Below are 139,222 nucleotides of genomic sequence, written 5' to 3'. Positions count from 1 at the left end.
GGTCGGGTAGGGTTCAATAGGATTCTAACCCGAGTTACGAGATTTGGGTTGCAGGTTGGGCGCGAGTCGCGGGTCACAGGTTGAGCCAAAATATCAATATAAAAAAAAAAATCTATTATCACACTTACTATTTTTATATTATTTATACAGTTTCTCGTGTCTCATGTATATATATATAATTTCAAACAAATACACCAATAATTTCTCCACAAGTATGATATTTATGAGATACTCAGTATAAAACTAAATTAAATCTTTTAACAAAATTAATTTATGATAATTATAGTTCATCCGTTCCAATACAATAATTTTGTTTATCATTTTTGTTCATCCCAAACAATAAACTTATTTTCATAAATAATTATATTAATGTAAAACTATCCTTACTATTTTATTATTATTACATAATTGCCACTACTTTTTACACTAATACACTCACAAAGACAAAAAAGTCTTTTACCCGTACTTTTTACCCACTATCAATATAATATTAATATTCTTTAAATCTCGTGTCAAATACAACACAGATTATAATTTTGGGACAAAGGGAGTATAATTTATTATCAAAAACATATTACTTGTTAAATATAATGAGTGTTGTTGGGACTCCATTTGCGAATATATAATTAATGACTATATTTTTGTAACGGAACAATTTTTTCTTCTAGGTGAAATGATGTTGATGGATATTTTAAATCAAAGATAAAAATATTTATTTTTTATTATTTATATTATAGTAAAAAATTATTTTTTATTCAAAATAAATCAAAGAAACATCTCAAAACATACGTTTCAAATAAATAAATAGGCGACTTTGACTAAACAAGATAGTTGATCATAATATTCTTAAGGGTGTGTTTGTCTGGGCATTGGATTTACACTATTTATCCAATTCTCCCCTCCCAAAAAAAATCAAACATCTATTTTGTATTTTTTATATTATACTAAAAATCAATTTTACATTCAAAATATCACATCAATACATATTTAACACATATTTATATAACATCGTACAACTATTTATATAACATCACATCAACACCTATTTATATAACATCAATACTCTTTTTTTTTTCTTTTTCTTTTTTTATTATTTATAGATGAAATAATGATTGAATCTAAGTCTTTATATAAAATTTAATATATACATATATATATTTTATTAGAAACGATAAAACTGTATTACGAAAAATAAAGGCATAAAATAAAATAAACATATAGTAGATCCAACTCATAGTTGGTGCTTTAAATAATAAATATTTAATATAATTTATTTAATTTCGTGGAAAAATATTTCAACATTATTAAACAATTACAAAATATAAATTGAATAAATAATGTAAGAGTAATTATATGGACCACATGGTCCACATCACACAGTCAAGTTAAGGTGAGGCAGTTATGATGTGTTTCTTTTTTTTTTTTTTTTTTTGAAAAAAATTGTTTTGAATTTGATATTGAAATAGTATTTAATTAAAATTTTTATAATATATATATATATATATTTTCCGAAAAACCAGAATCAAAATATTAAAAAAAAAAATTGACAAAAAAAAAACCTTCAATGTGGGTTTGTTTAGATGAGTTTTGAAATTTGGCTCCAGTTTAGATATACATTTTTTAAATTTAAAAAAAAAAAAAAAAAAAAAAAAAAAAAAAAAAAACTATTGTAAGCAAATATTTTGTTAGTAGTTGAGTTTTTGAATTAAAAGTTTGGTTAGAAGTGATTTATTTAATTAATATATATGATTAAAAATAAAATAAAATGTGTATTTAATTATCTTAATGACTGTATTTTAATAATATAAATACAATATCGATATCATTTTATAGATAATTAAATTTTATATAATACAAATAAATAAAAATATATATATTTATCATTATCATAAATTAATTTTATATTAACATAAGAAATTTTAAAGATAAAAAAATATATATATTTGTTAATTGATGTGAGATATAAATAAAGACGTTTTGAATGAGTTCTACTTATACAATGTTATATATTTAATTAAATTGATTTATATTTGTTAAGTGTGGTTAACATTGATAAATTTATCATAAATATAAATAAATCATTTTTTGTGAGACGCACATAAAAAAAAATAAAAAAAAAAAAAAAATTATCTATAGCGGACAGAGGAAGTACTATCTTTCGTCTACGAGGATAGTTATTGTGCTCGTTTGATGTGACATGCCCGGCTCGCAGCCCGCAAGCCATGTCGGCCGGGCGTGGTGGGAACACAAGTTATTTCAGTAGGATTTTTGAAAAGAACGTGCACTTTTCAGGGATTATCTATTTTCAAATTACTATATGACAAACACGTTCTTTCAGTATAGTTCTGAAAAAAATTGCATATTATTAACATTAGTAGTTCATCAATCAATTTAATTTCTATTCATTCTTTGATGTCTAGCACCGACTCATCCATATACGAGAATTGACTTAGCATCAATCTAACTCAGGTATTACATTTGAACAAATCAAAATTGTAGACCTCAGTTCAATATGTGGGTATGTTGAATATATGTATATATTATTATTAAAGTCAAGTATAGCATGTAGCGCAGGAACTATACAATATATTTTTTTCTTATTTCCAGTAAACATAATAACATATTAATATTAAAATACTTTTAATTTTTTAATAAATGATAAATATACCGTTAAAAATACAATTAATTTATTAATAAAGTTAAAGGAAAAAATTGTCAAATTTGTTACACATTCTTACTAACCATTAAAATACTAAAATTCTAAAAACTAAAATTATAAAAATTTAATAGTATCAAAATCTTCGGTTTCATATGCTTATATGAAAAAAGCATATTTGAACAATTAAGCTAAAAATAATACTCCTTCTTGTTCAAAACTATAGTCTGGTTGGTTGTGTTTGACACGAAATTTAAGAAATATTGATATTATATTGCTAATGGGTAAAAAGTACATGTAAAAAATTTTTTTGCCCTTATAAATGTAAAAAATAGTGGCAATTGTGTAATAATAATGAAAGAATAAAGGTAGTTTTATAATAATATGATTATTTATGGAAATGAAATTATTGTTTTGTAACGAACAAAAATAGTAAACAATACTATTATTGTATTGGAGTACCATTTTTTTTTCTTCAATTAATAGTGGTGTTTAATTATTCAAAATTTTAATTTTTTGCATCAAACTTTTAAATTTTACAATTTGAACTTTATATTTTTCGAAATATATATATATATTTTCTCTCACAAACATTTTATCAAATCTTATTTTAGGGGGTGTATTCAATATAGATTTTGTAGGATTTTGTTGGACTTTCAAAATTTGGGTGTATTCAATCCAAACTTATAAAAGTCTTTTAAAATCTTGATGTATTCAATGTGGACTTTTAAAAGTCTTTTAAAATCTTGAGATATTCAACTTTGAAAGTCTATGGATTTTAATGAATTCTAATGGATTTTTGTGAAAATTTTGTATAGAAAAGAATCTCTCCTTACCATCACAGATTTCGATGGATTCTTAAAATTATTATTATTATTATTATTATTATTATTATTATTGTTCTTGTTGTTGTTGTTGTATGTGATCAATAATATGATAATATTTATTACTATTATTAAATTAATAAAAATAATAATTTAAAACTAAAATATATTAGCAAATTATTATGATTTCTTTAATATATATTTTTATATTATAAATATAATTTTAAAAAAAATATTATTATAATATTGTCGTCTTTTCTTTTCAATTATCGAATACACTATATTATCATTACGATAATAGTGAAATAGATATTTAAATATATATTTTTTGTTGAACCATTAATTTTTATTTATTTATTTATTTATTTTAATATTTTTTTCAAAAATCGTATATTATTTATTTATTTATTTTAATATAACATTTTTACATAAAAAGTAAATAGATATATATTATTTATTTATACTTATATATTATTTATTAATATTAAATATTATCTTATTAATAATTATTTATTATATTTATAAGATTTGTTGTTTGATATAAATTTATATAATTAATATATATTAAAAAAATTATTTTACAATCCTACAAAATTCATATAAATTCATAAATAATTCAATCAAATCCGTCAGAAATCCATCTAAATCAATTACTAAAATCTATCAAACTCGACGTAGACTCTGTGGATTTTCTAAATCCACATAAATTCATAGACTTTTTAAAATCCAAAAAAAATTCATTAAAATCTCAATTGAATACACCCCATGAGTATAAAATTCAAATCAAGTTTTTTCAAATAAAATCAAAAGAAACACACTCTAAATCTAAATCAATCACTAAAATTTTAAAAATTATTCTCTCCGTCTCATATCTATATATTCAGTTGTCTTTTCACGGAGTTTTAGAAATATTAGTATTATATTGAAATAAAGTAGAAATAAAGGTAAAAGACTAAATTACCCCTATTAGTATTGTATGATATAAATGTAATGACATTTGTGCAATATATTGTAAATTGGAAAGGTATTTATAATGTTAAGTAGATAGTACAATTACTAAAAAAAAAAAAAAAGATTGTTAAGGATCAAAATGAGTATATCACTATTTTTTTATTTTTATAATTCATTTATAATAAACAATTTTGTAATTTATAATTTTATAATTTATAATTATATTAAAAAATAATAATATTTTATCACTATTTTATTTATTTAATTTTATCGGACCTCCGGAACATAGTAAAAAAATTTAAAAATAGATATCTCCGTCTCCGTCCTGCCTGCATTATGGATCAAGAGCATTAAAACTAAAGTTGTTGACAAACCGATTCGAATAGAATTTTAAGTGTATGTACTCGTTCATTAAGCATTCGAGCTTCTTCGTATTGTTCGAGGTTGGTTTCTTAAGAACTTTTGTTATTCTGAGTTCTTATTCAATTGAATAAGTTCGTTTGAACTTGTTTGAACTTGTGTAGCATGATATTTTTTATTTTTAAATTCATATATTTAATATTTTATTTATATACTTTCTCCGTCACAATACAATAGTCTTTGTTTATTATTTTTATCCATCCTAAAACAATAGTCTCATTTTCATAAATGCTCATCTCACTATCAAATTATCCCTACATTTTTATTATTATTACACAAATGCCACTACTTTTTACATTAATACACTCACAAGGGCAAAAAAGTCTTTTACTCATACTTTTTACCAACTATCAATATAATATCAATATTCCTTAAATATCGTATTCAACCCAAATAAGACCATAGTTTTGGGACGGAAGAGTATTTCTTTTTTCATTCATATATATATATATATATAATTTATTTATGTATTTATTTTTTAACAAACATTTGCGAACAAGGCTCAGACTCGTTCACTAACGCAACGAGCCTACATATGTTGTTTGCCTTGACTTGTTTACGTTCGTAAATAAACTTAAATTGAGCTGAATCGAATCAAATTTACAAACTTGACAATAGAAACACATCAATATATAATCCAAACAAACATGCCGTTGTAGTCTTTAGACAAAAGCACACATGTATTTTCACAAAGTTGCATGAAATATCTCGTAATTCCAAAATTATGTAAAGATTTTTTCATGATTTCATAAATTCAAACTTTGCGTCTAATTCCTCGGTCATCATTTTTCAACGGTGTTTGAATTGTATAAGCCCAAACTGTAAATGAATTTAAGAATTTTATTTCTAAAATTTTAAATTACAAATACAATCATTATTTTTAAATTTATCTTGAAAAATAGTAAATATATTCAAAAATAATTGTCTTAACAGATTTTATTTTTTTACTATTATTTGAAATTAAAGATAATAAATATATTTGTAATATTAAAGATTTTAAAATATAAATTCTAAAATTGATCATTCCCACGGTGTGTTGCTCAAACACCCTCAAATAATGGAAGTTACGTATAGAATTTATAAAATCACCAAAGAATTTGATGCAATTTTAAAAATAATGAGAATTCCAACAAAATTTATAGATAAGTTTTGTATAGTTTATTATGGCAACTCCAACCCACTGCATTTATTCCGTGGGTTGTGCGAAAATTGGGGGAAGGGGCTCCAACCCACCCCCAAATTCCCTCCATTTTTGCATTTTTGCAGCTCGCTACAGTGTTACTCTATATTTGGAGTAATATTGTATACTCCACTCCATTGTGTTTGTGTATTTTTGTTATTTTTTTGGATATATTGTGTAATTTTATTTTTTAGAAAATGATATTCCCTCCGTCCCATAACAAAAGTATTTATTTTTTCATTTTAGTCTGTCCCATAACAAAGTATCCATTTTTTTATTTTAGTACGTCCCGTAACAAAGTATCCATTCTCTTTTTTAGTAACTGTACTATCTACCTAACATTACAAATACTCTTACAACTTACAATATATTACACAAATGCTATTACCTTTATATCACACATACTAATAAGGTTATTTTAGTCATTTATACTTTATTCCTACTGTATTCCAATATAATACTAATATTTTTAAAACTACGTGCAAAAAATAAATGAATATTTAGTTCCGGGACGGAGGGAGTATGTAATTTTATTTTTTTGAAAAATTATGTATAATTTTATTTTTTGGAAAGTGACATAATTTTATTTTTTAAAAATACTGTATAATTTTATTTTTTTAAAGTGATATATAATTTTATCTTTCGAAAAGTGATATATAATTATATAATTTTTTAAAAATAATGTGTAATTATATATATTTAGGTTATATTGTAAAAATAAATTAAAGTTGAAGTGTAATTTATAAATATAAAAAATTATATAAAATAATATAAAAAAATAATATATAGAAAATATATTTATGAAAATTTAAAGTTTATGATTAAAATAAAATTATAACTTATGCAAAAATAAAAAATCAAGTAATGAGGTGGATATGATCTTAGACTCTGTTTATCAACGAGGTCAAGGTTGCAGGTTGCAGGTTGCATCAGCAACTATTGCCATTCAATAAATGTAATCGATTCTCACGTACATACTGCCCAATAAATAAATTAATTAATTAATTAATCAATCTCCTATTGAATTGAATATTGAATGATGATTGAAGTTGTAATGTCTCTGCTCGTTCACGCTGCGGAAATGGCGCCGCCGCTCATTCATTTTTTTTATTATATATAATAATCAATAAATCCCCACTTTTTCTGAGTGTTTTCAGATTTCACGACGACGACCATGGCGAACCAGAACAAGCTGCTGCTGCTGCTGCTCGTCGCCTTTGCTGCTGCTGCTGCTTTCGTGATTTCAGGTATTACTCTTTTCGATTTCAGTTAGATTTCTGCTGATTTATTTAACTTCGCTCACATTTGGGGATTTTTAATTTGAGGATGTTGCGCGCATCGATCGATTGCCAGAATTTACATTCGCGCTTTTACTGTTCACTGTAATTTGGGGGTTTTTAATTTAGGTTTGAGCTTCGGGTTTGAAGTCGATTCATTTATTAGGTTTTGGAGCAATTTTGTCTGTGATTCTTTTCCCCATTTTGAATATTTCCGATTATGGTAGTAAAATTTTATTTAAATTATTATTTGATATGATAATTTTAAATAAAAATAATTTTCAATTTAATAAAAAATTAAAAATTTATTTGATATCTTCGAATAAGGGTCAGTGATTAGTAAAGGTTAGTTTGGTGCCCATAAATAGATAGAGCCAAAGAGTTTGAAGTTTTTTTTTTTTTTGTTTTTTTTTTATTATTATTGAAAAAACTTAGAAATGATAAAATTTGATTATTAATTTAATACTCCATGGTTTAAAACTATGCAAAATTTAAGAAATAATATAAAGAGAATTTATAAAAAAAAAAAAAAAAAAAGTGTGAATTCATAATTGCTAAAAGAAAATGAAATAATTACTATTATTTAATCTAATATTTTGTAAATATTGAATATAGTGTTAAAAGTTTCACAATTATCCCAGTAAACAGGTTCTTACGAAAAAAAAAAAAAAACCTTTGAGATTCCGATAGATTCACTACTTCAATCTCTTTGAAGGGAAAATTACTAAGTTCTTGAAGTTTTAGAACTAGTATGATTGAGTATTTAATGTAATATTTGTAAAAAAATAAAAATATTACTATTCATTAATAATAATATCAAAAGTTTTGAAAGTTTCTTGTATATGATAAATTTTAGAATGTGAAAATTTATGAAAAATCGACCGTGCAATTTTGGTGAGGAATATGATCTAAAGCTCTCCATATAATTATTCGCGCATGTTGTACTTAGCTCTCGAGTATTCCGGTGTTAAATTTTTATTTATGGTATAAAGAAGGAAACTGATCTACAAAATGTAACTGAGTATACGATTTTCGAAAGCCTCTTTTAGGAGTTAGAAGCATTCGACATTACTGAATTGAACTGTATCTAAAAGCTTTTTTGGAATAATTGTTCTGTACAGCCGTGTCGATTCATGATGAGCTCATTGAGAATTCTTTGAATAAAGATGCAAACAGCATAGTCGGGAGAGTGAGAAAACTTGGAGGAGTTAAGTCCTACGTTGTCAGTGGCTCGAGTCATTGTGATGCTTCTATCATACTGATATCAGATGTTTACGGTATGGTTTCTTTGCCTTCGCAGTTGTATGTGTGAATCTAGTGCAAGTAATATGCTTGATGAACTCATTTCTTTTATAATCTATTTTTAAAGAAAAATCGGGAAAAGTTAGAAGGGAAATTGTAACTTTATTAGGCCTTTTTCTTGCTTTATATTCTTCGATATTTTTTATTTGGTGAGAAGAAATTATAGCTCTGGAAGTTTTGAATGTAATGAAATTCTGTAAAATTTTAAAATAAAAAGTTATGTATTTAGTATGATGTTATGAGAATAGGGTTAAAAGTTCTAAAAGTTTCTAATAATAAGAGCAATATATAAGTTTCAAATATTCATGAATTGCGGACAAAACTTTTAGTTTGTCCGGAAATTCTTCTTAACGAAATTTTGAAGATGTGTTGTTAAGAAAATTTAATAAAATGTTTCCCGACACATCGAGAAATGACTTCCAAAGTTTATTTTTGGCTTAAAGGGACCTTTTTTCTTTCTTTTTTTTTGGCAAAATTATTAATGAAACCAAACTAAAAAAGCTAAAATGTTTAAATTCGGAACTCGCCCTTAAAATGTATCTAATTATGCCTATTTTCGATGTCGCGCAGGTTTTGGAACTCCTCACTTGAGGTAGCTTATCTCTCTCTCTCTCCTAAATCTGCACATTACATAGCTTTGTTATTTGCTCGAGAGTTGAGTAATATTATACCAGTATTGTCGTTGAATTTTGCCTAATTATACCATACATGTTTAAAGAATGATCGCCGATAAGGTTGCTGGTGCTGGATTTTACGCGGTTGTTCCAGATTTCATGAATGGCGATCCTTTCGTAGTTGGGAATAATCAGACAGAGTGGCTAATTAGGCATCGACCTGTGAGTTTTTCGATTTTCCTAGTTTGGAGTTAATCAACTGTTACATTAATCATTCCCGGTTATGTGTTCGTTCCGTAGGAAGAAGTTCATAAACATGTCGGACCTTTTTTTGATGCAATAAAAAGGAAAGGCGTAAAAAGGTTCGGAGCTGCCGGCTTTTGTTGGGGAGGTTAGTTCTTTATTCGACGACTGTCTTATGAGTATATATATATATATATATATATATATAGATAGAGAGACAGAAGTTATGGTACATTCAGCATTTTATTGACAACACATCAAATATACATAGATAATACATATATAATAAATAGGCAAATAATACATAATTAATGATAATATCATACAAATACAATATATGAATTGATGGTACATGACAATAGTACATACAATGCATGCTACTACTAATATCACTATATATCACATGTTAGTACAACACACATATTATATTAATTTAATACTTCCTGAATCTCACTCTAAAGTATTTTTTTGGAGTTTGTAGTAAATTAAGAAACAATAGTATTTTATTGGTTAGTGAAAATGTGTAAGAGGTTTTGAATGTATAAAATAATTGTATGTATAATAGTATATTTATAATTGAGGTAAAAATGAAGGATATTTTGGTATTAATGTATGTTTACTTTTACTAAAATAAAAAAAAATGAAATTTTTTAGTGCAACAGACAAAAATGATAAAAAAAATGTACTTTAAGTTGGGACAGAAAGAGTACAATGCAATGTATGAACTATCAACTCATGACAATAGTCTACATAACATATTTTATCATTGATCTCAAGTTTCTCAGCACATATCATATGTTAACATGTGACGACATATATTGTTTCAACAAAAATCATGTGTTGTGTATATCATTACAATGTGTTGGTTGTGGTGTGATTAGTCGTAGTCAACACCATAATTAGCTCGATATATATATATATTGTAAGATTTCGTTTGTTTGACATATGAATCGGTTTTTTATTATAGGCAAGGTTGCTGTGGACCTACTAAATAACTTAGAGTTTGTTAAAGTCGGGGTGTTGCTGCATCCGACGTATACAAGTCCTGAAGATATTCAGAGTACGATTTTTGTTGTGTTTTTTTGCTCTTCTTTTCCAGAGTTAATAGAATCTTGGTCGTTGATCAATGATGGTTGAATTTCACTCGGATATATATATATATATATGGCAGAAATTCGAGTTCCACTTGCTATTCTTGGAGGTGAGTTGGACAAAACAGCGTCGCCAGCGCTCTTAAAACAATACGAAGATATATTGAAGGCGAATGGGGTAAGAAACCTAAGTCTTACTCATGTATTATAATTACTTTTAGTTAGAAAGTTACGTGCTTCTAATAAATTTGAGCTACTTAGAAGTTCGATGAGGTCAAAATAAAACTTTATATGTATATATATATGTTATGATTAATAGTCGAATTGAGTAGTCTCCATTTAATTGAATAAACAGTTTTCTTGAAATGGCTCAATGAGATTATTTTTCTTGAACAAAGTCGAGGCAAAAATCTATTTATTAAGAGAAAAGATTGATCGAATTTTAGAATTTAGTTGTAAAAAAACTCGACCTTTGGTTAACTAATAGCTTTAGGTGATTTGGAAAAACATAAAGCTCGACTCAATTCAACTTGATTGGCACCTTTTATTTTTTTGATTGGAAACTCGTAAAAATAATTTTGGGTTTCATAGAGTGGTTTTACTATACATTTAGAGTTCTATTTGATTTTTTTTTATATAATTTCTTTATTTGTATTTTTTAAATTTTTATTAAATAGTACATTATTTTTTCTCACAAATTATTTATTTGGTGATATGTTTAAAATTAAAACTAATAGAAACAACATATTTCTTTAAAAATAAAATAAAATTGTGCGGATATTTCAGACTATGTACAAATAAAAAAGATTCAAAGACTGCGCTAACTTACCGACCATTTTTTGTTTTGTAGGTGGAGAACTTTGTGAAGGTGTATCCGAATGTTAAGCACGGATGGACATTGAAATACAACGATACGGACGAACCAGCTGTGAAGAGCGCGGCCGAGGCGCACACGGATATGTTGAATTGGTTCATTAAATACTTGAAATAACATCGTATCGGGAAAAAGGGAAAAATGTGTTTTATAAGTTGTAAGGAAAAAACATGTAAAAAAAAATTACGATGTTGAAATAAAGGGGAGATTGGATGGGAAGATGAAATAACACGCGAATTTTATTAACAATTGTTGTATGGGTCGACTATTGCATTTGTTGCTTGAAAAGACAAAAATATTCTTAGCTTTTTTATTTTTATATTTTAAAAAAATCAATATGAAATATTATTGATGTAAAGAAATTATATGAGATGAAATATTAAACAAAAATAAAAATATAAGACTTGCTGTGATACGTCACTCATACTCAATGCCTACGAGTAGGATACATGGATGCTTGTTGCAATCGACTATGTAGTTGCTACGTAGCTAATATATATTAGTGTTGATAGGGTCGGGCACAGTTCGGATATTTATAAATATACAGGTATTTGATATTCGAATTGAATCGAACAAATACCTGAAATCGTGGACTGTATTCAAATCGAAAATTTCGGTTAACCGAAAATATTTGCAAACAATTTGAACCGAACCGAAATTTAAAAATAGTATCTTAAAATTCTAATTAAATCAAAATATTTGCGAATATTTCAAAAGTTCGAACCGAAATTGAACCGAATATAATTATTAATATAAATTTTAAAATATAATAACATAAATATATAAATATATTAACCGAACCGAAAAATATAAAAAACCGAAGCCGAACCGAACCGAACAAATATCAAATTTGCAGTATTTGTATTCGAACTGAATTTGCTCAGTTAATCAAAAATTTGATTCGGTTCAGTTCGGTTCAGCGGTTCGGTTTGATTTCTTTGCTCACTCCTAAGTGTTGTGGTACAATATTGACCAGACCTTCAGTACTATTCCTCCTATAAATAGCTATGGAAACACGTATAGAAATCAAATTATAATGAAATAAATTTAACATATGAAAAAAAAAAAAAAATTAAGTAAATTTGGCAACAATTGAGTACTTTTTGGATGACAGTTAGGGTGCTGATTTAATAAAGTCAACGTACTAACCTCAAACAATCAACATCCAACCACAACTTAGACATCACAATAGTGTTATATAGAAGCTTGTGTTGTTTTATTTATTGTGTTGTTTTGTATACATATGTTCATTATGTTAAAAATCAGTAGTATATTGTATTATATTTTGCTTATCATGTATTGTCATGGAGAGTGTTACGGTGCTGATTTTTTTAAATCTAAAATATAGAAACAACATATGTCTTTATTCAATGTATGTGTTGTTTTTTTTACAATTACAATGTATGTTGGAATAAGAGTACGTCGTTTGTTAAAATCAATTATTGCATGTGTTGATAGTTCATTTGATATATTTATATTATATATAAATTATTTGTTATCATAATAGTATTGTGTGTTGTTTATTCGCACCTTACGTGTTGTTCAACCTGAATTTTAAATTCAATGTTATAGTCGCTATTATCAGGATTTGTGTTGTGTATTATATATCATGTACTCCCTCCGTTCCACTTAATTTGTCCACTATTTTTATTTTATGTCTGTCTCATTTAATTTGTTCTTCCTTTTCTGAAAATATAATTATACACTTTAATCATATTTTAAAATTCATAATTTATAATTTTTTTATTTTAAGTTAAATATTTAATCATTTTAATCTTAATCTATAATTATTTTTATTTTAAGTAAACTATTTAATCATCTTCATATTAATCTATAATTATTTTTATTAAATTATAATTATTTTTATTAATACACATTTTAATTACTTACTAATTACTCAATACCGAAAACTTTGTGTCTAAGTTAAAATGGACAATTTAAGTGGGACGAAAAAAATATTATTTACTTTAAATATTTGTACTAGCGAATCAAATTAGCACTATATTAATCTAACTCAATCAATATCAAAATTGAAATTGTATTTTTTATGTCATGTTGTTGGTATTTTTTATGTCATGTTGTTTAAAATGCCTTATGGTCTTGCCAAGTAAACTAATGTACGTATGTTATATTTTTTTGAACAATATCTATGGAAGTCATTTTTAAAAATAATACTAATAATAATGAAGTAAAATGAACAAACCAAAAGTGTGTTCTTTTTTAAAAAAGAAATAATTTATATCTTTTTTAAAAAATATATATATTATTTGTTATAGTACTATTATTTATATAAATTTTTATATTTCATGTTTAAAAAAGAATTCCTTCAACAATTTCACAAAGACATAACACTCATTTGTGTTTTTAGTAAAAATACATAAAATATTTTATCTTTTATTTATTGCGTGAAATTCTTGTGTTAATATAAAGTTTGCATGAAATATTCTCTTTAATATTTGGTTCTAAATAAATACTTAAATTATGCAAGTTTTATACAAATAAAAAATATAAAATATTTTAAATATTTTTTTGAAAAAAATAGATAAATAAATAATTATTTAGTCTTTCATTTTATAGTTTTTATAAAAATCACGTAATGATCGATAAAAGCTTAATTTAAGTATTTATTTAAAACTAAATATCAATATTGGACAAATATATATATATATATTTTATGCCAACTTTAAGTTAACACAAAGTGTTTTGGTCAATAAATAAAACATAAATGCATTTTGATGGCTGTTGTTATATAATTTACCGAATTTTCAAATACAAAAGAGAGAAAGAACGCCGCCGTCTCTCGCCCCAACTCCGCCGTCCAATCCAAAACCACCGATCGATCTCCGGTCATCCGATGCTAATCCGAAGGATTTGCTCCGCCGTAACGAAACCCTGCGCGAATCCTCTTTCCCCTCTCTCAATTCCCCGAAACCCTCTCCCAATTCCACATTCTCGACATTTCAATTCCAAAACACTGAAATTAGGGTTTCGAAAATCCCCATCCGCTAATCCACGCACCGTCGCTTCGCAATTCTCCACGAAATCGGCAATGAACGGCTCTCAGCGCCCACCAATTCCCCATCCCGATTACGTGGGCCGGGCCGAGGTGTTTCGGGCCCTGGAGGCCGCTCTCGGCTCCACTTTCAGCTCGCAACCCATAGCCCCAAACCCCAACCCTCTGATAATCGTCATCAGCGGTCCGAGCGGCGTTGGAAAAGACGCAGTGATCAAAAGATTGAGGGAGGTTAGGGACGATCTGCATTTCGTGGTAACCGCGACGAGCCGCGAAAAGAGGTCCGGCGAGATCGACGGCGAGGATTACTTCTTCGTGAGCAAAGATGAGTTCGTAGCAATGGTGGAGAAAGACGAGCTGTTGGAGTACGCAATGGTGTACGGAGATTACAAGGGAATTCCTAAACAGCAGATTCGTGATTATATGTCGAAAGGCTTCGATATCGTGCTTAGAGTCGATATTCAGGGGGCGGCGACGCTGCGGCGGATACTGAAGAACAATGCAGTGTTTGTGTTTCTGGTGGCGGAGAGTGAGGAGGCTTTGGTTCGGAGATTGATCGATCGGAGGACGGAGTCGGGCGAGGCTTTGATGATGAGAGTGGCATCGGCGAGGGAGGAATTGAAGCATTTGAGGAAGTTTGATTACGTCGTGGTTAATCGGGATGGCGAGCTGGAGGGTGCCGTGAGTGTTTTAGAGTCGATTATTGATGCGGAGAAGGCGAAGGTGGAGCAAAGGAATGCAGTCGTGTAGGCGGCATTTTGGATGGAAAGTTCGAGTTATTGTTGTATAGTTGATGAAGGTGATTGAGTTTGGAGGTTATATTTGAGACGGATGGTGTTGGTTTGTGGTAGTTTATTGGTGTTTTTGTCGAGAGAATTGATAGAATTCTTGTTGAGCGTGTTTTTGGTGAAATGGAATTTTGGGTTCCACTCGATGAGTTTTTTCGATTTTAATCTTGTTTGTTGGTTAAAGTTCAATTTTTGCTTCGTATGGTATTGGTTTGTGATATTTTCTCGATATTTTTTTCGAGAGAATTGATAGAATTCTTGTTGAGCATGTTGTTGGTGAAATGGAATTTTTGGTTCCACTCCATGTGTTTTTTCAATTTTAATCCTGTTTGTTGGTTAAAGTTCAGTTTTTGTTTCATATGGTATTGGTTCGTGATACTTTCTTGATGTTTTTGTCGAGAGAATCGATAGAATTCTCCGTGAGCGTGTTTTTGGTGAAAATGGATTTTTCGTTCCATTCGATGTGTTTTTTCGATTTTAATCTTGTTTGTTGGTTAAAGTTCAATTTATGGCGTATGGTATTTTTGTGGAGAGAATTGATAGAAGTCTTGTTGAGCATGGAATTTTGGGTTCCACTCGATGTGTTTCTTGCGATTTTAATCCTGTTTGTTGGTTAAAGTTCAATTTTTGCTGCGTATGGTATTTGGTTGACGGTAGTTTCTTGCTATTTTTGTGGAGAGAATTGGTTGAATTCTTGTTGATCATGTTTTTGGTGAAATGGAATTTTTGGTTCCTCTCGATGCGATGTTTTGATTTCTAGTTCTATTTGTCGGTTGAAATTCAATTTTTTGTTGCATATGGTATTGCTTCTTGGTAGTTTCTTGATATTTTGTCGAGGTAATTGATAGAATTCTTGTTGAGCATGTTGCTAAACTCAAATTTTCAGTTCCAAGCAATGCCTCATTTCGATAGTAATCCTATTTGTTGGTTGAAATTCGACGTACATCCAATTACATCAATTCATGTGCATGACTTTTGTTTAAAACTAACGATAATAATTGCGTGTATGTTTGCACGAGACATGGCCCGACTGGAGCAGAGTAATGTGATCAGTTGGACAATCTTTACGGCGATTTAGGTAAGTATTTTTAACCATTGAAGTTACGCCGTATATGTCGATTGAGTTTTGGCATTGGCGAATGAATCGATAATATGATAGTTTGTGCTAGTTTTGGCTGGCTGCGAATGATATTGTTGATTGTTGTGTTGAGAAGATGTTATTCGATGAAATTCTTGTCGAGCATGTACTTCTCAAAATTACTTTGTTTTGTTCCACTAGAGTGCCTTTTTTCAAATTTAATTCGTTAGTTACCAAGGTGTGTTTTGGATTTGAATTCTTTTTAATGTAAAATAATCTTATATTTCAACCAAAATAGAAATTTGATAAGACGATTTTTAAGAGGGATAAATACATTATTAAGGTGGCGATTACTTTGCTAAATTTGAAAATATTATTATTGACAGCACATTATATTAAGCTAAATTTGTATTAGTTTGATTTGTCTTTTTCCAAGTAAAATAATTATATTTCAGAAGAAAATAATAATAATAATAATAATTTATTTTTTTATTTTTTTTAATTTGTGAAAACTTATAAACCAAACAACAAATCCTACCACACATTATTTAGCAAAAGATTAACCATAGCGTAAACTTGCTCCTATGGTAATAATACAACAAATATTTGTGGAAACTATTTTCAATCCAAAATTTTACTATTTAAATTATACATTTTTCTCAAAAAATAAAATTATAAAAATACACTTTTATTTTCTTTCGTAAAATATAGCGCCTAGATTACATTTTCTTCTGAGTTATTTTTTTCAAAAAAATATTAACTATCCCAGCGTATCTATATCTGGCTAAAATTAGTGTTTCCACGTTAGAGTACCTATAGAGGAGGAGCCCTCACTAATACTTCGCTCCAGTTTTGAGAATCAATAAAACATTCTATTTGCCGGAGGCATCTTATAGTGTTCTTACTTTTAGCGTGTGTTGGAGTCGAGTGCAAGGCTGCACTAGCGAGTTCTCAAGGGAGTAGAAGAATCGCTAGGCCGACGGGAAAGTGTTCGAGGAGAAACCATCCGATCCATTACAAAGTATTGTTAATTATTATTGTTTGTCCCAAAACAATAGTCTTATTTCCATAAATAACCATATCACCATATAACTGCTCTTACTCTTTCATTATTATTACACAATTGTCACTGCCTTTTACACTAATACACTCGTAAAGGCAAAAATGTCTTTTACCTATACTTTTTATCCACTATCAATATAATATCAATATTCCTTAAATCTCGTGTCCAACACAACTAAGACTATAATTCCGGAATGTAGGGAGTATTGCAAAACAAAAATACCAAATCAAACCAAACACACAAAGAACAAACTTCTTTTCTTTGCTTAGTTACACATTTTCAGAAATTTTAACACTATACATCAATAATAATCTTTTTTTAAAAAAAAAAAAAAACTAAAACATCATCAAAATACATATTTCATCTCACAACATTACATCAAATATCCAAACTCTTCTTATTTCCAAAATCTTCTAAAAACTTTAAAAACGAAGCCTAGTTTCTTTAAATTTGATTTCAATAATCTCTATTTTAGACTTTTGAATGAATGTTTTTGATATATTTTATTTCTTACACACATTTGTAAGTTAAATAAAAACTAAAACGACAAAATATAGTCGAAGCATTAAAACTAAGTGACATTTTTCAATTTTGTAGAGGCTACAAAATTGAGTGTGGTAATTAAAGGACAAGTTTTCTAGACAATCCAGAGGATTACCAAAATATATTACCCAAAATGTACTACTACATATACACATAACAAAAATAAATAAATAATACTAATTATTTATATAAAAATATAGTACAACTTAAGAGAAAATGACGAAAATGCTTCTATTAGTGTCTTATGATACTATTACAATGACATTTGTGAAAAAAAAAAGATACAAATATAAGGATATTTTTAATGTTAAATACAATGACGCAAAAGGTAAATGAGATCCTTAGAGTAGGACGAAGTAATAATAATAATAATAATTTCCAATAATACTTTAACGATCATCTAACAAAAATACCTAAAACTATAAAAACTAAACAAACACACTTTGTTCAACCCGATGTCCGAAGCAAAAGATCGAACACGATTCAAAACAAACTACACTACATCAATAAGATCCATAAAACTTCCAGCACATAGAATTCAACAATATTCAAGCTAGAAAGTAGCGTCAAGGAACGATAAGATAACAAGATGATAAAACCAAATTCCAATCCCATAATCTAAAAAAACCAGAAACTTGAACCAACAAAATCGAGCAAAAATTGTTCACAAGTGCAGTGTACCAAGTGTTAGTGTTCATAGGAATAATTAAACGGCATTTTCTTCGCATGTATGAGCACAATAGAACACAGAAGCTTAGCAAACTAACAAATTTTCAGAGGCGGGGCAGCTTGATTGACATATTAAACAGACAGTCGAATGAAAAAGTTACCACATCAACTACAATTCAGGGGCAAGACTCAGGCAACGGTTAACGTACACTATTTAATTACACGGCCAAAACCAGCAAAATAAAGTCAATGCAAAGATATTTAAAATCAGGATAACAATTCGAAAGGAAAATTTACCTCCTGGTGAGTTTTCGAGGTCGCTTTCTAGTTTTGCCAGCAGAGATTCCTCATGCAACGGTTACGTACACTATTAATTACACGGCCAAAACCAGAAAAATATAGTCAATGCAAGGATATCTAAAATCGGGATAACGATTCGAAAGGAAAATTTACCTCTTCGTGCAATTTTTTAGGTCGGGTACTAGTTTTGCCAGCAGAGATTCCTTCTGCCCTCCTGCATAATCTCAAAGGCGAGCTTGTACCTTTCGAAAGATGCTGCGCCAGCTTCGATGTAATTCCGCGCTTCTTCTCTCAAACTCCACATCATTAAGGCCTTAAAGTCTTGGCCGGCGCCGCCTGCGGAATCCGTGTCTCTGAGTATGCCGTATTTGGCGTTTCTGGTCCAGCGATGCAAGATGTAGCGAGACGGGAGCTCCTGTATGTTCATTATTTGGAACACTTTCAAGGCATGCCTGCAGAGAACGCCTTCGAACTCGAACATTTTGCAGCTACAGCTGATGTTCAGATTCGAGGCGTTAAAGGCTATGGTGTTCCTCTCGTCGCCGTTTCCGCATTTCTGCACCAGGTACCTACTAATGGCTCCTTCTCCGTTCAACTTTATCCCGACATAACTGTAGCATTCCAACAGCTCCTTCTGAAAAACTTTGAACATTGTTATTGTGTAAAGCCTTCTGCACTGTTCTTCGATCGGATCCTTCGTGTGCAGAGCTGCCTGCATGTTGTACGTGTTGAAGTCTTCCTTCCTCTCCTCTTCGCGGCGCTGTTCCAGAGCTTTCTCGTATCGCACGATAAATTCATTGAGAGGCGTTTGGGGAGTTAAAATCGGATTGAAATACGACTTCAAGCTTCCATCGACAGGAATGCCGGCAAAGAAGGTTCCTTTAATGTGCAAAGGAACCCAACTTTTGCGCATTCTGTGCATCTCCTTAAACCACGCATTCTCTCTCAGGTTGTATTTGTTCATAATCATATTCCACGCTGAATCGAATTCGCTGGCCGTCTGACACTGGAAAATGCAAGTCTCGTACTCATATTTGAATTCCGCATCCATGGAGAATAACGCCCCCAAGTTCTCCTGTTCTTTTGCAAGAATTTGCCAAGGGGAGAAGCGATGGTGCGACCCCGGAAAAACATGAGCAATCGACTGCTGAATGGCCTGGTCTTGATCAGCTATTATGGACACAGGGTGGTGCCCGGACATTGCCCGCAGCCAAGTTTGAAATATCCAAGTGAACGACTCTTCAGATTCGTCAGCCACCAAAGCGCAACCAAGAAGTACGGGTTGTCGGTGATGGTTAACCCCAACAAACGAAGCGAACGGAACGGTATAACTGCCTCTCCTGTAGGCTGTATCAAATACAACGGTATCTCCAAACTGAGTGCATGAAAACCGCGACCGTGCGTCGGCCCAAAACATGTTCATTCCTTTTCCATCGCGCATTTCCACTCCATAAAAGAATCCTGTATCTTCAGCTTGCCTAGATTGGAAGTACTCGAGCAGCAGGTTGTACCAATCACCGCCAATATTACTTTCACGGACTCGCTTGACCAGGCTGAGGCCGCCATTGGTTTCGACCAAATCCAGATTTTCCAGCACACTGCTCCCTTCCTCTCTATAAACTTTTGACAAATCAGGAACAGTTCTGCAAGGATCGATTGATGCTTCAAACTCATGATTATGCTCCTTTTGAAGACGATCAATCACCCATCTCCCTGATTCTTGTCTTTGTATTCTCATATATGCTCCACAGCCGACCCTTGAAGGGTGCTGATGACCTTCCTTGGAGCACACAAATCTTCGAGATGTAATTGATCCATCGTGTTTAGAACGAAACAACTGCCCTATCCTGATTCTGAACCCTGTACTGGCTGCGTACGTGTAGTAAAACTTGTATGCGTCATTGGCAGAACTAAACTCAAGTCCTTTATAAGGTTCGCCTACGGGTCCAACTACTCCATCCATTTCTTCCTTTTTGAGGCGTTTCATATCAACAACACCAGCCAAGCTATCATCTTCGTGTGATCTGATTCCTGTCCGACTAGCCCCACCCGATGATGGTTTCGGTGTTGGAAAACTTTTCCTCTGTACCCTAGGTGGGCAAATCTCTCCAGAGGATTCAAACTCGTGATTGTGTTCCTTTTTAATATTGGCTAAAACCCATTTCCCAGACTCGGATTTCTGTACTCTTATGAAAGCTGGACAGCCAGTTCTTGAATTCGTCTGAAACCCTTCTTTTGAACAGACAAATCGCCGGGAAATTACAGAACCGTCAACTCTGGATCTATACAGCTGCCCAATTCGAATTTTGAACCCCACTTGCGTTGCATAAGTGCTGTAAAACTCCTGCGCTTCTTCAGCAGAGTCGAACTCTAAACCAACGTGCGGCTCCATTTTAGATTGCCCATCATCCCAATGACCATTGCTTCTCGTAACAACTAGACCTGCAGGTTTTGCCCTGACAGTCATGAGATGCCCCAACTCTTCCCTATTCATTTTTGTATCTGCAATCATAAGCATTTAAAAATAAAAGAGCACAAAGTACCTTAATTGTAAAGAATTAATTTGGATTGCATTTTCAGGACTTCACGCAAATCTTTCAAAGTACAAACAATGCAAGGATGAAGGCGAACACACAGGCAATCCATCAAAAAGTTCAAAAAGGCTACTAGAAGGTCACGGGAAAAAGAAAAATAAAGAAGATACAAAAACCACACTAAACGAACGCCATAGAACATCTTGGTGGACAAACTTAGATCTAACCATACCACATCAACAAACTCTTTAGAATAGAATGAAAACATTAACTATGTATGAAGGTATTTTCTTTGGAAGTTTAGGGACAGAAAAATGACGTCCAACAAATATCAGATACTAACTCGGAACTGTGTGAAGAAAGAATAAAGGCCATAAGGTTGTATTTAACAGGCATTAATGATCTCAAAAAATGTTTCTTGCCTGATAGCTGCAAATATAACGTCAGAAATCAGAGACTGTCTAAAGTTGAAATGCTTCGCATCCTTCATGTACTTAGCCCCACTTCTTGAAACTGGTTGTGTTCAATCACCAACACAGAACTAAGTATACTTTTGAAACACATTCACAAGCATTCCGTTTTAACGCTAGTTCAACCTCAACATTATCAGCCGAAAACACATTTACACATTCTCATCACATATTCAAGCACACAATAATCAACTCAAAGTAATGAAAAATCTCTCCGACATCTGCTGAAAGAATTAAAACTGAAAAACATGAGATCCCAATTTTCCCAACATAAAAATAATGAAAGTGTAATGTATATCCCTCTTGAAATGAACACTTGGATCCAGTCATTTCATCATAACTAACTAATACAGAAACAATTAATCCGGCGTGAATAAATATCAATGGTACAGTAAACAAGATTCTAGAAACCCAAAGCATATTTACAAAGAACTCACCATGACTTCCCATTACCCGAAGGATTTTCAACAAGATATGAACTACATTTTTTCTCCTCATAATCATACCATCAAGAGTCAAACTAACCTCTAAACAACACAATTAACTTCATCCCGTTCAACTATTAGCAAGAATCTTGACAATAAAAAAGGCCTAAAAATATAAACATGTAGGGCAAGAAAAACCGGACGGGTTCCAAATCAATACCAAACATTACAGGAATAGTCCAGCTTCACCAGAAACTCTAATTCTCACCCAATCAACCAAAATCAAGTCCAAATCACTTTATAAAAACAAATGACAGAGTAGACAACAAATCCACAGCATTCAAACTATCTTCAATAATAATATAGAGAAAAGAACCGTACATAATCGCATAAACATAAAAAAAATAAAAAAAATAAAAAAATAAAAAATAAAAATAAAAATAATAATAATAAGTACCCAAAAAAAAATAATAAATAAAAAGGAATTAGGGTTTTACCCTTCGCATATCCGTTGAACTGAGCGAAAATCTCCAAAATCAGGCGTTCCAACACTCCAACTCCCTCTGCAATTTGAGAAATTCAACCAGAACCAACTCGCATTGGATAGCCAAGCCGATTGATTCCCGAACAACAAAACCACAAAAATCAGCCCCCCAATCGCAACCAAAAAACTCCCAAAATACACCGTCGGAAAACGAATCGATCCGACCACAAAATCCCGCCCGCAATTCAAAAATACCCCGGCGAGAAATTCACGTAATGAATCAGTTGTTTACAGTGGCGTAAACTGAGGGAGGAGGGGTTGGAAGCTGAGGTGAAATTCCCACTGCAATAATGAAGCCGTGGCGACGCTCGTTGGAACATAGCCTCCAGGGCTATTATACGGTGCTACGGAGGTGTAGGGTAGATTCGGTGTACCCTCAAATTATTGGAAGATTCTTCCGACTTGGGGCCCACTTGCTACTTTTACATTTTACACCCTTCTTTTTCGTTTTATTGTTTTTCAGATTAATAATGTAGTAGAATATTTAAATAATTACAGATATGCCTTCAATTAGATAGAGTATAAGTTTTTAACTGTAAAAAAATTTAGGGTTTGTTTGTTTATGATTTCGAACATAAATTTAGTTTTTAATAAAAATATATTATTTTTTAAATAAAAAATTAAAAATAATAAATATTTGAATATTTTATTTTTAAAAAAAAAGGTATTTAGAATGTATTTATTACAAAGTAAAGAATAAAATTACAAACAAAAATAGTAGAAAATAAGAATTATTTTTTTGTTTGATGAAACAGATAATTAAATTAAGAAAATCAAATTTACAATTATTTGAATGAATAGAGTAGGATGAAATGGATAAGAGGGAATTTAGTTAATGAAAATCATGAAATTATTTTTGATAATTATTGTATTTTGTAAAATTAGATTAATCATGTGAATTAAAAAATGGCAGAAAAATTAAATATTTAAATAATATATTAAATTTCATATTTTATAAATTTGGAATATTGTAATTATATATATATATATATATAAAAAGTAGTAAATAGTATTAAAAAGAATTAACAAACAAACAAACACTGCAATCATTTCTCTTCATTTTGCTTACATATAAAAAAATAAAAATAAAAATAGTAAGTTTATTTTTTTATCATTTTAAACTAAAATATTTGACGCAATTTTTAAAAAAAATATATTATTTTTTCTCACAAAACATCACATCAAAATAGTATTTAAACAAAACTTAAATCAACATTTCATTTCAAATCAATTTTAAACCACAATCAAACAAACTAAATATATTTTTCAAATTTGATTTTTGTGAGACAAATAAATAAGAAAATAAATATATTTTTATTTTTCTACTCTTATTTTCCTATACCAAATATACCACTAATATGATTTCTTTTAATGAATTTACCAACTATCCAATTATCTACTCACTAAATAATTGGGACAATGTAAAAAAAAAAAAAAAACAATTGATTTGGATTATTTGGATTATTATTATTATTATTATTTTATTAAATCACACCGGTATTCAGTGTCAAATAACCTATCTTATATGAAATTTTTATTTGATAATCTAAGTGTTTATGTGTATTTTAATTCACGTAATTATTCTTTAGTTCAAAGGCAGTTGAAAATTGACGGAATGAAATAACATCTGAGATAATATATATGAAATGATTATATGATTTTAACGCATAAAAACAAATCCAAATAGAAAATAATATGCAATTATCAAACCAAACAATCAAACTCTCATAAACATCAACCTAGTATGGTTAGGTTATTTGTAAATATTTAGGTATTTGGTATTCAAATTGAATCAAAGAAATACCTGAAACCGTGAAACATATTCGAATCGAAAATATTTACAGCAATTACAAATAATTTAAACATAATCAAATTTAAAAATAAATACATTAAAATAACAAAAATTCCACATAACTAAAAATATTTACAAATATTTCAAGCAGGAAGATAATATAATTATTAATACATATTTTAAAAAATACTTAATAATAATATAAATATATTCGATACAATTAACCGAAAAATATTAAAATTCAAATTTGAATCGAACCGAACAAATATTAAATTTATAATATTTGTATTTGAACTCAAATTGCTCGATTAAACAATAATTCGGATTTTCTGCCTACCTCTAATTATGGCTAGTCGCAACCGTTTATCTCTATCATGTCATTTTGTTTTCCTTTATTCTATTTATTGAGTGTAAGTATGTTTAAAATTATTTTATGACATGAGAATTTACGATCATTATTCTTCAAGTGTATTCTAGGGTGTGTTTGTTTGGGGGTTTGGATTTTGAATTGGGATTTGAATAGTAAAAATTTTAAATTTGAATAGTTGTATGATGTGATATAAATAGGTATTGATGTGATATTTTGAATGTAAAATTGATTTTTAGTATAATATAAAAAATAAAAAATAGGTGTTTGATTTGATGTTTTTGGGGAAAAAATTTGGATGAATAGTAAAAATTAAATCCAATCCCCCAAACAAACACACCCTAAATAAATTTCGACTGAAATAGCTTTCAAATACGCAATAAAGTAAATCATACTAAACGATCCATGCGTTTAAGTTCAATCTTTAGTTAAATATTAAAAATAAATTAACAGTTTAACATTAATATTACTTGCTCTGTCTCCTTTGCAATGTATATATTTTGTCATTTTTTTGTATTTTCTTAAAAGTACTCTATTTGTTTTATATCTATATATTTATTTGCTTTTTATACGGAGTTTTAGAAATATTAGTATTATATTGGGATAAAGTAGAAATAAATGTAAAAAGACTAAATTACTCCTATTAGTATTGTATGATATAAAGATAATGACATTTGTGTAATATATTGTAAATTGAAAGAGTATTTGTAATGTTAGGTAGATGGTACAATTATTAAAAAAAAAAAAAAGAAATGAATACTTTGTTATGGGACGTAAGAAGTATATATTTTTCTTTTTAATTAATTTAATTACACTATATATTTTCAAATTTACATTTGTTTACGTCAATGATCAAATTTGATGATAGGCTTTGGCGAACTTGCCTATTATAATATTTACATAAAAATGCAAGAAACTACCACTTAAATATTATTATTTTATAATATCTACATAAAAGTCAAATGTATATATTGTTGGAGGACGAAATTAACATTTGTTATATTATCGATACACTTTCATATATATAATATTAATACTCCCTCCGCTATAGTTCTTTTGTCTTCGTTGCTGTAAATATAAAAATTTTAGATAAAATATAATTAGTAAATAGTTAAAAATATATTAATAGAAAAATTATTATATAATAAAAATAATTATATATTAATATTAAAATAATTAGTTTAATTAAGATTAAAAAATATAAATTATAAATTTTAAAATATATAATCATATTTAAAAATAAAAAATAAATTATATGAAATGAACAGATGAAAAAAAAAATATATATTTTATATGAGATAAAAAAAATATGTAAAATAAAATATCAAACTAAAATATTAAACAAACACACTCTGAATCTATATAAAAATTATGGGTATTGAATGTATAGTTTGCTCTAAAATATAATTAAAACAATACAAAGTTTCAAAAAATAATGTAAAGATCATTTTATTTTTTGATTAAAATCATTAATTAAAGGGTAACGGGTGTTTGTTCGGGGGATTGGATTTTAAATCTACTATTTATCCCATTTTTTGCCCTAAAAAATATCAAATCAAACACCTATTTTTTATTTTTTATATTATACTAAAAATCAATTTTACATTCAAAATATCACATCAATACCTATTTATATCACATCATATAACTTTTCAAATTCAAAATTTTTACTATTCAAATCTCAGCACAAAATTCAAACCCCCCGACAAACACACGGTGATCTTTTAATGTTTAGGATATGTTTTCTCCTTGTAAAAATATATATATAATTTTTTCTAATATTTAGTAAATAAAATAATACTCCCTCCGTCTACTTAAAAGGTTGACATTTACTTTTGACACAGTATTTAAGAAATAATAGTATTTTAATTATAGTGAGTAGTTAAAAGTAGTGTAATAATATTTTTGCCTTTAATTTTTTTTTGTAAAAATAACGATGTGATGTAAAGTAAGGATATTTGTGGAAAAAAGTAGGGTATTTAATGAAATGTTAACTTTGTAATTGCACGTCCCAAAATAGAAATATTTAAACACTGTAAGTGAACGGAGGGAGTAATATATATTTTATCGAAATGAAGCCTATTAAAAATGATAAAATTTATGGATGGATTATGGTGCTGAATGAAAATTTCTGTATTGGATAGTGTGTTTGTTTGGGGGTTTGGGTGGGTTTGTTTGGGGGTTTGGATTTTGAGTTGGGATTTGAATAGTAAAAATTTTGAATTTGAATAGTTGTATGATGTGATGTTTTGAATGTAAAATTTATTTTTAGTATAATATAAAAAATGAAAAATAGGTGTTTGATTTGATATTTTTTGGGAAAAATTTTTGGATGAATAGTAGGATTTTGGTAAAATTCTTCAAACAAACAAACCCTAAGGTAAAATCAAATTCAGATTGTACAATATATTTTTTTTAGATTGTACAATATTTGACTATATTATGTGTTGTTTATTTATGTTTTGTATTTGATCTATTAAATATAGAACAAACAATATATATATATATACAGTGAAACCTAATATTCTCTCCGTTCCATTTTTTATGTCCACTATTTATAGTTTCGTGAATCCCACATTATTTGTCATTTTTATTTTAGAAAATATAATTATATACTTTAATCACATTATAAATTTCATTGTTTATTATTTTTTATCTTAATTATATTATTTAGTTATCTTAATTATACTGGTTTGATGCTATATATTATTTTTAATAATCTTCAATTTTTTTTAAAAAAAAAATAATTAATGTTTAATATTCAACCACAGCTTTGTTATTTCACTTATTTTTTTTCACACGTTTTTCTTAAAAAAAATAAACTAAAATATGCATTCATTGTTTTTATATTTTCTATACAATTTTATAAAGCACAAATATCATATTTTCTTTATTATTTTCATTAAAAAAAATCTTTAATTTATTGCTTGAAAATGAATTTAATTTTACCTAACAATGCTACTGCATTTAATATGCATTCCTCAGGTGATGAAATGTTCCAATCACTTTCATTCTTATTCTTATTATTATTATTATAATTAATGCACTACAAAATAGATTTATGATTGTTGCCCAAAAATATTGATTATGATATTCTTCAAAAATAATAATAATAAATACAAAATATTTTATACAAAAAATAAAATAAAATTCAGAATACTTATTATAAAAAGTCAAAAAGTTATTACAATAAATCAAAAGTCAAATATTCAATTTAAAATTAATATAATTTATATTTTTGACACAATTTATTATACCGCACACTAAAAATCATTTCATTCAAAACTGCTGCAGAGTCAAGTATTATTTTTGGCAAGACCGCATCAAATTCGACCAACAATATTACTCATATAAAAAATAATAAAATAATATTATTTTCGTCTCATAAGAAGAGTTTAATGAGTTTTTTTATGTTAATCTTTGAATACTATCAATTATTATATCAATATGTAGTACAGATGAACGTAAAAGTGATAAAAATATTTTTATTAATTTTTTAAATATAAATAAATATAAGAATATTTTTAATGTTAAATAAATTGAGCTGATTTCATAGGATGAAAGATAGTATTATAATTTATTATTAATAATTTATTAATTTACATTATTAAAATATCGTATTATAATTTATTATTAATAATTTATTAATTTAAAATACTGTATTACTAACCAAATTGATTATCTGAATCGAGACAGAGGGACTAAAATAATAGAATTTTGGGTACACTTAGGAGGCGACATATTAGACGATTTCGTTTGGATGTTTGGATTTTGAGTTATAATTTAAATATTAAAGCTTTTGAATTGAAATAGTAGTATGACAGTGATATAAATAGACGCGGGATGTGATATTTTGAATGTAAAATTAATTTTTAATATAATGTAAAAAATAAAAAAATAGATATTTGATTTGATATTTTTTTAAAAAAAATTGATGAATAGTAATTTATCCAATTTAATAAAAAAAATTCAATTCCACCTTTTATGCAATTTTCTCTTTTTCTTTACACGGTTTTGCCGAGTCAAATGTATTTATTTCTTTTTTATGCGGATATAAGTATTTAATAAATATATAATAAAATAAAGTAGTGTAAAATTTATGTTATATGAAAAATGTATAGATAATGTAGAAATAAAGAGTGTGGGTAATATATTAATTTTGGAGGGAGGGGGGGAGGTGGGGGATTTTTGTTAAAATAGCCATAATATTAATTAGAAGGTATTTTTATTTTAAAAAAAAAACACGAAGTAAATAAAAAAACAAAATAAATATTTTTTATTTGAACGGACGAAAATAAAAAAATAAATATTTTTTATTCAGAAATAAAGTATTTACATATACACTTACTAAAATTTTAGATATTATTTATGTAATATTATTATTTCTTAAAAAATAACATTAAATATTTTTGTACTAGCATTAAAAAAAATTACTAAACATCCAATTTTTCATTATTGTCAATATTTTTAAAAACTCATCACTTGAAATAAAAATAATATCTAAAATAAAGTCTAAAGTTTGTTTGTTTTGTATTTTATAGATAGATCTTTTTTTCTATATTAGTATATAGAATTATTTCCGAAATATAATTTATAATATTTTATATTAAATTATTGGCTTTTTGTAAGTGGATATAATATATTCTCACGGTACCAATTCAATATATTATTTACTATTTTTTTTAATCTTATTCAAAAGTAATTTTTAACAAAAATATTAAAAATTATTTTATATATTTTCTAAATTTACTAAAAAAAAATTGAAAGAATACATTCTGTCGGACAGACAGAGGAGCATATTATATGACGACTGTTAAGTGCTAAATAAAGAGAAAAATAATATACGATATAAATATAAATAATACATGAAGTGTTAAATAAAAATATATAGATGGTGTAATATGTCGAATTCAAATTAAAATAATGTTAAATTTAACTATGATATTAGTAGTTTATTCTATGTTAATGTAATACTCTCTCCGTGACATATATTATGTCCACGTTGCCGTTTCTGTCCGTCCCACGTACCATGTCACTTTTCTTTTTTGGAAAATGATTACACATTTTAATCTCATTTTAAATTTTTAAATTTTATTTTTTTAATTTTAATTAAACTAATTAGTTATATTATAGGATAATTATTTTAACTAATACATTTTTAATTATCTACTAATTACACCCCTCCTAAAATACCGTGTCTACAGTGTAACAGACACGGTATTTGGGAGGGAGTATAAAAGACATATGAACTAACCGAACAATGCATAGGCAAAAAAACGGAATTGAACTGAACCAAATTTTCAATTAATCGAACAAAGTCGATTGGGATACAAATATTGAATATTTGATATTTATTTGATTCAATTCGGTTTCGATTTTTTATACTCCATTTTTCCAGTTAACGGAATCGAATCGAATATATTTTTATTATTAATTTTAAAATTTATAAAAATAATTATATTATATTCAGTTAGGTTCGGTTTGCAATAGTTGCAAATAGTTTTATATAATTGAGTTTAATCATTTTTAATATATTTTTTTAAAATTTGGTTTGATTTGAATTATTTACAAAATATTAAAAATATTTTTAATTGATCGAAATTTTCGATTTGACTACAGTTCATAATTTCGAATATTTGTACTATTTAAATACAATTACTTACATATTTACAAATAATCTAACCATATATATCCTTTTAAATCATGATTAGTAAATGCAAAAATGAGCATACTGTTAATTTTTGCATTTAGTATCATAACATCTCCAATATTATATATATTTTATGTTTTTAATATATTGGATGAAGAAAAGCTAAAAAAAAATAATAATAAATAAATAAAAATCTATAAATTGGGTAACCAAATTGAGTCGAAGAAGCAACTCCTTATCCAAACATTGGCCACAAATTAGTGGCTACAGTGGACTCACCCGCACCCTATAAAAACCCAATTTTATTATATAATTATAATAATTATTATCTTACAATTAATGTAACAGAGGAAGGCGAAAGATGCAGTCCAAGGACTCCGCCGGCGCCGGCGGCCGGAAGTTCGATCTTCCGGAGGAGTTGCTGGAGGTACTCCCTTCCGATCCATTCGAGCAGCTCGATGTGGCGCGTAAGATAACCTCCATCGCTCTCTCCACACGAGTCAGCGCACTCGAGTCGGAGGCGGCCGCTCTCCAGCAGCATCTCGATGAACGAGACGCCATAATTTCCGACCTCGAGTCGCAGCTCGAGTCGCTCGACGCCTCTCTCGCCGATACGGCTGATAGACTCGCCGCCGTTCAGGAAGAGAAGGTTCGTTCCTGAACTTCGAATTCACATTCGGTTTCCATTATAGATACAACACACACACTGACACGCGTGTATATATATGTATGTATGTATGTGTAGGAAAGCTTGTTGAAGGAAAATGCAGAGCTGAGCAATACGGTGAAGAAGCTCAATAGAGATGTTGTGAAGGTACTCATTGGTTCACTGATTTTTTATGCTTTTTGGAAGCTATTGAATCATCTTTGTGTTTTTTTGTCTTCTTCTCAAATGGCAATGTCTATGTTACATTCGATCGATTTTTGGTTCATTGTTCTTGTGATATGTAGTTTTGGCTGTTTCTCTGGTTATGGTTTTTGGTTATTGAAGTTAAAAGACCTGTAGAATATGTTGACAACTATAGCTGGATCTGAGATATTTCCATTGGAACTAAGGAAATTGGTTCGTTGAAAGTCCTGCAACATGGACTATGATAGGGATTCTCAATGTCTTCAGAATTAGTAATTGGAATTCAGATGATCCTGTCTTTTTTTTTTTTAGTTTGGATTGAGAAGATTTAGTAATATTGATATGATATTTTGTTAGAGAAAATTTACTTCTTTTTTCGGAACGCATAGTCGAAATAGTAAAAATTGAGAAACTTTTGTTAGAAAAACACATCTATTTGGTTTAATGTTTAAATTAGTTTACTATTATTTCAGGTTAAATTGTTATTATTTGTGTTTATGTAGGCTTCTGATTTTATTATTAATACTACCCAACTTTGAAATTTTATAAAATGTAACATGACATCCATGTTTCTCCGGTTACATACAACTTGGAGCCTCATGAATTTGATGTACCAGACTTGTATGTCAAATTTGTGTCCAATTTCAATAAAGTTTATGTTCAGCCTTTGATTGTATGTTTTTGTTCAAAGTCTTGCTTCCGATTTTGACTCTCATTCAAAGCCCAGCCCTGCCCTGCCCTGCCCCGATTCTGATAGGGCCCTCCCCTGACTCTGTATTGTATAAATTATGTTACTATTTTATTATATTATGTTGGATTTATTTGTGTCTGTCCGGTCTGTGCCACATTTCTAAATGTCTCCTAATTTCATTATTAATAATATACAACTTTGAAATTCTACGAAAATGTACCAATCCCATTATGTTGAAAAGTTAATCTTAGCCATTTCAAAGTGTTTAGTTCCAACCCGGGAAGTGTAGCTTGCTAGTTTAGTCCCAATGTTAATTTCTGATGTGTGTGTGCGCGCGTGTTAATAATAAGTAGAAGGGGACCTGAATGGTCTTTGCAGCTCGGGTTACGTGATGTATATTGAATATTAGGTCCACAACATACGGGCGTATCGCTTCCAATTTCTGTCATCTGAAAGATTTGATTTTTTACTTGCAAACAGTAGCACAGCCTGGCAAATGTACTCTTGATGTTAGTTAGTGATTTACTAACACATTATGCCAACTCATAGTTGCAGTGTGCATCATGTGTGTGAGATAATAAGTAAAAAGGGGGCCAAATTGTCTGTTCAGCTCCATAATATTGTTGTTGAACGATGTAAATTGACTTTTTTAGTTTATGACAAGTGTTGAAAAAAATGTCGAGCTGTGGCCATTTGAAAGTGCTGATTTTATTTTCAAATGGTGGCGTACCTTTTCGATTTTAGTCCCAACTTTAGTTCTATTATGAAGACTTGTGGCAGGACCATATAGTTTGAACAGCAGTGTGTGCTAACTCATCCCTGCAGAATCTATGGCGCTGAGGATCATAAAAATCTAATTCAAAGTTCTTGTTGTCTTTCTTGTTACTCTCCTGCAAACTAAAGTTGTCAATTGCATGCTAATAGTGGTGTAGCAAAATGGAGTGCCTTTTAAATTGAATAATATATTATATTCCATTGATTTGGCATAATTATGCTATTTTGCTTGGACATGAAGATTAAATATATATATTAATATAAAAGTAGAGTAGGTAAAAAGTAAAATGAAGTATTATGAAAAATTTATCAAAAAATAAATAAAATTATAATGAGATAAATAGAGAAAATTGTGACAAATTAATTGTTATTTATTAAAGTAAGGATATAAATTTTTGGGTGGATAAAATTGTTTAGAGTAAATGGACTATGCTTAAGTAGGTTTAGATATTTTATAATATAATATTATATTTGTTTTTGATAAATGTTAGATTTCATACTATTTTATTATAATATATTTAGATACTTCTAACCCTAAAAAAAGAATATTGTGCAATGGGACAACATACAATTGAAAGAAATACTGAAAATAAAGAAGAAAAGATGAATATCCACACAAAAGTAACAGTGAGGATGGTGGAAACGACCAAGAAAGTTATTTATCAGATTTTGAATATTAAAGTAGTTGTGATCTCATTGTTTTCGCTTATATAACTATCTATTATTACATATATTTTACAAATTTTTTGGTTTGAATGATAATTATGAGATCATGAGATTAACTTATGGAATTTTCTTATATATTTTTATTGTAATTTTGTATATATAATAATATATATTATAAAATTTTTAAATAGCAGTCAACAATTCCACTATAGCATTTTAGAGGTCAGTTCACTATGTAACCTATCCGAAATTGACAACTATGTTGCAAACATGATTTTTATTGCATTATAGTAAATGACATAAACTAGTATTTAATGCTCATCTCCGGGCCCGATTATGATTTAAGATCTTGAATTGTGCTCTGTTATCCATCAGTGGAATGGTCATTTGACTTATGTTTGTATCTGGAAACAGATTCTTATGGTTTTCATTGTTGCAGTTGGAGGCGTTCAGGAAAAAACTTATGCAATCACTACAAGATGATGAAGACAATCCTGTAAGTTTAACCGCGGCTGCAGACTCGAGCGAGCAGAGGATGTCAACTCATTGAATCATGCATTGCTTTTGAAGATATATATATTCTTTCACATGTAGAAATGGCCATATTTTTAATTTCTAATTACTTTCTTTTGTTCTTTATGTAGGCAAGTGCATCGATTACATCAAGAAAAGCAAGCATTGCAGGTTTTCTAATTTTAATTATCTTAGGCCTTGTGTGGCTATGCATGTTGTTAGTTGATTTCCGTTTGTAGATAAATTAAATAAATGATGCATATCTTAATAGTTTGAACTTTTAGATGAGTCGGTCATGGTATCAGAGCCTTAAATTAACCTTTTAGGTGAGTCGATCATTTACATAATCTAACACATACAATGTCTTCTATCTCTTTAAATTAGGTAAAATTGCATTTTTTATCTCGTACAAAGTTCTCTTTCCTTGTTGTAGTCTTGTCATATAACAAAGTGCATTATTTATTCTACAATTAAAAGTCAGTTATAATAATAAAGTTTACTATTATTTGACTAATTATATACATATACATATGATAGTTCCATAATATTTAGATTCATTAAGGTTAACTGAAAAATTCATATTGGAACTTGTATATTTTTCTATAAATACAGTAACTTTTCTTTTCTTTAAAATTAGGCAGTTGTTACCATACTAAATTTTATAATTCAGGACACAATATCTCGGTAGAATACAAGCAATGCAACACATAGACCGACAACTCATAATATAGTTCCACGTAATATTTGCTATAATTGATTTCAGTATAAAAACAAATTTTCACACAATATTTTATATGTTGTCAGTATGTTTTATATGTGCTAAAATTATGTTTACCATAGATTATTATTACACCTAATCTCATTTGTGACTAAACTAAAGATAAATATTTCTTGTAGAACTAAAATGCAATGGTGTGCCTTCACCGGAAATTTACGATAATAAGTATTATGATACTCTCATAGGAATTTTCAATTACATGATTAGCTGAATTGTCAGTTTTTTGAGTTCTCTCAGATGATGATACCGGAAATTCCAACCCTGAAGATGTCGAAACAGATGGTATGCTCATTCTCTTCTTTAATTGTTCTCTTCCTATTTTCTTCTTATTCAAGCTTTTCTAGCCATGACTTTCCATCTATCTATCTCCTTATTATTATTTTTGTTATTGTATAGTAGTTAGGCCACGGATATCACAATCCTTATTGATCGGATCCCAAACAAGCACACCTCGCCTTACACCTCCCGGTTCCCCACCACATCTATCTGCATCTGGTTCTCCATCAAGAACACCAAAACTGGGATCTCCGAGGCGCCAATCACTTTCATTTTCGACAGCAAGAAGTGTTTTCGATGAAAAGTCTAATATATATTCTTCTGTGCCATCAACTGCTGGTTCGGCATCAAGTTTGGATTCTGGATCCCAACCGGGTTAGTTATCATGGCTTTCTCCGTTTATAAATAGCAGCACAACAAGTACACGTTGAAAAAATGAGTAAATTGCATAATAACCACCCGAGTTCTATTACAAATGCATAAAATAATCGGTGTTTTATTTATTGTATGATATTTTTTTTTGTTATATTAAAGTAGAAACAAAACACTATTTTCATGCATTGCTAACCTTAAATGTAAGTACACACTTGTAAGTAAAAGGGGCAAAATGTCTTAAATATTCTTTTATTTGTAACTGTGTATTTACAATTAGAATTGTTAAACGAATCGAGTAGCTCGCGAGCCAAGCTCGATTCGGCTCGTTTACAGAGATAAACAAGTAGAGCTTGAGCTTAAAAATTATTTTTTACAAACAAGCTCGAGCTCGAGTCGCGAGTAGCTCAATTGAACTCGTTGGTGATAATATATTTATATATTTCATATAATATATAATTTTTTATATCAAAATTTACATTTATTATTAAAATTTAACTATTTTATTATAAAAAATTATGAATAAAATTAAATATATTTAATTTTTATATTAAAAAATATATAAAATATGTATAAAATTCAAGTCAAACTCGAACTTGAGCTCGAGTACGAGCCGAGCTCGAGCCACTATTTTTGTTCGAATTCTTAACGAGCCGAGCTGAATCTGTACCGTTACCAAGTTCGAATCGAGCTCGAACAACCAATACTCGAGCTCGCTCGGCTTGTTTAACAGCTCTATTTACAATAACGTTAACGTTGGATGAAAAAAGTGCTTCGTACATACTTTAATATACACAGGGGATTTCACATAATAAATAAAACATAAATGAATATTATACAATTTACCTTTGAAAAACGAGGGTTCAGCCCTAATCTTCTATGAAATGATGGAATGTGTATATATATATCATCAGGCTATAGTAGGTGAGTGCACCCTCCTTGTAGAAGAACTTTACGAGTAAATTTCTAAAAGGGAATCTTGTATCACAATAAAATAAGAAAGTGATGTGGATTATCCAAGAATTGGTGTTGATGATCAACCTATGATGAACTTTCAATAACTATATGAGTTTAGAACTTGCCCCTCAGTTGGTTAAGCTTGTTGAATTTCGAATTTGAGCTTTTATAAATCGAGTCGTTTGATTTCAAGGCGAGGGCATTATTTAACACTATGATGTCTTGTTTGGACACTACAGGAAAGACTCGTGTGGATGGAAAAGAATTCTTCCGACAAGTCAGGTACTTCATATATACATGTATTATATTTTTCTGGTATCGAATCATCCTTGGTAAATATTACATGAATATATATATTTTATATATTGTAAACCTCTCGAAAAACACCAATAAGTGCTTCATGCTAATTGCAATTTATCTTATATTTTTACATCTATTAGTATCAAAGATGAAGTTCTTCGAGCTCAAATTATCACTTTCGTTTCTTTTTTTTTTTCCTTGCTCGAAATGGACAATTACAAACTATGATATTGGTGTTTTATTGAAAGCTAATGAATTATCATTTTGACAATACTTTATTTGGTTTGACTAGGAACCGGCTATCCCTCGAGCAATTTGGAGCATTTCTAGCGAATGTGAAGGAACTAAATGCTAATAAACAAACAAAAGAGGTATATTAATACAAATGCAATATCTACTATTTCTCGAAACTTCTTCTTCTTCTTTTTCTTCTTTTTTTTAAAACTCATTTCATCGTAAAAGTGTGATTTAATTATCCTCTATTTGCACTAGGAAACCCTCCAAAAAGCCGATGAAATATTTGGCGTGGAAAACAAGGATCTTTATTCGATCTTTGAGGGGTTGATTGCTCGTAATATCCATTGAGCAAGAGACGTAGATGCTCGTGTGTGTGCATATATATATGTGTATATGTATGTATATGTTTGCATTGCATTTGTAGATGTGTGTTGGATAAGTGTGTTTGGATGATGGGGTTTCGATGTCTCCTAAAGTATGTACGTCTCAATAATTTGGTGTCCGATATTTTATATTCGTTCATATTTGGTTTGGAAGGCGAGAGTGATCCCGAACATGGTGGAATTTTAAAGCTTAAAAGAAAATATAGTTAGCATATATGTTAGAAGGCTATTCAAACATTTATTTGTGATTGTCAATCAATTTGTAACATGTTATGACATTTTATTGTTGCCAGTATTAATAAATGTATTCATATTTGAATCTAACTCTAGTTTACTTTAGTTTAATGTAATTTATTACTCTCTCTGTTCATATCTATATATCCATTTATTTTTTTCACCGGAGTTTTAGAAATATTAGTATTATATTGGGATAAAGTAGAAATAAATGTAAAAAGACTAAATTAACCTATTAGTATTGTATGATATAAAGTTAATGACATTTGTGTAATATATTGTAAATTTAAAGGGTGTTTGCAATGTAAGGTAGATGGTACAATTATTAAAAAATGAAATGGATATTTTGTAATAGGGCAGGAAAAAATGGATAGATTGTCGAGAACAAGTGTACGGGAAGGTGGTTTGTATAATGTATTTTAGTGTGGTTTTGATTTTAATTTGAAATTATCAATATTTGTATACATGTTTTTTTTTATAAAAATATACCCTTTTTTTCATAAAATATCAAATATTAATAAAATAAATTTTTAATATTTCAAACCACAACCATGAAATTTATTTCATTTGAATTTTTTTTCTATTTTTATTTATATACATTTACGCGTTATTTATTATGTTTTTTTCTATGCAAACATTATTATTTTTTTAATAAAATATTATATTTAATCTATTTTTAAATTAAAATATAAAACTAAAATTTAAAAAATTACAAAGTAAATAAATATGAGTGCATTTTTATTTTAATGTTTGATAAATAAATAAATAAACGGTACACTAAACTCAGAAAAACAAAAAAATACTGGTAAAAAAATTTATTACATTGAACCTTCATTTTCTACTGGACTCCACTTAATGTCTACTGTACACTTATTATACAAATTTAAAAATTAAAATCCAAATTCTACTAACCTATAGGGTAGGCTAAAGATAGCCTGTTGAGATTCTCTGCAATCTTCACGTGATTGAAGATACATGCTATAGGTGGTACGTCATGCAATATATACACAATTTTAATAATATAAAATATTTATATTTTTTTAAACATCACATCAAACTTTCATTTCAACTATTTCAAAATTATTTTTCAATTATATCTAAATATTATTTAATTCAAACTATCACATCAATCGTATCATCTCTCTCAATAAAATAATAATTTCTTCCAACATAATTATTACTCCATCCGTCCCACATTCCATGTCCACGTTGCCGTTTATGTCTGTCTCACATAACATGTTACTTTCCTTTGTCCGTTTCACATAACATGTCACTTTCCTTTTTTGAAAAATAATTACACCGAATATTATCTACTAATTACATCCATCCTAAAATACCGTGTTTACAGTGCAGCAGACATGGTACGTGTGGGACGGAGGGAGTACAAAATTCAATCCCCCAAACAAACACAACTTACAAATCCATACTTTAAAATCCTAAAAATCCAATCCCCCGAACAAACACACCCTTAAAACATTAAAATGAACATCACTTACTAATTACTATTCAATTTTTCAACTTGTAAAACAATACACATCCATTACTTCAACGTCACATCCAAAATAAGAAAATAATGCACAAGCAAGCAACAAACTGTTTTTTTTTTTTTTTTTTTTCAATTTAAATAAATTTTTAATATGATAATTTTATAAATATATATATATATATAAATATTGAAATAATGAGAATTAAATAGTAAATAAAAGTATTAAAAGAGAACAATGCTATAAAAAAACAACTCATTCCATGCCCAAATCAAAAACCAAACGGACAAACAAAATGCACACAAAATGTGCCCAAAAAGAAGCATATAAATTTGCACTGATTCTTTGTTGAAATACCAGATTAGTTTCACATAAGCAACAAATCAAAAGCCTACAAAAGGTACACATCCAAGAAAAGGGAACAAAAAAGCTCGACCCTGTCGATCACCCGCCCGTTCCACGGACACTCAAAACTAATTACTCGAGCATAGAATTTTCTACAAGCCTTTTTCCGAAGAAAAGATTTGTATGTACACATGAAAGACACTCACCGATTGGGAAATGGCTAAGCTTTGTAGAACAAGCACCTATGTATACTTGTGGCGATCTGACCTACCCGTTGGGGGTGGATGACGATCGCACATATTCCAAAACAAACACCAATGGCGGCAATTCCCATGATGATGATGGACCGTGAGGTGAGAATCGATCTAGTTAACAATGGCCCGCAAATCTTTCCCGGCTTGTTGTGAAGTTCTACGTTCATGATCACATCTCCTTTTAAAAGAGGAGTTCTTATGCTTTCGTCCAGAGGTGGCAAAGGTGAGCTCGGCTTTGGTGTCATTTTCTGCGCATGGTTGAAAAGTGAAATTGTTACGATACATTCTTGACAACAAATGAGAACAAGTTGTGAATTTTTAACTTAATCACTATATGACACGAAAGAAAAGAAGAAAGAAGAAATAGTATTCTGATGTAATATATTTTTATTGATTCCTTGTAAAAATATATTATTTTTTTTCACAAAATATTACTAAAAATCAAAAACCAAAATCAAAACCAAAAAATAAAATCAAACTTCAGAATTACACACTTAAAAAAAAAAAAAAAAAAGAGACTTAATTTTTCATTTAATATATTATATTGAAAATTCATTTTCCTCTTCAACTTCGCATCAAATTTCTATTTATATGGACATATGATCCATTCAGTTTTCTACTATTTTCAAACAAACCCAAAACTCCAAAATACGTCCAAACATATCTTAACACATCTTAAGGCTCGGTTTACATTGACTTTTGAAAGTTTTAGCAAAAATACTTATTTCATCTCACAAAACATAACATTAAATATCTCCTATTACTAAAATTCTTCAAAACTTGTTTGGTCGTTTTTCACTATTCAGTCCGTAGAGTTCTCAATAAAAATATCTTACTTACTTTCATAAAATATCACACCAAAATACTATTTAAACCAAAATTCAAATCCAAATACACTTAGTCAAATACAAACCAAAACTCTTATCTAAACAAAGCCAAATCTCTTAAATAAATACTTAAAAAAAAAAAAAAAAAGAAAGAAAGAAAAGAAAACTCTTAACATAACTACTTTATCCTCCAAACATCAACCGGACAAAATAAAGAGATTTTTCACTTGAACACCAACAAGCAACCCCACACCCCCCCCCCCCCCCCCCCCTTAAAGATTATCTCCGCAAACATTCACCACAACAACATACATATGACATACCAGATTTTCTACTCAGGTTGATTCTATCTTGAATTTGTAATAAAGTTTGGCAGTGAAAACAATATGATTAGTAATCCTTCTAACACTATTGGGGCACGTTTACTTTGCAGGATAATATAACAATAGTGTTACAAACACTCGGTTTAATGCCTACGTACATCAGGAGACAACATGTTGAACCAAACATGACCGCCCAATCCTAAACCTATTAATATGTCTTACTTTCGTCTATATTTAGGTTGTGTCTGAAATTACCACTCCTATCTTCAATAAGGTATGCTACGACTTAAACACAATTTGAAATCATGAACTATATTATTTTTTTCATGAAATTCAGGCATAAACAACTGGAAATGACAATGGCAGCAAACAGAAACCTCCAAACTTCAGTTATGTTGTGTCGAATATTGTAATGAATAGAGAAATAAAAAAAATAACTTAACTGATTACCTGTTTAGTGGCTGGAACAACAGATTGCATTGTGTCAGGGGAGCAGGAGCTTTTCCGGCAAAAATTTCTATCGTCGGTTGGCATGATGGAAACATCTTCATCTAATAATTTCTGAGCAAGCCTCTGCTGAGCAATATCCATACTTCTTCGGAATAATCCCATCTCAGAATCAGATATGTCAGCGATCGAACTGTTGTCCATATAATAATTCAAACAGCTCGTCACTCTCTCCAAGATCACACGGGATTCATTTTCTATCAAGAAATTCAACAGATTGTTGAATCTCTGAATATGAATACTCGTCAAGTGTTGTTTGGATGTGGGTTTCCTCAGCAACCATGCAACATCTAAAATAAACTCCGAAAATTGTGACTGCCTGAAAGCAAAAACCTCACACTTGGGCTGTAGAGGAGATGGTGTGTGTTCTTGGGGGGATACGTGTTTCTCAAACCTTCGTTGCAAAACCTCCATTTCCATACAAGTTTCTTTGTCACCAACGAGAATTGGGATAAAGTTGGATAAACCAGATTGGTTCTCAACCTGCAGAAGCCGTCGATATAAATAAAACAACCTATGTTCATTAAAAGATATCCTCGTACTGACAGTCAGACACAAAATGCTACTTATGGTTAATAAAAATATAACCCCCCCCCCCCCCCTAAAAAAAAAGGAAAAAAACAAAATAGGTAGAGAAATGGAGAATAAACAAGTATTATTTCATACAGCCTAGTTCAGTTCTTTACTAATTTTAGCAATCGCATACATAAAATTGGATTTGAGCTAAATCTGGAAAGGCCATACAGAAAACCAAAACTGTCTTCTACCGTGAAAGAGGACACGAGTCAAAGATGTACGTAGCTGATTTAGAAAATAATCCACGATACTATTTGCGGCGTATTTTATTCCGTAAAAAAACTGAAATATTCTCTCCGTTCGCCAAATTTACTCACTTTTATTTTTAGTCTGTTGCTAAATTACCCTGTTACTAATTTTGACAAAGTCAACATTTAACTATTTCAACACTTTCCTCACAACAAATACGACTACCTTTATTACATTCTCTATCCTCATTTTCTTTAATTCTAATTAGATTTCCAAAAATATCCCCAATTATTCTTCTACTTTTATTACTTTTTCAATAAAATATTCATCTTTTTTAATTTTTGTGAGGCGGACACAAATGCTCTAATTTTACCGGACGGAGAGAGTATATAATACCCTCTTACAAAATAAGGAATTTGATGTACAGAAACAGCGCAGGGGGTTTTTTGAGTTTAAAACAATCAAATCTTCTTATTATTTAATTCCCAAGAACCCAAGTTTTTAGACAGACAACAAGCAAACTACATGTTATATAGTAGCAAAACTCATTCATATGTATTAAAAGCACGCTCTGGAAGTTCAAGTCAATTATGACCATCCTTTACTAGCATCCCGATAAAATGACCTTTATGGTGAAATGAATGGTTTATAGACTTGTACAACGAGCAAGATATGCATGAGAAGGTATTAAGAAACACAAATCTCACCTCAATAAAAGCAGGGCCCCTGACATCTATATCAATCCCAGGTACAAAAATCTTCAACAATTGATGATCTATCGAGTCAGCGCCTCCTTTTTCACAGCATATAGAGGAGACGCGAATATTATACACAAGGTATCGCCCGGAAAATGAAATAAGAAACCTGACATGATAAATTATTTAGGGTTTCATGTAGAAAGCATGAAAGCAGGTAATGAGAGTGCATCGGCACGCAAAATTATAGAAAAAATAACAATAATTGTCGTCCATTGGCGTTTCCATCAATGTCTCGGTCCTATCAGTGGAAAAGACATCTCTGAGGGACTTTCAGCAAATTGAAGAAAAGTTTAAAACAACTAATTTTCTAGAAATGAGCACCATATTGTACCGAAAGTTTGGTTGCAGTAGATGATTCCCACAAGCCACAAATTCCATTGGCTTTCCAGCCTCGAAGAAAGTTGGATATATGTAGTGAAGCTTTGGAGCTGCACTCCTCGTTCTTGTTCTCACAACTGAATTAGCATCTGTTTCAACAATGGTTCCAAAAATAAATCATCAACACTATCCATTGATGTGGCACTCCCAAGTAACATAATGAAGCAAGGCTATTATAAATATTATTATAATTGATTAAATATAAACTAATTACAATAGTTTAATGATACCCAACCAGAAATTTTAGGAATTTCTAAATCAGATCAGGTACACAAACTAACGAACTCCAATGGCTCGGCTCCAAGTACAATAGTTTTGATAATAGATAAGTTACCAAACTTTTGATTGAAAACCTTGACGAAATGAAATATTGAAATCATTAACCAGCTAACCTTTCGTGACACGGAATATCATCTCATTAAGATAAACAGACATTGTGCCTCTTCCAGACAACATGCTCCCCGGGGCAGAAACCAAGTCTTTTATGTACAGAGTTGGCTCTTCCAACAGCTGCTCCAACGCCAACATATTGCATATATTACATAATGGAGTTTACAAAAAACGAGGAATTTTCCAAAACAATTGAAGCCATGAGAACAATATCAATTATAAAAGACAAGAATGTCGTGCCACGATTACAACACATTTATAATTCATAAGCAAACAGAGAGATAAAAACCATCTAACTGTTGCTAGCTCAGTGTACTGCAGTTCTTACAGTCACTATGAAAGACTGAATTACGCGAATACCTTACGCCACACCGGCTTTGGCATGGCAATAAAAGCTGTCAAAATTGTACAACCGGGACGGATGTAGCCCTCCAATTCAACAGGCATACTAGCCAACCATTCAAATATCTATAAGCATACCACCAACATGTCAATTAGAAACCATTAGCAATCTTAATATAAACGGAATTGTTTATTTCCCTGGTATAATACTAAACTGCAATAATAACGTTTGAAATACTTGATGTCGCAGTCGTCGAGGAAACTCTGCAGGATTCCAGTCATAAAGTTTGAAGGAGATCCGACCAGTAGGGCACTGCATTAGATATCAAAGTATTGCCAATTAACCTGTGAGGCATTCGGTGAGAAACAGAAATAAATACGGAATGCATATACAAGACATCAGGAATACCACAGAGGAAAAAGTACTCTTGTTGTCAAGGTAGAGAGGAGAGGATTTCGATTCTGGATTCTGGTTGTCGCCATCTGTATGAGTTTCAGCAATGGCTGCTGAAAAAGACACAATACTATCAGTTTGGACATTTTGAGAACCGGGCATGGAACATAGTGTGGAGATGTGTCCATCTGAATCCAACAATGTCTCTCTTTCTTCTACTTGACTGCTCAACGATGCTCCATCTGGATTGTCAAAAAGTCGTCAGGATAGCCAAAACATAACCAAAACAGTGCAAACTAGAAAGAACTGAAATTTATCCTAAGTGTTCAACACTAACAAGAATCAAACTCTACATGCTGTTACATATCCATCTTGCCTAAAAGTTTGATCTCCTCTTGTGCAGACAAACAAATCTATTTTTTCATAAAGGCAATAGGAAGATATATCAACTTTATAGTAGGGATTCATACGATGAGTGTTAGTTTTATAGTAGGTTAGACTTAATTGCTCCAACACGGCTTGTCTAAGGAAGAATCAGTGAGAAACTATCGGAAAAAGAAAAATACAAAGATCAAAACTCATTAATCTAAAAGCCACCAAGGTCGCCGAACCTTTTTCAGCTGTGTCATCTCCACTTATGTCATCAACCAGCACAACCTGTTGTGCTCCCTTCCCCAAGTCTTTTTGGGATTCATCAGGTTTTCGTCGCCGCCTCTTATTGTGCCTTTCTAGTTTCCGCCTACAACTACGTCTGCCCTCGTCAAAATCAGACAAGACATGAAACCTGCCAAAGCACCCGACCTATTAGCCCAATCACGAATAAATCAGCTGCAATCTGCCACATTCAACTCTCATAACTAGAGCTACAGATTAGCAAATCTCAGAGAAAAGGTATAACAATCAGCTAAATTAGTCATAGCCATTGAAGCAAGGATGAATCAAGCCAATGGTGTGATAATTCTTCACAATAAAAACTATAAACCCTAGAAAGTCAAAATCCTCCCAGACATCATACGCAATGAAGTTGAGAAAAGAATTGACAATTCATAAGCATGCTACTGAGATAATCTAAGGTTAGCTCCCAATGCAGTTCGTCATCAACAGCAGCGCAATCGATATAAACCCTATACCCCCAATTTCGCAAAAACAAATTTCATAAATTGACAACTAAATCCACGGAATTAAGCTACGAGGATCCCGATTCTTACTTCCCGCACTGCTGGCAGTATCTCTTGCTCTCGCCGCCGAGAGCGACGGAGCCGGCAGTGGCGCACCGCAAGCACACCCGATGCCGCCTGTGATAGCCTTTGAGCTCACTAATATCCGCCTCGCAACCCGGCACCTGGCAACGAATCGGATTTCCGGCCGGGGCCCGACCCGTCCGGTTCCGCTTCTTGCCGGGCAGCCCGGGCTCCGCGTCCTCCTCTTCATCCAGCTTCTCGTCCAGTTCCGGGCAGGCGCAGGGGATCCGACCCGCGAGGAAATTCGAACAGACCAATCTCGGATCCCTCTTCCTCACCCGACCCGGACTGCCCTGCCGTTGACTTTGGTCAACGCCGGACTGGTCTTGCTCCGGCGGGGGGAAAGAGATGCCGAGGCTATCGTCGATGTTGAAGTTGAGGAATTCAGACCAATCGAAAAGTGAAGAAGCCGATGGATCGGCGGCGGCGGCGGGCGGCGGATTCTCATCCATGATTGATTAATTGTGGGGTTGGGAAAAATGGTTTTTCTTTTTCTGAAGGGTCAGAAAATTCGTGCTCCCGACGGTGCGCTGGGTGCTGACACGACGTAGAGAAATTCTGAACGGTGGGAGATGGTGGGGCCGCCGGGGTGGGGGGAGAGTTGGGGTTGGGGGTGAGGGTGGGGGTGGGAGAATCGAATGCTTGTTTGCTTTTCTTATATGATGTTTGAGTTGTTTGTATTGGTCCGGGACTTAGAGTCCCGGGTAATTAATAGCGTTGGATTACATGGGCCCCATCGGTGTCGTCATAGTGTTGGTAGCTCCATGAGTGTCGGGTATTTTGTGTTGGGACTGGTACAATGCAACTCTCTTGTGTATATATTGAAAATAAACATTCTATTTTTAGTGCATGATTTAAAAAATAGTAGTAATATTTTAGTTATAGTAAATACTTAAAATAATATAAAGATAATTTTTTAAATTTTTTATAAAATAAAAATATTTATAGAAAAAAATATAGAATCTACAATTACGTAATTAAAACATCAGTTTATCATTTTTAAAACATTCACTGTAATTATAATATTATTATTTTTTAAATACGGTGATAAATATTTTTTTATATGTGGACGAATGAAGTATTATACTACAGTAATTATTTATATTAGTATATTTATATTTATTTATTTATTGTATTATTTTTAAAAACCTTTTTATGTATTGTGCATAAAACATTGTATGCTATGGAAGGTTTATTGTTATTACTTCTAAAATAAATATTATTTTTTTCATTTCAATTAAAACTATTTTTTTTTATATTTGTATATTTCATTATAAAGTATTTTTTCTAATTTAATAAAAATTATACATTAGTATCAAAATATTTTTAATTTTTATTTAAATTATAAAATATCATTATATATACAATTATTTTATACTCTCTTCATCTTAAACACTCCGCAACATTTTTCTTTTATTTATTTCAAATATCATTCAACATTTTTAAAATAAGAATTAATTAAATGTATTTAATACATACTTCACATTTTATCTCTTAGCATGATTCAAATGAATATATACTTTTCTCTCATTATATCACTTAATTCTCAAATTATCTATTTAATATTATGCATCTAAATTTATGTGAAAAATATCAATAATCGACTTTCACTAATAATAAAAATATTTTTATTTATTTCTACTGAGCAATTCCAAATAAAACTTTCATCGTAATTTTTTAAAGTAAGATTTTTTCTGTTAACTTCAATTTTTTTATATATATTATTATATTTAAAATAATTTTATAGTTAAAGTATGGTAATTATATAACAATTAAATAACATCTTATTAAATTAAAGTTTGCACAAAACATCATATTATTTTAAAATTGATGTTTGATCGTAAACACAGACCTAAATTGCAAACAAAAAAGGTCAAATATCTAAAATAGTTTTTCTTAAAAAATAATTGATTAGTCTTTCGTTTTATAGTATTTGTAATAATAATATAACACTTTGTCTTAAAAAAATATATGAATGATTAATCAATTATTTATGTATTTAGTTTATTTTAAAAATACTATTTAATATATTTATTATTTTTTTGTATTAAATTTGTATAATTAGGTTCGTATTTACATTCAAACACCAATTTTTTACGAATATAGTGTTTTGTGCAAATTTTCATTTAACACAAGGGGCTTCATAGCAATAAATAAAATATAATATATCTTATACATTTTTACTAGAATATAATAGAGTTTAATATAGTTTACTTGTTTAAATATAACGTTAATATTTATTTATATCAAATTAAATAGGCAAAAATCAATTTTTGTCATAATATAACTAAAATTTTATCAAATTTTATCCTAATATAAGTCTCATTATAAACAATTTCAATCAATTTTGGTCTTACTATAAACAATTTCAATCAATTTTGATATCGCTGTTAAAAAACTAATAGAACTTGCTGACGTTGACGTAATGGAATCGACGTGGCAGCTGAATTGAAAAGTACACGGTCATGTACAAATTTATATGGTCATGTACAATTATACACAATCATGTATATTTTAGTTTACAATTATACACGGTTATGTTTAATTCTACATGGTTGTGTACTTTTCTTTTTTGGTCTAATTTTTTTTGTTATATTTTTAAATATATATATATATATTAGTAGTGTAACCGAATGTTTAACAATATCAATTATCCTAAATTCAAAATATTTTTTTAAAAAAAATAATAAATTTTTAAACCAAAACAGGAATGTACATAACCGCGTAGAATTATACATGATGACCATGTAATAACATAGTCGTGTATAATTGTACACTAAAATATATATGACCATGTGACAACATGGTCGTGTATGATTGTAAATGACTTTGTATTTTTCAATTTAACCACGTCAACTCTGTTACGTTCATATCAACTATTTTCATTAGTTTTTTGAACAGTGTGACCAAAATTGATAAAAATTATTTATAAGGGAGTAAAATTAATAAATTTTTGTTATATTGTAATCAAAATTAATTTTTTTCGCCTATTAATTACTTCCTATATCCGGACTAAGTTCGTAACGCCATGATTTGTTTGGAGGATTGGAATTAAATTCTAACTATTCATCCAATTTTTTTCTTTAAAAAACATCAAATCAAACATCTATTTTTCATTTTTTATGTTATACTAAAAATTAATTTTACATTCAAAACATCACATCAACACCTATTTATATCACATCATACAACTATTCAAATTCAAAATTTTCACTGTCCAAATCTCAATCCAAAATCCAAACCCGAACAAACACACCCTAAAAGTTGTTAACACAATAGTACATATAAATAATATAATATGTATTGTATTAATGTAATTACCGACAGTTTATATATTTTTAATTTATAAATTGTTTTTTGTTTTTTTAATCAGAATAACTTAATTAGTGAAGTTAAAATGACGACACTCAAACGACAATAAGGCGAAAAGAATACGACCGTTCATATATTGACCTGTTTAACTTGTTTTTTCTTTTAAAAAAAATAAAAAATAAAAATTGTTGAATTTGATTTGAATTTATAAAAAAATAACAATTATTATAATTTTTTATTAAATTCCGTGAGCAAAGTACACATTTAGATAGCAAATACTCCCTCAATCCCATGTAATATTGATGTATTACTGTAAACACGAAAATTTAGGTAAAATATAATTAGTAAGTAATTAAGAAGTGTATTAGTAAAAATAATTATAGATTAAAATTAAAATAAATAAATAGTTTAATTAAAATTAAGAAAATTATAATATTTAAAATTTAAAATGCGATTAAAGTGCATAATTATATTTTCAAAAATATAAAGGACATATTATGTGGAACGGACGAAAATAGAAAATATGGACAAATTATGTGGGACGAAGGTTTATTACTCCCTCCCTCCGGTCAATCTATTTTTTCTTTTTGTACGTTCCACAAAAGATGATCCCTTCGTGACTACTCAAAATTCTTTTATTTATGTCTCTTTCATCAATTAATATAATTTTTTTATATATATTTAAAACTCCTCATTTTTTTTATAAAACTAATTTATGTTAATGATTTTTTATTTATTTATTTGTATTATATAAAATTTTATTATATGATATTCATATTGCATATATTTTTTCGAGATATAATTTTAAAATTTTTTAAAATACCAATAATATTATTCATATAAAAAAATAATAAAATAATATCATAATTTATTATTAATAACTTATTCATCCATCGCGGGACAGAAAGAATATAATATTATATATTTTCTTAAAGTAAAAAAACAAAAGAAATAGATATTACACACCCAGATTAAAAATGCAATGTCAAAAAATATGAGAATACAATTTAATGACATAAATAGAAAAGTTTATAGCTGTAAAAGAGAAAAAAAAAAAAAAAAAAAACCTACTGTTTTACAAACATATCAAAAAAGAAATTAATATTTTCTACTCCTTATTTGAGGTACGTTCTTTTATAAAATTTTTATTATTCATTATATTTTTTTAAAAAAATATCAAATTAAATATATATTTTTTATTTTTAATAATATAATATTAAAAATCAATTTTACACGTTCAAAATATTTACTATTTCATCAAACTAAAATCCAAACTCTCAAACAAGTGTTTGTTTTAAATTTTGAGTTTTATGTATTTTTCTATGTTAAATATAAAAAAACGTGACGAAAACTTATTTTTCGATTGAATATAATATATATATTATATTTTTATAATATTAATCGAAGATACATTGAAAAACAAACTAATATATTAAATAATACCTTCATTTTTTTTAAAAAAAAAAATACTAATAATAAAACTGCACCTAACCAATTGTATATTACTCTATCAGGCTAGTAAATTTATATAAATTTAGTTGGACAAATAGACTAGTAAATAATTATATTTTAAGTATAAAAATGGATAAGTAAAAATAGAGTGAAGATATTATAGACAATTTATTAATGAGTTGATAAAAATATTATAAAAAATTAAAAATTTATTTATTATTTATAAAATTGCAATATAAGATTATAGGCAGATAAAGTTGTTTATGGATTGTAAATAAGATTAACTAACATAATAATTACATAATTTTTGCAAATAAATAGAGTATTTATTTAATTGTAAATTAAATATAAAATTTCAGTGCCTTTAATTTTGAGTTGAATTTGAAATCATAATTCCAAATTTAGTTTAAATAATATGATATTTTGTTAAATAAAAAAGAATCATTTATTAAATAACTGTATTTTTTGTTTATTAAATTAAATTATAAATATATTTTATTTTTTATTAATATAATCATACAAATATAAATATTAATATTAATAAAAAATGAATTAAATTAAATAAACAAAATTGAATATAATTATAAATATAAATATAATACTCTCATAATATAGTCTTAATTGGGTTAGACACGAGATTGAAAGAATATTGATATTATATTAGTAGTTGGTAAAAAATATAAATAAAAATTATTTTTGCCCTTGTGAGTGTATTAGTGTAAAAAATAGCGACAATTGTGTAATAAAAAAAAATAATAATAGTTTTATGGTGATATGATTATTTATGAAAAATAAGACTATTATTTTGAGACGGGAAAAAATGATAAACAAGACTTAATGTATTGGGACGGAGAGAGTACTTAATAAAGAAAATGAAGCAAATTAAATAAACAAAATTGAAAACTCTAATATACATACAAAATTAATCTAAAATTTATTAGAATTTTTTTTTAAATTTAAAATTTAAATAAAATTATTTTAAAAAATAGATATAATCTAATAAAAAATTAAAGTAATTAAATATAAAAAAATGTATGAAAAAAATTATATAATAAAAGTAATTAATTATAATACTAATAAGTAAAAATAATGGAGTAATAAACTGTAATTTTGAAAAACTGTAAAAAAAAAAAAATTGTCAAAATTGCAAAACTTTTTTAAAAAATGGGATCCATATTGACCTCTTGTGTATATATATATATATATATATATATGATATATGATATGATAATTTAGTCTTGAATATCATATTGTAACTGATATAGTCTAGACACACGTCGGTTAAATACAACCATGTTAAATGGCTAAAAAGTGTGATTTGGATAAAATTTTACTATTTATTCAAAATTTCTCCAAGTATTCAGATTTAAAATTTTTACTATTCAAATCACAACTCAAAATCAAAATCCCGAACAAACACACCCACAAAAAGTCAACACTACACGGGCATTCACTTGTTTTTGTTTGGGGCATTTTTCACTGTTAATTAATTTTTTTTAAAAAAATGGTCAAATTAATTATTTTTTATATTATACTAAAAATTAATTTAAAATTTAAAATATTATATCAATACTTATTTATATCATATTTATAACTATTTCAATTCAAATTTTTTACTATTCAAATCAAAATCAAAACTTCCAAACAAACACACTTGGGTTGTATCGTTATATAATAAAATGAAAAGGGCGATTTTTATATTTACGTAAGAATGGAGGAGTAAACTGCAATTATCAATTCTCCCTCCAAAAATTTCGACGCACGCATTTTTATTTCAAAGAAGCGAACGAAGCGACGCCTCTGGATAAGATTAGGGTTAGGGTTTTCCTGTGGCGAATTCTCAGTGCGGGTTTCCGGTGAAATTCGCAAAGCAAAACGGAGAAGAGTCGATGGGGAGACATCGGAGCAGGAGTCGCAGCCGCAGCCCGGCTAGAAGAAAGCGTTACGACGATCCCCGTGACCGCCGTCATGATCGCCGCTCTCCGGCCCCGTCTGGACTTCTTGTTCGAAATATTTCTCTGAGCGCTAGGTCTTTTTATCCCCTCATTTCAAGAGCTTTCCGTTAGTGATTTGACGTTTTTCTTTACTTCAGAACAAAAAAATCGATTGTGAAATTTGAACTTGAAAAGGTTTCTTTTGTTTGGTTTCGTTATCCTTTAAAATTATGCGAAAAATAGATTGTAAAGTGCTTTCTATGGATACCTGCTGGAGTCTGAACTTAGAAATCTTTTTAGTTTATTTTTGTTGGTGCGAAATTGCGAATGCTGTTGAATTATTCAATCGATTTTGTAGATCTCCAGGTTTGTCTTACCAGGTGATTCTTAGGAGTTTAGGGGTTTTAGGTTCAAAATAAGCAATATATAGTTGGTTTTGTTTGATTAGTGGAGGATAATAGCCTCCTTTTGTGCTGCCGTATTAGATTACTACTCAGTTAGTCAATAATTATCACTTTAACAGATTCTTGTTTATGATTTTCGAAGCTTGTTTGTGAATTCTTTTGTCCTATAGCTTTCTGTTTTTCATCATTTATGAAATGTGATTTTACTGAGGTTCCTTTATTTTTCCTGTAGGCCTGAAGACCTGAGGGTTCCATTTGAGAGGTTTGGTCCAATTAAGGATGTCTACTTGCCCAAAAATTACTACACGGGGTAAGTGTTGGGGCTGCATCTCCAGGACCTTAACGCAGCTGATGTGATCCACGCTTGATTTTTATTTTTTCTTGAAATTTTAGTGAGCCTCGTGGCTTTGGATTTGTCAAGTTCCGCTACCCTGACGATGCAGCTGAGGCGAAAAGCCACCTGGATCGCTCAGTTATTGGAGGACGTGAAATCAGGATTGTTTTTGCTGAGGAGAACAGGAAAACTCCTCAAGAAATGCGTAGAATTTCACGCACAAGGTTGTAATTGACTGTAGCTTGCTCTCTACATGTGGCTAACGTTTCCTTTATATATGCAATAACAGCTAGGGCTAATTTTCCTTTGCTTGTTTATAAAAGTTTTACTTTATTCTGCAGTTCCCGAGGAAGCTACCGGAGACACAGTCCATCATTTTCCCCTAGGCGTCGCCATAACTGTAAGTGTGCATTTCTAATATCTTCTTTTTTAATGTTATTACATCAAAGAATGCTGTTCTTTTGAGTAACAATCATATTTGGTCCTGAAATGACCCCATTGTTGTACAATAAAATCTTAAGCACCATTCTACACTGGCTATCCACTAGAAGGGATGCAAATGAGTGCTGGCTGATATAACACATTTGAACATTTTAAACTTATCATGTATATAAGCCCTTAAAATCCTTCTGAAAGGTTGTGATTTCTTGCCTGGCAGCTGAATCACGCTCTCCTTCTCCATCAAGGCGCTACTCAAGGTCTGTTTTTCAATTATTGCAGAAAATAGACTTGTTTTCCGGTACAATGTTGAGAAGTTATGTTACATTTATATAATTTGCAACTCATGAGATCTCTCTCCTGTCACGGAGCATGATGATTTTCCATTGGTGTCAATCTGTCAAGTGTTTGGTTATTTTTGATCATTTTTTGCATGATGCATGTGGATGACGATAATGCTGACTACTGGAATATTTATGCAGTTGTGATATCTGAGGTTCCGAAAATGCCCTTCTAATAAGATTTAGGCACCTAGATCTCAAATTATGTCCATTTTAGAATAAACATTTGTTTTGTTTTCCTGATGGTATACATTTATTAGTTGAATAATCACTCAACTATGATGTTCAAAGCTGTTTTAATGCATCAGGGAAAGCATTAGATTAACAAGTCAACAAACAAACAGACAGTTTTGCCTTTGGTTTGCATATGAGATGTCTATAAGCAAATTCTACCCGAATGCTTGAGTTCTTCAATTTTCTGGACGATACTTTATTTTTGATATGATTTCGTGCAACTGTAGTTAGTCTTTCTTAAACATGTATTGCATGTTTGCCGTAGAGTCAAGTGACAATCTGCCCTTATTTTGCAGATTTGAACTCACAAAGATTATAAATAATTTAAGGCCTAATAAAGAGGAATGTGAAAAGGGAACTAACATCAGCGAACTTGCTTTACATTTTTTCTTACAAACTTTCTCCAGTAATTTCTAGTTCCAATAAAACCCAAGGCGAATTGTTTATTTTTGCCTTCGACAGCCTGTTAAAGCTTTTTGTTGTATTGGATGGCCAACTTGGTATGATGTGTGAAATCATTAGGAAACTTTTATTCTTCATTTAGTTTGTTAGTTTGATTTTTTAATGTTGCATACTATCCAGTCAAAGAATGATTAAAGCTATAGTTGGCCAAAGAAAGAAACCATCTTCAAAGGCGTATCAAAGTTATTATGATTGAAGTGTTGAAAATGCCTACGAAAAAGATAGTATGAGGTTTCTAATTGTTGGGGCAAGGCAGCTTGGAAGTTTTCAGATGCTGATGAACCCGAATAAAGCGTTTAACAGTTTGTGGACCAAAGTTAATAGTTTTTGTCCCGAATTTCTGGAAAGGATGCAGGTAATAGTCATGTTTCAGTCATTAGATAATCCCAGGGAGATTATTTTATGCTGAAACCTTAAATGTATTTCTCTAAGTGTTTGCGGATTTGGACATTCTTCCATATCAGAATCATTGGTTGTGTCTGTTTGCTGTCCTAATCGTCTGGCTTTCACTACCTTTGCTTGGGTGCAAAAATTATTGTAACACCCTAGACGTTTGCTTATTCTTATTTCTGTTCAACAGAGACAGAGGTCATGGAGCCAGAGACTATAACCCGTCTCCGCGACGATCAAGATCCATCTCCAGATCAGTTTCTCCTAGAGATGACAGGACTCATAAGCCTCGTGGAAGATTGCCAAGGCATTCTAAATCACTTTCTCGCTCGAGATCTCCTGATGATAAGAATGTGGATAAGCCCGCCAATCTCACCCCAAGTCCTGGGGAAAATGGTCAGACTCGTCCACTTCCAAGAAAGTCGGAGAGTCCAAGAAAGGTTTCTCGAAGTCCTGCAAGGTCCCGTTCTAGATCATACAGGTCAGTATTTTGCATCAGTTAGTGCTTTTTCTGACATTGGTGTACGCGTTCAAGGTCGCCTGTTACCTAGCAGATACTGTAACATTTTGTTTTATGATTTGCAGTCCTTGACGATTTGGTGGCGTCGTCCTTCCTGTTCTGCATCAGTTTGCGGTGATGCCCAAGTGAATGGAAAATATGTCAAAAACTTTGAGGTACGACTGAGATGCTATTTCGACAGTTTTAAGTATGTTTGGATGAACGTAGTTACTATTTCTTGAGACACTTTGTGTTTGCAAGTTATGTTTTTGAATAGATTGGTTTTGTTAGTGATTGAATATGGTATGAATGTTTTTATTGAAATTCACAGTTTTATTCAATAGTAGGCGTAGTCGACCACCGATATGTTTTGTGCAATGCTTTGAGTAGGCTTTAGATGTATAACATTGTGCAATATTGTTGGATCTATCTATATGTCTGTTCTGTTGTGTTTTGATTTTTTGTTATTTTTTTTAGGTGAAATAGTTGTTAGATCTATATATATATATTTTAATGAAAATATGATGTTTTTATTGAGAATGTTGAGAATATCTTGTAAAGAAATTGAAAATGACAGCCAAAATGTATGGGTTGTGTTATTTGATTTGTTTGGGCTTTGTTTAGTTAAGAGTTTTGGATGCTATAGTTTTTCTTTTTAGTCCAGGTTGAGTTTGGATATTTTATATATATATATATTTAAAATGATATTTTGTGATAAAAAAAATTATATTTATTTTTTAGAAATGTGTTGTCTTGATAGTGAAAATTTGAATGAAAATAGAGTTGAGTTTTTGTGGATTTATGAATAGTAAAATTTTTAATTTGACTAGTTATGTAATATATATATATATATAAGTACTTATGCAAAATTGATTTTTAGCCTAATATAAAAAATAAAAAATAATTATTTAATATAATATAAAGAAGTATTGATATGGTCTTTGTTTACAAAATATTGTGGTGTTCTGTAAGATGAACTAAAGATGTCATCTAACGTCGTGTGTCTTTTTGTTTTAAAAAAATTGTTCAGTCACTTATTTTTGGGTGACAATTTCTTAAGAATATTACTTAAAATATGTATATAATATATTAATATAATATGTATTTTGTTACTCATATAAACTATTAATTCAACAGAGTATTAATTTTAATTTTTTTTTTTACTATTATCGACATGATTTTTTATATTTAATATAAAAAAAATATTTATTGAAAAACACAGTGAATGGACTTATATTGTTGTCTAATGATGGTAAATTTTCAAAAGTTGCATGTGTTTTGAATTATTAGCTTTATACTTTCAGCATTATTTTTAAATTGCAATTTTCTAAAAATAATAATAATAAATACAAAATAGTTTATAAAAAAATCAAAAAGTCATTTTTTTAAAAATACTCATTATATAATACTAAATTTTATAATTTTTACACATACATCAAAAATTATTTCGGGGGAATTGACTCATTATTGGTTTTCTCTCTTTATATATACACATGTTATATATATATATATTCACATGTATATTATTTTTCTTTCTTTTCCTTTTTATTTTTATTTTTTTTCTTTCCTTGTTTTCTTTCTTCTTTTCTTTGCACATATATGATACTACTCTATCTTTTCATATAGCTCAAGTTTTTTGGACACTATATAAATTTCTCATTGCCAGATAATTTTGTCATTCTTAAAATTTTGGTTTATCTCATTTTAGTATAGATTTCTTTCTGTTTTTTTAATATTTGTGTGTGTCTATTTTTTTTTTTTAATTTTATTTGTCCTCTCTCTCTCCCTCTCTCTCTTTTATTTTTTATTTTTTATAAGATGACTTATTTAAAAGATGTCTCCTCCCCTCCGGTAATGGCAAGTTGATGATTTTTGAGAAGGCCGACCATTGGACAAAGCGATCCGTTTATTGGTGCCCCTACCGTCCGTAGGACGTGCAGCCGCTCGCCTTCGCTTGGAGGTTCCAAATTTTTCGAAGATGTGATCTCGGGGTGTCGCGGCGGAAATCATATCTTGTAATCCTCACTCCACAACAGTTGCTTTCCACCGCAGCATCCCGAGATCACGTTTTTAGAAAATTCGGAACCTCCAAGCGAGGGTGAGCGACTGCGGGTCCTACGAACGGTGGGTGGACCAATAGACAAATCGCTTTGTTTAATGGTTGGCTTTCAAACTCAAAAATCGCCAACTCGTCGGCATTACCGGAGGGGATGAGACATTCTTGAGATAAGTCATCTTAACTAAAAAAAATAAAACCAAAAACAAGAATCAAAATAGAAGAATAATAAAAAATACACAAGAGAAAGAAATCTACCCTAGATTGAGAGATTAAATTATTAAATTTTGAGAATGATAATAAATTTTTCATGGTGAGGAATTTATAGTGTCCAAAAATATTGAACCATATGAAAAAAAATGTAAATATATATATGCATGACAAACGAAAGAAATTACAAAAATTATGGCAAAAAAAATTGCCATAAAAAATGAAAAAAAAAAATAGTAAATGGAATAAAAAAACGGCATACATACAATATATATATATATATGGCAAAAAGAAAAAACGGGATACATACAAAAATAAATTTGCAAAAATAGTTGTAAAAAAATGGCAAAAAAGATATGTAAAAAAAAAAAAAAAATGATATTTAAAAAAGAAAAAAAGAATATTGTGAAATTTATTCACGCCTTAAAATAGTTTTTTATCGGCTTAACGAGTCTAGATGGAATATTTTATAGACATTAGAAAATAAATGTCTAAATTCAATTAAATATAATATATTTTTAGGAGAAAAAAATATCAATAAAGTAAATATATAGCATAATTATGTGTATATGTTAATTTTAATACTCCCCGTCCTATTGAAAGGTTACCATTTTCTATTTCCATTCAAAAACAAGGTTATCATTTCCTAATTTAATAATTGCACAATTTATTAACATAATAAATACCCTTTCAACTTACAATATATTACACAAATGCTATTACTTTTTATTACACTATACTAATAGGGTATTTTTGTCTTTTTTATAATTTAATATAATATTAATATTAAAAAAATTACGTGAAAAAAGTAAATGCTACTCTTCCAATGGGACGGAGGAAGTATAATAAATATCAACAATTAATGAGAAATTTGTTTAATATGAAATATATTATACAAATAGTATGTGCATATATGGAGCTATAATAAATTAAATAAATCTTGCCAATAAATAGAGTATTATGATTAATATCTTCCGACTAAAGAAATGTTTAAATATTTTGACCCAAAAATAATGTGTGCAATCAAAATTTTCAAAAATGAAAACAAAAAACATTTGACAAGAAAGAAAATATTACAAATTTTTTTCATAGGCTAATCGAAATACGCTACGTGGGACCATCCAAAAAGGAAGCCAAGACTATCCTCTCCTATAAATAGAAGTTTTTGATCAATTCATTTGATACACCGGAGTTCATTTGAATACTTGCATATGGGTAAATATTTCTGAACTCTAGTGTATTTTTTTTCGTGTCATTCGAAATGTTCATAAAAAAGTTACTTATTTGAAGAAATGATTCAATATTTTATATTATTTTTTTTCTTCAATTCTCTTGTTACGAAAACACCCAGGTATGTTTGTTTAGTGAAATTATTTGAAGATATATTTTATATAAAAAATATAAAGAATTGTATAAGTAATATAAAAATAATAAAGTTGTATAATATATTAATTTTTTTTTTAAATGATTTTTTTGAAATTGGTGGAATAATATACACCCAAGTGGCCAAGTCTTCACATTAATCTTTTTGAATATTTAAAATTCTATTTTTAGAGAAGAAATTTGTATTGGGCTTTAATTTAAAATTCCGACCTATTCTTTTGGCCCAATAACCGTTTCATAGGCCCATAATTTACGGTAAAGTTGTTGGTCGGGCCCAAGCTATAAATAGGGCGGCTTTTTGTGGTGCGATTTTTCAACCGCCTCGGTCTCTACGACGGAGCGATAAACCCTACGGCGGATTCCGCAAAACCCTGTCCAGTCGCCGTAGAATTTGCTGTTTGCTCGATAATTGAGCTGTAAGTTGCTAATTGTTACACTTTCCGATTCTTCATATTTGTGGAAAGTTCAGGATTTGGTGACGATTTTTGCGATAATGCCGCGGTAAGATTCGTCTACTTTTATTTGTGGATATTGGATTTTGGACGAATAGAGACTCGATGGTTGACTTGTTTGTGTTTGCTTAATGGCAGGTATTATTGTGATTATTGCGACACATATTTGACGCATGATTCTGTAAGTTTGGTGTTTTTAATTGAGAGTCTGCCTTTTGATATTGTACAGATTCGTACTTAGATTAGATGTTTGTTGCTTTTATTTTATTAAGGATTTTTTTTTTGGTGAATAGTTTACCTGCGGTGCTCTCCTTTGTTTGAATTATTTATGGAAGTGTAAATGTAATCTTTTTTTGATCGGCAAGAAGTGTAAATGTAATTTTGATCTGGTGATTGCTTGTGTAAGCTCTACATTGAGAATGTAGTATTTTTGAAGATTTGAGTTTAGGGAAAGTTACTTTTAGGTGTTCTAGGAATGTTGCTAAATTTTCTTGTGCCGTTTAGCATAGCGTTCTATGTGTTAATAGCTGATAAGTTGCAATCAGATATCTGTGTCCTTGATTTGATTTATTCAAAATATGAAGTTCGCTAATGGCAGCGAATGCCATACAATTTTTAAATAATTTTGTGGCTTTTTTGAGACATTGGTTTCATGAATAAATTATATAAGGTGGGTTTGGATTTTGAGTTAGAATTTGAATGTAAAAATTTTGAATTGGAATAGTGTGGTATGATTTGATATAAATAGATATTGATGTGATATTTTGAATGTAAAATTAATTTTTAGTATAATATAGAATATGAAAAATAAGTATTTGGTTTGATGTTGGGTGGGGAGGGGGAATTTGGTAAATAGTGGAAATATGGGAAAATCCTCCAAAAGACATACCCCATATTCTGGGAAAATTTGGTGAATAGTGGAAATCTAAGAAAATTTGGTGTATATATATATATATATATAAACTTACACTGCTATTGGGTCAATTAACTCTTATTTTTATAGTCATGTTCTGGAAGAGAGGCATTCCCAAACCTAGTCTAATTTGTGCGTCTGGTTTAATCCATCACAGTGTGAAAGATAGGCTTCACGATGCCTGACAAGAACCCTTACATGCTTTGGTACTATTTGTGCTTCAATCATGTGCATGTGGCGGCTGGAAAACTTATTACTTTGTTTTAATATATTACATAACCACATATCAATTTTAGTCTTCCAGAGAATGTTATTTTCCAAATATGTTTGTCAATACATCATTAGGCCTAAGTTACGAGCACAATTTGTTCATGTTCACCTGACTTGCCGAGGATAGCTCACAAAGATTTCTATTATAGTTCAATAATCTGAAAATTACACATCAAGTTGTTTGTGCTGATATTGAATTTGTAAAGTCCTGCTGATGCAATGTGATATAGCTTCCCAATTCTAATGCTTCATGGAGAGATTCGGAGTTTATACAGAACATAAAAAAAATTAGGAAGATGATATGAAATGTTTACTCAAGAGGGAGAAGAATGTTCTTATTCCATTTTATTCCCATTATAAAATGCCCAAAGATTTTTGTCCTTTCCTTTTCCCGTTCTATTCCTTAAGTCTGAACAAATTATTACCGATCATGGTTGAACTTGCTTATCAGCTGGATCCTATCCACTATAGCTTCAAGGCCATGAAGAAAAATGTATTTTACTGAAATTACAGCAATGAATTTTATTTTAACATTTGTCATTATTTTTTCAGCCATCTGTAAGAAAACAGCATAATGCTGGTTACAAACATAAGGTATCGATCTCAACTGAGCCTGATGTTTCATAGAACTGTAAAATTTCTTTCTTTCCACAATTTTTTTTGATGGAGATTAAATAATTGTGCTCAGGCAAACATAAGGGCATATTACCAAAAGTTTGAAGAACAGCAAACTCAAATATTGATTGATCAGAAGATCAAGGAGCATCTTGGCCAGGCATCAGCCTACCAACAGATAGGTGCAGTTTATAATCAACATCTTGCTGCTTTTCCCGGTGGAAGACCGCACCTTCCCATAATTCCACCTCCGGTCTTACCTTACTCTGGAGCAGTACCCCCACAATTAAACCTGGGTGTCAGGCCTCCTGTTCTACCATTACCTGTACCCGGCGCTCCTGGTAAACCAAAAACAATACATCCTACTTATTTCTAAAATTTAATATCTTCATTTAGCTAATTCTATTCTCTTTTTATTATGACCAAACATCAATGATGCAACTGGCATTTTGGTACTTCATTTTATCGTAAACCACACATATAAGTGAATAGTTTTTTGGTTTAGGGGACACACTCTTAATATCTAAAAATCAATATCTTCACACGGGCAAAGAGATCAGAATTAGTTTTCGAGTTACTGGAATTGGTTTCGATTTTGCTGATTTTATTATTTATTTATATTATTTATTTTTTTCTTGTCGATTCTATCAGGTTATCCGACCAATCAAATGGCTCCAATGCAGCCCCCACCTGGTTCTTCGTTGCCTGGACCACCCGGTGGCGCACCAGCTCCGGCTAATGCAAGTGCCCCCTCTCCGGTTTCTGGAGTGGGTCCGTCTCCTAGCGCTGGCGGCGCCCCTCCTGCCACCATGCAAATGTTCAATGCTAATACTGGTGGAACAGCCGCCGGGAGCTATTCTAATCAACAAAGCTTGTAGGTCAGTTATTGGTGTTGTACATTTAACAATGTTACATTTTGTGCCTTTTATTTTAAAAAAAAAAATCTAAATGGGGCCTTGCATGATTGTCTTTTTGGCACCGTGTTACTTCAAAAATCTGCGGCTGGAACGAAGTCCTACTGTGATGAAAGTTACTGAGAAATAGAGAACGCACATGTTTGAGCTTGCCTGAAATTGCATTTTCTTTTTACCTCATGAACCTAGTTTTTGGTATATTAGTGTTTTATGTGTAGCGCGATGTTTGTTAATTTGAATAATTATGTGTTTTTGTAATTGTAAAAGCATACAAAAAATATGGACCATATGGTACAGATGGATCGGTATATCAAAATTTTTGGTATTATGAAAATCATATAATTTACAATTACATACTCTTTCATGCTCTTGTTATTCAACCTGGTACTGTGTGGGCCGTGTTTTTATGTAATAATAATACAATGGTGGTGATAAATCATCTACAAGTAAAATTATAAATTAAGATAGTTATTATAAATCTAAAAACATAAAGTTATAAGATAATTATTTTAATAATTATTTAAATTTAAAAAATATAAAGTTATATATGTACTACTTTTTTCAGTAAAGAAATAAAATAAAAAATAAATATTTTATTTAATTATATTTTATGAGAGAATATATATATACATAGCAAGTGATAATTCTTATGTAAACAAAATCCAAAATTTTAACAAAATTACAAGATTCACTTCGCACCAAATTCATATATTTTATTGCGATGCCACATATGTTCAATTAAAATTCAAAATTTAAATTTATGATCAATTAATTATACAATATAATAAAAGTAACAAATTAATTCTAAATCTAGTATAGCCCCAAAGTCCAAACTGAAATCAATCAATAGGCCTTTACTTAGGCACAGAAAAGGAGCAGAATGGATGTGTTAAAACTACACATTTTGCTGAAAATAATGTCAAAAAAAATATAAAAATAAAATTTCCGTACGTCTAACAACAACTTATAAAATAAATCAAATGATAGATTACATTACAACAAAACAATAGGCCTTCAGCCTTAGATATGAAGATTTGCCTTTGGATCTTTCCCTCCCAAGAAATGTTACTAATCTTCCATGGTTTCCTTGAAAAGTTGTTTTGGAGCTGCACGAAATCGAATCAAATAGTTAGATGAAGGTATTTACTCAGCCTGACAGCACATTAGATATAAAAAGCATATATCACTATAATACAATTACTATTTCAAATTAAAAAATACGGTTATCCAACCCACAGGTTCCCAATAAAAATACATTATTTCTTCTCATAAATTATCATCATTTCAAAATACTATTTAAACTAAAACTCAAACAAATTCCCTTGTCAAATCAATTTCAAACTACATCCAAACACCTAAGGTGAGAATTTTGATCGGGCAAAACTACTCAGTGTCCGAACTTTCTTTTCTATCTATTAATAATCTTTCTTTCTCAAATCGTATACTCCCTCCGTCCCAACACATAAGTCTTATTTACCATTTTTGTATGTCACAAAACAATAGTCTCATTTCCATAAATAGCATAAAACTGCATTACTTTTTCATTTTTATTACTACATAATTGTCACTACTTTTTTCCACTAGTACATTACAAGGACAAAAAAGTCTTTTTATCCATACTTTTTACCAGCTTATAATATCAATATTCCTTAAATCTCGTGTCCAACCCAAATTAGACTATAGTTTTGAGACGGAGGGATTACTATAATCGATCAACACATATAAGGTATATTAACACAACACATTTATAAAATAAAATAGAACATACAACACATGTTATATTTCATGTGTTACTAATTAGCCGTAATGAGCATCCTAATTATTCCGGTTAGATTAGATATCCAAAACTTGAAAGAAAGATATGGAGGGGGATAGGGAGTGAGGACATGGTTTTGTTGTCACCTGGCAATCCGGTGAAGTTTTCGTATTGAGTGTAAGCCTGCCCGATCAACATTTCGACTCCCGTCACAATTTTCGCTCCCATTTCTGCAGCTTCCTGCAGAAGCCTCGTGATTTTGGGTGTGTAAACAGCGTCGAACACGAGCTGGTAGTATCTCAAGGTTTCCTGAAAAACCACACAGTTTGACGGTATTGCAATATGTTAACGAATGGATGCATCGGAGCAATGCCGAAGGGCGAATTCGAAACCAAAAAAGCAATCCCCGGAAGATAGGTGAAGTTATTGCAGATAAATTGAATCCAACAGGACATCTCGTAATTTATCGAAATCCTTAGATGACAGTTCTAATTTAAAAGAAATTCTAACCTTGGAAATAGGAGTCTCGTCAACCTTCGGTTGCATTCCTATGGAAGTCGTGTTTGCGAGTATCATCCCGGTTTCCGGATGAAAATTATGCAGGTCAGAAAGAGTCAACGCCTGTGCTCCAACAATCTCAGCTAGTTCTCTAGCTCGATCTTGCAAGAAAAATAAAAAATAACAAAATAAGTATTATGATTATGTTCTGTTATTGCCACACTTGCTGAGGATACAACTATAGCATTGTGTTTATATTCTGCATTTCAAGAAAACTATTAACGGTAAATAGTAACAATCTTTCGGCCTTTTCCACCGAATATGCAATTTCTGGAATAATTCATCCAACCTAATCACAAGAACTGAACATCGCCAAATATACATTTTTTGAAAGCACTCCCAATTGGTATTCAAGTAAATAATTGCGCCGGCATGCATCTCACCAAGTGCCACCCATGGGCCAATGACTTGTTACTACGAACTGACAAAATGCTCAAACTAGACTAACAAACAAGAAAAAGACGAATGCAGTAGGAAGCATAGGAGGATGTCTAACCATAAGTGCGATTAGCAATCACAACCCTTGCTCCTTTTTCTTTGGCACCATACGCAATTGCTCGGCCTGCACCACCAGCACCAATGACGACAAACAATTTACCGGCCAAGGGTGAAGAAAATCCATTGCCTCCATTGTGTGAACCTGCAAAGGGTCGGGTAGTGAATATCCAAGCACTGTATGCTCCATGGTCCAGTTATTCCCACAATGTAAAAATATTCCCTTCCATAGTAATTCCACAAGTAAATCAAGTCTAGTAATTTTATCCCCTTTGGTTCTGAATGTAGGTAGGATAGACCAAAGAAATCAATTAACCTGTGTTTTACGACGTAGATGTCGCATGTTATTTTTTACAGGATACGCTGTATCTTAAGATTAAATTAGTAGACTCATAAAAAGCAACTAGGCTCATAATTAGTACAGGGAGCTCGTCAACAGGAAAAAAGTGAACAACCTCTTAGAGCATCCTCAATAGAAGAAATTGCACCAACATAGTCGGTGTTGCAGCCAAATAGCTTCCCGTTGGGCTTCCTGATGATATTATTAACAGCCCCTATATTCTGCTAGTATTAAGGAAATGAAATTAGATACAGCAGCATACACGCTAAGAGTTGTATAAATTTTCCTGTTACCTTTGCGACTGGATCAACTTCATCACAACATTTGAGCGCGGCTTCTTTGTGTGGAATGGTGCAGCTGCAATGGTTGAATCCTCATCAAGTATTAGCATCGGTATAGTTTTTCGGTGACTTTTTTAGGTTTCTTTTGGTGATTTACAAAATATAAAGGATTTAAGGTACAAAAACTGTGCTACACGTGGGAAGGATTAATTTTCTTATTATTGAGGTGAAGCTTCACAATCAAACAAATAACAAGGGAGTGAGATACTTTACCTGAAACCACAAAAATCTGGCGAAGAATAGGTCTTTAAGAATTTTGGAACGTCATCCACAAACAGATGTACATACACCCCGTTAAAGCCAACAGCTTTGAAGGCTCGATTATATAACTTGGGTGATTTGCTGTGACCTACGGGCTTCCCAATTATCCCAAATACCTTTGTATCATGATCAATCAACCTAAAATTGTACAAGTCAACTAGCTGTTCGATCGTAGGCTGCCCGGGGGCAGACACCTTTCCAGCTTCAAGAGTGCCAAACGTTAGGTATCCACCGAATTTAGGACATAGTACTCGAGCAATCAAGCCTCTCTCTCCCATAACCATAGCAATAATTGGTACCTGGAGCTTATCTACAATTAATATACTGAAAAACTAAAATGGAATACTCAAAGCATTTTGACACAAGCATGTTCAATCATTTTCAGAGAATGAATCCCCCTGATACATGTCAAGAAAGAAGAAATATAAAGAATTATATGGTGAAAAGTAGATGGCGTGTCACCACCTATGCTCATTGAGGTGTTTCCAAGGGAGAGAGAGGCCGGTAGAATCAATATATTTATTTCACTCTCTGTAGTAACACCATAACAGCTAAATTGACAATTATAGCTTTGTTGAATCTTAACCCAAACCTGTGTTATAATGGAACAAGGAAAAAAACCTATCCACACAACAATACTGAAGCGTATTTCAGGAAAACAACGTGACAAGAAATATTTGTTAAGGCTTAGTGACTTACTTGGCAATGAATTGTTATTTGAAACACACGAGCTGCATCGGTGATATCTAATGCTGTCGTGGCAAATTTAACAATGTCAGCTCCAGCTGCTTGTATTCTTGCAACAAGGTCTCCTAGCTCCTCAACTGATGGGGTGCACTCATAATTGTGTGAAGAAACTATAAGTTTGCACCTTTCAGACTTGTATCCATTCATAAACTTGTTGAACTCATGAGCAGCCTTCAATGAAGCAGTCAATAAAAGACATAAGATAGAAAACATCGTGTAATGACAAGAAATCCGAGGTAAAAAGAGACAGATTACTTGAACAAACAAGCTTGTATTTCAAACCAATGAATTTTATATCCTTTGGTAATGATGAGACCATATAATTCATTTTCTTTGGAGACAGTATCCATATAGAGTTCAGTTATCAACTGCAACACAAAGGTTGGACTTCAATGGTTTGATAGATTTTCCCAAAACTCTTCAAATCAAAATCAACGAGAAAATTTTGAAACTAGGGTGTGTTTGTTTGGAGGTTTGGATAAGATTGAAATTTGAATAGTAAAAAATTTGAATTGAAATAGTTGTATGATCAGATAAAAATAAGTAATGATGTGATGGTACAAATACAAAGTTGATTTTTAATATAATATAAAAAAATAAAAACTAAGGTGTTTGATTTAATATTTTGGGGAAATTTTTTTTGTATGAATAATAGAAATCCTTCAAACATTAAATTTTTGGAAGAAATTGTACCTTGAGTTCAATGTCAATATGATCAGCTCCTAACTCCATTGCAAGTCGAAGCACTTCAAAACGACTTATTTCATCACCATCATATCGACCACCTTCCCATACAGGTCTATTAGAAAAGATGTGAAAGATCAGGTTGTTAAATTAAGGAATGCATTAAAGTCCAAATGCTGCAAGAATCGGGTCCAACTACAAAATTTTGAAATGTGAACACAAAGGTTGTTTCACCAAAGGTTTGAAAAAAAAAAAAACCAAAAAAAATAATCAATACTTTGCTCTCAATTAATCATGGCAGGTTTTGCTTTCTGAGGACACAAACATGACAGAGCACCTAACTTGAAATAAAGTGACAAATAAAGGAAACCAAATCAAATATATCTCTATATCTATATGTACATATATATAATCATGTCATTCATGGTTTTCATCTTATGTTTACTCACTAACTTCAAAAAAATGTTCACATAATAAAGGTCCAAATTCTTTATATCGTAATTTATGCTTGATGTATAGAAACCAATAATCAAGTATATCAAATAATTATATTCTCGATATGTCCAAAAGGCAAAACTTTAATTAAAGGTTAAGTTCAAAAGAAACCACCATGTTTTTATTTTTTATTATTATAACTTTTTTGTATTTTGGCCAACATTTTATTTAGTTTTTAATAATAACCACAGCAAATCCCTTAACAATCAAATCTCCCACTTTATTATCAAGCATTTTGCATATATAGTTAAGACTTTCCATGTACATAAGAAAAATTGAAGTAGAAAAAGTTATATCGACTCGCAGAGCTCCATAGCTTCGGGTAGATTCACTCCAGCCCTAATCGAAAGTCCCATCTAATATTGATCAGCATTCCAACAAAAACCTAACTTCAATATATTTCCAACATTTCCTTTTCAATCATTCACTCACCGATGGCCTAACTAGCTATGAAAGCAAATGAATTAACCAAGAAATCCTTTCTAGAGCAAAATAGATGCAAAAATAATTTATCCGGTAAGACCGCAATCGACACCACAATTGCAAACATATCAAACCTGTAAGTAAACAGAGTGGGCAAAGGGCACTCTTTCATCAACTTCGGCACATCGAAACGAGGATTAAAGCTCTTCAAATGATCCAACCTAATCTCCACAATATCAGCCCCCTTAGCCTTAGCCTTGTACATCAACTCGACCAACTGATCCGCTGTATCAGCCATCAATGGCGTACATATCAAAGTCTGATTCTTCCTTACCTCAATCCCCTTCTCCATGCTTCTCGCACCAGATTCCACTGCCTGCAATCCAAAAAATTAAAAAATATATATATATCCCCCAAAAAACTAATTATCCTCGATTACCAATTAAGAATCAATCAACAGAAAAAAAATAGTTCGATTATCGCTACTGATCTGTTACAAACATATATAAATAGATTCACAACAACAAAAACCCTAGCGATTAAGACGTAAACCCGTCCAATGGAACAGCGCTTCCAGCAGACAGAAACATCACAAAAAACAAATTCATAGACTCAAAAATTCAACGCAAACCAATTCATCCATTTCCCCAACAGCGAGAACAGTCAAATCCACAAATTAACACAGAGAATATCCAGAAACGGAATCCACATACTTGTAGCCCCAAATAAATTAACCAAAAGCATTTAAAAAATACACTGAGTCGTCGGATGCTTACAAATTCCATACTGCGGATAAAAAATTGCAGGCGACGGCAAATGTATGTGCATCCAGAGGCAGAAGCAATGCGGGAGTGGAGTGAAATTGAAGAAAAGTTTGGTGGAAATGTAGATGAAGATGAAAATGAATATGGTGAAGTGTGAATGTGAATGGTGGGAGTGGTTGGTGCGCTGAATGGAATGCACCTTCCCTACGTACCTATATCACTGTGGATTTGAACGGATTCTCCGCCGTTAGATTTGGTTCAAATTGGACGGTCCAGATTTTGTAAGAATTACAGTGCAATTTTATCATTGAAGTTTTATGTACTTCAATGAAATTTTTTATAAAACACTACTTACTCTCTTTAATTGAAATTTGTTCATTTTATTTTATTTTTGTTTGTCCAAAATTTCTTTATCTCTTATAAATCTATTTTTATAATAATATTATATAATAATTTTTTTTAAACATCCTTATTTCTATTTTCGCTCGTCCCACATAATTTGTCCCTATTTTCTATTTTCGCTAGTCCCACATAAGTTATCATTTCTATTTTTTTAAATATAATTATGCATTTTAATAGCATTTTAAATTTTAAATTTTATAATTTTCTTAATTTTAATTAAACTATTTACTTATCTTAATCTTAATCTATAATTATTTTTACTAATACATTTCTTAACGAGTTACTAATTATATTTTATCTAAATTATCGTGTCTACAATAATACACTCATATTACATGGGATGAAGGGGAGTACTCATTATGTCCGTAAATTCTATACATTAGTATAAATTTGTAACAACTATATTATTATAATAGTTGATTGTAACGTAAAATTATTGTTTTGAAAAGTATATAAATAACTTAATAAGATATGATAATTATTTTTATAAATTAAATGTATAGAGAGTTATGATATTTTTATAAAAGAAAAAAATCAATTTTGGTTCCAATATAATCAAAATTAATCAATTTTGGTCCAAATATAAAAAATTTATCAATTTTGGTTCCAATATAAAAAACTCATCAATTTTGGTCCCAATATAAACAATTTCAATCAATTTTGGTCTCATTATAAACAATTTTTATCAATTTTGGTCCTACCGTTAAAAAATAACGGAAATTGCTGACGTGGACATTACGGAGGTGACATGGCAGTTGACCTGGAAAGTACACGGCCATGTACAATTATACACGGCCATGTTGTTACATGGCCATGTATATTTCAGTGTATAATTATACATGGTCATGTTGTTACACGGTCATGTACAATTACACACGGTCACGTATATTTCAGTGTATAATTATACATGGCCATGTTGTTACACGGTCATGTATCTTTCTGTTTCGGTTTAAAATTTTAATTTTTTGTTATATTTTTAATTTTTTTTTTTTTTTTTAATTTAGAATAGTTGATATAGTTAAAATGGAAAATAATAATAATAATAATCATAATATAATTAAAATATATCAATTTTAGTTCAAATATAAGTATTTATCGAGTATGTTCTTTTGGAAGATTTTATCTAAAATTATACTATTTAGCAAAAATATTATATTTTTAATTTTTTTTTTAAATTTAGAATAGTTGATGTAGTTAAAATGGAAAATAATAATAATAATAATCATAATATAATTAAAATATATCAATTTTAGTTCAAATATAAGTATTTATCGAGTATGTTCTTTTGAAAGATTTTGTCTAAAATTCTACTATTTAGCAAATATTTAATACATTAATTGGATGTTTGTAAGAGAAATTTTTTTGCTAAATAGTAGAATTTTAGGCAAAATCTTCTAAAAGAACATACTCGATAAATACTTATATTTGAACTAAAATTGATATATTTTAATTATATTATGATTATTATTATTATTTTTTCCATTTTAACTATATCAACTATTCTAAATTTAAAAAAAATTAAAAATATAACAAAAAATTAAAATTTTAGACCGAAACAGAAAGATACACGGCCGTGTAGAATTATACATGGCCGTGTAACAATATGGTCATGTATAATTATACATTGAAATATACATGGTCATGTAACAACATGGCCGTGTATAATTGTACATGGCCGTGTAACAACATGGTCATGTATAATTATACACTGAAATATACATGGCCGTGTATAATTGTACATGGCCGTGTAACAACATGGTCATGTATAATTATACACTAAAATATACATGGCCGTGTATAATTGTACATGGCCGTGTACTTTCCAGGTCAACTGCCACGTCACCTCCGTCATGTCCATATCAGCAATTTCCGTTAGTTTTTTAACGGTAGGAACAAAATTGATAAAAATTGTTTATAATGGGACCAAAATTGATTGAAATTGTTTATATTGGGACCAAAATTAATGAGTTTTTTATATTGGGATCAAAATTGATAAATTTTGATTATATTGGGACAAAAATTGATGAATTTTTTATATTGGGACCAAAATTAATTAATTTTAATTATATTGAGACCAAAATTAATTTTTTTTCTTTTATAAATAAATGTAATGTTGTGTTTTGTAGACAAATAAAAATAATAATAATAAATGGACCCACCAAATATCATTCATATACAAGTGTGTATATTTTTATTTCAAATAAAAAATTACATAATTTAATTTGTATGATTTTTCAATAAAATATATAATTTTTTTTTATATCAAAATATTGTTTAACCAAAATTTATATTTAAAATTATATTATAAATTAATTTCAAACCGTAGCCACCTATAGAGTATTATTTCCCTAATTAAAATATGTCCATAATCTTTAATATAAATAAATAATAATTGGCAATTTTTCTCTATATGATTCTAAACTTATTCTACAATTTAGCTATGTTTTGATTTTGTTACCATAGTATGTTTGTATACACATTTTTTTAAAAAAATTAATTATTTATTACTAAAAATATTTTTTTAAAAACAATATAATATATTAAAAATATATACATATTTATAAATATTATATTAAATCATTTTTGTCATTCCAAAATTTTCTATTCTAATAAAGCTATATTTATTTTTCTCTAACATATTTCATAACTATTTTACATAAATATAAAAATACAATGAGCTTATTTGCTTTCAAAAATATTATTTATCATTTTTAATAAAAATATTATTTTTTGAATATTTAAAATAAAAAATAATATTTTAAAAATGCTTTCATATTTTTTAATAACCAAAAACAAAAAGTTTGAAAATTTCTAAACATAAAAACACACTACACTGTGTTTGATTTTTATTTGAAACCAAAATTACAAATATTCAATTGTCACGGTTTTGTTGACATTGAAAATTAACATCAACGGCTTATTCAGTTTGGACCAGTCGGTATTGATACAAAAGGGTTTCCGGCCTCATTAAGAAAGTATTCAAGTTGATCTCGCGGTTAATAGTCAGAACGCAATAAATCTAAATTCGAAAAATATTGATGAAGTTTAAAAAATAAAAAAAATCTTGACTGAACGGCTAAACAAGCACATTGGGCTGGATAAAGAAATAAAGAAAAATGTTTCATTCGTCCTAACTCAATGTACTTATTTTATCATTTTTGTTTTCCCACTTAAATAATTGTTTTTAATTATAGTAAAAGTAATTATATCTAAATATCAAAATATAATTTTTACAAAAATATTCATTTCTTTTGTACTTTCATAAACAAAATTGTTAAAAGTTATTTTATATATTTTCACTAATTAATAAAACACCATATTATTTTCAATCTAGTACAAAGAAGAAAAAAAAAAAAAAAACGGGCATATTAAGTTGAGACAAACAAAGTATGAAAATTTGAAGTGCATAAATGATGTTGGACGATTTTTTTTTTTTTTTTTGTCGTTCTGATTCTTTCTTCCTTTATTTATATCTTAATTTTGTCTAACTTCCTCTTCATTCGTTCCACTTATTTCTCAACTTCCTCGACACTTACTCCACGTTGCTTCTTCGCTCCTCTATCGTAATTTTGACTAAGTTTTGAAGGTTAATATATTTCTTGAGTTGGACAACAACTTCGGCTTCATTCTATTTCATCGAGTATTTCAACGATAGTTTAGCTATCCGAATTAGGGAACTGCGGAAAGCTCTTCACTACTCATATGACAAATGTTGGTTGACTCTCGTTTGTAGATAAATAAATACATGATGGGTATCCCTAACAGTTTAAAATTTTAGGCGAGACAACTATTTACTTCATCTAAGACAAAAACGAAAGTCTCGCGTATCAGAGCCTTAAGTCTCGCATCCGAGTCCCGCCGTCTCCCGTTTGTTGGCGTTTATCCCCCGTGTTTGTGAAGAAAAATCGAAGATAAAAAGTTTTTGTTCTATTCTCAAATAGCTCAAAAGAAAATTCTTGAGCCAATTTCATTTCGGCTACTTGTTTTTTTTTTTTTTTTTCTCACCTCTTCCTGCCAAAATTAAACACTTTGACTTTACTTAGTGTTAGTAGCGGGAACGGAACTTCACTTAGTGTTAGTAGCGGGAATTCACCCATAAGGGTGTGTTTGTTTGAAGGATTTTGGTGGATTTTTATTATTCATACAATTTTTTTTTTTTCAAAATATCAAATCAAATACTAATTTGTAATTTTTTATATTATACTAAAAATCAATTTTACATTCAAAACATCACATCAATTTATATTTATATCACATCATACAACTATTTCAATTCAAATTTTTTACTATTCAAATTTCAATTCAAAATCCAAATCCTCAAACAAAAACACCAATATATGTCCTATCATTGAACATGCTAGTACGGATTACCAACCTTTCTAATGTAAAAGTTGGTGGAATTTGGTTTGTGTCGTATTCGCTATAGGGACACTGTTCTCGTCAACTTTTGGACCTTTCATTAAATGATTTTTTAGTAGATATTACGGGTTTGTTTCTATTTCAAAAATTTTTCAGCACATTTTTTAAAATAAATTAATATATTATATATTTATTATTTATATAATTCATTATACTTCATGTAATTTTTTTTTTTAAAACGAAAATACAAAACAAACAAACCCTAGGTTTTCAATAAAAAAATATATATTTTCTCTATCCTATATCCGTTACAATCATTTCTTTTGTTCCCTTTAATATTGTCTTTATAGTTTTTACTATAAAAATTAATTACTTTTAATAAGGAAATACAGTTTACCATCATGTAGTATTTATTATCTTTATTAAGAACCGTTTACCTCCAAAAAAAAAAAAAAAAAAAAAAAGTAATTAAATATTATTCAATTTTTTTTTGACATTTCAAAATTTTAAATTTTAAATTTAACAAAAATTATCTATAAATATATTTGTTGATTTATTTCGATTAATTTCAATTTTTAACATAGGGTGTGTTTGTTTGGAGGATTGAATTTAAATACACTATTCATCTCATTTTTTTCCTCCAAAATATCAAATCAAACACCTATTTTTTATTTTTTATATTATACTAAAAATCAATTTTACATTCAAAACACCACATTAGTACCTATTTATATCACATCATACAACTATTCAAATTCAAAAATTTTACTATTCAAATCTCAACTCAAAATTCAAACCCCCAAACATATAATATGTTTTAATATATTGAAATTTATATAGATTAATATTTAAAAATTAAAATATAATATTATATAAAAAATATTATTAGACAATAAAATATATAGAAATATGTATAAATAAATAAATAAATAATTAATTTATATTTATTATATAATAAAAATATATAGAAATAAATAAATTATTGTGGTCCTATAAAATAATAAAAGTAATAGGGTGAAGGTGATTACTATAATGGATGATAAAAAAAGTAATTTGAACTTTGAGATAGATATGAAGTGATGAGAGAGATAAAAGAGAACCGAATGCTCTAAGGATATTGTCATTTAATTTTTTTTACGTGTAAATATTTGTATATTAATTATTCTTAAATTAATATAATACAAATTAAAATATATATATACAAAAATATTTCAATTAGTATTGTGTAATACAAATATAATGATATTTTTTAAATATGAAGTATAATATCATAAAAAAACAAATAACAACCTTTTCATAATAAAAAATAATACTCCCTCCGTCTCACCACAAATGACCCTTTTTTTTCTATACGTCCCACAAAAGATGATCCATTTCCATTTTTTTAATATTATCAATTTTAAATATATTTAACAAATATAAATCAATTTAATTAAACTTCTAACATCTTACACGTAAGATCCATTCAAAACCTCTTTATTTTTATTTCTCTCCTCAATTAACATTATTTTTTTTTATCTATTTTTAAAACTCCTCATTTTTTATAAAACTAATTTATGGTAATGATAAATAAAAAAAAATTGTATTATATAAAATGTTATTATCTACAAGATGATATCTATATTGCAGATATAATCCTAAAATTTTTTAAAATATCAATACTACTATTCATATAAAAAATAAAAAACTAACATCATAACTTATTATTAATAACTTACTAATCTACACTACTTAATCCATAATAAAAGGGTTCATCCATCGTGGAACGGAGAGAATATTATTATTTTTATAAAATATCATATCAAAATAATATTTAACTTAAAATTCAAATTAATACTGCAATTCTACATCAATATTAACCAAATCCGGTATAAAACCACACGTATGTACAAAACACATCCTCCCTCCGTCCCATATCTATATATCAATTTGCTTTTTGCACGGAGTTTTAAAAATATTAATATTATATTAGGATAAAGTAGAAATAAAGGTAAAAAGACTAAATTAATCATATTAGTATTATATGATATAAAGGTAATGACATTTGTGTAATATATTGTAAATTGGAAGGATATGTTAGATAGATAGTACAATTACTAAAAAAAAATGGATACTTTGTTATAGGACGGATCAAAATGAAAAAATGGATAGATTGGTAACGAACATTTAATTTTGTGAACTTAAATTTTTTTATTGTCATATTTAGTGTTAATTTTCTATACAAATAAAAATGATTATTTTGTTTTAAAAATATTTAAATACAAAATATGAATATAAAAAGAAAACACCTTAAGAAGGAATATATTCTGACCCTACACGTGTCGTTTCCTATGCATTTCTAGCGGTTGGATTCACCAGCCCGACAATAGTTAAGGTCAAACGAAGCAGCCTATCCTAGACAATAAAGTACAGATTTGATTTTACTTATTTATTTATTAGGAAAAAAATAAAATATGGTCCCAATGAAAAAGAAATGAGGTTTGTTTCATTTGTATTCAATTTTCTACTATTTTGAATTTTATTTTTTTCGACATTATATATTATTTTAATATCAAATTAAATTTTTTTCAAACTCATAAGAAAAAACACATAGAGACTTTAGTTTTTAATAATAAAATTTTAAATTAAAATATTTGTTTGATAATATAAATATGTATTAATGTAATATTTTGAATATAAAAATAAATTTTAATGTAATATAATAAATAAGAAATATTATATATTTGATTTGATATTTTGAAAAAAATAGTAAAATTATCGTAAGGGATGCCCAGTGGTGTGGTGGTGGACTCGTAATCAAGAGGTCATAGATTTGACCGGGAATTTACCCAATATACACTTTCATGTAGCGGCTCTCAATTTTCACGTCAGTAAATAAATAAATTTTTGGAAGAAAAAGCTCCGAAAAAAAAATAATAAAGTTTTTAAAACACAAATTATATAAAAATGAAAGTTTAAAAAATGAAATATTTAAAAATAATTTTTATATAATATTTTATCAGAAAAAAAATAATAATTTGATTTTTTAAATATTATTAATGATAAAGAGGATACTAAAAGTAAAAGTTATATATCTATATAGATGCCAATACACGCACTTACACAATTTTAAATATTTTTACTTGTGACAATTTAAACTTTATTTAAATTGAAATTTTGAAATATTAGAAAAATTAAATATAATGATTGTGTTCTCTGATAAATTTATTATAAAATTTTAATATTAATTTTATATTTCCTATAAAAATATCAAATCAAACTTTATAATCAAAACATTGTATCAATATTTTTTTATATCACATTAAACAATTATTCAAATTCAAACTTTTACTACTACCTCCGTCTGGCTCTAAAGATCTCATTTACTTTTTGCTTATTATCTTTAAATATTACTCTTGCGCAAATGTATGCTCATTTGACCGCGTATGAGTTTTAATAAAAGTGAATAATAATTGTTACTTTTTCTTTTTATAAATAATAAAATATAAAAGTGTAATGATTTTTTTACTTAAAAACGAAACAATAATATTCTTTTATGACAACCTAAAAAGGAAAGTGAACATAAATTTGAATGGCAGATTGAGTGATTATTATATCAAACCGTAATACAAATTAAGAAAAAATTACAAAAATACTTCTATTAGTGTTTTAAAATACCAATAAAATGATATTTGTACAAATATATTATATAAATATAAGAATATTTATAATATTAAGTATAATAGCGGTAAATATAATCCTTAGATACTGAGTTTTAAAAAATCTATATAAGAAAAATCAAATCCACGAACAAAAAACTATAAGAAAAACAATCTATATTAAAAAAAAAAAAATCAAATCTACAAACAAAAACGGTAAGAAAAACAACCACCACCTCATCTATGAACTTAACCATTACATCTTCATCCCTCAACATCCGCACCACCACCCGGAAATTCACCGGTTGGTGATGTTGGATTAAAAATTCAATTGTAAATTAAATGTAACTATTAGAGTTATCAGTCAAATTAAGCTTAAATTAAACGATCTATTAATTTATTGAGCTTAAAAGTATTTAGTAAGTGCATGGCTCCTATGTGCATCTGATAACTTATTAATTGAGTGAAGATGTCAATTAATAACAAGGGATATAAATTAGGGTTGTGATCCAGGTCTACCCACAACATCCATTACTTTTTCATATCTCATTGTGATCGTAACGGCAGAAACCTAACGGTTTTCTCAAGAGGGGTTGCGCCTAGACTTGAAGAATACAAAACCCTCCAATTAATTTGCAGATCCGAATCCGACGGAGCTAATGGAATAAGGTTAGATATAATTAACTTTATTTTATTATCTCAATTATTTCAACACGTCAAATCCTGATCTTAGGGTTAAATTTTTGATAAATTCCAACATGTGGAGCTTCAACGACACCACAACCGCCGGCAAGGCAAGGCATGCCAAAGTATAAGCTAGCTCTCCATCACCGTTCCCCCGCCAACAATGGCTCATAAAACTTGCATACATCAAGATCGACAATGGCCGGTGTTAGATAATTTGAATGACCGTCTTACTTAAAAACGTAAGTTGTTAGAAATGCGTATAATTAATTCATTATATACGGGAGTCGATCAATACGATTACTCACGTGCAAAGGGATGTATGCAAGTAGAGGTGCGATTTGGGTCGCCCCAACCCGATTTTGCAGTGGGCCGTCCAGGCACGGTCTAGTTTCAAACCGGATCTGAGCAGCTAGGCCCGAGCACAATCTAGTTTGAAATCGGACTGTGCCGGGCCAATACATTCAATTTTTTTTTTATTTTAAATGATTTTTTTTGTTTTTTTTATAAAATAAATTAAAATTAATTTAATTAAAATTTTATTTAAACGATGCAAGTGAGAATTGAACTCATAGCCAGAACTTAACCATTAAGCTATGTCTTAATTTTGTGACTATTTTATTACTGATTTATCAACATGCTGAGTCAGGTACGGTCCAAAAATTTCGAGCCTATTTTTTAAGGCCATGCATGATTTTTTCGTGCCGGGTTCAAACCGAATTTTCAGGCCGTGTCTATTTTTTCCATCCATATATATGAGACTTGCATATAGATATATGCCGAAATGGGACAATGAAATTCGAATTCGAGACCTATAATTCTGATACTATGTTATGTGATGTGGTCATTCAGATCATCCTACATGCACTTGTACAATCTCCTCCATATCGTTGCTACCACCGCCAATGACGACATGTCTTCCACCAAACAATATTGAAATATATAATCTATACATTTTTTCTGAAGCTCTCGACCTACATTGAGGGATAAATTAAGGTGTGTTTCTCCGACCCAAGTTTACGTGCAAATAGTTTGCATAGTAAACTAGCTCAAAATTGGGTTGTCCGGTTTTTGGGGGTAAGCCTGACACATGCGTTTTTTTTTTTTTTAATTTAAATTATAAATATAATTAAAATATTTATAATTTAATAAAATATATACAATATACATGTTAGCAAATAACAAGAATTCGAGCTTAGCATTGTACACGAATTTTTTAAAACCTCACGATTACAAGTTCATTCCCCGCACCACCGACCATTCTCGGTGGACAACATTCATCTTACTCTTGAGGAGGGACTAAGGGATTATGCTTTTCCCGTCATACATTACCTTCCAAAGGATATTCATTAAGGGTGTGTTTGTTTGAGGGATTTGTTTGGATTTCTACTATTCATTCTATTTTTTTCCCCAAAAATATCAAATCAAACACCTATTTTTCATTTTTTATATTATACTAAAAATCAATTTTACATTCAAAATATCACATCAACACTTATTTATATCACATCATACGACTATTCAAATTCAAAATTTTTACTATTCAAATCCCAATTCAAAATCCAAACCCCCAAACAAACACACCCTAATAGGCTCCGTTACATTTTTAAAAGAATTGATTTTTTTGATGTGTAATATAAAAAAATTGTATCAAAAATATAAAATATATTATTTTAAATTAAATATTTTGACTTTTTTATTTTTTTTATAATTAATTTTTTGACTTTTATTTTTATAAAAAATATTTGTATTGTTTATTACATCCTCCATCCCTGTCCCTAACACCAGGATAATTTGAGATAATTTAAAAATTAAATGATATAATTGAAAAAAAAAAATATATTTTTATTTGTTTTTATTTAAGTGATGCAATAGAATAAAATAAAAAATATATTTATATATATAAATGTAATTAATTATTTTTAAATTTAAAAATTTTATAGTGAAATTGGAACAAACACAAAAAAAATATATTTGTAGGCTGTTTGAGACTGAAAAAATATTATTTCATCACTTGGGTGAATAAAGCCATAATTTCATTCATCTCATTTTTTTAAAAATAAAAATAAAAAAAGGAAAAACACTCTAAATTCCTAATAAGTGCAATTTCCCTTCAAATCAGAGTCTTTCATTCATCCAAAGAACAGTGAACGTTCTGCTACCAACAAATATCAATTCTCCTTAGCTACATCTTATTTATTTCAAATAAAAATTACAACTATTGATGCAGTACAATTTCCAATACATATAATTTTTCATTCCCAATATCACGTCAAAATACTATTTAAATTTTAAAACTCTCATAAAAAAAAATAAAATTCAAGTCCAAACAAAAATAAGGTAAACCCGAGATTTCCAATTTCCTCACCTATTAATAGGTTAAACCGTCAAGAGGTTCGATCTCCATTATATGCTGACTGAATTATGTATTTGTAACAAACTGAAGCTAACTCACGTGAAAGATGTGTAGATCAAAGAAAACATGGCTTCTCATTTTTTTTTGTACCTTTCGGAAAATGGAAAAAATAAAAAGGTCGAGCAATGGCATTCCCATACCTGATAAACGGGCGCTTGTAAATTTAAATTTCAAGCAGGATGATACTAGGAAGAAATGGCTTCCCTAAAATCGCGAACAGTAACATCTGCCTTGACACCAACGCTTGGTAAAGCATCGATCAGCGCAGAAATATCTTTATGTAAATCGGAAGCAAATGCCTAATCAAGACGGGGGAAAATACGACGAGTTCATCATGTGTGGAAAACTCAACCCAAAGGCATGTAGCAATAATTTTTAGTGCTTTGAAGAACAGTGATTAGATAGGATGTGCATACCTTTCTGTTTTGCTTTTTTTGTTGCTTTATAACTTCCAAAGGCCATTCGCCCACGAGCTTTTGTAGTTCAGTTACTATACTCGGCCTTTTTGCTTCAGGTAGAGTCTGGACATATAAGTTTTGTTCACTTGCTCGAATAAAAATGCAGAACTTGGGAAGATTGGGAAGGGCAAGAAAAGTAACATGCAAAATAATCTCGAGACAGTTAAAATAATGACGATTCATTTTTCCAATTGAGTTGTGAACTCTTGATATCATAGAGCTTAAATTCAAATCTCATCGAAATCCTAAAAACCCGCCAATGACAAAATAGAGATTAAAAAAGATTGCCGGTATGCCTGGCCTGTTTTGTTTGAGGATTTTTTCCAAGATTTATGCTATATTAATGAAAAATTTTCCCTCAAAAAGATCAAATGAAACACATTTTTTTATATTTTAATACTAAAAATTTAATTTATCCATTCAAAATATCATGTCAACATCTATTTAAATTAGCTCAAACAACTATTCAAATTCAATCCCCAATCCAAACTTCCAAATAAACCTGGATTATTAAATCTAAGTTAATGCCACTGGAATCAAGGGAATTGGAGCAATTTTTTATGTCCGAAAGATATCAATCAAGGTTTTACCTGATACAGCACTTGAATCATTGCAGCGGCACTCTCTGGCTTGTGTTCAAGAAGGAAACCCTAGTGAAACCAACAAAGATCGTGAGCAGCACCCACATTAGTAGTCAATAAGAAAGAACCATTAAAATTTAATGCAAGCGGGTTTCCCAACAATATTTCAAAAGGGAAGTCCGAGCTCTGCAACATTTCTCACTAAATAGTCTCACCTATCATGTTCACATTTCCGTTTTGTCCGTTCCCATGTCTCATGTCACTTTCTTTTTCTTTTAAAATGATTACATATCTTAATTTCATTTTAAATTTCCTAATTAAATTTTTTTAAATTTTAATTAAACTAATTAGCTATCTTAATCTTAATTTATAATTATTTATATTATAAGATAATTATTTTTACTAATACATTCTTAATTATCTACTAATTATACTTAGTCCTAAATTCCCGTGTTTACAGTAACGCGAACATCCAATGTGGGACGGTGGGAGTATTAATCAAAATATTTATCGATAATATATCTCAACGAAAACAAAATATTAACAACTGAGTTACCTTAGCACAGGAAAGCCCAGTTGAAAGACTGTGATTGTTCATAGATTTTGATCTCCACTTCTCAATCTTCCACAATGATTCAATGTCCCCTGCCAAATAAAAACTACAAAAGTATCAAAAAGCTATTTTCACGACAAGAAAACATAAAATCCCACCAGAAAATGTTGTAAAAAGAAACTCATTACATTGACCGGCAGCATAAAAAAGAAAACTATAAAAGATAGTAGTTTCATACCTTTTCTGGCAGCAAATTCCATCCACAAATCATATGAACTCTGCCTAAGTTTTACTCCAGATGCCGCAAATCTTTTTCCATATTTGGTTATTAAATCGAATCTGTCTCCACTAACACAGGTGCTGCAACAAGAAAATTCCAGTGGGCCAGTCACACAGATTGAATAGGATGCTGAAGCAAAATTAATGACCATAAAAAGAAGAGATTTGGAAAAACATAGGCAAACACTTGACAAGCAGCAAACTAAATGTTTTGTCAATGATTTGCATCGACTAAAAATAATTATCGACTATTTGCCACTGCTCTTTCAATTTACTGTAGATACAATTTATCGACTAAAAATAATTATCCAATTTACTGTAGATACAAGAATTTAGATAAATTATAATTAGGAAGTAACTAAGAAGTGTATTAGTAAAAATAATTATTGTATAATAAAATTAATTATAGATTAAAAATTAAAATAACTAAATAGTATAATTAAGATTTAAAAATTTATAAATTATAAACTTTAAAATGTGATTAAAGTGTATAATCATATTTCCTAAAAAGAAAAAGACAAATAAGGTAGGATAAACCGAAATAGAAATATTGGACAAAAAAGGTGGAAAGGAGGGAGTATTTTATAACCTTTTATACTATATTAAAAATCAATTTTACATTAAAAAGAACATCACAACACCTATTTATATCACATCAAACTACTCAAATTCATAAACTTTACTATTCAAAACCCAACCCCCCAATCAAACATACCCTAAATAGAGATTGGAATTAGACGGCGTAACAGAAAATTTTTTACATAGGAAAATAGGAGAAACATTTGATTAAATCATACCTGAACACTATGTCAGCCGTCCCAGGTTGCAAAGGTAAACCATTCTTCTTCACAAGTTTCATCACTTCAACCATGAGTTTGACATTGTTGATTTGCTTAGCATGCAACTGCAGGGATGAGCAGATAATACTGTAAGGACACTTCTATACTGTGTACAAGTACTTTCATTAACGAGCATAAAACACACAATGCGCAGAATCAAATATACATAAAACAAACCAGCAGATGATGTGCAGATCCAATGTTAGGAGTTAAACCAAATAAATTATGTTTCCATAGTGCCCTTTTACCTGCATTCAAACAACTCTATAAGAATTTTACCTACTAACAAAACAAAGATACCATAAGAAAAATGGTTATATCACGACATTGATTTTCACTGTAAATACATTTGTATGAAAAAGTGAAACAAAAAACAAACAAACAAAACCAGTCTTTATGATGCACAAAAAATAAATATGATGAAACATTAATGCCTTTAATAGCAACACATTTCCTCTCTCCATGGAAACCTAGAGATCTTAGAGTAGTTTTTCTAATCCTTATAGGTTACGCTGGAGGACAGTGGGGATGCTGGAACTGGAGGGGAAGACCGACCGGTGTTGACCCCTGAACAGGCCACCAATCTTCCACACCTAGACTCACAGGTGGCCCATTTTAGACAATTAGGTTTCTTTTATTTATTAACTAACTTAATCTTAGTAATAGGATTCAAGAGGGCAGGCATGGACTGTCCATAAACCCTACATATATATATATATAAGAAATATAACAAGCCATCTTAGGGTAAGGCATCCTCTTCTAGTTTTAGTTTTGAAACAACTGGAAGAGTGTTTTCACCATGGACGATTACCCAAAAGATGCAATATATATACACATAATAATAAAAATCAAGAAAAACATGCAAAACATCCTTCCTTATAATACTTTCGCAATTACTCATACATCACAACAAAATCACCTAAAACTACAAATATCAAATAAACACACACGAAGATTCCTATTAGTTTCAATTTCAATAAAATAATAAGTTTTCTTCATAACAATATATATCCACCAGCCACATCAGTAACAAAATCTAATCTCTGGCCACAAATTTTTAAAAATTGCTAAAAGTTAACTCCTTTGTTAAAATGCAGAACCCTAAAAAAGGACAACCGCAGAACATCTCTCCATTGCCACAGCATAACTTCACTTAAATAGACTAAAGAGTTTCAAGAATGCAAGGTAAAAAGTATAAAAAAAGGAATATTTCAGCATTATTTTCAGTAGTAAGTAATCCCATGCTCACGGACCCACATGGAAAGAGCCCAGCAAGTAAGATAGCTCTTGCAGAGATATAACACTATTATTACCAAAGCCAACTGCTCCTGCACGTACACAGGCCTTCACAACGTCCCTGCAAAGTGCACTGTTGAAATCATCATGTATCCGAAGATTGGAAAGTCTCTGCAGTCCACGACATAAACAAACATGCAAATAAGCATCCAAAGAAAGGGTGGTCAAGGTAAAAGTATGCATTGAGGTAAATAGACACTGACAAAAACACGAAGTTTCTGCAAAATATTGAATAGGAGCGTAATATCTTCACGAGTAGAACATTTCGCAACCAGCGACCACAACCAAGCATTTGGAGGTGCAGTTCTTTTCTCAGACACACAGTTCAGAATCTTATCATGAATATCCTGCACCGAATCTGCCAAAGAAATAAATAAAAACATCAGCTTAAATATGAAAAATAACCTCCAAACTAGAAACTTTTTGAAACCACAGAAATACAAATGCAATACCTGCAGAACCATCATTAGTTGATTCAGAAGAGAACAATCGAGCCTGTGTCAATGCGGATAATGTTGATATCCGAATTATATTATTTGCATTGTGTATTTCAGTACATGAAGAATTACTGTAATTATTCCCTGCAGAATTCACATATGATATCTTGTTAATAAACAAGAAGGTAAAAACTATGAATTTCTTCATCTTTTAATGCACAATGAATTTGATATCACACTTTCAGCAAGACAGAAATGGGAATCAAAAAACTATTCCACCATAACTTTTATAGATTTCACATCTCACAAAATAAATAAAAAAATAAATCTGAAGCATTTTTCGATAATCTAATGCAATAAACGTTCATTTACACTAATTCACCACATAAAACCAGTAAGTTTATTCACAATTATTCATACGCAATGCATTCTCGATTTTTCTGATTTTTAGCCATAAACGAAACACAAAAAATGAAGTCGACATTTGCACTCAACCTAAAAACCTTTTGCTGCCTTCACCAAAAATCTCTGAATTTCCCAACAGTTGCATACATTCACAACAAAACTAACAATTTTCATAACTCAATCACGTCATTCTTCTCATTTTTCTGTTAGGTAAATAGCATCAGTAATTTATACATATATATATGCGTGTGTGTGTTGCGCGAGCGCATAAGACCTCGATAGGAAGTACCTCCGGCGAGCGCCGGCGAGTGAAAGCAGCGGCGCGGAGGAAGACCGCAGCCACGGTGGCGAGAATTTCCAGAAGCTGAACGTCCGGTCGAGTTGAAGAGATCCAGCGAGGGGTTTCCCAAAGCCCTAATCAATTGGCGATATCTGGTCATTTCTTCGGGTTTCGTTTTCGAAGAAGGTTTTGCTGATTTGAAGCTTTGAAGTATGGCTGCCGAACAAAGTCTTGAGCAGGCACTGATTCTCTACGGTTCCTTTTGCTCCAATTACCCACAGTGTCAACTGAAGTCGCTATTGAATAAATCGCCGATAGAAATAACTTATTTAGTAATGTTTGTTTGGAGGATTGGGAAAGATTTATTCATGCAAATTTTACCTTAACAAATATTAAATTAAATATTTATTTTTTATTTTTATATTATATTAAAAATTAATTTTATATTCAAATATTAAATCAATATTTATTTATATCATATTATACTATTATTTCAATTCAAATTTTTTTATCGTTGAAATCTCAATTCAAAATTCAAACTTCAAACAAACAAGGCAGTTTGCAGTTTGGGCCTGAAATTAATATTGGGCTTCGGCACTTTTCAAGACAATAGTGTATTTTATTAATTACTTAATAATTAATTATAATGCTAAAACAATTGTTGCGTTCTTTTATGTGGTGTTTATTTTGGATTGTATTTAGGAGTTTCGATCTCGATTTTGATTTAAATAGTTTTTTATATAATACTTTCGTTTCATTTTTAAGTATTTATTTTTTATTTTAATAAAATAATAATATATTAATAATAAATTATTTTTTAATTTTTATTTAAGTTACATATGTATGATTGCACATTTAATCATTTTATAATTCTTCATTCCAGTTCAACGGGGCTCTTTGCGATTTTGTAGTAAATTAAAAAATAATAATATTTTATTAATTAGTGGAGGTATGTAAGAAGTTTTGATATTTTTACTTTTGACTTTATGTAAAAAATAATTTTACGTATAATAATATAATAGTACGTTTGTAACTCAAGTAATTATTAAGTTATTTTTACTAAAATAAGAAATTGATACTTTTGGGTGAGACGGACGAAAATAATAAAAATGATACTTTGAGTTGGGACAGGGGGAATACATAAAATTAAATAATAAAAATGTCAAATTTTTTTATATATATATTTTTACTAATTAATAAAATAATATATTTTTAAATATTGAAATGTAATAGATGAAATTCTATTTTATTTGAGAACAAATTGTATATATATTATGAGTGTAAAAAATTTCTAAAAAAAAAAAAACTGATAAAAGCTCAAAAAGAAATGTGTCCTACAGTACATTTATGTTTTCTTATTATTAACACATATATTTCATCCAAGGGTATTGTGAAATCTAAACGGATTAAGTTTTTCAATTGATAAAATTTGATATTTATCCAAAATTTATTTATAAATATATATTTACATACTTTGAATCATTGCACCAAAATAATTAACTTCTCATTCTAACATAACAAACTTTTATTTCAATTTTTTTCTCAAGGCAACAATCCATGGATCAATTTTGGAGTCGAAATATTGATACATACAAACCAAACTAAAAATCCTAATTTGGGAGATACGTAATACAAGATCTGTACAAACTTGTGGAGCTTTGGAGATGAATATTGTAAATTTTTTTTAAATTTATTATTAATATATATTTCAAAAGTTCTATTTGTAATCTTAAAGTACTGTTTTTCCAGTTAAAACAATAAAATGAGATAATAATGAAGAAAGATGTAAATTTAAAAAAAATTCTAAATTTGATCATGTTTGAAACATAGTACCCCAGTAGTCCTAGCCGTAAACGATGCATACTAGGCGTTGTGCGTATCGACAAAAAGATTTTGAAAAAATTTAATGATCAATATGAACCTAGAAACATCCTGCGTGAGTTGACAAATCTTAATCTTTATTCTTCTCATTGTGAAAATTTGTTATGGTTCTATGGGGGGATTTTATCCTAAAAAATAAAAGAAAAAAAATGTTTTTAAAGCTTATATAGGTGACAAACAGGGGTATCAAAAATCAAATCCGATCCGAAAAATCAAATCAGTTTGACCCGAAAATTTTCAGGTTCAGGTTTTGGTATTTTGGATTTGCAAAAAATCGGGTCGATCTGAACTCGAAACGAAAAAAAAAAAAAATTGTGTTATGTTCGGATCGTGTTTCGGGTTGACCTGATAATTTGAAATATAAAAATTAGGTTAGGTTTTGTGTTTCGAGTTGACCTAAAATTATTTCTTATTATTATTTTAATTTATAATATTTATATTATTTTAAATAAAAAAAATTAGGTCAATTTAATTTTTTTTTAATTTTTGGATCTGTTTCGTGTCTTCGGGTTTCGGTGACTTGAAACTAATTCAGGTCAATTTGAACCCGACTTGAAATAATTCGTATCATATTCGAGTCTAGCATTTTAGGTCAATTTTCGGGTTCGGATTGACAATTTTTTGTTACCTCTATGGCTCAATCCACCACAAACACGACACGAAAATACGAATAAACACGGTTGCGCACTTATATACATTCTTTACTTAATTAGAGAGATTTTCATTTCAACATATGCTTAAACATTAACCGTGTTTTGGTCTAAACTGAATTGTGCTTTGATCTAAACATAGCATTCCTCTAGTATTATTCATCAAATATTTTTCTTTAGAAAATATTAAATCAAAAATTTATTTTTTTATTTTTTTATGTTATACTTAAAAATTAATTTTACATTAAAAAATATCACATCATCACCTATTTATATCACTCATATAATATTACAATCCAAAATTTTTACTATTCAATTTTGAATTAAAAATTCAAATCCAAACAAAGACACCCTAAACTTTTTTTTGTTGTTGGTGTTGGAATGTCTGTATTCTCCTAAGGCCACGTCAGTATTAAAAAAAAAAAAAAAAAAAGTGAAATGGCCGGGGAAGAGTTACTCTGCACAGCAATGGTGTTGTTATGTATTTTTGTTCATTAACTCAGTTTAATCGTCCCATATGGCAAAAAAAAAATTATATCTATTTTTTTATTAATTTTATATATTTTATTTTAATTATATATTTATATTAATAATTTTATATTTTTTATAAAATTTTATTTTTTACAAAATCAGTTAGAAATCGTATTTTTCGAGTTAAAGTTAAGCATATGTTGTTGAGGTTCCATTCTTGCATTTTTCGAGTTTCCTATATGTATTAGAAATCGAGCTTTCCTGTTAACCGGAGTGGATAATTTGGTAGTCTTTACAATGATTTTTTTAAAATTTCGGCAAAGGGAAAAACAAGAGCTGCGCAATCGGATAAAAAGACACAATTATCTTCTATAGCTTAGGGCAACTCCAACGGAACTCCATATTTGGAGTTTGGTTCACAAAATGGAGATGAATTTCTCCAATCCACTCTATATTTGGTAGAAATGCTACAATGCAACACCAAAAATGGTATAGCAACGCCATTTTTGGAATTGTGCTCTTTTTATAATTTTTTTTTCTTAAAATTTTTTTGAATATTACTTCTTTTATTTATTTTTAATTTTTAAAATATTTTTTAAAAGATAATATTAGTTGTAGGTATAAAAAGTGGTTTAAATAATATATAAATAATGTTTGAAGAATTTTTCTTTTGGAGTAAAAAATATAGCCGTGGATTTGAATAAAATAGTATAACAACTACATTTTTTTGAGTTAAATATGCATAAATCCAGTTCGTGGTTGGAGACGGCCTTATTCTGTCGTCCTCCATTCATTCTTTTGTTGTGGTATGTTTGATTAATGTGCGCGTAATTACTTTTTTATACTCTTGAGTGCATCAGGACTTTGAAATTGGCTTCCGAAATGACTGGCATGTTGTGTTCGAGATTTGCATGAAATGGTAACTATGTGCATCATTACCGTATCCATTTTACTTGTCAGCCTCGATTCGTACTCACTACAAAAAATTAATATATTTGTAACGGAATTCCGTCCCTAAAGTTCATGTAACTAACGTAATTACATTCCTAATTCCGTCTCTAATGTCATTAGTAACAAAAAAAAAAAAGTAGATTTAGAGACAAAAAAAATTTGTTACAAAAATGATTTTTTCTTGTAGTGACTATTGTTGTTGTGGTGTATTTGATAAATGTTAATGTAAGTCACGAAGAGTTACTACTTCGTTTTAGGTGTAAATTCATTCCTATTATCGAGTTTGTGTTGTGGCTGATCTTAGTCCGTTAATTAATAAAATTTCAACTTTTTGTACTTATTGCAGTCAGTAATAGCATACCAATCTGAGGGGAACAACGTCCCCGATGCCGGCAGCTCTACGAAATCATTCAACTATCCGAAACCGTCAAACAAAAAGCGCAAGGTATGTTATATAACCTTATACGCAACTATGATTTATGCAGAGATCTATGGTCATATGATCGTTAAATTACTCATAATTTAAGGGCAGTCCATTCATTGTTGCTGGCCACAACATAGTAGTATTACATTACACAATGTTTATTAACCAGGAAGAGCTACAGCACCATGATCTTTCAAATCAGCACGTCTAAAATACGAAATTACCAAATATATTTCTTACATACAACATATTTTGTTTGAAATAAAAGTATGTGCTCTATAAGAGTATTTTATGTCCTAAAATCAATTGCTACATGTATTATTAGTTTATGCGTTGTATTTGTATTATATTAATATAAATGATGTGCTGGCAGAAGTAATACCATGTGTTGTTTGTTACTACACCCACAGTGCTGAATTTTAAGCTTTATTGACTATAACGATGTTAATTCACTTTTTCATGATTACAGTTTTTTTTTGTATATTTAAACTTGCGTCGAACTTTAACTTTATTGCACACGATCCCTAAACACATTGTAAATGGCGGAGTATGTTGATAAGGGTGATTCTAGTCGGAAGGAAAGTGGTTTGTGGCCACTCAGTAAGGTACAGACTCTCATACTCTATATTGTTTTTTTATTTAGGGTGTATTTCTTTACATTTTAAATCCAGTTTTCTATTATTTGAATTCTGCGTTTTTCGGGGGAAAAAAAAAATATTTTTTTCTTTCATAAAATATCCCATCATACTACATCCCTCCGGCTCTAAAACTATATTAATTATTATATTAAAATGTATTATAAATCAAAAGGAAAATGATAAAAATACGGTTGATATGTCTGGAATATAGTTTGCTACTTCGCTGAGTACATTATTTCAATCTAAACCTCGTTTTTATTTTTCTTTTGTGCAGAACCGGAGAGGCCTCGGATCTCTTCTGGGACAGCCATTTCCACGCTGGAAGGAGTGCTCGGAAATGTTCCGCAACAGATACACGACTGGACAGTCTAACAGGCGAAATGTGGTCGGTGCTCAAGGTGGAGACGCATTAGGACCAACCCGACGTAACTTCTCTTACAGAGGGTCGAGTGCTAGAGAGGATTCTGAATGGAGTTCTCAAGGACATGAAAGTTTATTACAAGTGAAACTTATGATGAGACTGTGGGATTAGCTCGACAGAGACGGATACTGCAGCAAGTTTTACGCCACAATAGGGAAGAAGCACAGAGCCGCGAGGCGATCAATCCACTTATGGATTTAAAGGATGTGCCGATCAAGAAATACTTAGCTGCCCGTAAAGTGCTTCTGAAAAATCACCCGGCATTCTACTTTTTTTCTCGAGGAGCCGCCTGCCTTCCGGAAGGCGTGGGTGATGAGTCTCCCTAGCCCGTAGTTGTCTTGAACCGTAAGCTGTGACGGATCAGATCATAATTAGTGTGCTGGAACACTACCGGTTTGGCATTTTGTTTCGGCACTTGGCTTTACTATTTTCGCTAGTGTTACTTTATTTATTGCTGGCAAGTGTCTTATGTTCTTAATACTGTATATTATAATAATAATTTTGTACATGGCCGTGTTGCTTTTTAACACGACCGTGTTTGTTGGAATTGTTTTGACTTTTTTTTAGGAATATGGCCGTGTTGTTTTGGAATACGACCGTGTTGGTCTTACTCAGATGCCACATCAATTCTGTTATGTTCACATTATCAATATTTTTTTTGGTTTTTTCAATGATGGGATCAAAAATAATTAATTTTTTTTTTATAATTGGACCATAAACGATGATTTTTTTTATAATGGAATCAAAATTAATTATTTTTGTTTTTATTCAAACTATTGTTGATTTATTTTCCTAACATTTTTATATAATATCGTATTTTAACTTTTAAATATTAATTTATATAAATTTTAATAATTGAAACATATAATTTACTATTTTATAAATTCAATACGAAAATGTAAAGGATAAAAAAAAACTAAAATATGATTGATAAAATGTAATAATTGGTTAATAAATATTTTTACAGATAATTTTTATTAAATTTAATTTGTTTAAAAAGAATTGAATAATATTTTATTATTTTTATTGAAGATAATCCATTCTTGAAAAATATAATAAATATATAATAATATTGGATGTCCCGAATAGTGCACGGAAACAAACAGACAATAATATATTAAATATTATTTTAATAAAAAAACTAAAATTCTCAAACTCAATCCTGCCGGAATAGAATCACCCTCTAAACTACGGACAATAATATATTAAATATTATTTTAATAAAAAATTAAAATTCCCACTCTCAATCCAGCCCGAATAGAATCACCCTCTAAACTCAACTATATACATAATGTGAGATATATATTCACATTTACATAAATCAATACTATCACTCGCACAAACCCGCAACAAGAAGAAGAATTTAGGACAAGGAAAAATATATATATAGTATAAAAAAAAAAAAGTCGAATTTAGCTAACCTGCTCATGGGCATAAATTGTTACCTCGAGCTTGTGAAGTCGCCCTGTAACATGTTGAGTTTCACGACAGGGGTCGAGAAATTCCTAGACAAGAGGAGGTTTCCATCCGAATCGATCTTGCCATAAGGAGCAATACTAGGATCCAACAAGATTTTGCACACGGTCATTTCTTCGTCGTCACATTTCATCTGAACGCCGTAATAAACCAGGTGATCGGATATGCTGTTTCCCGGCACTGACCTGCAAAAGCATTTTAGGGAGGTCGGAGACGGCAGGTACTAAAATAACTTGCATGCCCTCAAAGATTGGTTTATTTGTGTTTCAACCTTCAACTATGTTTTTATTCTGGCGGCAATTACAATATATAAAATATAAACTGACAACACATGAGATATAAACTAATAATATAAAACATATGTTAATATAATGCAAATACAGTATACGGACATATACGACAACTAATTTCAACATACAAGGTATGTTAACATAGCATACATTCTGAATTCCAATATATATTTTATCATCTCACAAAAATTAATATTCAATATCAAATATTATTTTTATATTATCGACACAATTCTCTATACCTCGTCTAAAAAATAAATAAAATAAAATAGTCAAATCAAAATACTAAACAAACAAACTCAAAGTAGCAACATAAAACTTGTGTTAATTTAATATTGACATTTGATTTGATTCAATAAGCAACCTACACTCACAATATTCACACACACATACATATGTGTATATACCTATCCTCCATTTTCAAAGAATTCTCTTATTGCCCTAAGCTACTTATCGTTTTATGCTTGCAAGAAAGTTATTAAATTATTCCATCTCCAACATTTTACGAAATAAGAATAATTTTTTAGTCACATATAAATTAACAAAAATCAGTAGCATTTTAATCTCATCAAAAAATATTCTCTAAACTTCAAGTTCGAAAACTTATTCATATTAATAATCAAGGGAATATGAAATGCTCACCGGCTGCATGTTGGATCTTCACCCGAACCATCACAAACTGTTTCAACCGCATAACTCAAAATTCCAAAGCCTACATAGTGAAGCCATACCTACAAAACGAGTATGTTGTAACTGAAGAAACGATGAAGACATTCAGAGATCATAAGCAAAAGTAGATCTTGCTGAAAGTAGTATGGTCGGTAATTTTAAGGGATTAGCAACATAATATCAATTTTAACAAACATATAGGTGAATAAAATAAAAGCAATCAGTAAAAATATGTAAAACTTTTGGATTAAATCTATATCAACCCCTACAATATATATATATATATATATATTAAATAAAGATCGAATATAAAGACAAATCCGTGTATTCAACAAAACATGCAAAGAGTAAGACAAGAAATTACCTCTCTTGGAAAGTGACGGTATGTTTTTTGAGGAAAATAAGAATAATATGGGGGCAAATGAGGCACGATGTCATGTCCATGTGTGACACGAATGGTGTTGGGCACAATTTTGCTGTAATAGGATGCGAAAGCAGCATTGCCAATCCTCGGTTGCCCGAATGTCATAACCTGAATGTTCTCCTCTCTTCGTGTCAGCTGAGAATAGAAAAAAGTGCAAGTCACAACCTGAAATTAAGAACCTTGACAAGTGCAATGATTATAGTGAAGTATCATGCAAACCAGCTCGAAACTTCATACTCAAAGATCTAAAGACATAAGTATGCAGAAAATTTGTATACTTTCCAAGCTTAAATACTCAAGGTTGAACCATATCGGGCTAAAATAGTGACTTGTTTTGACTAACAAAACTAGTCATATATTACGTGTAGCCATCTGCCAAACAAGTGCAAAAACAACAAAGCACAAAATACCCAAACTTTAGAATTGAATACTACTTGACTTTGAGATTTTTTGATATGTCAAATGAACAGGCAATTGCCACGACTTTGGGAAAATTTTGACTACAGCCAAGACCCACCAGTTAACTATTTATATTTTTTAGGGCACAGAAAGGAAAAAATATGCACAAGGTATATGGAAAGTGTAGAAAGCAAAGGTAATGACTAATGATCAATCACGGGAAGCCTATAAGAATATATAATTACACGAAGATCAAGCGCACAAAGAGCAGCCATGGCCCCTCCCATCGAATGCCCAGTGACAATAATCCTAATGTCTCCATACATCTCCTTTACTTTCTGAACGGCGTCCAGAATTCCAGGTCGTAAAGATGTTTCGTAGTAAGCCGAATAGAATCCATGATGCACCTGCAGATAAGAAAAATGTCACAAATGCTTATAATAAGGGCACAGGCACAAAAATATTGAAAATGCGTAAAAGAAGAAGTTAGCTACACAGACACCTTCGCATCATCAACTCCAGGGTAATCAATTTCAAGTTGCTTCCAAAACAAATCTTCCACCCAATTCTCTATACTGCAAGTAGAATAGCGCATTAAAAAAAAAAAAAAAAAAAAAGTTAATTAGAGAATGTAGGTACAAATATATACAAGGATACATCTCTCTATTAGCTTAAATTTTTTGAAGAGAGGGATAAAATTCAAAGTAGTTTGTAGTTCATAGGAGCATAACATATGAAAGCAATATTGATGTTTGTATCGAAGTGAAACGAAGTAAATGAGCAGCTTATCATATAGATCGCTGATGAAGCACTCAAGCACCAGTGATAGATTGAACCTTTTTTCATTAGTTCCTCTGAACGCAATCACGGTGGCATTAAGATCTGCAGCAAAGCCAACAAATGCCTGCATCGAACAAAAAGCTCACACTACGTTGCAATCTACTGAGAGAGAGGAAACTCTTCTTTGCAAATTTCTTTCTTCTTTTTGAAAAAAAAAAGATTCAAAAGAAAAAGAAAAAAAGAGGTAAATAAATAACACTTGATCAAACCTGTAGGCAGTGCTTCACATCAACAATCAGCTCGATGATTTCAAAGTCCTGGAAATCACGATAGTTTTAATTATTTGTATCATGAGTAGAAATATGTGTAGCATCATTAGGTATCATATGAAGTGTGTGATACTTGACCTCAATCAAACCATTGCATCTTGAGCAAGTCCAAGTAAACAACTTGTTCAAATCAGACAAATTTACCTGCAAACATAAGAAATGATGGTTGATACGTCATGCATATGAACCTTGCCTCTGCCTTGAGGAATATTCTATGGGAAAACTTCACAACATATACAGGTCTCTTTGTCAAACTATTTAAACTTTAGTTCTTCGCAAAGCACGGCAATAGTCTTGCATCATAGTACACCAAGTTAGCACCACTATATAGCATTGCACTTGATGCAGCCATAGTGCACTTATAAAACAGGGCTTGCTCCCCATTGACTTGAGCACGGACGACACCAACCATCTTCTTCATTTTCTATTGCTATTCTCCAAATCTAAGTAGTTGGTTTACAAAAGTGATTCCTTGATTGTATATTCTTATAGAAGTTGATAATTCTCTATAGTTTTCTTTTATTATGTAAAATTTATTCATATTTTATATTCTTAAAAAAATAATCAACAACATAAAAATACTGAACTCTCTCAGTTCCAACTACTAGTCATTTTAGAGAATCTTTTTGGATTGAATACTTGTCATTTTCTATTTCCAAAACAAAGATGTATAGTTTCTTTCCATTTTTACCCTTTCTCATCTTCATTTAATATTTTTTTCTTGAAAAAATGGACATTTTAGGCATCTCAACCATCTGTTCTTTAAAGTGTAAACTTTCATTAATTCCTAAGCCAAGTTTATAAATGATACTACCTCCGTCCCACTTAGTAGATAATTAAGAATGTATTAGTGAAAATAATTATCCTATAATATAAATAATTATAAATTAAAATTAAGATAACTAATTAGTTTAATTAAAATATATATTACATCATTTTTGCTGGAACTTTGATAAGGAATGCCACCCTGGGCAACGCATCATATGCAGACTTCTAAAACATAAACACAAGAAATTTTATCCTTTACAATGAGTGAGAAATGACTTACAGCAGAAGCATACTGCACCAAAATCCTCGCAAGCGTACCATTGTATGATGCCAATTGATTATGATCTGCAGGGTTGCTGTGAATCACTTTCACCTTCATTTCTGAAATGAAAAGCAGATGCCGAATAATTCACATCTCAGCTACAACTCAAGAATGACTTCCAAATTTCTATGTCAGACTAAAATACAAGCTGACGTTGTTAAAACAAGACATTCGCCAGTTCATCCACAAATATCCATCAGCGTAATCGAAAGTAGTTTCAAAAAATAAACTAACAAACAAATTTACTTTTACTTAATATATATAGCACTAATATGTTAATATAATACAAATACAACACATAAACTCACATCACATAGCATAGTCCTTCGCAACTCATGCTATCATTTATTTCAACACAATACATGTATTCATACACCACACCTAAAAAGTAACACTTAGATTTTTAAAAAGGCAACTATGATCACTAAATTTTGGCCCTTTATTCATAATCACAACGTCCTGAAGCCTGCATCTGTAGAAGTAATAGTAATCTATAGCCAATCACACAGTCGATCATTTAATAAACTTATCATATCATATCTTCATTATCATTTGATCGAAATAAGCACTTTTCAAGAAATCAGCACTCTTCAAAATACATCCAAACAGAGCAAATTCATTTTAAGAGGCCGATATGACAAATATACTCCTGCATTATAAGCAACACATAATCAAACAAATATGGAAGCTTCCGCAATTTCTCAGTCAAACAATTAAAAAAAAAAAAAAAATCAACTAGCACTATTGTCGGTTAGAATGCTTCGGGAGTTGCCAATACCTAATCTCCTCGCTAATACGTACCTCTGCAAGATGAAACGGCAAACAGCGATAGAAAAACTCCCACGATAAAAAATTTCCTGACCTCCATATCTGCCAGAACCTGTCATACACAGAACAATCACTAAACTTCAAATTTCCAAATTAATGCATAGCAGAAACTTGGGATCACCATTGGGAAAAATTAAAAACACAGCATGAACTTGCCGAGTCAAAATGAAGTCCGGACTGCAATTTGAACGGGGATGGAGAATTCCGGCGAACTGTGGTGGCGCGTGAGACGCGCAGAACGACACCGTATGGGTACTTGAAGGAGCTGTCGGATTGGCGACGGATGATTTCGTGAAAGCAAACTACACTGAACGACTTTAGTCCAAATTTGGATACTTTATTTGAACAATTTCTTATTTTCTGGAATTATCCCAAACGAATATCTGGCAGGGGCTGTATGGTAACTTCATATGTGGTTGGTGCCTTGTTTGTCATTTTAATTATATAAATTTAAATATAATTATTGACAATTATACATATTTGCTCTTTTCTTTTAATACTAATTTTTAATTATGATTTTTTAAAAATAATAATAAAAATTATAATATTTTATAAAAAAACTCAAAACTCAAAATATTTATTATAAAAAATATATATTTTATATTTTTAATACAATTATCCGTGTCACACATTAAAAAATATTTTAAATATTACATAAATGGAGTCGGTGTACAAATTAAATAAAATATTATAAAATTATTGTTTTATTTATGTTTTTATTTTTTTATTCGATTATAAAATTTAAAATATAATTAAAGTGTATAATTATAACTTAAAAATAGAAAATGACGAATTATATGAGAATGACTAAAATAAAATATGTCGGTATTTTATGTGGGTCGGAGAAGAATTATTTTATTATTTAATGAAATTATGTAAAATAATTTTAATATTTTTTTTAGTTGTATTTTATGTATAAATTAATTATATATGTAATGATATATTTTTAATTTATATAAAAATTAATAGCATTTTAATGTTGTTGTGTGATTATTTTTACTATAATAAAAATAAATGTTTTTAAATAAAATATATAAAAATAATAAAAATAGTATTTTTAATTAAAACGGATCGAGTATTAAACAAAGATAAATACTCCCTCCGTCCCAGATACCGTGTCTGCTACACCGTAGACACGGTATTTTAGGAGGGTATAATTAGTAGATAAATTAAGAATGTATTAGTGAAAATAATTATCCTATAATATAAATAATTATAAATTAAGATTAAGGTAACTAATTAGTTTAATTAAAATTTAAAAAAAATATAATAAATTAAAAATTTTAAAATAAATTAAAGTGTATAATCATTTTCCAAAAAAATGAAATAACATGGTATGTGGGACGGACAAAAACGACAACATGGATATGGTATGTGGGACAGAGGGAGTATTATATTTTTTTGAAAGAATGTTCATTACCTAATAATATTTCGCCAATATATTTTAATTTTATATAGCAATTTAAGGGTCTGTTTCTCCAGCCCAAAACTGGGCTGGGGTTCTGGGACAAAAATATATACAATATATATGTGATTTTGTATAAAATAAAATTTTTTATAATACAAATAAATAAAATTTTAAAAAATATATATATAAATATAATATAAATTTATAATTAAATTATACAAATTTATAATATCAAAAACTCCTCAAACTCCAATCAAACTCAAACTCAAAAGAAACATCAAAATTCAAACTCATCTCAAAATTCAAATAAAAATCAAATCAAAATCCAAATTTCCCTAAAAATCTCTTAAAGAAATACACCCATAATTCACGCTTAATTATTAAGATATATACATATATATATATATATATATACTATAGAGTGTATTTATTTGTATTTTTAGTTCCTAACTCTCACTTCACTTAAACCTCTAACGTTCAAAGAAATATTTTGTGAGGTAAAAAAGTGTATTGCATAATCAAATAGTATAAATTTTTAGTTTACGTAGAATTAACAAAAATAGACTCGACTCGAAAATTCGATTCAAATCCGGCACGAAAAAAATCGTGGTTGGACCTAGAAAAAAATAGGCCCAAATTTTTTGGGTACAAAAATAGTTATGTAAGATTTAAGGGGTGTATTCAATTAAAATTTGGTATGATTCTATTGAACTTTTAAAATGCAAGTGTATTCAATCAAGATTTTAAATTTTTTTTTAAAATTTTGGTTATATTAAACCATACATAAACTTTAAAATTTCGATGAATACCATTGGATTTTAAATAAAATTATGTATAAATTGTATTATACATTATAAAATCTCTTTTGATTTTGGTGGATTATTAAAAATTATTATTATTATTATTATAATAAGTGATAAATATTATGATAATGTCTTAATAAAATAATAATAATTTCAAAAATTAAAATATAGTAGCAAATTATTAAATAAAAAATAAAAAATATATTTTTAATTAAAATTTTAAATTAATTACTCCCACGTCCCACATAATTTGTCTATATTTTCTATTTTTGTCCGTCCCATATAATTTGTTCTTTCTTTTTTTGGAAAATTGATTATACACTTTAATCATATTTTAAAATTTAAAATTTAATTTTTTTAATCTTAATTAAAATATTTAGTTATCTTAATCTTAATCTATAATTATTTTTACTAATACACTTCTTAATTACTTGCTGATTATATTTACTTAAATTCAATTCATGTATCTACGGTAATGCCCCCATCTTATCTAGGATGGAGGGAGTATTATTATTTTATTTTTTTTGCATTAAAAAAAATCCAAATAAATTTAATTGAAAAAAAATTATGAATAGATTTTAACCCGAATCATTTGGCAATAAGATATTATTTCTTCAAAATTCATTTTATCTCATTGTCATTTTACATTAAATTTGTTAAAGTAATAATACATGTACACACAATAAAACTATACTAAGATACTAATCAATTAAAACAAATTAATATATTGAATAATAATATAAAAAATTAAAATATTAATATATAAAAATAGTATTATGCTATAATTATTATACATTATTAATTATATATAATATTTAATGGCGATGAAAATGAAGATGACGAAAACGAAGATAAAAATAATGTAAATTTAATATTTTTTAAACTATATACATTTTTGTATTTTTATTAAATTATTTAAATATTTTCTATCTACAAATGTATTTTATATAAATTAATAAAAAATTATTTTAAAATCCTATCAAATCTACGTAAATCCATAAATAATCCAATCAAATTTATAAAAAGGAATTCCAAATTAAAAAGGTTTTTTCTTTTTATTTTTTGGAAAATAAAATTTTGAATTTTTTTAAGAAAAACCACTCTTATTATTTTGTAAAAAAAAAAAAAAACTCATATACTATTACCCTTTTAAATCAATGCAATCCTTACCTATCAAGTACAATTTCAACATATGTATTGATTACTTAAAATTAAATTATATTAATTTAATTAATTAAAATATTATAATTTATGTAATTATATAAATTAAGTTTTCAAATCTTAACATAGGTGTTGAAGGTTATCTCATACTTCAAACTTATAAAATATAGAAAAATATAAAAATTTAAATTAATCTTAAAATTCAAATTCAAAAACTATTTTTTAAAAAATATACCATTGTTTTTATTTTTATGTTAAATATAAAAAATGTATAAATAATACTATAAATAATGATGATTTAGATTGAATTCTTGATTTGATTACTTATATTAAATTGAGTGAAGATACTCTCACTCATCTAAATAAGATTAATTTATTAAAGTAAATATGACAATAAATTGAATAAAATAATAAGGACCTGAAGGCCAAGTTTGGCCCAATTTCCCGGCCCGAACAATTCCTTCCTACGTACCTTTGCCAATCCAAACCCGATTAGCCTTAACCCGACCCGTTTCACACTTGGAGCTCCGGCATTCTTAAGAAGATGCGGCGCTTGCTTCATTTACACGTACGGCCTGTTCGGTCATTCCCGAAACAATCTCGAATTTCTCTTCGGAGAGGCGGAGATCGCCGAAATGGCTAAACAACAGTCGCCGGCGAACGATTCTTCCGATGAGTACACTTCCGGTTCTTCTGCGGAGGAAGAGACGAGCAAGGATCAGGCCAACGATCAGGAGGACGGGGAGGAGGTCGAGGGCGTTTCTCGGAGCACAGATGGTTCCGACGATGGTGGCGAGGAGGAGGAGGACGCAGTCGGCGGAGATTTTGAAGGAGAAGATGAGAATGAGGTTTGTTCGCCGCTCTATCGGATTATCTCGTCGAGGAAATTTTGTGCGAAAGTTTGCGTTGTTTATTTTAGAGTTTCTATTGCTCGTGATTTCGATTTTATAGTGGTCTAGATTTGATAGCGGCGTCTGCATGTGTGATTGAGGTTTTGATTTCGATTTCTTTCGCTGAGTACGAGATCGTATGTATGATTTGTTGATTTTCTTTACGTTTGTATCGTAGCGTAACTCGTATGCCTATTTCGTGTAATTTGTTTCTGTTCGGATTGGTTACTGGTCTTCGGTGCTACCGTGTTACATTGCGTGGTGTTGATTGAACTTGAAGTGAATGGAGATGGGAGATGATTCATGGTTGTTGTTTCGGGTTTTTTTTGCTTTACTATCTAGTATCTATAGGTGAAAGCTTTGAGATGTTGCATGTAGATTATATTTCTATTAGCTGATTTCCTAGATAATTATATCACTTAAAATTAAGTATGAACGAGTTTAACCTACCTCCATTTAGTTTTGTTGATGCTTGAAGTCTGAAAATAGTTTTCTTCGTACGACTACCCATTCGTTTCTTATTGTTGAAAGTTCTGATTGGATGACTGAGTGAAGTGTTAGTTTCTTGTGAAATAATTTAAAAACTGTGATATCATCATTTATCAGTGAAGTTTTGAAACTAAGCTACATTGCCTTAAATATCCGAGTAATTAGTCGTGCGGTGTTATGTGTCATTTAGGAAGATGATGCCAATGCAAATGAAGTATCCAAGAGAGAAAAGGCCAGACTTAAAGAGATGCAGAGGGTTAAGAAGCAAAAGATACAGGAAATACTTGACACCCAAAATGCTGCTGTCGACGCTGACATGGTCTGTCATCTGAAGAATTGAATTAAACTACTTGACATTGTAGCTTATTATGCTGCCTACTAACATGTTATGTTGGTATTGTTTTTATCTTGAACAGAATAATAAAGGGAAAGGCCGTCTGAAATATCTGCTGGAGCAGACAGAGTTGTTTGCTCATTTTGCAAAAGGTGAAAAGCCTGCTTCTCAGAAGAAGGCAAAAGGAAGGTGGGTTTTTTATCTATTTCCCACTGTGACATTTTGCACATTATACATGTATAAATTTAGATTTTGATGCATAGTTTCTCTCTACGTTGTTTGTAGTGTTGCTACTTTTTCTGGATTGGATTTGCATATTTTCATAGTATGGTTGTATCTGTTTGGTATTTTTATCTCCTTTGCTTGCCTGGGTTAGACACCTCATGTAGATCAGCATCTGTGGTTGTTGACCCCTTTATTCCACTACTGTGTTGGGAAATGTAGAAGTGAATGTTGCTTCGAGGAGCTCAGTTTATTAGATTAGATGGTAATTATATTTTGAAGGAGCTAAGAACTTGATTCTGTCAAAGTTTCCTAATAGAAATAAAAGTCAAAGGGGCCCCTTGATCATTTTTCTTTAATCCAATAACCATGCACACACACACAACACATAAAGACTGCAACAGAAATTTTATTGTTTCTAAATCCTTAAACAATAAAGAAAAGGAATGCAGCAAATAAAAGAAGGGGACTTCCTGCTGGTTGAGTTGTGGAGGTCGAATGTTCTGAATATAGATGAAAGAAGTTTCTTTTATGAGTCTGTAACTGTATAATAGATCTTCACATCCGGGCAACCAGTTATCAGGAAGCATTAAATATACTTAGAGAACTGTCAAGCTTTTAAAGAAATATTCTACTCATATTTCTTTGGTTAATCATGGCCAATGGACATTTATTTGGGACTCAATGTAAAATTATGTTGTACTTATTGTATTTTTCAGAGGACGCCATGCTTCAAAGTTAACTGAAGAGGAAGAGGATGAAGAATATCTTAAAGAGGAAGAAGATGGCCTCTCAGGAACTGGAAATACGAGACTTGTGGCACAACCATCCTGTGAGACAATTTTGTTTGCTTGCCTTATTCTTAACTGCTGTTTGCTCTTTCAATCTACTTATATTATTATAATTTAAGGATGCTGCTAGTACACCTGAGTGATTAAATGTGCCTTATTCTTTGAATTATTAATCAATGCAGGTAAAATTAATATGTTTACTTTAAATGGGATAGCATTGAGCAGTTGTTATTATTATTTTTATTTTTTTTGTATGATTTGTAATAAAGTATGACCAATCACTTTGGCAAATTGCCTTACAGGTATACAGGGAAAGATGAGAGATTACCAACTTGCTGGTTTAAACTGGCTTATACGACTTTATGAGAATGGCATTAACGGAATACTTGCAGATGAAATGGTATGGACTATTGTTTGCATCTTATAATTGCATAGATCTCAAACTTGGTGATGTTTTGTATTGTTTTTTTTATTTAGGGACTTGGTAAAACTCTGCAAACCATATCCCTATTGGGTTACTTGCATGAGTTCAGAGGGATTACAGGCCCTCACATGGTTGTTTCACCAAAATCTACACTTGGGAATTGGATGAATGAAATAAAAAGGTTTTGTCCTGTTTTACGTGCTGTTAAGTTTCTTGGAAATCCTGATGAAAGAGTAAGCTTGTGTTAACATTTTTTTTTTCCGTATATATATTATGCTAAACAATATTTAAAAGATAAAATAAATCCACATTTTCTTGAACTTCCAGAAATATATTCGGGACGAATTACTTGTTGCTGGCAAGTTTGACGTTTGTGTCACAAGTTTTGAAATGGTTGTCAAGGAGAAGTCTGCCTTGCGTCGGTTTAGCTGGCGCTATATTATCATTGATGAAGCTCATCGAATCAAGAATGAAAATTCGATTCTCTCGAAAACAATGAGGCTCTATAGTACTAACTACAGACTTCTAATCACAGGAACTCCACTTCAGGTATTGCTTCGATTGTATCCTCTAGGTGCAAATTATGACATTCTTCTACTAATGTTCAGAGCTTTCTTGCTTACACTGTTCAATGTTCACAAAGAGGTTCCATTACTTTTGCAAGTTGCCACATTTTGATAGCTGACTATGTTTGGAACCTTTGTACCAATCTTTCCCTCTGTTTCAGTTGAAAATCTTATAGCTATTATATTTTGATGTCATAGTAAATCTTTTGGTAAAGCGTGTTTTAAACTTCTGCTGATGTTGAGTGCTTTAAAGTTTGCACAGTTTGCATTTCTTCATGTCTCAGATATAATGAGAAGCTGTTAAGTGAAAGATTTCCTAATAGTATTTTTGTGTGTTCCGTTCCTTAAGAAGCTTCATTGTCAAGGGGAACTGGCTATAAATAATACTCGAGCACTTATCACTCCTGGTGCTAACTGCATTGATATGATCCAACTTAGTAAAATTAGAGGCTGTAACTGATATGCAACATTCTTTAATTTCTATACCCCATATTGATACAGATTTTTTTCATTTTTTAATTTCTGGATCTCTGTTATGTGGTATATATTTACAGAATAATCTTCATGAACTATGGTCTCTTCTCAACTTTTTACTCCCGGAAATCTTTAGCTCTGCCGAGACCTTTGATGAATGGTTCCAAATATCTGGTGAAAATGATCAGCAAGAAGTTGTACAGCAACTGCACAAGGTATGCAATTATTTTCGACATTACATGAAGCATTTTCCTCACTGCGAGAGTTCTTCATATTTACTGGCATGTGCATTGTTGCTGGAATTTGCTTGTATGTTAGAAAGGATGGAACTGTGCAGAACATCCAAAGTCATCTATGTTACAATTATATTAACAAATGATTCTAAGAGCATGTTTTTACTCCTAGTGTGTGCAGAACTTAAAAAAACATATTGTTGTTATGAATTGCTGCTGTCTAGTAGGAATTTGAGTTCATAGATCTTCATTTGCTCAAGTTATTCACTTCTTTCAGTTTCTCCTTTATTTGTTGATTGCTAGGTTCTTCGTCCCTTTCTTCTGAGAAGGTTGAAGTCTGATGTTGAGAAAGGTTTGCCTCCCAAGAAAGAAACTATACTTAAAGTGGGTATGTCCCAGGTGCAAAAGCAATATTATAGGGCTTTGCTACAGAAAGATCTTGAGGTTGTAAATGCTGGTGGAGAGCGCAAACGCCTCCTCAATATAGCCATGCAGCTAAGGAAATGCTGTAACCATCCTTATTTATTTCAAGGTGCTGAGCCTGGTCCACCTTATACAACAGGAGAACATCTTATAGAGAATTCAGGTACATACTTTCATCTGGGGAAAAATCATCATAATCTTTCTTTCTGCAATCATGGCCTAATATTTTATTCTTATGTAAAATATTCTTTGGATTGCAGGGAAGATGGTTCTACTTGACAAGTTGCTTGGAAAGCTAAAAGAACGTGGTTCCAGGGTTTTAATATTTTCCCAGGTTGGTTATGTTGACTCCATCTAGTCTAACCTTTCCTAAGACTTTTGTGTTGCTGTCCATCATTCGTCGACTGCTTACTTGTGCAGATGACAAGGCTGCTGGACATTCTTGAAGACTACTTAATGTTCCGAGGATACTTGTACTGTAGGATTGATGGAAATACTGGTGGGGAAGATCGAGATGCTTCCATCGAGGCCTTCAATAGACCAGGCAGTGAGAAATTTGTATTTCTACTGTCAACTAGAGCTGGAGGTCTAGGAATCAACCTGGCCACCGCTGATATTGTCATTCTTTATGACAGTGACTGGTGAGGCAGTATCCAGTCGTTGATGTGTCAACTGTTTCCCCTGCGCACGACAAATCTTGACTTGAATTCTTTACAGGAATCCACAGGTTGATTTACAGGCCCAGGACCGTGCTCATAGAATTGGGCAAAAGAAGGAAGTCCAAGTTTTTCGGTTCTGCACAGAGGTTTGTCCCCTTTTCATATTAAGAAAATTAGAATGTTTTGGTCAATGCATATGTTCTTCATTATCAAATCGAAATGATATTTTTACACTGACACAGTACACAATTGAGGAGAAAGTGATTGAAAGGGCATATAAAAAGCTTGCTCTTGATGCATTAGTTATCCAGCAAGGGAGACTAGCAGAGCAAAAAAGTAAAATTTTCTTGTAACGGTTTTAAATTGACTATGTAGAAACCATAACTTGATGAGTAATGATTTGCTTCTATGCAGCTGTTAATAAGGATGAGCTACTGCAAATGGTGAGATTTGGTGCTGAGATGGTTTTCAGTTCCAAAGACAGCACAATAACTGATGAAGATATCGACAGAATTATTGCCAAGGGGGAAGAGGCAACTGCTGAACTTGATGCTAAAATGAAAAAATTTACAGAAGATGCTATCAAATTCAAAATGGACGACAGTAAGCTTCAGCTTCTATAATACTATTCTTGATACTCATATGGTATTCATTCTTCTGGGGTTGGTGACACTAATAAAGCTGTTTTGACTGTCTTTAGCTGCCGATTTGTATGATTTTGATGATGAAAAGGTATTTTTACTGAACTTATAGATTGTTAGTGTTCGTATCTTTCCATGTTATTATTCCTTTGCACTCATGCTTTCTTTCTTTGTACCTTGTTCATGAAGGATGAGAATAAGCTTGATTTCAAGAAGCTTGTTAGTGACAATTGGATTGAACCGCCAAAAAGAGAACGAAAGCGCAAGTAAGATTCTTCAATTTTTGAAATTATTTACCGAAAGAATTGCATTCTATCAAGTGAAACGACAGGTTTGCTAATGTTTGCTTATGATATTCTTATAGTTACTGTGAATCAGAATATTTCAAACAGACAATGCGTCATACTGCTCCTGCAAAACCCAAAGAGCCCCGACTTCCTCGAATGCCACAATTGTAAGGATTTCTCTTTTTCATCTAATTCATCCAACTTATCGAGGGCTTTCTGCCTATTAACAAGTTTTGTCAATTACAAGGCATGACTTCCAGTTCTTCAACACACAGCGTTTAAGTGAGCTATTTGAAAAAGAAGTGCGCCATCATATGGTCTGCAATCTGAGTTCTTATGTGTATAGTCTTCTAATAGTCTACTTGTGATATCTGCCTTATTTGCTTCTCGTTGCTTCGCAGGCAAATCAGAAGAATCAAGCAAAAGATGCAGTAGATGTGGATGAACCTGAAGGTGTATTTTCATTCACCTTGTTTTCCCTTTAAGTATTCGGTCATTATTCATTAATCATTATGCACTCTCTTAACATGCCGATGTTGTCTCCCCAGACGGAGGAGATCCTTTGACTGCTGAGGAGCAGGAAGAGAAAGAACAATTGCTGGAGGAAGTATGCTCCCATTTTTTTGTATTTGATTCCGACTTAACCGATAGCTTCACCTGATTGACATTGTTGTTGTAGGGATTTTCGACATGGAGCAGAAAAGACTTCAATACATTCATCAGGGCTTGTGAAAAGTACGGCCGAAATGATATCACACTAATTGCTTCTGAAATGGAAGGGAAAACAGAGGAGGAAGTCTCAAGATATGCGCAAGTTTTCAACGAACGATACAAGGAGTTAAATGGTAAGAATATCATTCTTAACTATTGCCTTACTTTTTCGCAAAATGATTTACATGTCTCAGCTATATAGATTATGTTTCTAAAAAGTCTGGTCATCGTAAAGTTGAGAGGCAGTTCCAGATTTCATTAGAGAATTACATCCGTTATGATTATCCGATATATCTGATCATCTAATTGCAGATTATGATAAGATCATTAAGAACATTGAAAGAGGAGAAGCCCGGATTGCACGGAAAGATGAGATAATGAAGGCACTCCGGAAGAAGTTGGATCGCTACAAGAACCCATGGCTGGATTTAAAGATCCAATATGGCCAGAACAAAGGAAAATTGTACAACGAAGAATGTGACCGTTTCATGGTGAATCAATTCAGCTCTTTTTCGCGATATCTCAACTACACTATGTATATATATGTACATGATATGTATGTATATATATATATATATTGTCTCGGAATGTTCATACCCGGCTGATATTTGTTTCCTTTTCAGATATGCATGATTCACAAACTAGGATATGGGAACTGGGATGAGCTAAAGTCTGCCTTCCGGACTTCCTCATTGTTCCGGTTTGATTGGTTTGTGAAGTCTCGAACCACTCAAGAACTCGCAAGGAGATGCGATACGCTTATCCGATTGGTGGAGAAGGAAAACCAAGAATACGATGAAAGGGAGAGGCAGGCTCGAAAAGAGAAAAAACTGGCAAAGGTAATTAAGCGAGTGTAATCTTTTCAATGCAGTATATACATATTTATTTAGAGTATATCCTTAACCTTCCATGTTTCTCATAGAGCATGGCCTCATCTTCATCATCGAGGCGAGCTGCGGCCCGACAAGCTAATGTGGAAAGCAGTATTACAATGCTCAAGAAGCGGAAGCATGCATTGATGGATGACAATGTGAGTAATACTCCCTCAGTCTCTGTAAAATTTTTGTCTGTCTTTTAGAAATATTCTCATTTTTTATTTAGTAACAATTATAAAGTGCGCGTGATATAAAAGATTTAATGTAATATTTTTTAATGTAAAATTAGTTTTTAATGTAATATATAAAATAAAAGATAAGTATTTAATTTTTAATTTTATTTTTATTAATAATAAAGATTTTGGTAAAAACCTACAAACAAATAGAGCTCTGTATTGTAAATTAGTGCAATTTGCCTCTTTGGTGTCCTTCTTGGTGATTTTTTATATGTGTTTTCATGAAACACAAATGATTATTTAGTTATACGCTTGGTTTAAGGTGCTGATTTGGGATTTATTAGCACTGGGGAGGTTACGGTGCTAATTTTGAAAAATAAACACACGGAAAATACAGAAATGAAACATGCTTTTGTTAGATATAACATGTGTTGTTTGTAATAAAAATACGTATTGTTTGTTCATCATTACAGCGTGTGTCCGTATAATATTATATTAATGCATAATAGTATGTCATGTGCTAAAATCAATTGTTGTATGTATTGTATGAGATTATATCGTATGTTGTTAGTTCATGTGTTGTATTTGTATTATAATAATACAATAGTCGTGTGTTGTCCGTTAGCACAAGTTGTGTTATTCAGCATTGTAGTCACCGCCCATTAACACTATTCTGATTGTCCCAATCAACACATAAATATACTATAGATAACATAGAAAAATAAAACAGACAATACATATTGTATAAAATATTAGTATGTATTATTAAGTTATATTTTATATGTATGCCATAAATTTATATCTCATTGTCTGATCTATATTATTGTGTGCTATTTAATCATTATTGTAACAGCTGCCTTAGTTATATATGTGTATATATGTATATACTTTGTAATTTACCATTTTGGCTATGCATAAATATGGTATTGAGGAGTAAATAATGTGTGTTTTTTTGGCAGGGAAAGAAGAGAAAATGATGAGTGCCGTTTCATATTATATGTTCTTTTGTTGGTGGATCATTTTGGGGTAAAATTTCCACATCCTTGACTTGTTCTTTCCTTCTTCATTACTCTCATTTAAAAATTTGCTTATCTTTTTAGTAAAAATTATATTATTTTTGTGTTATTTAATATATATTTACTATAAAATGTAAAAAATATCAATTATTATTTGTTTCTAGTAAAACTTGTGCTAAAACGGCGGATGGATACTAATTTTAGGGATCTAGTGGAGAAAATTGGGAATTTAGGTTACTTTTTGTTATCAGTTTAGTTTTAGGTTGGAAAGTTGAGTTGAAATTGGTTTATTTAATTAATGGTTGAATTATAATATACTCCTTTGTCCCCTTTACTTAGAAGAGGTATAATTAATAAATAATTAAAAATATATTAGTGAAAATAATTATCATATAATAATAAAAATAATTAGAAGAGGTATAATTAATAAATAATTAAAAATATATTAGTGAAAATAATTATCATATAATAAAAATAATTATAGGAACGGACAGAAATGGAAAAGTGAGAAGTGAGACAGGGAGTAATATATTTGATTAAAGTTTTTTAAAATATATTTAACATTTTAAAAGTTATGATTTCAACAAAGGTATATACAATATATATTATTTTATTGAGAACAAAATTTTATATAATATAAATTTTTAAAAAAAGAAAATATGAATTTTACTTACGATTAATATAATTTAATTTTATAAAACTAAAGAGTTTTGAACATATATATATATTAATATATTTGTTTATCGAAAAAGGATAAAAGTAGAGAATTTTGAATAAACTTTCTATTTTCTATTTTTGTTAGTTTATGAATTCTTATTTTTTTTTAGAAAATAAAACACTCCAGAAATTTGGATCTCCGTCAAAACGTATTCATAAAAAATTATAAATAATAATAATAATAATTAAGAATACTTCTTAAAAATTTAGTTATAAAAAAATATATAATAAAAACAATAATATATTTGTTTTAAATAAGGTCAGCTTCAACCCAGTAGTTAAGAATTTGGCATCGGTTTCTTCCAAATGACGCCAAAAATTTTGCCATTCTTTCTTTTCTTTATTTTTATTTTTTATTTTTTTATTTTGCATATTAATCCTTTATTTTATAAAAAAAATTAGTGTGAACTGTAACATATAAAAAGCAATATTTAAAAATATTCTTTTTTTAAAAAAAATTAATTTATGAATTAGAGTAAAAATACAGTAAACAACTATATATTTAATATTAAAACTGAATAAATAAAATGTTAAATCACTTGTATATATATATATATATACATATAAACATACTCTAGAGTTGAGAAAATAAGGCAAAGAATGTAAAAAAGTGAAGTGGGAAAAGAGTTGGTTTGTTGTGTTGATTGAACCAAAAAAGCGGGGAACCAACCAACCAACCCTCTCCTTCATCAACGTGTTCGTGTTCGTGTTCATGTAACGCAATAGAGAATCAATCCAATATAATAACCACAACCAGGAAGAGAATAAGAGTGTGTCGTCGAAACTATAAAAACAGACACAACAACCAACAACAACCATTAGCCTTCAAAACTTTAGGGGCTTCCCTGCCAAGAATTACCTTAATGCCAATCCTCCTCATCGATCCATCCATCCATTATTCCATTCCAAGCTGATGCTGGAGTGTATATATATATCTATGGCTTATTCAAACCAAGCCATTCCAGCTCGGGTTCGAGAAATCTGCCTGTCTGTCGAAGAGGATTTACGCCAAAAAAGAAGTTTCCGAATCAGATCAGATCATTATCATCTTGATGTGAGAGGTTCGCCTCCGACGCTTGTGCTGCTGCTGCTGCTGCCGCTGCCGGATGAAGAGGCGGAGCCCTGCCCGGAATACTGAATGCTCGACTGAAGAGTCGTCCCCCCGCCTCCTTTCGAGAAACTAGTCGTGGAAAACATCCCGGTAAGGAGCTCGGGCCTTAGGTCCGAAGAAGATGATGACGGGGCGAATGTGGCGATAGTTGATCCCACCGGGTAAGGAGCCACGGGCATGTCGGTTAGTGAAGACGCCGATGGACTGTAGCTCAAACTTCCCATCGGGTGATCGAATTTGCACGATGGACCAAACCTGCACACGCCATTCTGGGCATAGTGGGAGCAGAGGGGCGCGCCCTGGGAAAAGAAAAAGATGAATGAGACGATTTTACGGCAGCAATTTCTCTACATCATATGATAAAAATCCAAAGAATTGAGTTTTACATTCATTTATAACACTAACAGCAGGCTGGCCTAGGGTGCCCAGGGGCATATCTTCGACTAGCAAAAGAAAGCACAAATATCTACAGGAATACAAGGGAAATGGATTATATACGAGCTTCACATTGATTATCCCAATTTTTCCCTAGTCTTGCATTTCTTACATTATCGAAGTAACAGAAACTAATGTCGAATGTTTTTGCGTTGCTACATGTCTAGGTTCAGTATGAGCATCAAAGGTTAAGGTAATCGAAAGGCGATTCTATAGCCAAAAATCTTTACCTCTAGATGAAAATTTGTTTAGACACGGTTTTACTTTCAAGTAAATACAACGGGTATGCCCTAACAATAAATAAATTACGACGAAGCATACGTAAAGTAGAATCATGCAATTCCAATTTTCCAGATTAAACAGAGAGTGTGCTTACCGGGCGCAGCGGAAGACCCATGGGACTAAGCAAGAAACTTGGCCTGGCTACACTCAACTCCGGGGGATGATGATATTTACAAGTCGAACCAAATTTACAATCTCCGGTTCTCAAATAATACTGACATTCCGGTTGTCCAGGTCTTTCGGGAAATGCATTTTCCTTCTGATTGCTGCTTGAGGGACCAGCAGAAGGGCTAGAAAGGTATGGCACAGAGTATGCCGTCCCTGGAGGAGGTAATTGAGTTAAACCATACATCGAACCAGCACCGACAGTGGGCTGAGAACCCGGTGAGGCTGCAGGATTGACCGGTGCCTGTATTATGGAATTCTACAGGTCACTAATAGAGAAATATCGACAAAAGTTTAAAAAGATAATAAATAGTTCGAGTTCAGGTACACCTACAGGGTAGGGTGTCCAGCCGGGAATGGGAACGATTCCTGGAGGAAAGAGCATGGGTCCGTAACTCCCAGGCACGTAAGAACCTGGAATCATGGCTGGCCGCGCAACTGGCCAATTCCCAGGAAGAACTCCGTATTGTTGAGAAGACTGAGCCGGAGATTGCATGGTTGGATAAACTGACAAATGGCTAGGTCCGGGATTAGGGTTGTTTGGTGGCGGAACTTGTGCGCCAGACGGCTGTGGATGATGAAATTTACAGGTGATGCCGAATTTGCATTGCCCTGTTTTAATATAGTATGAGCATTCCTTTTCTCCCTGCAGAAAAAACTCAATAAGTGCAATATGATTAAATCCGTAGAGTAGAAAGAGCGTAAGAAATATTGAATGTCCAGACCGGTCGTAATGGATATCCGTAGACGTTGAGTGGGATTGCTGCTGAGGATCCGACTCCTTGCCTTGGGTGATGGTACTTGCAGGAAGCACCAAATTTGCACATCCCGGTGCGCATGTAGTACTACAAATCGAGCTCAAAGAACATGCATTGTTATACTTATAAAAAGGTAAGAATTTTTAGAAGCGTACGTAACTCAAAATAAGAGCCAATTCTCAGCCAAGAACAATGGAAAATCACTGATGGATAAACATGATTGAAGATGTTTATTGTTGATACAAAAAAACTTGGATAAACAAATTATAGCCCTATCAGCACATAAAAATGATAAATCAAAAGCGACACCAGAACACCGGATTGTAACTTTTCATTGCAACTTGTGGCCTTTTGTTTTTGATGTATTTTTAGGTGAAATAGTGAATGGTTATGATGTTTTGAACGAAAAATAGGTGTCGGGTGATTTTTCGGAGGGAAATTGATAGATTGAATAGTAAAAAAAAAAAAAAAGGTTGAAAAACACAATTAAACAAACCACAAAAATATGGATAAGCTTCAAGCACTGCAGTACTAAAGCAATTGAAAATTATCAGTACATTATCAAAACAAGGAAAGTTTCCCTTTCAAGGAATGGCCACAAGACAACGTGACAAAATGTTTAACCATTTCAAGGAAATGAGTGAGATCCCATTGTCAGGTATGGAGCAATTTCAATAGTTTGACAGGAAGAAGCCATGTAGGAGCAGACAATACAGATATTTTATAGGCAAAAGACGGAGACAACGATAAACTACGATCAGGAAGCTATAAGATAAGATGAAACTTAGGGAGAAACAGTGCCTTGACATAGCTTCAGGCTTTCAGACAGGATATCAAAACTACAAAAAAATTATAGTACATTGCAAATCTTCGAATGACGTCAAACCTAGCTGCTTGAATATGAATATCCAGGTGAAAGAATGAAGTTAATAGATGACTAATTCCACTAGTAATATAAGCAATCAAAGGTGTATTTTCTTGTGTTTTTATTCCCAAGTTTGAACCGTTTAATCTACCATTTTCCCTCCAAAGTTATCACATTCGATGCTCATTTTCCATACAAATCAAAACAAAAGAGAAGGAAGATGTCATGGACTCATGGTCAACAACATAAAAGCATTCGGAATATGATAATTGTATCTTCTTTTAAAACCAGTTTCGCTGATGTCTTAAAGCCCCCCTAAGATCAAAGGTCATTAACTGGAATCAGGCACGTGAATTAATTACATATCCTGATGTTGTAAATAGATTATACCCTCTTCTAAAGAGTTCATTAACAACTTATGCAAGCACAGCATAACATGGATTAATGTCTAATGAAAGGATATTCTCGTTTTTAGTTTCGCTTTTTCACACAACATAACCAGTGCGCAGTGGAAAGCCAAAAGACATACATATACAGAATCAATTAAAAGGAAGTGGCCCTTCTAGAATCCACAAGAACACAAATTCAGTATCAGGCAGCACAATCTATGTCCCAGGATACTAATAATAAATTATCGCAATTGTGTCAAAAAGACAATATTTGCAGCATTTACATGTATGTATTTACATTAATGGCGATCGACATTTTGTGAGCATGTAAACTTTAGCATTTTATTTCACATATGTGCTTATAAGAAGATTTTTCAAAACAGAAATGAAAAAACAAATAGCGAATACCTGACAAACTGGCTGGCCAACGCGTTCTGGATACTCAACTCCACTAGCTCCTAATGATCCCATTACCTGTATCACATAAAAACAGTTGCTTTCACTACATGCAGGTTCACCAAATCGATGTAGGACAAAAAAAACATTTAAATTCACCATCATTCCTATTCCATCGAAATCATTACAACCCATAACAAGAAAGACTACTTTTACCACAATAATCTTCATATCCATCGAAACCACCCAATTTAAACTATACTCAGTCCAATTAGGTATATAATAATTGCCATTCTTTCCTACCAAATCCATCACAAACTCGACTAAAATGCCGAAGGCTTGAATTTTCCCAATTTACAATCACATCCATAGATACCTCATAAATTCAAATCAAATGCATTCCACTTCATGATCAACAAACACCAGAATTCAACAAATAGTGCATCAAATCTACGTAAACCACAACACATCCCACTTCAACCTTATGATCACTTCAATCATACACCAAACTTAAACAAAAGATTCGAATGCCTTACCACACTCCGATCTCGAGGATGGTTGAAACGACACCTATTGCCATACCCACAGAATCCAGTCCTCAGGTAATAAATACAGTCGGGCTCATCGGGCCTCTCAGGGTACGCCACGGGCCCGCCCCCGAGCCCCAACGGCCACGTCGACTCTGCATTATTCACAAAAAACCAAACCCCCAAAATCAATCAACATTACACAAAAAACACAATACGAAAAAATCAGCAAATCCAACGCGTAATTCAAATGCAACTCGCCTTCTAACCCTGCTACGCCTCCCGCCACCGTCCATTCCGCCTCCACCGCCATAGCCTGGGTCCCACCGTACCTCTCCATTCCCCCACACTCCCTAACTATACATACACATAAACAATAAAATACAACAAAAAAACCTACAGCTACAACAAACAACACTGCGTACACACTACTGCATCAACAACAAAAACTTCCTCTCCACAACCACTATCACAACACAGGTAATTTTTTCTTCCTTTTTTCAAAACATTACATCGATATTCACAGCGAAAACACCAACATACAAAATGTTTGCAAATATCTCCGCATATACACGCCGACAACGCAATTTCGTACGCCGATTGACGATTGCGGATCGAGCGGGGGGTTTTGGGTGGTTTTAGAGCGAGAAAGCGAGGGCGGGGGAAGAGAGAGAAAGCGAGGGTACAGTGGTTTCTTTGGTTTCCTCCTTTAGCACACACACTGCCTATAAATACTTTCACACTCACTGTGTGTCTGATTTTTCTGCACTTTTTATGCCTTCCTTAAAATAATATATTAAAAAATATTGTATTTATAATTATTTATTGTGTATTTTAGTATTTTTTTTATTTTTCGTCGTTAGGGGCTTGTTTGGCGTTGTCGTGATTTTGGGTCCCGAGTCAGTATATTTTTGTGTTTTTTGTTTTGTCCGTTTGATCTCGCGCCAAACAGGCGCATCTAACAGTGATAGCCTGATGTGGCCACTACGCAGCTACTGACCACATTCCTACGTTAAATTACCGATTTGCCCTTCCGTTTTTATTTTCGTTTTTACAGTATTGAATTGGTGTTTATCTTTTAACACTCAAAACTACAATTTCTATTATTTTGACTATGAGTTTCCAAAATCAATATAATAATCTTGTTTTTATCATTGTTTGTCTCTCTCAAAAGTCTTCTTTTCTTAAATAATTATATCACTGTAAAATTATTTTTATTTTTTTATTATTATTATACGATTGTTACTACTTCTTATATTAATACACTCACAATGGCAAAAAAGATTTTTATCAATACTTTTTACCTACTGTTAATATAATATCAATATTTATTAAATCTCGTGCTAAATACAATTATTAAATCTCATGCTAAACACACAATCCATACTATAGTTTTGGGACAGAGGCAGTATTTTTAAATAAAATAACACATTATATATTATTTAAATATTAAATTAAAATTTTACAAAACCTATTAAAAAGAAGCACACTCTAATTTATTGTAATTACTCCTTGGTGGCAGTGTCAATATATTTATTTTATTATTTTAATATGTTCATTTTTATATATTTATTTTAGTTTTTAGTAATTATTTTTTTAATTAAAGAATATTTTATTTTTATTAAACAATATGAATTTAATGGTGAAATAATATTATTATCATTTTAGTATATTATCTATAAAATATTATGGTGTATTTTTTTTTAAATAGTTTGAAAAGATTTTTTTTATATGAGATATAAAAAATTGTATATGTAATATAAAAACAATGAATGTATAATAATATATTAATATTTTGAAAAAATATGTTGATTTTTTTTAACAAAAATAAATATTTTAAAAATTTACATATAAAAAAATAAATATATTAAAGATTAGAACTGTCCAAACTCGCTACGGATTAACCCACAATATGCTATAATCCACAAATAAGCGGGTTATTTGTGGGTCAGCCACGGTAAGACAATCTAAAATTTAATGAACCCAACCTGATCTACTTGCGGATGACGAGCCAAGTGGGTCAACCCGCAAATTTTTTACAAATATTAACATTATTTTTTGTAATTAATATCTAAAAATTAAGGTAAAAAAATGATTGCATAATATAATTCAAATAATAAATAGTATTTAAAAACAAATAACATGGAATGTGTCTATTTGTGGGAATTTGGTTTTTTATTTCAATTTTAAATAGTAAAATTTTGAATTGAAATGGTTGTTTGATGTTATATAAATATGTAATGATGTGATGTTTTGAATATAAAATATAATATATGAAAAATAGGTATTCAATTTGATATTTTTTAATAAAAAATAAATAAATTCAAATAGTAAAATCAAAACCGAAATCGCACAAGTAAACATACTCATAGTAATTCATTAACATAATTCTAATTTCTAACATCAAAATGCACAAACATAATATTTTTAAAATTAAAATTAATTAATGATATTATTAAAATGCTCTTCAGTTTCTTATTATTTATGTTCACTAATATGTAAAATTCTAAACATTTCACCTATCTCTTATTCCTCATGCCACCTCCATCACCATAATTATCAATATCATCTACAAATAAAATAAATAAGTGTAATATAGAAAAATATAACATAAAAATTTATTTAAAATATTTATAATATAATATAATTTATTGATAGAAAATCTATGCAACGTGTGCAAATCAATGTTTGAATTTTCCGAAGAACCACTGAACTTTTGTACTTTGTGATAATACGACCATCAATAGAAAAATATTATTCGTATGCAACTATTGTAATGGACAAGCATTTAATTTTCCACACTTGTATAAAGTGATGTTTGATAAGATGAACCAGAAATCAACTTGGTCATGTCATAAAACAGCTCAACAAAATTTCATAACTTCTTACCATTTTGTCATTCTTCATTTGAATGACATAATTTGAATCATTTTTTTTTTTCACTAGAGGGAAATAAAAGTCTTTTTGTACTTAATAGCACTGTTCAACATCAAGTATGATGAATTATATCGAGTACATACATCATTCCTCAAATCAATATTAGTATCAATGTTTCTAATTTTTTTCACACTCCTAAAATACTTTCATCCGACTTAATACTTTCATCCGACTTTCTAAACCTTTAACAAATTTGACATATTCTCTTATTTACACAAAGATGTTTCATCAACTTTTAAACCATATTGTGCAATAAGATTAAATATATGAACCGAACAACGAATATGAAAAAATTCACCTCCCCACAATAAATTGTCATTCATAAAGAGCTAATCTTTCAAAATACTCTGCATAGTATTATTATTCGATACATTATCCAATATTAAAGAAAATATTTTTTATTCTATTCTCTATTCCTTAAAAAACTCCAAAACTTTTGCAGCTGACTCAAGTCCAACGTGTGAAGGAGAAAATTAATCAAAATCTAATATCTTACTATTCAATCTTCAATTTTCATCAACAAAATAAATAATCAAACAAATATAGTTATTGCTCGTACATTTAGCCCACACATTAGAAGTTAAACAAATGCGATGTTGAATGTTAACTAAAACTTCATTTTAAGTTTTTTTTTTTCTTTTTTTTTTTAAATACAACTTATTAATATCATAAACATCAATGTTATATAATAGGAAAAATGAGAAGTCTATATTTTAAAAATATCTTTGATACCATCATATTCAATAAAAGAAATAAACTCACCTACAATATTTGAATTAACTTTTTAGCTTCCCATCAACATCAATCATTATTTGACCAATATTATAGTATTTTAATTTTTTGTATATTTTCGTATGGAACTTCAATGTAGAAGTTTCGTATTCACTTTCTGGTACATTGAGTCATTAGATGTCATAATATTTATTCTTTTAAATGAAAATTTAAAGGTGGTATAAATTCAAAATAATATTTACCTTTAAAGATAAAGTCACAATTGTTTTTTTAAAAATTCATTAAAAAAATATATGATTTTAGAACGAATCAAATTATTCATAAAAACACATAAAATTATTTCAATTAAAAAAAAAAACAAGAAAAGAAAAAAAAATGCATTCAACAATTCACAAAGCAAAAGGAAAAAATAAAAATAAAAATATCATTGATTCTTTTTAATCAATCGATAATTTTAATCTAACAAACTATAACTAACATACAATTCAATATTTAAATATCATGTATGGCTATTAGAAAGAATGATAATATTAAATAATTTAATAATAAATAAAAATTTGAACTTACAATTTTTTGAAGAAATTATAGAAATCGGATCTAAACAAAATAAAACGGCGAATGTGCCATAAAATAGAAACGATTTGAGAAGAAGAAAAGCGGCAGCAGCCGATACTTGTGATTATTATGGTTAGTATAATAATGACTTGTTTAGCTAATTTAATTAGATTTTAAATACACTATTCTTTTTTTTTTTTTCTCTAAAACATCAAATCAAACATCTATTTTTCATTTTTTATATTATACTAAAAATCAATTTTACATTCAAAACATCACATCAACACATATTTATATCACATTATACAACTATTCAAATTCAAAATTTTTACTATTCAAATCTCAACTAAAAATTCAAACCCTCAAACAAACACACCCTTGAAAACTATTTGGAAATTATCATAAGATATATTGTTTAAATTAAAGTATATTGAGTATAATATTGTATAAATATATAATTATAATATAAATAATAACAATTAATTTATTATAATTTATATCCAGTTAGCCCGCGGGCCAATCCGCCTCGTCACGGGCTAATTCACTTTCAATTCGCAGTTCACGTCAGTTGGCTCATTTAGATTTGTATTTTAAGAAGCTTGAAAAATTACAAGACTCTCATTAAAAATAAGGCCGGGCTAAATCCATTTTAATAGATCTATTAAGGATGGACTGAAAAAAATATTAAAAATATATATATTTATATCATCATTGTATCTATTGAATAATAATCTCTAAGTTCCAGAACTATAGTTTGGACTGTGTTTGACATGTGATGTAAGGAATATTGATATTATATTGGTATTGGGTAAAAAGTACGGATAAAATATTTTTTTGCCCTTGTGAGTGTATTAGTGTAAAAAGTAGTTGCAGTTGTGTAATAATAATGAAAAGATAAGGTTCTTACGGTGATATGGTTATTTATGGAAATGAGACTATTATTTTGAGACAGACAAAAATGGTAAATATGGTAAATAGGATTATTGTATTGGGACGGGAGTAATACTTTTAATTTTAAAAAGAAAAAACAAAATAAATAGACTTATATATTCAAATTTTCAATTTTTTTCTTTTAAACAATAAAATATATATATATATGTGTATATATTTATAAAGACTTATTATGACAACATTTGTAAAAATTTTCAATACTTGAGCTTTTTTTTTTTTTTTTTAAAGCATTGCGAGTATACCCATTAGACGTTTTAGAACTCAAAAAATAATAAAATAATAGGAGTATAATGTTTTTTTAAAAAGATACTATTAGTAAATTATTTTAAAATTTCAAAACACGTATATGACATGTGAAAATAAATACTTTAAATTCGAATATTTGAATTAAATTAAATTGAAATTTAAAACTTAATTTAGAATTTTCGAAATAAAGCATATTGAAATTTTTCTAGTTTTTTTTTTTTTTTTTTTAATTGGATTGATATATTGAAAAGTTAAGTAAATTTAGGGTGTGTTTGTTTGGGGGTTTGGATTTTGAGTTGGGATTTGTATAGTAAAAATTTTGAATTTGAATAGTTGTACGATGTGATATAAATAGGTGTTGATGTGATGACTTGAATGTAAAATTGATTTTTAGTATAATATAAAAAATGAAAAATAGGTGTTTGATTTGATGTTTTTTGGGGAAAAAAATTGGATGAATAGTAAGATTTTGCACAAATCTTACAAACGAACACACCCTTAAAAGACATTAAAATAGTAGTCCTTCTGTCCCACCTACCATGTTCACATTATCATTTATGTCCGTCCCATATTCCGTGTTATTTTTTTTAAAAAAATAATTATACACTTTAATCTCATTTTAAATTTTCTAATTTACTTTTCTTTTTAGTTTTAATTAAACTAATCAGTTATCTTAACTTTAATCTATAATTATTTATATTATAAAATAATTATTTTCACTAATACATTCTTAATTATCTACTAGGGTGTGTTTGTTTGGGGAATTGGATTAGATTTTCACTATTTATCCCAATTTTTTCCTCCAAAAAATATCAAATCAAACACCTATTTTTCATTTTTTATATTATACTAAAAATAAATTTTACATTCAAAACATCACATCAACACCTATTTATATCACATCATACAACTATTCAAATTCAAAATATTTACTATTCAAATCTCAACTTAAAATCCAAATCCCCAAACAAACACACCTATACTTATCCTAATTATGGATTAACTAATTAGTTTAATTATAATGCTAATTGATTAACTAATTAAATATAGCATCATTAAAGTATCAATTTATAGTGACCCAAACATCCAACGTGGGAAGGATGGAGTAATATACTAGTAAATTGATACTTTAATGATGCTATATTTAAAACACTAGTATTTAATTAGTTAATAATAGTTAATTATAATACTTCATCCGTCCAGTTATAAACTATACATATTTTTATTTTGAGACGTCCAATTACAAAGTGAACATTTCATTAAATTACTCATTTTTTTCACAAATACCCTTACTTTTACACAGGAAGGACAAAAATATCATTTTACTAGTTTTAACTACCATCTCTAATTAAAATACTATTATTTTTTAAACACCAGCCAAAATTAAATATTTACTTTGTGTGTGGACTGAGAGAGTATTATTTTATTATTTTTATATAATTAATAATATTGATAATTTAAAATAAATTTAATATATAATTAAAAAAATTAGAATATGTATTTAAATATTTTAAAAATTATATCGCAATATGTGTAATATGAACATTATTTTATAGAAAATAATTTTTTTAATAATACAAATAAATTTAAAAATATGTTTATTTATTTATAATTAATATAAATTAAATTTACAAAAAATATGAAATTTTAAATATAGATAAAATTATTTGCTTTTGTAGTGAATCTTACTAAATGTATGATATTATATGTTACGTAGTTAATTAAAATGATTACCCAAAATAAAATGTATAAATTATTACAAGACAAAAAAAAAATAAAAAATGTCAACATAAGTGATTAAATGCTAGAAAATGTCTTTTATTTGTATTTGGTTTGTTACAATTGTTTATTAATGGATTTATATAAATTTAAATAAAAAAAATCTACAATTGTTTGTTTTTATAAAAATATATTATGCAATTCTAAATTTTATAATTAAGGACAATTCAATTTGATTGAAATCAATATTCTTTTACAAGAATTTTAAAATTTTGAATTGGTTCATATTTTAACAAAATGCCAATATTACTTATTTAGGTTTATTCTACATAATTTATTTCTTTTAAAAATATATATAATTATACATTTTATTTATATTTTAAATATCATAAATTATAATTTTTTAAATTTTAATTAAATTATTTAGTTATTTTAATTTTAATTTATAATTATTTTTATTGATATTTTTTCTTATTATTTACTCATTTATCGAGAGGGAGAGAGTTGTAAAAATACAGCTATTACTATTATATTTTATGAAGTAATAAAAATACAAAAAAGAAAAATAAAAAGTCAGAGTAGGTCAGGGTAATTCGAGTGTAGGGGCATTTTAGTAACTTAATAAACACCTTTCTATTTTGTGAAAGTGAAAACCTGAGGCTGAGAGTAATATCGCGTATGCAGGCAGGAAAGGCAGAGACACAGGGGAATACACAGAGTCATTTCTTTGACCAATCAAAACATGACACGTGTCGATGCAGCGCATAATTCCACGCTTTAATAATCTTCATGACGCATTTATTCGCGCGTGGCGTTATACTATCCAATAAGTGTTTGTTTGTGTTTTAATTTCTAATCCTCCTTCCATCCATCCCTAAGTAATTATTTATTTGTTTTTTCACGTAATTTTAGAAATATTAGAATATAGTAAAAATAAAATAAAAATGACTAAAACAATTTTATTAGTATGTGTGATATAAAGCTAATGACATTTGTGTAATATATTGTAATTTGTAATGTTAGGTAGATAGTACAGTTACTAAAAAAAAAGAAATGAATACTTTATTATGAGACGGACTAAAATGAAAAAATAGATACTTTGTTATGGGACGGAAGAAATAAATAAATGGGGTGGGTGGTGCTTGTTTTGTGTTTGTTTCCTTAACTAAAATTTTATCTAACATAATTTTCGATATAGATATATATATATATTATATTTTTTATAAAAATTTAATATTTAAAGCAAAATATTAATATTTTTTATTTTATTAATATAAATTTCCCGTAAAAATTTAAAATTAAAATTTTAAACAAACAAATCCTAGTGGTACAATTTAAAATGTTCTTTTTTAATATAAAATATAAAAAATTGTATTGATAATATAAAAAATAATTGAATTCAATTGTTGACTTTTTGAGAAGTATACATTTTGTCCTTTTTATTGTTTACATAGGAAGTGTCATTTCGTTCATTTGGCAAGTATATATTTTGTTATTTTTATTGTTCAAACACGAAGTGTTTATTTATTTTTTTTAGCAAATATACATTACAAACGCTTTAATATTTATTTTTTTTCGTCTCAATATAATAGTCTTGTTTATTATTTTTGTTCGTTCCAAAACAATAGTCTTATTTTCATAAATAATTATATTACTATAAAACTATCCTTACTTTTTCATTTTTATTACATAATTGTCACTACTTTTTACCCTAATACACTCACAACGGCAAAAAGATTTTTTATTTATATTTTTTTACCGACTACCAATATAATATCAATATTCTTTAAATCTCGTGTTCAACTCAATTAAGACTGTAAGTAATTCTGGGACGGTGCGATAAATATTTATCAATTTTCATACCGGTTGAGTATATCTTCGCATGAACGAGGATAACTTAGTCAGTCGTGTTGGTTGATTTTGATCTTTCAATACAAAATAAATACAAAATCGGCCCAAAAAAATACGTTTGATTTTTCATTTTATTATTATTAATTTTTTTTTTATTTTTATTATTGACTCATTATTGACATTTTTAATATTTTAATATTAATTATCGATTTATTTATTTTTAAGATAACAATTAACAAATAGGGTTTCGGCCCATAAAATAACTTTATTTTTTGCATATAAATTTTTTAATACTAGTATTATATTGGATTATAGTAAAAAAAGAAAATATTCTTAGTTTGAAGAGTATTTATTAAGTTAGATAGGTAATACAATTATTAGATTATGAAATAGTACTCTTATTTTGGAACGGACAAAAATGGAAAATAAAATTTTTCTTATGAGACGAAGGAGTATATATTGATTTTTTATATACATTAATTAAATTGCTCCCATTTTTTTAAAAAAGTACATATATATTTTTTTTCTCCCTCCGCCTTAAGGTCAAATTTATATTGTATTTAATATTAAAAATATATTTATATTTGTATAATTTTTTTTTGTACAAATATTGTTATTATAAAACACTAATGAAAGTATTTTTGTGATTTTTTTTTACTGCGTTTTGATATAATAATTAATATTAAAAAATCAACACATAAAAAGTAAATGAAACTCTTAAAGTCGGATGGATGTAATATTTTTTTAAATGTAACTACTTTTTTTTAAAAAAAAATAATACTCTCTCCGTCCAAGCTAAAAGTATACAATTACTTTTGGCGCGGAGATTAAGGAATAATAATATTTTAATTATAGTGGGCAGGTAAAAGTAGTAAAATGACATTTTTGTCCTTACTTTTTTGGTATAAAAGTAATGATGTGATGTAAAGTAAGGGTATTTGTGGAAAAAATGAGATATTTAATAAAATGATTACTTTGTAATTGGGCGTCCCAAAATAGAAATATATATACTTTCTTACTGGACGGAGGGAGTAATAATTATAATCCAATTAAATTACCCATGAACTTTAATTCCATCTTCTTTATTTTTCTTCTTCTAATTTATTATTTTCATTCTTTTTCTTCACCCTGTGCTACTTTTCAAAAAAACACTGAAGAAGGCGACATTGGATCAATGAAAGTGAACTAGTGGTCAAATCCTTACCCATTTTTTTAAAAAAATTATTTACTTACAAAATATTATAAAAGTAATTCATATACAAAATATTAAAATCTATTTAATTTTTATAAAAATATCAATTTTATTTGTACTTACAAAATAAAAAGGTCAAAATCGTTGTACATTTTAACTAATTAATAAAATATTATTATTATTATTATTTTAATTTACTAAAGAAATATACTCTTTTTTCATCTCAATCGAAATGATTATTTTTACTATATTTTTACTAATTAAAAAAAATACTGTTGGTTAATTTTTTTTTTTTTAAATAACACACGCATTCTCCAAAAAAATTAATATATCACACATATTCATTATTTTTATATTATTTATACAATTTTCTATACTTCATATAAATATTTCTTCAAATTATTATTTTTTTTTTAAAAAAAAAAACACCCTACTTCATATGTTCCAAAATGAAAGTATTATTGACTTTTTGTGTGTAGATTTTTTAATATTAATTATTATAATAATACTTAGTACAAATTAAGAGAAATATAATAAAATACTTCTATTAGACTCTTGTAATACAAATGAAATAACATTTGTGGACAAAAATATTTTTATTAGTCTTTTATAATATAAATAAAATGACATATGGTGAGTAAATAATACGAATATAGAATATTTTAAATGTTTAAATATAATTATGCAAAAAAATAAATTGTACTATTTTTATGAGACGGAGGTAGTATTATATTTTAATTTACTATAAAAATCTAAATAAATATTTTAAAATAGAACATAGACAACATATTTCATTATGAATGACAATGGGTCGGACCCAGATCCGACTCGAATACATATTATTCTATTACATAACCCAAATAAAAAATCATATCACTTAATCTTAAAATTATCTTACTAATACTACACATTTATTTTCCCATACCGAAAATAAATATTGAACATATTTGAAATAATACTCTTTTGTCTTATACATTGCGCAATATTTGATTTTCAATATCAAAATTTAAGTAACTATTATTAACTATAATAATTTAGGTATTGAGTGATATGATAAGAGAGAAGGGTATATATTTATTTATTTATTTTATTTGAGTTATGTTATAGAATAAAATATAATTAATTATTTCATAATTTTATAATATTATAAAATATTTGGATTAAACATAAAAAAATAATAATAAAAAAAATAATAAAAATTATAATGTATTTGAGACGGAAAGAGCAGTAGAGCATATTCAATCTAAAATATGTATTGAGTATAATATCTTTAATAAATTTTACTTAATCTATACATCAACAAATTTAATTACACACATTCACAAATAAATTGACTCCATCCATTTGTTATATATTTGCTCATTTTTGTTATTTATTTATTTATATACTCCTTGAATTATGAAATAAATATGTTGATCATGAAAATTAGACCTGTCAAAATGGGTTAGCGGGGCGGATTGATTTACAATTCATCATAATTCGCAAAGAAACGGGTTGTTTGCAGGCCAACCTGCGGCGGTGCGGATCAAAATTTCATCAACCCAACCCAATTTATCGGCGGGTGGCGAGCTAAGCGGGTTAGCCCACGAGCTTTTTAAAAATATTAATATTATAAATATTTTCGTAATTAATATTTAAAAATAGCTGAAATAGTTTTATTGTAAAATTTAAATAATAAATATTTAAAAATAAATAAAAAATATAAAAAATTCTCAATTCTAAATATTACTCCCTCCCTCTTACATACCATGTCCACATTGTTGTTTCTATCCGTTCTTATTAATTTTTTTTAATTTTAATTAAACTAATTAGTTATCTCAATCTTAATTTATAATTATTTATATTTATAATTATTTTCACTAATACATTCTTAATTATCTACTAATTACACTTCTCCTAAAATATTCTACGGTGTAGCAGACACAGGATATGGGACGGAGGGAGTATTAGTTAGTGTATTTAAAAAGAATTAATAATAAGAAATATTTTATAAATAAATTATAATTAATTTTATAAATTTGTAGATTATAGAATAATAAAATATTATAAAATAATAAAATAGAAAACGAACAAAACAAATGATGAAAAATCGAAATAAATAAGAGTGACATTGATTGTAGAGTTATAAAATAAAAGCAACGGGCACACAATATTGATTAATTTCTTTAAACTAATTTTATTCATTTTAACTAAAAATATATATTTTCAATAGATTAAAAATAATAATATGTTATTTATTAAATAAAATGTACTAGATGATTTTGATTTTCTTTTCTCTTTGTACATTAATTATATTTATAGTGATATATTTGTATATAATATTAAAATATATTCTGATATTAATATTTGATTACTTTTATTATAATTTTTTAATGTAATAGTAAACAATTATAAAAAAAAATTATATTTAGTTGATATGTTACTAATTATTATATGTTACTAATTATTATATTTATTTGGTCCGCGGGCTAAACCGCCCCACTGCGGGCTAACCCACTCTCAACCCACGGCCCACGTGGATTGACCCGTTTAGACCCGTATTTTAACGGACTTACAAAATTACAATCCAACACTCCTAATATATAATTATTTTTATTATATAATAATTATTATTGTTTGTATAATTTTAATTATTTACTAATTACATACTCCATTCATCTCATATCTATTTATCCATTCATTTATTTTTTGCACAGGGTAGAAATAAAAGTAAAAAGACTACACTATCGTTATTAGTATTGTATGATATAAATGTAATGATATTTGTGTAATACTCCCTCCGTCCCAATGCAATAGTCCTGTTTACCATTTTTGTCTGTCTCAAAACAATAGTTTCATTTCCATAAATAATCATATCACTATAAAATTAACCTTACTTTTTCATTATTATTACACAATTGCCACTACTTTTTACACTTATACACTCACAAGGGCTAAAAATCTTTTACCCGTATTTTTTACCAACTACCAATATAATATCAATATTTCTTAAATCTCGTGTCAAACTCAATCCAAACTATAGTTCTGAGACGGAGGGAGTATATCGTAAATTAAATGAGTATTTGTAATATTAGTTAGATAGTACAGTTACTTAAAAAAAAATAAATATTTTTTTATAAGATTGATCAAAATAAAAAAATAAATAAATTATTAAGGAACGATGTGAATATATTTTTTCTAAATTTTCGTGTAGAAACAAACGCGTCCTTGCACTTCCGCGAGATAATCAACCGTTAAGGAAGGCTTAACTATGCGATGAAGCGAGATGATCGTAAATTTTCCCTTATCGGTGAAAAGAAATGAACGGCTCCGATTAAGTCTTGGAGATCGACGGATGGGATTCACTGGATGTCACAGTCTCAAAACGGTGACGTTTGAACGCCTACTGCGGCGGACGTCGAGTTCATAAATGCATGTTAGGCGGACGTGTTACCGGCTACCGGCAACTCTAATTTTCCTAATTAGACACTTGCTAGTCTGACAAATCCTAATTTATTAATCTTTTAGGTTGTGTTATTACGTGGTTTTACAGCATGTTTTTATTATTTGGATTTTTTATTTCATAAAAAAAATATTACATCAGATAATAATAATAATTATTATTTTTTATATTATATTTAAAATATCATATGAATCGTTATTTATATAGTATAAAAAAACTATTTAAATTTAATATCACATCAATACCTATTTATATCAGATCATACAACTATTCTAATTCAAAATTTTTATTATTCAAATCTCAACTAAAAATCCAAACCTCCGAACAAACACACTCTTAGGGTGTGTTTGTTTGGGGGTTTGGATTTTGATTTGGGATTTGAATAGTAAAAATTTTGAATTTGAATAGTTGTATGATGTGATATAAATATGTGATGATGTGATGTTTTGAATGTAAAATTGATTTTTAATATAATATAAAAAATGAAAAATAGGTGTTTGATTTGATGTTTTTTGGGGGAAAATTTTGGATAAATAGTGAGATCTCGTGCAAATCCATCAAACGAACACACCCGGTCCTTGGAATAGAGATTTTATTTCTTGAAATTTTTGTTTTTATTATTTTCTTTGTTCGTTTGATTTTATTCAATTTTATTTTAAAATAGTTATTTTTATTTTAATTCTTGATTAAACGTCCATTCCATTTTAATTAAATAATCAACTATAATGAAAAACAATTGCAGTCTTCGTGGTTCGACCATATTACCATTTTTTACAATTGATTAAAAAGAGCATGTAAATATTTGATTGACCGTTCTCACTTGTCACTTGTTCAATGAATATAAAAAGATCACTCACTTCAAGTCTCAATATAAATAGTCAAGTTTGAGATAAGTGGAAACTCATCGTTTGGAAGGACAAATAAATAAACGATATTCTGTCACGGAGGCAAAATTGAAAATTTTTGAATTTATTGTTGGAAGTGTTAAGAATAAATCTGATCTTGAAAAATAATCGTTCTTGGAAGAAATGGGTCACCTGTTTCGGGATAGAGGGAGTAGTATTTTATTGATCAGTGAAAATGTGAAATAATTTTGACATTTTTGTCATTTGGAATTTATGTATGTGTATAATGGTATGTTTGTAATTTATGTAAAATTTAAAAGTATTTTAGTACTCCATCTGAACTAGGGATGATTTTTTTGGTTAGGAACACTGTATTTTAGGCCGTATAGATTAATAAGTTATGATGCTTCCTCCGTCCCATTGGAAGAGTGACATTTGTTTTTTGCACGTAGATTTTTTAATATTAATTTTATATTGGATTGTAGTGAAAAAGATAAAAATACCCATATTAGTATGGGTGTAATATAAAAGTAATGACATTTGTGTAATATATTGTAAGTTGAAAAAGTATTTATTATGTTAGGGAGGTAGTACAGTTACTAAATTAGGAGATGGTAACCTTATTTTGGGACGGACGAAAATAGAAAATGGTAACCTTTCAATGAGACGGAGATAGTATTATTTTATTATTTTTATATAAATAGTATTGTTGGTATTTTAAATATTTTTATGATTATATCTCAATAAAATATATGCAATATGAACATCATTTTGTAGATAAATTTTTTTATATAATATAAATAAATAAAAAAAATATATTCATTTTATTTATAATTAATTTAAAACTAATTTTTTTAAAAAAATAAGAAGTTTAAAATATAGATAGAAATATTTATTTATTGAGGAGATAGATATAAATAAAGGGTTTTTTAGTGTGTTCTACGTGTATGAAGTTAGAAATATAATTTAATTAATTTATTTTTATTAAATATATTTAAGATGAATAAATTTACTCAAAATAGAAATAGGTCATTTTGATGGGACGGACAAAAAAAGAAAAATGGTCATCTATGACAGGACGAAGGGAGTATTAGTGTATAATTATTTTTACTAAAATATGAAATATATACTTTTGATTGGGACATCCGAAAATGATAAAAAAAATTATATATTTTAAGTTGAAATGGAGAGATATTTATACATGCAATTTCATTATTTTATTATTAATAATTAACTAAATTTATTTATTTTTTGTTAATTTTTTTCTCATTGCAAATTTAGTGAAAGGATACAATGGCACTACTCTTACTGATCTTTAATCTTCAACCATAATATTTTTTATGGAAAATTACCAACAAGTATTTATCAATAATATCTTTATGTGTTACATAGTTATTAAAATTTAAAATTGTAAAATTTAATTTTTTTTTTTTTAAATTTTAATTTTTTTTTTTAAGGAAGACAAGGATCTAGTAGGAATTTAATGATCTTTGATATTTAAATATAGTAATTTATTTTATTAGGCCACTTTAAAATGAGAAGATATTGTTTAGATTAGTTCGAACATCATTTTAATTAATTTGAGCTAATAATGTTTTTTTAGGAAGGTTGCAATGAAATGTTAGTGTTTTGATTATAAGTATCTTTTTTCTTTTTTTATTATCATAAAGACCTTAAATTTATTTTTATTTGACATACTAATATTTTTTGCATTAATATTTTATTGAGTGATATATTATAGTGCTATATAAATATTTTAATTTATTTATATTTAATTATAATGCTATAACATTTTAAATAAATTAATAAATTTAAATCATCATAATTCAAATCTATTATCTTTATTTCGAGTTAGATCAATTCAATAAATATCGAACTCAAATTAATTTTGAATTTGGAAATTGAAATTAATTAAAAATATAAATTTGAAATTGAATTTGGTCAAAACAAAAAAAAAAAAAGCATTTAAAATTATATTCGAAAAAAATAAATTTAAATATCCAAATTAATAATTTTCTTTTCGATGCACACTCCTAATTTTTGGGCATCTTGGACTAATCTTGGGCTTGGCTTCTATTGTAAAGTTCATAGGCAAAATACGACAAAATCTTCAATCCGAGATAATACGAAACATTAAAGAGATACACATTTACGTAATTCGGGATAACTTTTTATGTTTACGGACAGAGATGGCAAAAAACCATTAATCAAAATGAGTTTCAAATACAATATACGACCAAAATTCATCCAAAGAGCCAATATAACGGAAAACTTTATCCGTTTCAACTACCGTTTGAGTCATTGTAGACATAAAAATTTTAAAAAAATATAATTAATAAATAATGAAGAATATATTAGTGAAAGTAATTACTCTACAATGTATATATTTATAGATTAAAACTAAAATAACTAATTAGTCTAATTAAAATTAAAAAAATTATAAAAAAATTTAAAATAAAAACAAAGTGTATAATAATAATAATTATTATTATTTTAAAAAAATATTAACATGAAATGTGAGATAAATAAAAATGATAATATGTACATAGTAAGTGATGCATAGAGTATAATAAATCAAGAATTCTAAAATCCTCAATATTATTTCCAAACAAATAGCCCTACTTGATTTCAGAGGGTTGGCACCTCTTGGGTTAAAATAATTTAAAATATATAAGTAAGAATAATAATTCTATAATATAAATAAATAATTAATTATATATTAAAATTAAGATAATCAATTAGTTTAAGGGTTAATTCTCCTAAAATTCCAAAATTCTAAATCATTTTCTTTATTTCATTTAACTTCCTATTTATTCCATATCACTCCATGTTTGTAATTACACATTTTTACCCATTTTACCCTCTAAATAACTTTTTATTCATATTTTTATCCACCAAATATAATCTAAAACCCTTAACTAAATAATATTTAATTATATTATTTGTATCTATGGAACAAATCTATTTATTTTATATAAATAAATTTTTGTATATAGAATTTATTTACTTATGGCTCAATCATTTTTGCAGGATTTGTTACAATACATTAATATTTATAATAAAAAAATATTTTTTTCAAATAAAAATTCATTATTTTCAACTTGTTTATTAAATTATTGATACTTATATTTAATTGAAATCATTATTTTTTTATAAATATTTTATATAATTATAATGTAAGAATTATGAGTACTTTTGTATTATATATATTATTTTTATTATTTCTTGTCAATGATTATTTTTTTTATTGTAATATTTTATTTTATATTTAAATTAATAAAAAGTAGAAATAAATTATAAAAATTACAGTGTAGTTGAAAAAAAAAAATGATAAAGAAATTAAATGAGGGTACTATAAGGTTTTTACATGAATATGGAGTGAAAAATAATAAATTTGTAAAAATAGAGAGTAAAGAAGATAAAATTAATATATAGGGAGTAAATAAGAATATAAATATAGAATTAGGGAGATACGTGGAAGTTGCCCTTAGTTTAATTAAAATTTTTAAAATTATAATTATAAAATTTAAAATAAAATTAAGATGCGTAAGTAATTTTAAAAAAATAACATGAGATGTGATACGAATAAAAATGACAATATGAATACTCCTTCCGTCTCATAACTAAGTATCTGTTTGCTTTTTACATGGAATTTTAGAAATATTATTATTATATTATGATTTAGTAAAAATAAGTAGAAATCACTAAAATAATCTTATTAGTATTGTGTAATATAAATGTAATGATATTTGTGTAATATATTGTAATGTAAGATAGATAGTACAGTTACTAAAAAGAAAATGGATACTTTGTTATGGGACGGATTAAAAAAAAAATGAATACTTTGTTATGAGACGGATGGAGTATTATAAGTGCAATGAAAGAAGTATTATTATATTAGGAGGATCGTATAAAAAATAACTATAATCTTATTTGGGTTGGACATGAGATTTAAAGAATATTGATATTATATTGACAGTTGGTAAAATGTATGAATAAAAGACTTTTTTGTCCTTGTGAGTGTATTAGTGTAACAAGTAGTGATATTTGTGTAATAATAATAAAAATTTAGAAATAATTTGACGGTGAGATGAGTATTTATGAAAATGAGACTATTATTTTGAAACGAAAAAAAATGATAAACAATACTAGTGAATTAGGACGGATGAAGTAATAATTAGTAAAAATGAACACGTGTACAGTGGTGCTGGACTGCTGGCATGTCATCCCATCATATCACACCAATCATGCGTCGGTGCTATCATACATCATACATTTTACTTTATTATTATTATTATTCATTCATTCATTCAATTTATTATTATTATTATTATTATTATTATTATTATTCAATTCATTCAATTTATTCATATTTTTTATTTTTTTTTATATATAGCATAATTTAACTTTTTTATGTTTTAAAAATAATTGTATATTTAAAATTTTTTAATTTATATTTTAATTATATATTTGTCTAAATTTCAGTAGCTATGAAACATTTATTAATAAATGTTACATTCATTATAGTTGTAAGAATTTTATAATATTATGTAGTAAACACAATCACTAACAATAAAATAAATAGATTAATTTCAGATGGATTAAAATAATAAAATAGATAGATTGATTTGAAATATTAAATATATAATACACTCTTTGTTTACACATAAAGTACTTTTGGGGCGGTAGTTAAAAGTAGTATAATGATATTTTTACCCTTACTTTTGGTGTAAAAGTAATGATGTGATATAAACTATGAGTATTTGTGGAAAAAAGTAAGGTATTTAATGAAATATTTACTTTGTAATTGGATGTCCCAAAATAGAAATATATATATTTTCTAGCTGGACGGAGGGAGTATCATTTAGTTTAGGTATAGAATTTTAAGTATTGTAAAATTAGTAAGTAATTAAAAAGTGTAGATTAAGATTACGATGATTAAATAGTTTAATTAAAATAAAAAAATTTAAATTATGAAATTTAAAATATAATTAAAATTTATAATTATATTTTTCAAAAACGAAATATCAAATGACGTGGGAAGAATTAAAATATAAATAGTGGATAAATTAAGTGAGATGAAGAGAGAATTATAAAACAAATATAGCAATACTATTCAAATGTTAACTTTTGGAATATCTTAAATCAATATTTTATATATAAATATGCATTGTATAAACATTTAACAAATAATATTCTTTTCATCTCAATACAATACAATAGTCCTGTTTATCATTTTTTTCTGTTATAGAACAATAGTCTCATTTTCATAAATAATCATATCGTTATAAAACTACTCATACTTCTTCATTATTATTACACAATTACCACACTTTTTTACACTAATATATTCACAAGGGCAAAAAAATCTTTTACAATACTTTTTACTCACTACCAATATACAATCAGTATTCTTTAAATCCCGTGAAAAATACAATCCAGACTATAGTTCTGGGATGGAGAGAGTATATAAATTATTTCAATGAATTATATAATCGATGGACTAATTAATATAATATTTACTTTATGTGATTAAATATTAGATAAATTACACTACTATTATATTTACTTTGTTTAATTATATGGTATGGTTATTATTATTATTATTTTTAATCCAAAATAGCCTTACTAATCTTATAATAAATTATTGTAATATAATTTATTTTATATTTTTCTTTCTAATTATAAAAATATAATATATAAAAACATTATTTAATTGTAATATTTTTATAAAATAATATATATATAATTTGATACATTTTTTTATTATTTATTAAATATATTTAATTTTTTTTTCAAAATTATAAATTAAATTTTAGTACCATATTATAGCATTCTTATCACTTTATATTATTGATTAATTTTTTTTTTAAAAATAATTAATTACATTTCAAATGAAATCGAAATATATTAAACGAAAATATTGTTAATATATTTATATAAAATGCTAGAGAAGGATAATTTAAATAATTTAGGAAGCATGATTAAATAATATTGGAGGATTAAATTATATTAACAATTCAATAAATTAGTATAATTTTAACGAACATTTAATTATATAGAACTCTAATACATCAAAGTAAACATATGATTAAGTGAGCAAAATAATATTATCCACCATAATCTGATGTAGTATACACACCCTAAAGGTAAAAATCATATATTTCTGTATAGTACAATATATGTTGTGTGATAAAATATTATATGTTAGCATTAAATATATTATGCGATACATATAATATATCTTGTTATATATTCCCTCCTTGACACTAAAGATGTCCATTTTTTTTTCCTTGTCCGTTTCATAAAAAATAATTCATTCAAACATATTTTGTTCGTTTCATAAAAGATAATTCATTTATATTTTTAATAAATTTATTTATTTTAAATATACTTAACAAATATAAATTAATTTAATTATATTTCTAACATCTTACATGTACTCAAAACCTTTATTTCTAAGATTTTAGTTTTGAGTTTTGATTTTGAATAGTAAAATTTTGAATTGAAATAATTATTTGACGTAATATAGATATCTATTGATGTGATATTTTGAATGTAAAAACTAATTTTAGTGTAATACTATAATAAATAAAAAATATATGTTTAATTTAATTTTTTAGAGAGAAAAAAAAGTTAAGAATAGTAAAATCGAAAATCAAATCGCACAAGTAAACACATCATTTATTTCTTATCTCATTTCTCAATAAATAAATATATTTATCTATATAAAATATTATCATTTAACAAATAATATCCATATTGTATATATTCTATTATATATAATACTAAAAATATTTAAAATATCAATAATATTACTCATATAAAAATAATAAAATAACATTATAATTTATTAAGATTAAACTGTTTTTTCAGTCACGTAACTAGATTCCTTTATCATTTTAGTCCCGTAAGTGGAGCATGTCGTAAACTACTCCAATAAGTGAAAAAATTTCGCTGTTTTAGTTCTCCGGCACCGGAGATGCCCGTGTGGCTCGCCGGAGGCCACTTGTCCGCCAAGTCAGCGACATTTGATGGACACGTGGATTTTATTTTATTTTTTAATTTTTTTTTTAAAATTATTTTTAATTTTATTTACCTTTTTGATTTTTTTTTTATTTGGTCTAATTGAAAAAAAAAATTAAAAAAAAAAAATCCACGTGTTCGCCATGTGTGTATTGACTTGGCGTGACACCAGACGGACACGTGGCTTCCGGCGAGCCACGCGGGCTTCTCCGACGTCGGAGGACTAAAATAACGAAAATTTTCCATTTATAGGACTAGTTTGCGACAGGCTCCACTTACGGGATTAAAATGACGTAGATATAGGACTAAAAAAACAGTTTACCCGTTTATTAATTAATATTATCTAAAATAGTGTATTTCTAAGCAAATGATCAGCAGTATTAAATTAGAAAAAGGAAGATATCAAAATCAATATTGTAATTTATTAGTATTATTATTGGAGGGGCTAATAGTTCGGTCCACAATAATGATTGCTATTTATTTCAAGAATTCATTGTGAATTATTTCATGCTTCCTCATCTCATTGCTATTTATGTATTCCCAATTAATAAATTTCATTTCACTTTTTAATATATATAAATATATAATTTATTTATCACCTTTAAAAACATCTCTTTCAAACTCCTCGCCTAATTATAAACATAAATAAATATGGCCCAAAATAATTGGGCTACACTTGCTTATTATAAATATACAATTGAGTTTGTTCTTTTAATATTATAATGTTTTTAATAAAATATTATCTATTATTTTCAATAAGAATACATTATTTTATTTTATTAAATATTTTTAAAAATCAATAAAAACAATTTCACCTAAACATTATAATTTTAATATTTTTTAATGGTCAGTAACTAATATATATATATATATATTATTATATATTTTTTTCTTTAAATTTTGCTTTATAACGTTTTTTTTTTTTCAATACTTGGATTAGATTGAATTATAAATTTTAAATTACAATAATATCAATAAATATTATAACGATATTTTAAATATAAAATTAATTTTTAGTTAATAAAAAAATACAAATAAAGCTTTGATTTAAAACCTATTATTGTCTTATATATTAAAAAGTAACTAATGAAAATTTATTATTTATATTTTTAACTTTATTCTCACCTTCTCCTGTAAATACTTCACATCCAACACCTATTTATATAAAATCTAATACCTAATTCCATTTCGTAATAATAAGATTTTCAAAACATTTCTAAACAAACCTAAAATGAGAGGATCAAAGATGTAAACCAAAAGGGTTCCAACAAGATTTATTCATATACATTCATCAAATGTAGTATTATCGACATTCAAGATGGATAACCAACTTACAGAACATCATTCCATATTCAATATACGCAACATGGAAAAAAAATGTGAAAAAATACAAATTCCCTCATAATTTCAAATCTAGATCGAACTAATTAATTAGCTCGTCGACACACCTGTGTCCCATTGTATATATAATGAACTAAGGCATCAAAACTTCAGCAAAAACTTTCTTAGTCCCATTCTTTCTTTTCTTTTCTTTTTTTTTTTTTTTTTTTTTTGCTGTTCGAGCTCGTGAATTTCATCCCATAAAATAAATCCATTCTTGAATACAAAAGTATACTTAAATAGTGCTAAATGCTCATGAAAAATTAACAAAAGCTCCAAAAAAAATATGTAGCTACAATATACAAGCTGCTCTTCATTTTCAGACTATCTGTTTTCTCACTCTTTCTTTCTGTTTTGTTTTTTTTTTTTTTTTCTCTCTCTCCCTAAATATTTCATTTTCCATTAAGAGCAACCAAAAAATTGTTAAAATGGAAGAAGAGAAGGGGCGCAATAAGCCATAAACTACTCCTAAAGTTCTGAAGAATTCAAACTTCAGTACAGACAGACCAGACTTGGACTCAACCCGCTGGGACAGCGAGGATGATCAAGGCAGGTTATACAACAAAATGAAACGGCAAGAATTATA

At 29.1% G+C, this 139,222-nt stretch overlaps 13 protein-coding genes across 20 annotated transcripts in view; 6 read left to right on the top strand and 7 right to left on the bottom strand.

The window, feature by feature from the left end:
* The first annotated feature begins 7,035 nt into the window (after nucleotides 1-7,035).
* Nucleotides 7,036-11,736, top strand: LOC127250714 (endo-1,3;1,4-beta-D-glucanase-like). The gene is made up of 8 exons (XM_051274127.1): nucleotides 7,036-7,278; nucleotides 8,430-8,585; nucleotides 9,181-9,202; nucleotides 9,329-9,446; nucleotides 9,525-9,615; nucleotides 10,435-10,527; nucleotides 10,639-10,736; nucleotides 11,409-11,736. Exons 1-8 carry the CDS (start codon nucleotides 7,206-7,208, stop codon nucleotides 11,547-11,549), a joined length of 792 nt encoding a protein of 263 aa, XP_051130084.1. The 5' UTR covers nucleotides 7,036-7,205; the 3' UTR covers nucleotides 11,550-11,736.
* A 2,453-nt stretch (nucleotides 11,737-14,189) lies between these two features.
* LOC127250409 (guanylate kinase 2, chloroplastic/mitochondrial) lies at nucleotides 14,190-15,488 on the top strand. The gene has a single exon (XM_051273691.1). It carries the CDS (start codon nucleotides 14,287-14,289, stop codon nucleotides 15,193-15,195), a length of 909 nt encoding a protein of 302 aa, XP_051129648.1. The 5' UTR covers nucleotides 14,190-14,286; the 3' UTR covers nucleotides 15,196-15,488.
* Nucleotides 15,489-18,671: 3,183 nt separating this feature from the next.
* On the bottom strand, nucleotides 18,672-23,166 carry LOC127250328 (protein FAR1-RELATED SEQUENCE 7-like). Of its 4 annotated transcripts, none has more exons than XM_051273545.1 (4): nucleotides 22,813-23,166; nucleotides 21,843-21,933; nucleotides 19,040-21,388; nucleotides 18,672-18,953 (listed from the first exon to the last, which is right to left on the bottom strand). In XM_051273545.1, the coding sequence occupies exon 3, from the start codon at nucleotides 21,378-21,380 to the stop codon at nucleotides 19,068-19,070; it is 2,313 nt and encodes a 770-aa protein (XP_051129502.1). In that variant the 5' UTR covers nucleotides 21,381-21,388; nucleotides 21,843-21,933; nucleotides 22,813-23,166; the 3' UTR covers nucleotides 18,672-18,953; nucleotides 19,040-19,067. The 4 variants fall into 4 exon arrangements, with proteins under 4 accessions (XP_051129502.1, XP_051129500.1, XP_051129501.1 ...); XM_051273543.1 differs by having other exon boundaries at nucleotides 19,040-21,372; XM_051273544.1 differs by lacking the exon at nucleotides 21,843-21,933.
* A 7,823-nt stretch (nucleotides 23,167-30,989) lies between these two features.
* On the top strand, nucleotides 30,990-37,789 carry LOC127250613 (uncharacterized protein At4g15545). Of its 2 annotated transcripts, none has more exons than XM_051273982.1 (9): nucleotides 30,990-31,317; nucleotides 31,414-31,482; nucleotides 34,089-34,145; nucleotides 34,294-34,333; nucleotides 35,178-35,222; nucleotides 35,340-35,591; nucleotides 36,785-36,827; nucleotides 37,138-37,216; nucleotides 37,338-37,789. In XM_051273982.1, exons 1-9 carry the CDS (start codon nucleotides 31,030-31,032, stop codon nucleotides 37,428-37,430), a joined length of 966 nt encoding a protein of 321 aa, XP_051129939.1. In that variant the 5' UTR covers nucleotides 30,990-31,029; the 3' UTR covers nucleotides 37,431-37,789. The 2 variants fall into 2 exon arrangements, with proteins under 2 accessions (XP_051129939.1, XP_051129938.1); XM_051273981.1 differs by having other exon boundaries at nucleotides 30,992-31,317; nucleotides 35,337-35,591.
* A 1,703-nt stretch (nucleotides 37,790-39,492) lies between these two features.
* Nucleotides 39,493-46,319, bottom strand: LOC127250394 (squamosa promoter-binding-like protein 7). The gene is made up of 10 exons (XM_051273672.1): nucleotides 45,675-46,319; nucleotides 45,078-45,250; nucleotides 44,482-44,708; nucleotides 44,311-44,385; nucleotides 44,091-44,198; nucleotides 43,733-43,850; nucleotides 43,294-43,429; nucleotides 42,912-43,068; nucleotides 41,383-41,922; nucleotides 39,493-40,030 (listed from the first exon to the last, which is right to left on the bottom strand). The coding sequence occupies exons 1-10, from the start codon at nucleotides 46,157-46,159 to the stop codon at nucleotides 39,749-39,751; spliced, it is 2,301 nt and encodes a 766-aa protein (XP_051129629.1). The 5' UTR covers nucleotides 46,160-46,319; the 3' UTR covers nucleotides 39,493-39,748.
* A 5,929-nt stretch (nucleotides 46,320-52,248) lies between these two features.
* On the top strand, nucleotides 52,249-55,961 carry LOC127250623 (serine/arginine-rich SC35-like splicing factor SCL28). Its single transcript, XM_051273997.1, has 7 exons — nucleotides 52,249-52,500; nucleotides 53,042-53,119; nucleotides 53,203-53,367; nucleotides 53,485-53,543; nucleotides 53,802-53,841; nucleotides 55,199-55,489; nucleotides 55,594-55,961. Exons 1-7 carry the CDS (start codon nucleotides 52,361-52,363, stop codon nucleotides 55,598-55,600), a joined length of 780 nt encoding a protein of 259 aa, XP_051129954.1. The 5' UTR covers nucleotides 52,249-52,360; the 3' UTR covers nucleotides 55,601-55,961.
* Nucleotides 55,962-59,454: 3,493 nt separating this feature from the next.
* LOC127250683 (U1 small nuclear ribonucleoprotein C-like) lies at nucleotides 59,455-62,470 on the top strand. Of its 2 annotated transcripts, XM_051274083.1 has the most exons (6): nucleotides 59,455-59,657; nucleotides 59,747-59,789; nucleotides 61,344-61,385; nucleotides 61,480-61,747; nucleotides 62,058-62,284; nucleotides 62,420-62,470. In XM_051274083.1, exons 1-5 carry the CDS (start codon nucleotides 59,650-59,652, stop codon nucleotides 62,282-62,284), a joined length of 588 nt encoding a protein of 195 aa, XP_051130040.1. In that variant the 5' UTR covers nucleotides 59,455-59,649; the 3' UTR covers nucleotides 62,420-62,470. The 2 variants fall into 2 exon arrangements, with proteins under 2 accessions (XP_051130040.1, XP_051130039.1); XM_051274082.1 differs by having other exon boundaries at nucleotides 62,058-62,470.
* A 684-nt stretch (nucleotides 62,471-63,154) lies between these two features.
* On the bottom strand, nucleotides 63,155-69,381 carry LOC127250655 (bifunctional 3-dehydroquinate dehydratase/shikimate dehydrogenase, chloroplastic). Its single transcript, XM_051274036.1, has 11 exons — nucleotides 69,197-69,381; nucleotides 68,555-68,796; nucleotides 67,512-67,617; nucleotides 66,771-66,989; nucleotides 66,024-66,370; nucleotides 65,763-65,826; nucleotides 65,585-65,690; nucleotides 65,131-65,274; nucleotides 64,587-64,735; nucleotides 64,223-64,385; nucleotides 63,155-63,426 (listed from the first exon to the last, which is right to left on the bottom strand). The coding sequence occupies exons 1-11, from the start codon at nucleotides 69,203-69,205 to the stop codon at nucleotides 63,389-63,391; spliced, it is 1,587 nt and encodes a 528-aa protein (XP_051129993.1). The 5' UTR covers nucleotides 69,206-69,381; the 3' UTR covers nucleotides 63,155-63,388.
* An 11,003-nt stretch (nucleotides 69,382-80,384) lies between these two features.
* Nucleotides 80,385-86,104, bottom strand: LOC127250723 (uncharacterized). 2 transcript variants are annotated; one of them, XM_051274143.1, is made up of 11 exons: nucleotides 85,806-86,104; nucleotides 85,142-85,270; nucleotides 84,893-85,047; nucleotides 84,707-84,800; nucleotides 83,571-83,641; nucleotides 83,352-83,458; nucleotides 82,514-82,635; nucleotides 82,279-82,367; nucleotides 81,732-81,791; nucleotides 81,100-81,204; nucleotides 80,385-80,982 (listed from the first exon to the last, which is right to left on the bottom strand). In XM_051274143.1, the coding sequence occupies exons 1-11, from the start codon at nucleotides 85,969-85,971 to the stop codon at nucleotides 80,869-80,871; spliced, it is 1,212 nt and encodes a 403-aa protein (XP_051130100.1). In that variant the 5' UTR covers nucleotides 85,972-86,104; the 3' UTR covers nucleotides 80,385-80,868. The 2 variants fall into 2 exon arrangements, with proteins under 2 accessions (XP_051130100.1, XP_051130101.1); XM_051274144.1 differs by having other exon boundaries at nucleotides 80,387-80,982; nucleotides 85,821-86,103.
* A 6,346-nt stretch (nucleotides 86,105-92,450) lies between these two features.
* Nucleotides 92,451-97,852, bottom strand: LOC127250721 (lipase-like). Its single transcript, XM_051274141.1, has 11 exons — nucleotides 97,689-97,852; nucleotides 97,506-97,584; nucleotides 96,663-96,763; nucleotides 95,693-95,758; nucleotides 95,555-95,602; nucleotides 95,342-95,409; nucleotides 95,008-95,080; nucleotides 94,751-94,912; nucleotides 94,047-94,241; nucleotides 93,656-93,744; nucleotides 92,451-92,908 (listed from the first exon to the last, which is right to left on the bottom strand). The coding sequence occupies exons 2-11, from the start codon at nucleotides 97,570-97,572 to the stop codon at nucleotides 92,689-92,691; spliced, it is 1,089 nt and encodes a 362-aa protein (XP_051130098.1). The 5' UTR covers nucleotides 97,573-97,584; nucleotides 97,689-97,852; the 3' UTR covers nucleotides 92,451-92,688.
* Nucleotides 97,853-101,476: 3,624 nt separating this feature from the next.
* LOC127250690 (ISWI chromatin-remodeling complex ATPase CHR11-like) lies at nucleotides 101,477-110,327 on the top strand. Its single transcript, XM_051274093.1, has 25 exons — nucleotides 101,477-101,752; nucleotides 102,474-102,602; nucleotides 102,700-102,806; nucleotides 103,559-103,671; nucleotides 103,933-104,030; nucleotides 104,108-104,287; nucleotides 104,382-104,603; nucleotides 105,175-105,309; nucleotides 105,631-105,913; nucleotides 106,011-106,084; nucleotides 106,171-106,391; nucleotides 106,468-106,555; nucleotides 106,652-106,745; nucleotides 106,824-107,012; nucleotides 107,110-107,141; nucleotides 107,240-107,316; nucleotides 107,415-107,504; nucleotides 107,585-107,654; nucleotides 107,739-107,790; nucleotides 107,886-107,944; nucleotides 108,017-108,182; nucleotides 108,361-108,539; nucleotides 108,672-108,887; nucleotides 108,971-109,078; nucleotides 110,059-110,327. The coding sequence occupies exons 1-25, from the start codon at nucleotides 101,540-101,542 to the stop codon at nucleotides 110,074-110,076; spliced, it is 3,213 nt and encodes a 1,070-aa protein (XP_051130050.1). The 5' UTR covers nucleotides 101,477-101,539; the 3' UTR covers nucleotides 110,077-110,327.
* Nucleotides 110,328-111,541: 1,214 nt separating this feature from the next.
* Nucleotides 111,542-116,475, bottom strand: LOC127250404 (zinc finger CCCH domain-containing protein 32-like). The gene is made up of 7 exons (XM_051273686.1): nucleotides 116,022-116,475; nucleotides 115,770-115,915; nucleotides 115,246-115,311; nucleotides 113,551-113,670; nucleotides 113,160-113,471; nucleotides 112,755-113,069; nucleotides 111,542-112,242 (listed from the first exon to the last, which is right to left on the bottom strand). Exons 1-7 carry the CDS (start codon nucleotides 116,098-116,100, stop codon nucleotides 111,877-111,879), a joined length of 1,404 nt encoding a protein of 467 aa, XP_051129643.1. The 5' UTR covers nucleotides 116,101-116,475; the 3' UTR covers nucleotides 111,542-111,876.
* Nucleotides 116,476-138,494: 22,019 nt separating this feature from the next.
* Nucleotides 138,495-139,222, bottom strand: part of LOC127250622 (sucrose nonfermenting 4-like protein) — an 8,618-nt gene continuing 7,890 nt past the window's right edge. For both annotated transcript variants that reach the window (XM_051273995.1, XM_051273996.1), the window contains exon 14: nucleotides 138,495-139,222. This exon is cut by the window's right edge and continues 343 nt beyond it. The gene's annotated coding sequence lies outside the window, so the exon portion shown is untranslated.

Source organism: Andrographis paniculata, unplaced genomic scaffold (assembly GCF_009805555.1).
Source record: "Andrographis paniculata isolate CXL003 unplaced genomic scaffold, ASM980555v1 Contig37END, whole genome shotgun sequence".
Classification (NCBI taxonomy): Eukaryota; Viridiplantae; Streptophyta; class Magnoliopsida; order Lamiales; family Acanthaceae; genus Andrographis; species Andrographis paniculata.
The sequence above is the reverse complement of the archived record's forward strand: the minus strand, read 5'-3'. Positions and strand labels throughout refer to the sequence as shown.

Bases quoted from the DNA above. Each gene is read 5' to 3' on its own strand.
- LOC127250394 (XM_051273672.1), bottom strand. From the start codon at position 46,159: ATGGATGAGAATCCGCCGCCCGCCGCCGCCGCCGATCCATCGGCTTCT. The intron at 45,251-45,674 runs GTAAGAATCGGG...GTGCTTTGGCAG, and splicing joins TACTGCCAGCAGTGCGGGAA to GTTTCATGTCTTGTCTGATT. The intron at 43,430-43,732 runs GTTAGCTGGTTA...TTGTTGAAACAG, and splicing joins GATATTCCGTGTCACGAAAG to ATGCTAATTCAGTTGTGAGA.
- LOC127250721 (XM_051274141.1), bottom strand. From the start codon at position 97,572: ATGGAGGTCAGGAAATTTTTTATCGTGGGAGTTTTTCTATCGCTGTTT. The intron at 96,764-97,505 runs GTACGTATTAGC...TTTTCATTTCAG, and splicing joins TGCCGTTTCATCTTGCAGAG to AAATGAAGGTGAAAGTGATT. The intron at 95,081-95,341 runs GTTCAATCTATC...TTCTACTTGCAG, and splicing joins AGAGGAACTAATGAAAAAAG to TATAGAGAATTGGGTGGAAG.
- LOC127250714 (XM_051274127.1), top strand. From the start codon at position 7,206: ATGGCGAACCAGAACAAGCTGCTGCTGCTGCTGCTCGTCGCCTTTGCT. The intron at 8,586-9,180 runs GTATGGTTTCTT...GATGTCGCGCAG, and splicing joins ACTGATATCAGATGTTTACG to GTTTTGGAACTCCTCACTTG. The intron at 9,616-10,434 runs GTTAGTTCTTTA...TTTTTATTATAG, and splicing joins TGCCGGCTTTTGTTGGGGAG to GCAAGGTTGCTGTGGACCTA.
- LOC127250683 (XM_051274083.1), top strand. The intron at 59,790-61,343 runs GTAAGTTTGGTG...TTATTTTTTCAG, and splicing joins CATATTTGACGCATGATTCT to CCATCTGTAAGAAAACAGCA. The intron at 61,386-61,479 runs GTATCGATCTCA...AATTGTGCTCAG, and splicing joins ATGCTGGTTACAAACATAAG to GCAAACATAAGGGCATATTA.
- LOC127250655 (XM_051274036.1), bottom strand. The intron at 65,691-65,762 runs GTAACAGGAAAA...TAATACTAGCAG, and splicing joins AAGTTGATCCAGTCGCAAAG to AATATAGGGGCTGTTAATAA. The intron at 65,275-65,584 runs GTTGTTCACTTT...GACCCTTTGCAG, and splicing joins TATTGAGGATGCTCTAAGAG to GTTCACACAATGGAGGCAAT.
- LOC127250723 (XM_051274143.1), bottom strand. From the start codon at position 85,971: ATGACCAGATATCGCCAATTGATTAGGGCTTTGGGAAACCCCTCGCTG. The intron at 82,368-82,513 runs GTATGAAACTAC...TTTATTTGGCAG, and splicing joins GGAATTTGCTGCCAGAAAAG to GGGACATTGAATCATTGTGG. The intron at 81,792-82,278 runs GTAACTCAGTTG...TGGTTTCACTAG, and splicing joins CTGGGCTTTCCTGTGCTAAG to GGTTTCCTTCTTGAACACAA.
- LOC127250613 (XM_051273981.1), top strand. From the start codon at position 31,030: ATGCAGTCCAAGGACTCCGCCGGCGCCGGCGGCCGGAAGTTCGATCTT. The intron at 31,483-34,088 runs GTACTCATTGGT...TCATTGTTGCAG, and splicing joins TCAATAGAGATGTTGTGAAG to TTGGAGGCGTTCAGGAAAAA. The intron at 37,217-37,337 runs GTATATTAATAC...TATTTGCACTAG, and splicing joins CTAATAAACAAACAAAAGAG to GAAACCCTCCAAAAAGCCGA.
- LOC127250404 (XM_051273686.1), bottom strand. From the start codon at position 116,100: ATGGAGAGGTACGGTGGGACCCAGGCTATGGCGGTGGAGGCGGAATGG. The intron at 115,916-116,021 runs GCGAGTTGCATT...TGAATAATGCAG, and splicing joins AGGCGTAGCAGGGTTAGAAG to AGTCGACGTGGCCGTTGGGG. The intron at 112,243-112,754 runs GTAAGCACACTC...TTCTTTTCCCAG, and splicing joins TGGGTCTTCCGCTGCGCCCG to GGCGCGCCCCTCTGCTCCCA.
- LOC127250328 (XM_051273543.1), bottom strand. From the start codon at position 21,910: ATGAAGGATGCGAAGCATTTCAACTTTAGACAGTCTCTGATTTCTGAC. The intron at 21,373-21,842 runs GCAAGAAACATT...AAAAATGAATAG, and splicing joins GTTATATTTGCAGCTATCAG to GGAAGAGTTGGGGCATCTCA.
- LOC127250690 (XM_051274093.1), top strand. From the start codon at position 101,540: ATGGCTAAACAACAGTCGCCGGCGAACGATTCTTCCGATGAGTACACT. The intron at 102,807-103,558 runs GTGGGTTTTTTA...TGTATTTTTCAG, and splicing joins CAGAAGAAGGCAAAAGGAAG to AGGACGCCATGCTTCAAAGT. The intron at 105,310-105,630 runs GTATGCAATTAT...GTTGATTGCTAG, and splicing joins TTGTACAGCAACTGCACAAG to GTTCTTCGTCCCTTTCTTCT.
- LOC127250623 (XM_051273997.1), top strand. From the start codon at position 52,361: ATGGGGAGACATCGGAGCAGGAGTCGCAGCCGCAGCCCGGCTAGAAGA. The intron at 53,368-53,484 runs GTTGTAATTGAC...TTTATTCTGCAG, and splicing joins CGTAGAATTTCACGCACAAG to TTCCCGAGGAAGCTACCGGA. The intron at 53,842-55,198 runs GTCTGTTTTTCA...TCTGTTCAACAG, and splicing joins CCATCAAGGCGCTACTCAAG to AGACAGAGGTCATGGAGCCA.
- LOC127250409 (XM_051273691.1), top strand. From the start codon at position 14,287: ATGCTAATCCGAAGGATTTGCTCCGCCGTAACGAAACCCTGCGCGAAT.